Raw genomic sequence first — 139,845 nt, 5'->3', positions numbered from 1 at the left:
TCTTGTTCTCTCGTACTTAATATCTCGTTATTAATGCATTGGATCAGTTTAAGGAATTGGCTCAAGCATACGAAGTTCTTAGTGATCCTGAAAAGAGAGAAATTTATGATAAATATGGGGAAGATGCACTTAAAGAGGGAATAGGAGGAGGCGGTGGTGGAAGTTTCCACAATCCATTTGAAATATTTGAGCAGTTCTTCGGTGGTAGCAGTTTCGGTGGTGGCAGTTTTGGTGGTGAGGAAAATTTTTTTGCAACTCCTTTTACTTTGCTATGTGATTTATGGATGATAAATTTATTAGATGTATTTGGCCTGAAGGTGGCAGTTCAAGAGGTCGTAGGCAAAAACGAGGTGAAGATGTAGTTCATTCCTTAAAGGTGTCTTTGGAAGACCTGTACAATGGGACATCGAAAAAGCTTTCACTGTCAAGAAATGCCTTATGCCAAAAGTGCAAAGGGTATGCATCGGCAATTTTGTCATATTTTGTCTGAGAACTGTCCATGATGCTTATTAGTTTAATGGGAAATCAACTGTCAATTGTATTTGCTTTTTTATTCTAAGCTTGATATTAGTATTAAGTGCTATTGACTTAGCCAATGTAATTGCTTCACCTTTATACTAACTATCGACCGCCCAATGTGTTCATGCTTCTTAGTTGTACATCATACTCATTCTCTGAATCTATGTGGTTTATATTTTTAATTTTGCTGGAGTAGCAATGAGTATTGTTAAGTTTTAGCAAAATCAATGCATGTTCATCATCTAAAAAGTATACGAGCTCACTTGAAGCTCACTAGCTTCATTGATGTGCCTGTTAAGTGTCTAACCTTTCCAGAAAGCCAAATGCCTAAGAGGAAAAAGTTTTGTTATTTTGGGGAGATCACCCTTCACTGAAAAGGAAATGAAGACCAAGTATTTGGATTATGTTATAACATTTTGCTGGCTTCAGAGTTGGGCTTAGGGGAAAAGAAAAAGGAAAATTCAAAGAAAGAGAATCTAAACAAGAGTAACAGAGAGGTTGATGCCTACATAACAAATTACTTACCATGGAATCCTGACAAGCTCCTCCAGTTACTCTATGGATTTGTTTTACGTCGTGTGCCTTTGTTAACTAAGGCATGTGCTATCATCAGTGCTTTGTCCAAGCTTCAAGAACCTTGATGCTTCACTGCTCTGGCACCTTTGAAATTTGAACAAAATACAATAATCGGCAAAGATTACATGTCCTCAATGAAGTTCTAGGACCAAGATTATTTAGCATCACAATATCTATTTCCATGTTATTGATGATATAATCCCTCAAGCAATCATCTAACTCAATTATGATCATTGAGAACAAGACATTTGTTATTATGTGGCCTGTAAGGCATGCAATCAATCTTCTTGTTAGATTTTGAAAATTAAGGTAAATTTTGGCACTTGAAGCTATAAATGGGTAGCATCTTGCCTTTCTTAAAGAATTGAACAATATTTTTTAAATATTTTGGTTGTAAAGGGAAGTTATATTATACTTGTTAATGCATGTACCTATATCAGCAAGTAAACCATCTTCTAGCTAAAGTTATGTTCATGAATTGAGGCTGTTTATCCTAAAAAACACCGGACTATACATGTGTCTTTTGGTTATTCCGTGTGTCTGTTTAATTTGTCTAGTCATCCTGTCCTGAAACTTCTTTCTTTCTTTTTCATAATCTGATCTCTAATTGAGAATTTTGTGATCCATGATTTTATCCGTGGTGTAATTCAACATATGCTTCACATAATTTTGGTGTGATTCATGTCAGAAAACAGTCTTATTTTGTTGATCTTTTTATCTTGCAAGGAGCAAGGATATCAAAAAAATGTTCTTGAAAAGTTCAACAGTCAAACAGTTGAACACCTTGTTATTTTGCACATTAGGAGGGGAAAAAGAAAAAGCTCTTTGTGTTCTTATATATTTTATAACTCATATGTTAGTGACATTTGCATGTATTTATGGATTTTTGTGATTTGCCAACGGCATCTAGGATTCCTTGTTGCCAAGTTAATGGATCTGCTTAGAAATGTATTGTGGCATTTGACTAGGATATTGCATGGAGATTACAACCGCCCCACTTTTGCTTTTTATAGTGTTGTGCTAAATTGAAGCGGTCAATGAGTGGGTTTTTTGAACTTGGTTGTTGTGCTTAAATGTTTAACAATGGGTTTAACGGCTCTGTTGTAGTGGAATTTTTAATGCAATTTGTTGGTCATATTGGATTGTTGCTGTTATCTTTCTTTTGACTTTAAGTATTGATCTCATCTTGACCTCTTATAAACATGGCAACAGTGACTCGGTTTGGCATTTTTGAATGGAATTACTCCTAAGAAAACTGTTTGATCTTGCACAACAAGATTTTGTTATTTAAGATATGAAAATTTCTTGAAGCTGAAATGAAGATTGATCTTCTGGTCAACTAAGATTGGGAAGGTACTGCACAATCCAGGTATCAGGATTCAAAGGACTGAAATGGATTTTGATGCTTAATTTTGAAGATACTATTGATCTTTGAAGTTTCCACATAATTGATGAAACATAGAATGTGTTGGGAAAATCTTGTATGACATATCTAAATATAAATGACAAGCAAGAGCTAAGTGGTAATAACTAGGTTAGTGACAGAAATACTCGGAGCATAGAATTGGATTCCATAGTGAAGTTAAATAAAAAGAAATATGAAAAGTGACGACCAGAAGGTAAGATAAAAGGATAGTCAGTGGAAGAGAGATGCATTTTGTGAGACATCTTGAACTACAGTTATGAGTTGGTGTCATGTCATTGATCATGAAACTTACACAAATCAGTAGCATATTACAACTGAGAGAAGAAAACAACATTCATTATGTCCATCCTTCATTGCAAATAAAAACTGAAGGGTATTAAAACTGAGGGGAGGACTGTGTATAATGTATAGAAGACCCTTTCAAGCAGAGAAGACAATTTTGGAATTGAAACCCTGAATGCAACAATGTCTTGTTATACAGATGAAACCAAAATAGGACTTAGATTTGGCATTGTACCTGCACCAACCATACATACGCAAATCATAATGGCTTAAAGCTCCCAAAAATCTGAAATCATCTAAGAGCACTGATTTACAACTCTTTCACAAAAGTACGGATGAGAAAGAAAGCATTTATAGTTGTGGTCATGGCAATTTTGCTGGTTGCAAGTTGGTCTAAGTTATCAAATTTGGATTTAGAAGTCATCCAAGAATTTTTCATTTACACATGAATAGAGGTTTATATGTCAATGTTATGTACCACAAAATTTGTGCATCAGAAATAGGGGTTTATGTCAGTTCCTTAAATCTAGGATCTTCTCCATTGAGTTGTCAGCATGAAATGAATTGTGAACACTAGTTTTTTTTGCCCTTTCGTTTTTTTTCATGTCTTGTGATATACCCACTTCTCTCCTTTTTTCTTATGAATAGAAGATGGTTTCCTCAAGAAGTTCCTCCCCTCCTTTCACAGGATAGAGTGGTGAACCTCTCCTTGACTTGTGTGTCCTTCTCTACACAACCTGACCTTTCACAGGATAGGAACAGACTATGTAACCTGTTCATGACCTCACTACTGCCTTCTCAACCTCTTTACTGACCTGGATGAATTTTCAGGATCAATTAACGACAACTTTATTCTCTTTGTAGTTTGTACTGCAAGTCTCATCTTTTACTCTTCCTAATTTTCTTCTCATCTTCTTTTCCTTCTTTTCTTCCCAGCAGATCACATATCACTTGAGATTGAAAAAAAATCAGCTATCCCTATCACTTTGAACGATTTTATAGAATCTCTATAGCTAATCCCGGATCAGATCAGCCAACCCACTTTGGGTTCAGGTGATCCTAAGAATTACATAATGTATCTGACTATACCCAGCTAACTTGAGTGTTGATCGGTTTAGCCCTTAACTTTGAGTGCGACTGCTACTGATGCTCATCTTGAATCAATGGCGTAATTTTCCAAATATTGTACAAACATGAATAGGCATTTACTGGATCTGATTTGATCTGGCATCGAGTTTCTCAAAAAGATTCTAACATACCAGTGGTAATATTAATCATGTTTATTTCCAATAATGTTGTGATATAATGCTTTAGAAATTAACAGTTGTTCATTCAGACAATATGGAGATGGGTGTGAATGATTAGGTAGAATTATGTCGAGTACATGTGGAGTGTAACTTCACTTTGGTCTGATCTTTCTTTTATTTGCTTCTTCTTGGTGGGAAGCAGCAATGCATATTTTATTCATATGTCTTAGCATATATATTGGCTGCATGGTTAGTTTCTACAAAGAATTGGGACCATTCAAGATTTTAAATTCTATGGATTCAGTTTATTCCCAAATATGATCATTATATTACCTAGAAGAATGAGATGCACTTTGTTTTATGTTTTCCATGAATCTATTTTTGTCTTTTGTTTAGTTCATCTGTAAGCTTGTTGATTATTTCAGAAAAGGTTCAAAGAGTGGAGCTTCAGGGAGATGTTATGGATGTCAAGGTACAGGAATGAGGACTGTAACTAGACAAATTGGACTAGGCATGATCCAGCAAATGCAGCACGTTTGCCCTGAATGCAGAGGCTCAGGTGCTATAGAATTTTCTCTCTCATTCTATATATATGTATATGTATATATATGTATATATATATGTATATATATATATATACATATATATATATACATATATATATATACATATACCTATACATATACATAATTACATATATATATATGTACATACCCATGGACAAATATGCTCTACCATAAGCATTTGTTTTTGTTCTGAGTATATTGTAAATAATTTTTAGGTGAGGTCATCAGCGATAAGGACAAATGCCCACATTGTAAAGGGAACAAAGTTATGCAGGAAAAGAAGGTCTTGGAGGTTCATGTTGAGAAGGGAATGCAACATGGTCAGAAGATTGTATTTGCAGGAGAAGCTGATGAAGCTGTAAGAAAAAAATCATGTGCCTCTAGTAATTTACTTTGTTTAGCTTTGAACTTCTTGTCGATTTAGGTTGTTTCCTTAAAAAATTCCATGCTTGTGTGCGTTCTCCCATCTACATGTATGTTTTTTGCCAGGCAATGTAAAATAAAAATGCATTACAGTGTCTCTGGTATTACATTCTGATTATCCTTCTTGGCACTGTTGCATTTGTGCTTGTGGGGACTTGTGTTGACTAATATCTGAATATCCAAGTTGTTCCTAACATAAACATTACATTGAGGCTTCTGTATTCAATGCCTGCCTTTTTCTTTGGCAGCCGGATACAGTGACAGGAGATATAATTTTTGTCCTACAACATAAGGAGCATCCAAAATTCAAAAGGAAGTATGATGACCTCTATGTGGATCGGACACTTAGTCTGACAGAGGCACTTTGCGGATTTCAGTTTGTTCTGACCCATCTTGATGGCAGACAGTTACTTATCAAGTCAAGTCCAGGCGAAGTCATCAAGCCCGGTACACATCTTTTACTTATGTTGATTATAATTTCCTCTTGCTAATTCTTTTTCAGCTGTCTTAAGGTAGTCTATCACTTCGTTCTGTGGTCTAAAGTTTCATTTTCTCTCTCCAATTAGGTCAATATAAAGCAATTGATGATGAAGGAATGCCTCATCATGGGAGGCCATTCATGAAGGGTCGCCTTTATATCCAGTTCAATGTTGAATTTCCTGAGACAGGAGTGTTTTCTCCTGATCAATGTCGTTCTCTGGAGAAAATTCTGCCACCAAGGCCAAGCAACCACATCTCAAACATGGAATTAGACGAGTGTGAGGAGACTACCATGTATGATGTTAACATCGAAGAGGAGATGAGGCGACAGCGCCTGCAGCGGCAGCAGGAAGCCTATGATGAAGATGAAGATGCTGCTCCACGTGTACAATGTGCCCAACAATAAATTTCTCTAGTAGCAATATGCCTGCCCCTGCTGCATTCTATACTTCAATAGCTTAATAGCCTTGGTGTTCTGTTCAGAGATAAATTTCACCTGTAGCAGGGATGTGTCAACAATATTAAATTGTGTTCTGTTGCATAATGCTTGAATTGACAGGTTGTTCAATTACTGATATAGTTGTCCAAGTTTGGATATAAAATAATATGTGACTAAATCCCTATTCTGTAGTATGACAGTTCTAGGAATTGAGTTTATCTTTTTTTTTTTCATTATTTTTATTTGCTTCGCTTCATCTCTTTTTTTTATCTCAGCATCGAGGCCTGCATAAGTATTGGACAGACAGCTTCTGAGATGTGGCATATGTGCCCAACATGCTCCTTTCTCAGTTTCTCCCTGGTAAGATATTTCGATTCTTTCTTCAATCTCCAGCAATTTATGTCATTAATAATCTCTTCGCTATGCTCTTTGAATTGATTGGTTCATTGAACTAATCGTTTATTTATCCTCAAAATAATGATGAGAACAAGCATTGATACTAGTGATGGACTTGTTAACATCGTACATGACTCAAAACATGAGATACATACATTCTATGGTGATGCGTATCTATAGATACAACATGCGTATCTATCCGATGACCACTTTGTAAGCAGTAAATTGACTATGTTTGACATTGGTGATTGCAAAGCATCTAAGCTCAACTAAACACTAATCAAGTTTTTTTTTCTCGTTATTTGCTTTTTCACCAAAGGGAAAAGATTGGAGTCTTGTGATTGCGAAAGTGATAATTATTTCGATGATTCTAAAGAATCCACAAGAAATTGTCTATTAAAATTTTTGAATGGAAAGTGATAATGGTTTCGGTGATTCTGTAGAATCCACGAGGTATTTTAAGTAGTCGATAAAATTCTTGAAAGATTCTGACTCTACCTTTGTGACCATATTAGGGTAAGAAAGAGAATTTACATTGAATCTTATTAAGATATCATTGATTGAAAATATGAGCTGTAAAATCTAATAAGATTTTATACATTCGGGTTCGGAGCTAATAGACTTGTTATGGGTGGTCAGTAAACGGGTAAAACAAATGGGTCGGGCGAAATCTGCGGACCGTTAGATTGGAGTCCAATCAAAGTCGTATAATTTGGTGGTATAACTTCTCTTCCACGTCAAACTTGATCGTACATCCCTACCCCCTCTCTCTCTCTCTCTCTCTCTCTCTCTCTCTCTCTCTCTCGTCCAAGACAGAAGCACACGATACACGGGATCCATCGAAATCGATCCTTGGAAACCTAATTGGATCGGTCTCTGATCTCGTCGCTGTTGCCTTTGGTGTCTCCTCTCCGTTTCCTCTGTCCTCTGCTCGCCGCGAGAAGGGAACGAGGGGGGAAAGGAAGGTAGAGAGAGAGGATGGTGCTGACGCAGAGGCTGCACGAGGCTTTCAAGGGGACGGTGGAGCGGATCACGGGGCCCCGCACCGTCTCCGCCTTCAAGGAGAAGGGCGTCCTCAGCGTCTCCGAGTTCGTCCTCGCCGGCGACAACCTCGTTGCCAAATGCCCCACCTGGTCTTGGTTGGCCCTCTTCTCCCTCGTCTCCATATCTCTCCTTTTCGATTCGGTTTCTTACAACTAGGCTTGGTTTTGTTAGGGAGGCAGGCGAAACGAGCAAGAGGAAATCATACTTGCCCGATGACAAGCAATATCTGATAACGAGGAATGGTATGGCGGCCCTTTGTTGGCCATCTTGTTGAAGTTTTCTGATTAGTCAAATTAAAGATCCTTCCTTTTGCCCTTTTTTCAAGATCAGTGACCATATTTCGTGTTATTCAACTAGAAAGATGGAATTCTAGCACTTTATGTTCGATCGATCAATAATTAGCTTTGTTTACTCTGGTTCGCCCCTAGTGCCTTGTCTAAGGAGGGCTAGTTCGATGGAAGAGGAATACGATGCTGCAGGAGGGGAATTTCTTCTTGGTAACGATGATGATGATGACGGTGATGGCTGGTTGGCCACTCACGGAATGCCAAAAGGTGAGAGAGATTCATTTATTGGAATTGGGCATGGTCCTTAGTTTGTAATTTCCGTCCCGGAACTTGAAAATTTGAGTTCTTAGAGACCAAGAGTTCTGAGGTGGAAGGATTGCCTTCCATGGAGTCTCTGGAGATAAGCAAAGGTGCGGCTATCAGGTCTATCCCTGCTTATTTTGGTGGTGAGGCGGAGGAAGACATACCTGATATGGAGGATTATGAAGATCCTGAAAACCTCATTGAAACAGATACGGCAAGTGCTCATGTTCATTTCTTATAAATTGTACTTGTTTTCTGAAACACCACTTTTCTTGTAAGATGGTCTAATTATTCACATAATTATGATGTTATATTTTTCATCATGAGCATGCACCTCCAATATGTAGGTTCATATTGTTATCAGATTTTCAGTTATATATATATATATATATATATATATATATATATATATAGAGGGTGACACAATATGTGGTAAATTCAGTGTGATTGAATTCATTGGAGAGGAAAGAAATAAAGCAAAGCAAACAAGGAATTCAAAAGGATTACTATTCCTGTTACTGGACACCTGCACTAGTAATCAGCAGATCCTGTTTAATGATTGGTATTATAAGGAAACAGACACTGAATGTATGAAAATTTGTAGGAATCTTCAATTGGAATGCAGATGTTCGGTCAACCTGGTTTATATATTTTTTTCTTTCTTTGTGTTATTGTTCCTCGCTTTAATCTAATGTTTTGTTGATAACTTATATCCATCCATCTCATCCACTCCCACAATACTAGACAATTATTTTTTATATTGTATCAATATTGCACAATAAAAAAAAGGTGTACCCAGTACATGAGGCTCCCACCAATGCAGAGTCTAGGGAGGACCAATGTATACAATCTTATCTTCAAATATTTAAAGGGTGTACCTTACTGTTGTACCAAGGCCTGCCCTCTAACATTGCACAATATATAGCATAATTTTATGAAGATGATCCCTCATTAATAATATTTGGAATCCTACCCCCATGGAGTATGTAGTTTGTAGGTCAAATTATCTTGCTATTTTGGTCACTTTATACCTTGGTCCTGGCCTTAAGCTTCTTCAAAGTCTTCTGTATTAACTGTTTGTTGCTGGAACTTCTAAGGTAACTGTTGCATAGCATTCTTTATATCAGTTAAATGCTTTGTCGTTGTTATTGTTTTATTCCTCTCCTTTGCTCCATATCTATGGTTTTCTACAAATGTAATTTTCAGTCTTTGATAGTTTAGATTAAATGCAGGCCACCCTTGAGTCAACATATTTTGTTGCCAATGAACCTGAGGATGACAACATTCTTCGGACCCGAACATATGATGTTAGCATTACGTAAGTACTTTAGTGGAAGAAAGATTGTCCTTTTGACTCAAATAACTGACATATGTTTGCTATCTTTGGTGTTGTATGTCTTGCAAGCATTTATGCAAAAATCTTTTTGAAGGTAAGCTAACTTACTTGTATATAAGAAATTAAGAACACTACATAAACATAGCATTTGGTTGCACATGGTCTACATAATTTGGCAGTCTGGGCTCTTTTCTTAAGAATGTGATTTTATGTCTTACCTGCAATCTGTTTATGCCGCACATTTAACTTAGTGACTTGCTGGTTTTGAATAGAGATAAAGTAGACCTCACTCTTTGATTCTTTAGAGGAAGAGTCAAATTCAAATTTCCTTCTTGCACTCAAAGTCTTATACTCTTATTCAACAATGTGAACAGGCTAAAAGGCAAGAGACAGGAAAATATCTGGTAGGGTAAAGTCAAAAGAGAAGGTAAAATTGATATGATGACACTGCATGACAAAAAAGGATCTTATTTTGACTTATCAGACTTTATAAGCTCGTTTGGGTTTGTTTAATTTGGTGAAAGACAAAAATTGCCTTGTTAGATGGTGAACTAGGGAGAGAGCATTTTTATCTCATCTTGGCATAGCATGGTGCAGGTCATGCTATGCCACATTTATCATAGGCATAGTCAGATGCTCATGCCCATACATGGGAATGGTATTGGATAGATACGTGCCAAATTTAAACACCCCACCCTATTTTTAGTGGTATATCTTGTTCTCATTCCATGGTTGCATTGTTTGTTCTTGTTTATGGAAGTGTAAGTTACTTTAATTATAATTTACACCCTTAATTTGTTTGAGAAGAATACAAGTGTGTGATTAATTACATTACACTCGTCCTTTTAAAATCTATTATACAATCTTGTTGTAATTTTAATATACAGAATAAGCCAACCTTGTTTACCTTTTTCCTTTTTAGTCCAAGGGTCAGGATCAAGAAGTTCATAAGTTGGATTTTGTCTATGCGTTATAAAACATGGTACTAACAAAGTAAGGGTTGTTGTTACGTTCGAAGTTGATTAGACCATAATTATGATCTTATATAACTAATACTGCAATTTCATATTATATATAATATATATATATGTATCTATATTCTTTTGTTGTTTGTAATTTATTTTTTTAATTTGAATATCATTCATCATTCTTGTGATAAAGTTACCGTTAGTGGATTTTGATTATTGTGGATGACATGTTTGTTTTTGCAGGTATGACAAGTATTATCAAACTCCTCGTGTATGGCTTACTGGATATGATGAGGTAGTTCCACTATAATGATGCTTCTTCATGAAAGTTTAGATTAGTTATTTAAAGTAATTGTATGTTTTAATTTATTTTAGCTTCTACTTTCATAGTACATTGTCATCTTTATGGATTTAATAATAAATACACAAGCATTTAGCAGTCTACTGTCAAACAATGTGATTCATGAAAACAACAATTTGCCAATTTCAAAATGTACTTTCTGTAGTTTGAAATTTTTTGCTGATTCCTGACTGGGGAACTCAAGTATTTTGAATTCTCTTGTTAAGATTGAGAATACTTTATTTTGGAACTTTTCTGGTGGACAGATCTAAAGCTGAGTCACATGATGTAGTTAACTTTCAGAAATAGGCACAGACAACTATTCTGTGTAGATGCTACTAGTATGATGTGATACATTCTAGTAAAGTTTCATTAATTTAATAAGTTGTGCTGCCGTTGTGGTGATTGTAACCGCACATGCTATTCTCAACAAATCTTGTACTCTCTGTGGCCTTCAGATTTATTTGTTTCTTGGTAGATATATGTTAAAAATATTAAGATATTAATGATAATCTGGAGCCTTTTTTACTAGGCCCTTGACCGTATGTTTTGTTATTCTGTTGCAGTCAAGGATGCCTCTGCAGCCAGAACTGGTATTTGAAGATGTTAGCCAGGATCATGCACGGAAAACGGTGATATCACTGTTCTAAAATTTATTTCACGGCTGATTGGCTGTCTCTCACACTTGTTTTAATTATTTGTCATGAATATCTCAGAGATCAGTTTATCCTTTAGCGTGATAAACTGACGTTATTGAGGTTGTGTTTGTGGATGAAAAAGTATTTGTGTTTATTCCCCAAACAATTCATCAGTGGCTCCAAAAAAAATTGTATGTTCCTTCTGTAAAGATGGATGATGAAGATCCTACAGCCCAAAGTTTCTATATTTTTTTCATGGTATCAACTGAGTCCAATATGATAATGCCCAATCAATATTGGTAGCATCAAGTTTATCTGATTTTCACGGGTGTACCATATGATATTTGCCAGTGTAGTTATTGTATGTGTTGCATGTTTTAGTAGTGGATATCTCATTACTGTGATGGTTTTTAATAAATGGTAGATCATTTAAAAATATATGTTTGGTTCTAGCATTATGTAACGATTTCATTGTACATAGATCATGTCTGGACTCCTTATTTTCTTGAATAAGGAAGTTCTGCATTAGTGATCATGTCCTAATGACTTTCACATGACATAGAAACAAATGGCGACATAACATTCTCATGAATTAGTTGTCAGATTTTTTTCTCAAGGTATTTATTTCTCTGTAAGACCGAGAGTTTTCCGACATAATTTTGTCATCATTTTTCTTGGTACTTCAACTTCTTGCTTGACTTTCATTTGGATATTAATTGCATCTTTTGGAAGTTGACAGGTGACAAGTGAAGATCATCCTCACTTGCCCGGGAAGCATGCATCTGTACATCCATGTCGTCATGGTGCTGTGATGAAAAAGATCATTGATGTTCTAATATCACGTGGAGTTGAACCAGAAGTCGATAAGTAATGTTCTTTGTGATAGATGCAGTCAGTAACTGAAATATAGAATCTTCATGCATCGAGGACCTTGTCATGTGATGTTTCCGAAAGTTGATAAGCCGTGCTTGTCAGCCTTTTGGTTCTATTTCCTCAAACTCCAATTTAGTACTGCAATTCCATTTATAATGTCGAAATGTGGCATTATACGGCTACCATGACCATCTCCATTCTTTTGCAGATACCTGTTCTTGTTCTTGAAGTTCATCGCCTCGGTGGTTCCTACTATCGAGTATGACTATACAATGGACTTCGATCTTGGCAGTTCCAGCAATTGATAAGAGGTATGAACCTTGTTATCAAGTCAATATTCGGGCATATAGATAAATTGCCTCTGTAGGGCACAATGCATATAGTATCATGTGATACTCAAACAAATTGGATGGTTGCCTTCAGGGATGAGAAGAACCAACAGAACGTGCATTGTCGGGACCTCTTATATCAAGAAAGCAGCATATGGCTTGTATTTAGAAGCTCGAAGCAATTGGACGTTGCAGTTTGTATGCCAGCCTTCTACTAGTCAACTGTACATTCTAAGATGCACATTTGTGTCTGGATAATATGACATCTTCTGCAGTCATGATTTCGATTTCCCTTTGTTGAAACTGAACATGTTTAAGTCTTCTATATCAGTATGTGACATACTTGTGCAGGTTGTCAACACTAAAAATTTGGTTCTGACTACAAGCAGTGTGCATATGCTCGACAAACTTTTATTGGAGTGTCTCAACAATTCTAGCTGTGCTATTTTATTTATTTATTAGTAGTTGGAAAGTGGAAATGATTTTGATGAATCAAGTGATGGCCCTCATCCTAGTTTCAGATTAGTTTATCGAATTGGTGGTCTCGATTCCGTCAAATTTGAAACTGATTATTTCAATTAATTTTGATTCCGAATCTTTTTTGTTTATTTTAATTTTAATTTTTAATTTTTTTAAAATGTTAATTAATTAATTAATTATTTATATTGAAGTCATATCGGAACCAAATCGGTATTTTGGTTCGATTTAGAATCGTTCATGTGATTTGATTTTAATTCTCGACCGGTTCGTCGAATCGTTGTTGTGATTTGATTTTAATTTTGGACCGGTTCGGGTTCGATTCGAAGCTTAGTGGGATCATGACATCCTCGCTACAGATGTATTTGATCGAACACCTGGTGGTCAATGCTTTCGTGTCTTGTTGCCATTCGCACCGAACCTATAGCTGACCGACTGACGTCTATATATGTACTTAACCCTGACGCCACAATGGTGGGTTGCAAGCGATAGAAAGATGGGTCGATGCTTGATCGGACACTGCGTGCTTCTCCTCGGCCTCATCCTCGCCATCGTCCCGTTCGTCGCTTCCGAGGTAAGCTTCCGCTTGACCTGAGATCTGAGATCGTGTTGTGTCTGCGTGCGTGTGTGACTGATGTGATCTGATAGAGTGGCACAGGAGGAGGATGAGTGCGTGTACACGGTGTACGTGCGGACGGGGTCGGTGTTCAAGGGGGGGACGGACGCCACCATCGGGCTGACGCTGGGGGACGCGGCGGGGCGGGAGGTGGCGGTGGCGGACCTGGTGGCGTGGGGCGGCCTCATGGGCCCCGACCACGACTACTACGAGCGAGGCGCCCTCGACGCCTTCAGCGGCCGCGGGCCCTGCGGCCTGGCCACGCCGCTCTGCCGCCTCAACCTCACCTCCGACGGCGCCGGCGCCCACCACGGCTGGTACTGCGAGTACGTGGAGGTCACCGCCACTGGGCCCCACACCCTCTGCTCCCAGACCCTCTTCTACGTCCGCCAGTGGCTGGCCACCGACGCCCCGCCCTACCGCCTCTACGCCACCGTCGACGGCTGCGCCCAGCCCGAGGCCGCCCCCATCTCGGATCACCGCCGCCTCGTCGTCGGCTCCCAAACCGACTCTTCTTCCTCCTCCTCCTAAAGCCCGATCTCGAGATCTCGTTGCCTGTTTCCGTTTTGGCTTCCTTGAGTTCTCTGTGTGTGGCTCGTTTCTGCAACGAACATCTTGACCGCAGTTATCGTGTGATCCTGGAATAACGAAGAAGAACGATCGATGATGTGTTCTTTGATATGCTTTCCTCTGATTTCGCGAGTGCTTCATTTATTTTCCTTCTTATTTTATTCCATTTTTCTGGATGGTTGATCTCAGCAATGGTGTAATGTCCCAATGCATCAATCTGTGTTTCAAGTGGTAGGAAGGGAAGACCCTAATTTTGGCTTTGCATTCCGCGTCGAGGGAGAAGACATCCCCGCATGCCATATGTTTGGCCGTGGAGGACCAAAATATAACGAGCGCACAGGAAGTTCGATCATGATTCTATCAAGTTTGATGCTACGTTATGCAGTTATAAAGTTCGCTATTTACCGATGTTTCGAAAACGCCCCGGGCTCGATATGGTATGATACTGGTATACCGGATGGTTCATCAGGACGTACCGAGTACATACTGTAGCACTATAACGATACCAGTCGGTCCGACCTTCGTTCGTGCTAACGACTAGCCTTTTACATGCACTAAAATTAAAGATTAGATAAAAAGAACAACTCGGATTAGATAATAATGACTAGCCACTTGTTATGTGCTATCATCTATTGATAATGCGTTTTAATGCAGACAATATTCAATTTTAGTAGTGTTATACTAATTTTGAAAGTGAGTTTAATATTTCATTTCAGACGGCATAATAGTCATTTTATACATTGTGATGGTCTTCATATATATAAATATATATATAGTCTCCTTTTCCTTTGCAAAAGAACAAAGAAGAAAGATAGCAAATTGCTATGCATATAACAAGCAGGGTCATGAAAGAAGGCATTCTGCCGACCAACCACTGGCATTAGAACATCACAAGAAGTAGCAGAAACAAGTTTCTTAAACGGATACATCCAGAAAAGTTAAAAGTCTAAACCATTCGAAAACAAGAACAAAAATGAGAGATGGGTTCACGGTGATGCTGCAATCTCAGCATTTTCTATTCTCTCCAGGAATGCTAATCATTTGTATGATGGAACCTAAGTATACCGCAGAGCTTGCACCACTAAACAGAGCGCTGGTTCGCAGAGACTCCCGAATCATGACCCTCATTAGCAGCCATTTCCTGCGTAGGAGGTGGATTGATGACGCTCGGCTGCGTTTCGACATTATCAGAGAGGTGACCTCTCATTTCGCGGTGCTCCTGGCAGATGGCACACCAGTGCATGCAGCAATGCACCATGCAAGGGTCACATGGAGAGTTCTGCAATCGAATAACAAGATTGATGATCAACAACACAAACAAATGCAGGAGATTGTTTTCTAGCCCATCCATCATAAAAAAGATCAGAAGGTGAGACTTTAGTTAATCAAAAGTAGATCAAATAATCCAGCCATCATATATCTGAGAATGCAGAGAATGTGGTAAGATACAAGCAAGAAAATGCCATCAGACTAGCACAATTCTGTAGCCATCTTAAATCATTACTTCCCTTCCTGCATAGATCATGTTAAAATTATCTTTAGGTTTTTAGAAATAATCAAATGACACATACAAATATCGCTATTAAAATGAGGTGTTTTCTTAATGAAATTTGGTGAGGTCTCATTTCTACATGTGGTGACTTGCAACAGTTACAGCAGTTATACAACTTCATATGTCTTCTTATGTAAAGGATCATCGGACCTACAGAAAAGAATCAAGCTTCCCAACATAACTCGCATAATAAAATTAATCTTTAGGCTTACACTAATGTTGAACAAAGAATATCTGGGGAATGAAAAATGCAGATAAGAAACATCTTTGACCAATCTGCATAAATTATAATTGATTAAGCATCCTTATTCATATTCAGCTGAATAAAAGTGATTCAGATATATACTACATCTGAATTTGCAAAAAACGAATCATCTCTTGGACTTGTGATTGCATAACTATCAAGTACACTTGAAAAGTGAGCGTGTATGATTGTTGATGTTGCAGGCAAAGATTTAGAATTATCATCACACATATATTTAGGGCCAATAATGAAATAATTATGTGTCAGAAGTATATATACATAATAAATCATTTATAGCATGTTGGAAATCAAATCAGTGCACTGGAAAGGAAAAATTCCATGAACTGGCAGACGGCATTAACGTAACAAGCTAATACTTATAAATGAAAAACATTGCCAAGCCACTAGGAAGTGAAAGTTGGACGTAAGTTGCACGATGAGACAACAAAAGACCATTTAAGAAGAATTATTAGTCATGAAAGGTTGGTTAAAAAAGAACCATGTGGCATAAATCATGTGACATGACAACCAAACTTGCATGATGTAGATCTTGAGTGGCGTCTAACATTCACAAAAACAAATCCCATGTTGAGAGAAAGGATAATTGGAACAGATGTATAAAGATATTAAGCAAAAAGATTGTGATGGTGGTATATGCAAATTGCTTCACCGAGGCAAAATAAGCAGCGGCAGAAATGTTCTATTGTACTCTCAGTGGTCTCAGTTAAAAAATGTAAAAATTCTTTTGTTATGAGAATTTAACAACAGAAAATACATGGAAAAAAATTCCAGAAAAAAGGAAGAAAAGTGTTCACCTTGAGATGGTACTTCTTCTGCAGTGATTGACGAAAAATACCAGTGTAAATACCACACATCCACCAAGAGAACATTAAACATTCTCCAATCAAGAATGAGGTTCTTGGGTCAACACCATGGAATGCTGCTGTAGCAACTGCCAATGCAATTCCACCTTCGACAAAAACAGCATGACATGCACAAGGAGTAGTCCATGGTATATCTTCTTTAAGTCTCTCTACATTGTGCCCAAACAAGACACAAGGACAGAACAGCCCGGTCCAACCTACCATCAAAAAGTACCAGAATTGTAGTTTGATATGGTACCATACAGGTCCAAGTCATATGAGTGTATGTGGTACAGACCATTATTTAATCCTTGTTGTAACTATTAAAAGACCCTAACCTTCGTTAGTAACTTAAAAAAAAAAAGATTTGACAATGTGATGATAAACTATCAATAAGGATTGAAATTTAAATTCAAGTGCATAGCTCAAAGTGATCAGAGACATTCATCTATCAATTAGCTAGATAAGGTTAGCAGACTTCGAAAGGAAAAAAATCGAAGGTAATGCAAATTCAAAGAACAGAGATATAGTTGAAACAAAAAGTTAATGGTATGTTTATAAAGCTCTGCTTTTCTGTTTCACCCAAATTCAATATAGGCTGATATATAAAGCAACAACAAATGACTGATATCCAATAGTCATTTCACTCATTTGTGATCCAAACAACAATTTGGTAATAGTCAAGCAAAGTATAAGATTGTTAATCAGATGTCTTAATGTCAAAATTAACCCCTCATTTCAAATTATGATATGTCATCTACACAATGTTTGGCAGCATATTGCATGACCATGACCTTCATCAACCAAATGACAACAAAACCAAAGTTTCCTATAAATGCGGGATCAAAGATGATCTAACTTGTGTTTTTGATTTTCCGATGGGAAAGAAGGCTTCAGGTTTATGTTTGCAAGCCAACAATTCATGCACAGTTATACGAGGCCCAATACCAACCAAATAGATCTTCGATCTTTTTCAATCTCATTTCTTCTTCCAAACAAATATGAGGATTTAGATAATACAGGAATGATCCACATGGGTCTCAGGCTCCAGGAATTAGGTTACCATTCTTTAGTTACTTAGTCAGTATATATGGATTGTAGCTACCTGCAATACATATTGCCTCTGCTGAGGCATGACTCGCACCACTCTACTGACATGACAACATATTTGATTACATTAGCTGAAGAACATCTAGAATTTTCCTACTATCAATGCAAGGATTGTCATGCTTTATTGGCAATCGTCGGCATAGGATGAAAGCGTGTCATACCAGAAAGGTCTTGATGTGCCCCATGCCAATCCTTCCATGAAATGGCAATCCTTCCAACAGGGCATTCGGCCAAACTCCAAACACTAGTAAACTAACTATACAAGACATGCATGCTAGTCTTACTGGTGTTCTTGAGAAAAATAAACCCTCATGCAAAATTATCGACTCCTTCAGGCTAAAACCTACATGTTTATCTTATTAATCATATCACATTTCTCGAAGCCGAACCAAAGATTGCATTTTGAAATGTTGACATAAAGGAAGAAACCAAGCTCACAACTCTCGGCATCCTCGGCACATCCACAAATCCCGGTTGTCCAGTGTTCATCCGCCGGTGGCTGGTAGCTCTCTGGTAGAGGTTGCCCACATTCAATACATTTCTGAATCTCCAACTAAGACAACAAATCCAGCAACACGAATCTTAGAAGACTGAATGTCGTCAACATCTCGTAACCCAGATTGGGTTCCTTGAACAACATCGGATGTCATGAAAGAACCAAAACCGAAATCTCATGAACTGGGGCAAACCTGAGGGACGCGAATGGGCTGGTTGAGCTCTCCGGGACGGATCTCCTCCATCGGCGCATCATGGATCTTGTTCAGTTTCACGTATCTCGACGTCACCGTTTCCTCCGCCATCGTTGCAGATCAAAGGGATCAAAGGACGATCGCAAAGAAGACCTAGGAACAAGAAGAAGCGATCCAAAACCCGACGGATTTCTGCTGTCAATTTGGATAGACGGATTCCAGATCTAGAAGATCGGAAGAAACCATAAGACGAGAGAGAGAGAGAGGCGACGTCTTCTTCCCAAGTGTAGCCTCGAAAGCAGGGGGGAAAAGCCTCGTGGAGGAGGAAGCGTCCCTTGGAAAAAATAGAAAACGTTTCCGACGTGGCATTCCAACGGAAAGCGCGCGACGGTGATGTTGAAAACGTTTTGCTTTGTGGTTTACGAAGTTGCCGACCGCGATTGAATTCTGCAGCGTCCGTTGTTCGAAGAAAACGTTTTCTGGAACAACATTTTGCTCTCTGCAACACTGGTTCAAGAAACGTTTTGGGAGCAGTGCGACATACTTGTGTTTCGTCAAGAGGATCGTCTTCAATCTATGTTGTCATCCCAATGCGGAAGGAATGAACGGTTAAGATATGCTCCGCACGTCTCATCTTCGTAGTGCCGTCGAAGTGAAGTATTTTATAGAGTAAAAATAACCAATTTCTTTCACTTTATATGCATACAAACATCACTTTGGTGACAAAGCTGTTCATCTTTTTGAAGGCACATCAGCTGAGGTTTAGCAGTTCCATGGAGTCCTCTATTTGCTCAGCTTCACCCGATACTTCTCTCAGCAGGTTGTGCACTCCATCCACCCATTTCTGCTTGCTGACACTGTTCTCACACTCGAACTCTATCAGACCTTGTGCTGTTCTCAGGCCAAAGTAGCATCTTTGTTCAGCACACTCTCTTGCACGCCCAGACCATGCTGGAATCCCATCATACAGTCCATAAACAACACCTGGGTTATCAGAGTTGTTGTCAGATAATGCCGGAGCAGATGATTGGAATTTGAGGTGCAGAACACTTACTCTTTTTCTTCTTTGAAAGTGCACCTCCTATGTGCTTGCTCTTGAGCTCTACCATGACCTGGAAATTGTTCCCGCTTACATTAGCACAGATGAGATCTTTGAGAACAAGCAATAGCCATGCTTCGGACCCTTTACCTGCGACTTCTTGTTGATGTAGACTGACACTCTCTTCCAGTGTAAAGTTCCTGCAAAGTGAAATGAATCTTGTCTCTCATTGTTGCACTATTGTGTAAATTTGATCTTGGATTCAGAAGATTCCCAGCTTGATACCTTGTTCGGTGCGTTTGAGCAGCTCGCCTTCTTTGCGCCAGATATCTGGGTTGCCACGGTGACCCTTCTCGTAAGGGATGACAGCAGCATTGTTCCTTGCTTCTCTTTGCGATCTCGACTTCAATGCTGCCGCTGCTCGTAGTGCTGTTGAGGTGAATTAAGCAGAGCAATTAACAGAGAGTCTTGTTAATCTTAGTAGCTTCTTGAGTAGGATTAAGCTTCGAATCTGTTGCTGCTGCAGCAGTGAGCGTCATCAGATCACCGGCTGTTTTGACATCTACCGCTGACCGGATTGCAGAAGCCACATGCTGATGACCAGCTCCAGCTTGGTCTGCAATCTCTACACAGTGCGACGCCAAGATCTCGGTGGCAGAGGCCATGGCGGCACTCATTTTCGAGGGCCGGTTCTCCGAAGTCGAGGCCGCAGTAATGGCAGCAACTGCTGCAGCCACTCCAGCCACGGATACGGCGGCATGGACTCGGGCTTTCTCGGCACGAGCTTTCTCCTTGCTCTTCGCTTTGGTTCGATTGGTTTCCATGTGGTGAAACCATTTCCCGATCGTTGCATGGTGGTTAAGTATGGAGTTTATGCCACTGCGTGGCTGCAGAACGATGACAACAAATCACCACCGGTGAGGTGACAGTGAAGCAAACTACTAGCCTTAGGATTGGATGCTTAAGCTGGTGAATTCATCGAACATATAGCTACAGAAGATTAGCTTACTCGCTTGCTAGTGCTCTGAGGAGATCCGGCAGCGGCAATCACCAGAGTCTCCGGTATCATCATTTCCGGCAACTGATCCACCACGAAGTTCCTCTTCTTATTCCCAGCCAGAAGAGCTTTCGATATCTCGGACGCCGACACGCTCCACGACCTCGACAAGAACTCCATCGGCTCGTGCGGCGTCTGCGGCGGAGGTATCGCCGGCATCTTCAAGTCACCCCCCAACGTCTCCTCCTCCACTTCTGCTACTAAATCTTGCGAGATATACATCTCGTCTTTCTTCTTTCTCCCCCACAAGTATCCCTTCTCCATCTCTTCAACTGCTCTATCAGTGCTCTTCTTTCCTCGGACGTCACTTCGGACAGACGTGTGTGTGTATATATAAGAAGGAAGTCCGCACGGAGCACAAGAAGGGGGACCAGAGGTGGACAGTGGACAGCCTCCTGCACTCCTTTTGCTGCGACTGTTTCCTGCTTTTTTGTTACAGTTGCGATGCAGTCCCTGTGCCCATCTTTGTACTCTGGGTTAATGATGAACTCGAGTTCACGGGACTGCGACGAGAGAGAGACAGAGACCTCGGCGACAAGTGTTCCTGGTTACCCGGCGCGGCTCGTGCGCTGCCCCGCGATTCCCCACACCTTTGTTCTGGTCCGAGTTCAGCCGTTGGCGAAGATACACGAAGGAATCAGCAACGACGCCATTTCCGAGCTTTTACGTCCCTTTGTGTTCTTCAAGCGTTTGGTGATGCAATGCAACGAGACTTTCGGTGAACGGTTGGCAGGTTAACGAAGATCTGCCGTCGGTGCCTCTCTTCTTCATCAAGAACTTGCTCTGTGCTGTATCACAATCTCCATGAGATCGGAAGTGCAAGGTTTGCCTTCTTCATATGCAAAGAACAAGAGGAGACGCCGATATCTTCTAATAGGTGAATCATGTTACAGAAATGAAGGCAACACACTGCAAGAATTTTCTATCTTTAATTGGTGTCCCTTCCGCTCACTCTCAAGCACGTTTGAACAACAATGATTGGGCTGTGGCCAACCCACGTCGAATGACAGCATACATCATCTTGCTTTCTGCTTTTTGAGTGCAAACGGATGCGCGTGGGGAGGAGGCGTGACTTGCTCTTCCTCATTGACACGTCTTGCCTTGCATGAAGCGCTGAGAACCGACCTCAATGAGTTTAACGCGCCCATTGGAGTTTTCTATGGCGGATCACACGTACAGTATTGTGTTTAAGGAATTGACTGACGACTTGACCTGTGACAAAAGTGCTTCTAGAGGATAAGCTCGGCATCTCGATCATCATCTTTCCCCCTTGCCTTTGCCTTTGCCTGCGAGGAAGAGCTCGTCTCCTGGTGACTTCTTTCATATCACTCTTGGGAAACCATTATAACCTCTCTCTCTCTCTCTCTCTCTCTCGTATGGAAAAACTAACATTGAAGAAAGTGATTAGAATTAAGGAAACATATGTTTGACCAATTTGTCCAATTTTGACTCCACAACCCACAACATACAACATTGAAACTAAGGATAGCGAATACACCTTCACGAAGACCGGTTATGTACTCTTATATGTACATATTATTATTACAAGCAGATAAAGGAAGACACAGAAACAAGACGCAGGAGGATGACGCCAACCCGACTCGACGACAGCTTTACAGCTTACGGATAGTCCTGCGCCGCGACCGCCTCGTAGGAGCCGATAAAGATGTCGCCGTAGATGAGCCCGGCCAGTCCGCCGCCGATCAGCGGCCCCACCCAGTAGACCCAGTTGCCGGAGAAGTCTCCGCTGGCCACCGCGGGGCCGAAGGACCGTGCCGGGTTCATGGAGCCGCCGCTGAAGGGCCCGGCTGCCAGGATGTTGGCCCCGACGATGAACCCGATCGCGATGGGCGCCACCGTCCCCAACGGCCCCTTCTTCGGGTCCGCCGCCGTGGCGTACACCGTGTACACAAGCGCGAAGGTGATGACCACCTCCATCACCACGCCTTCCAGCTCGTTCATGCCGGCTGCCACGCCGTGCGTCGGTACAGCCTGCGGACAGAAGGCGACCTCAGTGAATGGAGACCACGACAGGTGATCGACGTACACATGGGGTGGTGGAGTAGGCGGTGTCGCTTACCATGCCGCCGGTGACGAACTTGAGGAGGAGGCAAGCGACGGTGGATCCGAGGAGCTGGGCGATCCAGTAGAAGACGCCGGTGAGGAGGGTGATGTGCCCGCCCACGGCGAGCCCGAAAGTGACAGCCGGGTTAAGGTGGCCACCGGAGATGTTGGCCGCCATGGAGACGCCGACGAAGAGGGCCAAGCCATGAGCGAGGGCCACCGCAACCAGGCCCGCCGGATCCAGCGCTGCACCAGACGTCAACTTACCTGCATGCAAAAGCATCACGTTGCTCCGCTCCTGGAACTCCATGTTCTACAAGAACACGTATGAGATACCTACCATATGCAATGGCGGAGCCAACGCCAGCGAACACGAAGAGGAGGGTGGCGATGAACTCAGCAAGATAGGCCTTGAGAGACCCCGCGCTGAAAGAGTCGCCCAGGCTTCCCAATGTGAGCTTCACCATGTTGTGTCACCGCTGGACTCGAGCACACGGAAGCGATGGATGATGCATGGGACTTTATATGCGCATGAACTGATCCCCGGCGCGGCCGATCATCAAACCCAATGACTTGGCGTAGTTGCAGGGGCGTTAGAATAATATGGACGGTGACAGCTAATAAGGAGAGGCTTAATGTTGTTAATAGCCGCTCTAATTATGATTAGTAACCGACCAACCGCCCTGCTTTATATTTATTGGGCATAATGGAGGTGAGGACAGCAACAGTCCAATTTCGTCAGACAAGTTTGATGTAGAACGGTGAAATGAGATTCACCAAAAGAATGTGATGACATTTTGTTCCTTATTTATAATTAATTTAATGTGAAGGCAGAATTCAATTTTCATAATATTGATATTAATTATCAAGAGATTTACTATTGAAATAGCTTAATACATATTAACATTGGTAATATTGGTAACTTCCGCTGCCAAAAATGTTCTAGAAATAGTTTTGCACGTTTTGCACGTTTTGGAGGATATGTCAGACATTTTACATAATATTTAAACGGAAGAAATATATTACCAAAAAAAAATGCTTGGTGAACGAAATAACAATTACGTCTCTTTTTGAATCAAGACAAATATAATTGGAGTTGGCTCTTTTTGTTCTTTATGATTCGGGTAAGATGCTCTTATACTTTTGAGCTTAAATGGCTGATGTCTGTGTTCATCTCAAATTATTGGGAGTGGTTGGTGGTGCGCTTTCTATTGATCATCGGAGTGATTAGGTGTAGATTCGTAACTCAGCTCTAAGAATTATTTGGCATTATATCAAACTAATTAATCATCTCATTGGAAATCTCATATTACTTTTATATTCTCCATCACATAAGGGGTATGCAATTATAATAGTTTGTGTCCTATTTTTGTATTGCATTGCTTAGTCCACCAAACCGGCAAAACCTCTCCATTGGTTGAGGTCCAATTACATATATATATATAAATATAAATTATATATATATATATATATATATATATATATATAATTTCAACCCTTTTTTTTATCAATATAAGTCGACGCCCGGCCCAAGCTGTGCGACCCATATGCGCAATTGGGCCTCTGATGACCGTCGCGGCTCCACTCGGGGGCTCGCCGTCCCCCATACCTTTGATGGTCGGTCCTCTGTCTCGCTCGCTCGCACGCTCGCCCCGCTCCCAGTTCTCCAGGGCCGGTCAGAAGCTGTCCTCCGCCGTGACGCCCCGCCCGTCTTCCGGTCTCTCTCGCTCGATCTTGTTCTTCTATTGATGCCCTGTTCTTCCATTCGTGTTCTTAGTTCGTACAATATGCTTCATCTTTTGTTGTCGGTGTTACTTCTCTTTCTGATAACATGTCGTCGTTGTTGTGTGTCACGTCGAAGTTACACGAGCGTGCCATCCAGTTTGTTACTGTGATCGGTTTACAGGAACGTCATCAACCAACCTCGGTTGGTAGGGGCTTCTTCTTTCTTTATGTTAGGAACAAATTCTATGAAGCATATGCTTGACTGTTGGCAGACTCGTCCAAATACCATGAGATCTCTTGTAATTTCAGTGCATGCCTCGTCGAATGCCCGCTTCACATCGGACACCGAACGGATTGTAACTCTTGTGCTTGTGATAATGCTTATACGAAATCGGTTGAGGTGTTTGTGGTCGTTGATTTGTGTTGGATGTGACGATAACTGTTTCACATGTTGTATTCTACGTGTTTACTGGCACTTGAATTCACATAGCGTAGTTGTTTTATATATCAACTGTTCACTCGAATTATATGTGCTCAGCGAAGAAAAGTTGGCTTAATACATTTGATGGACTGTCATGGATAAACTTCTAAACAGGATGTTTGATGTAATGTTTATGTATGTTTGTGTCTTTTGGTTTGTTCTTGCACAGTATGTAGAGGGACGGTCGAAGGTTTAATAACCGCATTTTAGTTGGGTTTAGTGGTTGTTGTAGGCTTGTAAATAAAGGTTGTGTCATGTGGACACTTGTAAGAGATAATCGATCTGTAGTGGACCATTTTGACCCATTTGTTGTGCAATCGTTCTGAGTTTGTAAAGTCCGTTTGTAATTTGCATTGGTTATGAAGTGTTTTCGAATATGTTTGCTTGTGGATCCCGAGTGAGGCGTTTTCTCTAACCTGTTTTCTCTTTTGTAGGTCCTAAGGGACCATGGAAAGTTTCGGGGAGACTGACCTTTGCCGCATGACTTAGGCAAAATCAACTAAGTCCGTGACAGGACGTCAAGGATTTTGGGACATGGTGAGATTGTTGTTCTTTTGAAATTGAGAATATAGGTGATACTTTCATTTTTTTAGCTTATTTTCACTAAGACTGATTTTTTACTATGAACAAAGAATATGAATGCTTTTGCAGAGTTATGGTAATTATAAAGTTGCTTCGGGGTCAAGAAATGTATCCAAACTCATTGGTCTTTTTTGCCATCTCAGTGTAAAAATTTTTTAGTCCAGTCATGCGGTTTTCATGCGGTTTTCTTTTTGTTCTATCAGAGGACCATCTTGATGATGACTATAGCGGAATATGTGCATGGATACCCAAGTGTGATTGTAGAGTTTGTGCTATCATGCATATGCATAGTTGAATGACTGAGATATGTTATAATCAAAGTGCAAACAAAGTGCTTCTCTTATTTGTGTGTGTTTATGACTCAAAAATGTAGGTAGCATAGTATGTTACATCATGTTACCACCTTGACAAGGTTTATGGCTACTCTGTTGATTAGGGTTAAGGATTGTGGATGGAACATTCATTTTTTTGAACGCATCAGTTGAGAATGATCAGAAGATAGCACTGCTGTTTTGTCTGCTTGTTCAGTGTTTTTGAAGTGTCATTATGTATGTATCCATTTGAATTCGATATGCTGGAATGCATATATGAGCTTATTATGTTTGTTGTTAACTGTAACCTATATTACAAGTCCGTATTATTGTTTATGCAGGTATGGTGATTTTATACAAAAATTTTAATGTTTAAATTAAGCAGACTGTTTTCTTTGTTTTTCCCGTGGTAATGTCTGCTTTACTATGGCGGTTTGTTCTAAGTGGGTTCATTTGCAATGCTTAATTATATTGGTAGTGTTGCTTGCATAGCAATTACTGCTATGCGGTGGATGTCATTCTGGTGCCCATTATTACAAACTTCTGGAAAAACGCTTTTAACTGATTACTTTGTGAAGTGGACTTCTCTTGATGCTTTAACCGTCGACCATGAACATTTCATGGTCTACTATTATTTATGGTTGTACCTCTTAAATCAATCAATGTTATCAGACAAATAAGTGCTCTGTTCTTCCACGTTGACACATTTGTCTCGTAATAACTACAATATGTCGCTGAACTGTCATGTTTTGCTGCTTGCGTAGATCAATAACGACTGGACTATGACTCGAAGAAACTGCAGAGCTATGTGAAGGAGAAATCCTTCTTGATCTCAGAAAGAGGAGCTCTTGCTGACTGGATCAGTCCTGCTTTCCTTAGCTCCATGGTTGCGCTAAAAGACACATCTAAGTAATTGTGTGTCCTGATCTGACATCACTCGTCCTTGTTGCCTTCTCCTTCCCTTCCCCATCTTATCTTTTCAATGAGACACAGTCCATTTGTAGTATAAACAGCTGAACGGTTACTTATCATTGCCGGCTGCTAATTCTGGGTGAGACAGCCCATGCGCGATTTTTGTTTGTTCTTCTCATATGTCGTAATTCTTCCGGTTGCAATCGAACAACTGAATGTTTAATTATTATTAGTCCCAGCCGCTACATTTTACTGTTAAAATAGCTAATATGATTAGATCATCGTACACCATAGTGTGTCTAGGGAAGATGAACTTGTTGGAATCTTGCACGATGATGATTCATGTGGTGTGTGATTGATGTACTATCCATAAGAAAAGCATGTTCGCATGCTATTATTAGATCATCGTGCATCAAAAGTTTGATGCACCGACTTGACAGCTCAGGGTCTTGGATCGCATTGGTGTCCATTCATATGGTGAGATAAAATATATTTCTTTCATAACACGGAATGCTTATCAATAACTAGCTGCATTTTCTGTAGCAAGCATCGCCGATAAGAAGTCAGACACTTGAATCGATAGAAATGAGAGAGTAATTTATTTAGTGATAAGAATTTTATTTAACCTAATATCTCTCTTGTCCAATGAGGTTTCAGGGGTGACATATGATATTCTTTTATTTTTTTTTATAAAGATAAGTTAGCTGATAATTTTACTAAGTTAGATGATACTTTTAAAACAAAAATTTTTACTATCAATCATCAAATTTTTAATAAGTTAGCTGATACTTTTAAAAGAAATTTTTTTACTAAGTTAGCTGTTACAAAAAGGTCGCAGTGAACTACTCGAGTTGTCTTCAGTGGTAGGACGATGACTATTGAGAAGACTGAGTCAACTTCAAAGAGATAATCCTCTTGGTAAGCTTATTGGTAGACAGTAATGGTGGGCAGATTAGTGGCTGAGAAGCAAGACAACTAAGCGAACCTTCTCTCTCTATAAATGTTGTCGAAGCTGCTACCTGACCAAACCAACCGAGCTGAGAGGTGTCGGTCTTCGTAAGCGGTGTGTGTGCGCGCTTGCTTGCTTCGCGAGATGGCCAATCCGAGCTTTCAGTGTCTGGGAACGTCCATTGACGTACCGAACGTCCAAGCTCTTGCAGCTTCCATCGCAAACCCGGCTGACGTCCCTCCTCGATACGTCAGGCCGGAAGCCAAGGCTGATCCAGTCGCTAGCGACGGCGACAGCGAGCTTCCGGTCATCGATTTCTCCAGGCTCCTCCATCACCGTTTCTCTCGGGAAGAGTCTGCTAAGCTCCACCACGCCTGTGCAGACTGGGGCTTCTTCCAGGTCAGTCGATCTACGGATCGAAACCGTGTGATCCATAACTGCAACATAACAAATCGTTGATGCTGACTAACAGTTGATAAATCACGGAGTTCCCGATCAAGCGACGGAGAAGATGAAGGCTGATATAGTAGAATTCTTTAAGCTTCCCTTGGAAGAGAAGAAGGCATTTGCGCAGTTGCCGAACAGCTTGGAAGGTTACGGCCAAGCCTTCGTCGTGTCTGACGACCAAAAGCTGGACTGGGCGGACATGCTGTACCTCATAACTCGACCACTGCACTCGAGGAACATCGATCTTTGGCCCGCTAAACCTCTCACTTTCAGGTTTATCTCGACTACTTGTGCTGTCATCTACTCAGCGATTCAGCTGCGTACGTACGTATATGACGTCCTTTGCTGCTGCTTCATGCCGTCAGAGACTCTCTCTCTTGCTACTCCATGGAGCTGAAGAGCGTGGCAGGAACTTTGCTAGAGGTGATGGCGAAGAATCTGGGGGTCGCACCGGAGGAGTTCTCTACTATATTTCAGGACCAACCGCAGGGAGTGAAGATCAACTATTATCCCCCATGTCCAAGAGCTGACGAGGTGTTGGGCCTCTCGTCACACACGGACGGCACCGGCTTGACGTTACTCCTACATGTGAACGACGTTGAAGGACTCCAAATCAGGAAGGGGGGGAATTGGTTCCCGGTGAAGCCACTCCCCGGCGCCATCACCGCTTACATTGGTGATATCATCGAGGTCATTAACTCCACTCAAACTAGTCAGAATCAACATATATCAATCATGTGCGATACTAATTCAATTCAAAAATAAATTATGTTTATAGATTACGAGATTCTCTCAATATTTGCTAATGTAAAATTATTATTTTGATTTTTTTTTCAATATCTTCTTATATATAAATATATTCTAACAAAAACAAAAGACTTTTTGAAATAGATATTGAGCAACGGCGTGTACAAAAGCCTCGAGCATCGGGCGATAATAAACCTCAAGGAAGAGCGCATCACAATCGCTGCCCTCCATGGGCCAAGAGAAGATTCGGTGATTGATCCTCTTACAGAGATCGTGAAGGGATGCAAGCCGAAGTATGTGTCGATGAGCTACGGAGAATTCATGAAAACTTACTTGTCCACAAAACTGGAAGGGAGGAGGCTCGTGGAAAGCCTCATGCTATAAAATCCTATAATGTTAAGAAAGTTTATAGTGTGTTGCTTGAACTTAATAATAAGTGTGTTTCAGGATAACGCTATCTACTTTATTGAAGCATCAAATAAACATCTAGTATTGTGTATATGAGTCTTTGTATGTTTAAATTTAAAGTGAGTTGGCTTAGTGTTTGTTGAGTTATTCAGATTGCTTAATATGTTGTTGCATAAGTAATAAATCTGAATGTTCATTATTTGATGTAATGACTTTTTTTATTTTTTTTAAATAAGTAGATTCATAAATTATTTACTTTTCAACTATATGAATGTTCATAAATTGAATGTGCATAAGTAATAAACATATAGTAGTTCTCTACTATATGAATGTTCATTATTTATTGCATAAGTAGATTCATAAATTGCATAAGTATACGCATGAGTGCAATTTGAGTATACAAAGCAATAATAATAATAATTAGATGATCATCTTCATCTTTACAGTAACGTGAACATACCAAAATAAAAAAGGTCGTTCATCCATCAACAATTGATTTATTATTGGGTTAGGAAGTTGCATCATTATGATTCCCACATTGATGAGCCCAGTCACTTACATGGTCAACAGTCGAAGTCGATACCCTCCTAAAATAATAAAACTCATCATCTGCCATCAAAACTTGGTTTTAACTTGGTTTTAACTTACATGGTCAACTTGATAAAAGATGATCTTTGTCAACTTGAAAACATCAAGAGAGGAGAGAGATTTTTTCATCCAGAAGGATCCCCGACAAACATGGATTTTCAAGAGATCCTCTCTCAAAAGCTTCTCATGTGTGAGGTGATGGTTTCTCGTAATCATGAATCATGACATGTTAATCTTATCAACAAACAATAAATAAAATGTGAAGTAAATATTTGAGGGTAAAAATATATTATATTTTAATAAAAATATATTATATTTTAATAAAAATATATTGATGATCAATCATTATTCGATACCTAATTGTCATATAGAAGATATCTAATCGTCACGTGAAGGTTAGTATGATAGGAAAGGCTCATATCACCATTCGTTTGTCTGCCCCGATCGATAACAATCCAAGAGGGACTATTCAAGCTTGTCTCCCTTTTGTCGCCTATGTGGACAAAACGTAAATGAAGATATTGAGGCAATTACATGCTACCCTCTCAGTGGACTATGTATAAAAGCTAACCTCTAGCACAATGTCGGAATCTCTCTTCCCGAAAAAAAAGCTCAAACTCATTAAGTCCTCGACCACACTAAAGCATCAGAGTGATCAGGTCGAAAAATTCTCTTGACATCAAATTTTAGTATAGGTAATGCTCCGAGAGATAGACCCTCTACCTTGGAGTCACATCGGAACCACTTCAAAATCATTTATAGACTTTTCTCTGTCCTTGAGTTCAAAACTAAGGGTCCATAGTTTTGCATTACAACTTTTTTTAAAAAATTATACTGTTGCACAGTCACTTTCATTTATCTATTTTTGAGGCCATGGACATGATGGGATTTATTGATTATTTTTATTTTTTTTTTATTATTTTCTTCAAAAAAAGAAAATATTAAAAATTCTCTTATACATATAATCCTCATAATTATCAATCGTAAAATATAATGGGAATTAGGAAAATGACGGATATGATGGGAAGCATTCTTCTTTCGGCTAGTTGATACACTATATAAATAGTATTTTGTGATCATTTTCTTTCATAGTTGCTAAGGACCACTTGCATAAGTGTGACCTTCATCTTTATAAGAAATTATTTTTATGATTTCAATCATAATCTGCGATATGTAAAGGAATAATCCTCATCCTCACAAATGATAAGCAATAAATAAATAAATATCGGACTAATTTTAACTGTTGAATTAAAATCAAACAATAAGAAATGTGACTTTGATAACAATATTCTAACATGAAATATAAATAAATAAATAGATATCGGGCGTCGCATCTAATACACCAAACTGATCAAATAAAAAAGGAGGGCATGTCGGCCCGATACATGTCAAAGGGCCGAGCCGAAACTACGGCCCAATTCACGAGAGGTCAAACGATAACTAGGGTCGGATCTCAATCAGTAACAACGAGGATCCGATCCAAAATTAGAGCCGGACTTATATATAAGGTCCGACCAAAAACCGATACCGGATCCATCATCGAGATCCGATATCAACGAGCGCCAGATCGATGACGTCGTCCCCGCTGCACCGAACTTCCTCTCTCTCACTGACTAAATGCTTTGCTTGTGCAAATTCATCGTATATCAGAATCTAACATAGATATCCTTAATCTAGAGGGAGACTATAGTTTCGATCTGAGAACAGTTCTGACTTGAATTCATTGTTTTCTCAAGCAATGAAGATGTTACTTGGATTAAGAGATCAGGGTTGCTGAACTTATACACATTTGCTCTGAAAGCTGTCGTTGAAATGTGTGGCATCGGCTCGTTCCTTCACACTTCTTGTGGTTTCGCTTAAGCAGCACGGTCAAACCTTAGAGTAAAACGCAAAGATTTCAACGCTGGCGGACCATCGGCGAGCGGCCACGCTGAGCTTAGAAACGAGCTTAACGCTTGTCTTCTTCCTGTTCGATTATGTCTTCCCCGTGACCTCGACCTGGAGAAATGGGGTTTTGACTTCGATCCGAGACCCCAAACACGCACGACCATGTGCCGAGAGGGGGGATTGGCAGAGAAGCTCTTGGAACCGCGCGTGCTCGGTGGCTCCTTGCGATGAGCTCTCGCTTTACTCATTAAACACATGAACTTGCAACAACAGCAATCCGGTTCTTCTCCTTGCTCTCATAAATCCTGTCTTGAGCAGGTTTTAGATGCTACGGATGCAAGCAAAAGGCTTCTCACGTTCGTCTGCTGATATCTTCAACCACAGTTAAAGGAACACGGACACGCATTAAAACCAAGCATTGTTCAGACCATTGCTTAGGGCAATGGTCTGGCTTGCCCATCTTACTAGATTTACCACGATGCTTTGACACGATGAAATTATCAAACTTCTTTGCTATTTTCTTGAATTGTTTACCAACTCTGATACCACATTGTTACAAACTTAATTAAAATTATCTATGTTATGAGGCACCCTTATAATAAAGTGATGGACTTAACTGTAGTTGCTTAAGTCATGAAACACATTTGCGCCAACTTTTCGGACTTAGCTAGGATTGCCTAAGTTAAGTACCCTTGTGATATGTGTTGAATCTCGGATTTTGATTACACTATTATTTTATTTATTTATTACTTTAAATATAGCTAACAAGTATATTTTTACATAGATTGATATTTACATAATCTCGACCAATCTTAATATAAGTTTAAGCTTGACTTGAGTTGTATATTTGTATTGACCTAAATTCTTAGTCATAATCATTTATTTATTTTTATCTGTGAACACTCAAATTTGACTTAAATTATTTTGATCAGTTTGGTTTTAAATTAAACTAATTATTTAAAGATCCGAATTTATCATAAATTTATTTTATTTATTTATATTTATTTGAAATCTAATTAATAAAAATTCTATAGTTTTGGATAGGCAAATAATTTGAACCCTTTTTTTTATCAATATAAGTCGACGCCCGGCCCGAGCTGTCTGACCCATATGCGCAATTGGGCCTCTGATGACCATCGCAGCTCCACTCGCGAGTTCGCCGTTCCCCATGTCTTCATTACTGTGGCAATTTGTTCCAAGTGGTTCATTTGCAATGCTTAATTATATTGTTAGTGTTGCTTGCATAGCAATTACTGCTTTATATTGCAAAACATTTTGTTTTCGTCTCTCTGTAAGTTTTAGTGCGAACAGTTTCAGATTAGAAAATTGGTATTTAGCTAATGAGAACTTTTTAGGTGACTTCGAAAGACATTTCAGAGAGCTATAATGGATCCTAGCATGAAGGAATTCCAGCAAGCTTTGGTTGAGGTTGAAACGGAGGCTGAGCATCTCCTCTTAGCAAGGCATCAGGTTAAGAACTTTTCTATTACTTTCAGATTAAATGATTGAATCTCTCAAAATACATCTAGTGTAATACTTTTCTATTGTTACAGATTGTGGAAAATGATAGGCTTCGGAATGGTAATAGGAAAGCTGCTCTGACAACTCTTCGTAGGAGAGCTCGGACGACAAAGAGTAGTGTTCCATCACCCTCCGAGACGATCATGCGAGAAGTAGAGATCATGACTCGAAGGAGTATACATGGATGATGTTTCCAGGATCTGATACTTTTGCTCGCATGCCATTTCATGCAGTATTCCCTACTTCACCTCATGATTTTGTGAGTTATAATGAATTAGACATTTAGCATGCTACTTTAATTGATGAAAATATATTGTTGAAGTTTGAAACACAGAATACATTATGAGAATCTTCATAAAACATTCAGATCAAGTTAGTGAAACTGTGGGGCTTCATCTCCACTAAAAGTTGCATCTAATGACTTTTGTAAGCAGGTGATAGGCTAAGGGCATCCATTATTAGCAGAAATGACAGCAGTGACAAGAAAGTTAGATGTTAAAGCTCAATGATAGTGCACCTTTAATGTGATGCATTAATAAGAATGTGGATAAGAACTCTTTAATCTTGAAAATGAACCTTCTAAAATGGTAGGGATGACTTTTCTTTGTGAAATAGGTGATGACTTCAGTAGGTGGGTACAAGTGAAGTATCCTATGCAAAATATGAGAACATTGCAAGAGATAAACAATCTATTGATCTATTGGAAATCAAATTATGTGCACAATTATTAATCAATAAGGCAAATAAAAAAAATATGATAAGGTGAAAAGGAGGAAAGATTGCAAAAGTTTGCTAGGTTTTCTGTTAAAATTCTCCTACAATTTGGGGCTTATGTTCTATTTTCCGTACAGTATTTTTCAAGTGTAGACCAAACCTTAAAAAATTATCGTGTTGCCTCCAACCTTTCTTCTTTCATGGGATCGAACATTAAATACAGAAGAAAATGCAAATTGTGCTTACGCCACTCGACTAAAATACAAAGTTATTTAAATGTGTATTATAAACACTACCAATAGTTGAGTTGAGTTGAGCTTGGTGAGGCCCACATTCGATTATTCTTACAATTGGCATTGTTTGTTGGTTATCAAGCACATTGGATTTTCATTTCTCATATTTTCGGTTCATGAGGCATTAATAATATTGATCTTATCATTATCACTATCATAATGATCAGTCACTTAAAACTAACAAAATAAGTTAGTGAGACGTCAGCTGATGCTGATGCCAAATTATTGAGGTATTAGTATGATATGTTCAAAGAAGCACAAATATCAGTTTGATAATGTTTTCATGGTAGTCAAACAAACGAAAGATACTTAGCAATTGCCAAGGAGAGAAGTACGCTAGTGTAATCAAAAGCAGCGCCAAAAGGCACTACGGACTCAAAATGCCAAGGTCGCCTGATGAGTCATCTGGAGTGATGAGCAAAAGGCACTACAGACTGAATATTATAATTTAAAAATTATATATTATGATTATTAAAAATAAAATAAAAATTAGCACTGATGAGTCATCTGGAGTGATGATTCAAGACTCTAAAGCTGCAACAATAATCTAAAGTGGTACTAATTACTACAGCAACAGCAATAATAAATAATATTTTATTACTGATTCACTATAGTAAAGAAGGCAGTTGCTGTTCACTACAGTAGGCAACTGTCGTTCACAGGGGAAAGGAAGCTATGAGAAAGGCCGAGAGAGGGGGGGAGACTAATTAGCTGATAAGATTTTCTCGAGGTAGTTGAGGAAATCTGTAAGCAAAAATCCTCCCTAAATATGTATAACCTCACTGTTGAGTATGTATAAATAGCTATCAAGAACTCACTATCAAAATGAATTAGGCAATTATATCTTATACATTTCATAGTTTTTTCTATAATTTATATCTTTTTGCCTTCTTCGTTTAATTCTAATCATGGTATCATAGCCTTCTTCCTTGCGGATGAAGGCAGCTCTGCCGAAGCCTTCTACTGCTCCTCTTTTCTATTCAGTTAGAAAGGGTAGTGTTGCTGCTTACCTCTCCTCTGGTGTCGCTGCTTCCAGTTCCGGAGTCGGAGACTGCTCGACCACCTCCTACCCTCACAAGAATCTCGCCTGCACTACCGTGGTGGCCGCCATCCTTGCAACTGCTTCCCGGCCAGCAACCTCTCCTCCTTGTTCCCGCATCTCACTCGAGCAAGAAGTGTTGCTGTCGTCGCCCATGCCACAGCAGCCCTCTCTACCGCAGCTGCTGTAGCAGCAGTGATTTGCTCCCAAGTTGCTGTCCTTTGCTTCTTCTTCGCCTCGACAAGTAGCATCCGGAACCATTTCTAAGTTCCCAACTGCAGTTGTAACAACTGTAGATTTTTCCACCTAATCGCTACAAATTTTTTTCCATCTAATCGTTGCAGATTTTTTTTTCACCTAATCGCTGCAGATTTCTCGCTCATCACTGCAGCTTCCTCGCCCATCGCTTCAGCCTCCTTTGTAGTGCATCACTGTAGCCTCCTCTGCAGTGCATCACTACAACCTCCTCTGCAGTGCATCACTGCAACCTCCTCTACAGTGCATCGTTGCAACCTCCTTTGCAGTGCATCACTGCAGTTCATCGCTGCAGCCTCCTCTGCAGTTCATCGCTACAGCCTCCTCTGTAGCGCATCGATCTGCTTTTCTCCTCCTCCCTCCCTCCTATATCTTTACATCTTCTTTAAAGATCACTTAAATTGCCACAAAATATATAGGATGTCTTCATTTTCCTCTTCTGATATTCCTATCCCTGTTTCGACAGGGACTCTGAGAACTTCTCAAAGTCTTATCACCATCAATGCTGCAGCACTCATTCCCTTCAAATTATCCAAAGGCGGCAACTACGCATCTTGGCGGGCACAACTTTCTAATCTTCTATTTGGCTATGATCTCCTAGGTTACGTTGATGGCTCTCTCTAGTGTCCACCTGAAATGATCTACATCCCAAGCGAACCCAGTCCAGTGCCAAATCCAGCCCACAAACTATGGTTACGTCAAGATCGCCTCATCCTCCAAGCTATTCAAGCTTCCGTTGCTGGATCCATTGCCCCGCTGATATCCTCATGTACGACTGTTGCAGAAGCATGGTGCAAGTTACAAACAACTTTGGCAAATCGCTCGTGTTCTCGCATGCTCAGACTTCTCTCCAATCTGATGAAAACGAAACAAAAGGAAGTACCATTGCTGATTATTTACAAAATATCAAAGTTATCATCGATGATTTAGCTTTGATAGGTCATTCTCTCAGTGACTTCGGGCACGCGACTCACCAATATCATTCGAAGAACTTTATGATAAGTTGATCAACTATGAGACGTACTTGAAGCATGATGATAGGTTACTCAGACCACCTATTACAGCTCAGGTCAATCAAAAATCCAAGAGGAAGAGCAACCAGTATAATAAGCACGTCAACAATGATTTGGCTAAGCTGCCTCCTAATCCCATGGGGCCCAGACCAAACCCCCCTTATCCATATCAATGTGGTAACTTTCATAATCCTCAACCGTCGCGTCCTGACTTCACAAGCCACCAACGAGTCATTTGCCAACTATGTGATAAAATCGGACACTCCGTGAAAGTCTGTCAGACTCGCCCCAGACTCCCTGCTCCATCACAGTGGCCTCAGGTGAATTTCATGGCTACTCCAACTCCTACCCAACCTAATTGGATTGTGGACTCGGGCACCTCTCATCACATCACCTCTGATCTTCAAAACTTGTCCATCCACAACAATTATGACGGAAATGAAGATATCATCATCGATGATGGTAAAAGAATTCATATTACTCATTCTGGTTCCTCAACACTTAGTTCATTTACCACAACTTTTACACTCGATGATATTCTGTGTGCACCTAATATTAAAAAAATCTCATTTCTGTTTCTAAATTCTGTAAACAAAATAATACCTCAATTGAATTCTTTTCTAACTTTTTTCTTGTTAAGGATTTGAGCACGAGGGCATCCTTAGTTCAGGGCCAGAACAAAGACAACATTTATGAGTGGTCATCCGCTTCGCAAATTACCCTTCCTACTGCTCATTCTTCAGTCGCAGCTCCGATTGATGTATGGCATCGTCGTCTTGGTCATCTCTCCCCTTTTATCCAGCAAAAATTACTTTCTCGTTATTCTCTTCCTACCTTGAAAATCAATAGCACTGTCAATCATTGCGATGCTTGTCTTTGCAATAAAAGTCATAAACTGCCTTTTGGGACAACCTCCTTTTTTTTGCTCTAAACCATTTGAAATCATTTATACCGACGTGTGGGGCCCTGCCCCAATTCCTTCTTTTGACAAGTTTCGCTTTTATATCATTTTAGTAGACTATTTTACTAATTACACATGGTTATATCCTCTCCACCATAAGTCTGATGTTTCTACAGTATTTACCAACTTTCGAAAGTTGGTCGAGAATTTTTTTCAATCTTCCATTAAAACAGTTTACTCTGATGGCGGAGGCGAATATCAAGCCCTCACATCCTGTCTCTCTGCTTGTGGTATATAACACCTCAAGTCACCCCCACATACTCCCCAATTGGTTGGCTCTACCGAATGCAAACATCGGCATATCGTTAAAACTGGTCTCTCCCTTCTATATCAAGCATCCATGCCACCACCTTTTTGGTCAGTAGCTTTTCAAACTGCAGTTTATCTCATTAATCGTATGCTCACTCCAATCTTACAATATCAGTCACCATTTGAAAAATTATTCCATAAGCTTCCAAACCTTCATAAACTCAAAGTTTTTGGTTGTTTATGTTATCCATGGCTCCGTCCCTATGCGTCACATAAGCTAACACCACGATCTAAGCCTTGCATTTTTATAGGCTACTCTCTTGAACATAATGTTTTTCGATGCTATGAACCCCAAACTAAAAAGGTCTTTATATCACGTCATGTTATCTTTGAGGAGTCTGTCTTTCTTTTTCAAAATAATCCTACCATGCAAGCTACTCTGATAAACATACATCACTGGAATATCCCTCCGATCTCATCACACGAACCTTCAATGACACCGTCCAGTCCTTACTCTTAAGATCCGCATACTCTTATTACTCTAGTTCAACGGCTTCTCACTCCCTCTATTTCTCTACTCCCTTATGCTAGTGTGACTTGATACAGAATCTTTTTGCTTATTATATTTTGGCGTATATCACTTTATAACTATTGCATAAATGCATATATATATATATTGTGATATCCTTGGATTTGTGCAATGGGAATCGGATCGTGATGAGATCACGATAATGAGATCGATTCACCTTTAAACACATATCCTAAATAATCCCGGTCATAGGTTACTCGAGAGGGACATCGTGATAACCGGATAGACTGGTGTGCTGTATACCCGTCCATATGATGGATGCAGTTGGTCTCATAGCTGCTCGTGTAGGGACACTAGGGATACAATACAGGTGCTCATTGGAGAATGAGTTCACTGATTGATCCACTTACGGAATGCTGGATGGTTGATGATGCCTTATTGTCAGACAGTGATTCCGTAGTCCTAGTGGTGTATCTGGTCCTTAGACTTGAGACACCAAGGATGTCCTGTATGAGTGCTCCACTCTTTGATACCAGACTTATAGGTTTGGCTGTCCCCATATCTAGTACAGCTGGTCATTGGGAGTGGTAGTCGACCTTACGAGGGCTATTGAGTGTCAATAGAGGATCATCCACTCTCGGCGTCATGAGAGGAATATCCTATGTGTTCTTGCTCAGACAAATCCCTGGCCAGGGTCATTCGGGTTGAGAGAGAAAGAGTTCTCCGGGAGAATCCGATTAGAGCGAGACTCGAGTAGAAACCGTATGGGTCTGACAGCACCATGCTCGATATACGGTCTCTGGGATATTAGATGGATGAGGGACTATAGGTACATGGTAACTGAGGACAGACAGGTCCAATGGATTGGATTCCCCTGTATCGTCTGGGGACTACGGCGTAGTGGCCTAGTACGTCCGTAGTCGATGAGTCGAGTGAATTATTACAGAGATAATAATTCACTGAGTTAGAAGGAGTTCTGACAGGTATGACTCACGGCTAGCTCGATATTGGGCCTAGAGGGTCACACACATATGGTAGGCATTGCGATGATTAGAGGTTCGGATATGAGATATCCGACGGAGCCCTTGTCTTATTGGATGCAGATCCAATACCCACTAAGGAAGGACCCATTAGGGTTTGACACGGGATCTCTATAAATAGGAGGGATTCACAGCCTCATAGGCTAGAGTCTTTGCTTGCCTTTCCTATTCTCCTCTCCCTCTCCACCTCAGAGTAGGCCTGAAGTTTTGAGGAGCGTCGTCGTAACCCTGCCGTGTGGATCACCGCTAGAGAGGAGGACGCTTGACCTCCTTCACCCTCTCCTAAGGATCTGCAAGGAAACAGGGATATACGATCTCCCTAGGTAACACAATCTCTATACGCAGTTTTGTGTTTTGCGGATTTTTTGGACACCAATCTTCGCACGACGACGAACATCTTTTTGGGAATCGGGGATTTTTGTTTTCTTGTTCTTCCGCTGCGCATATGATGTCGCCCCCCAATGATTTCCCAACACCTTCCTCACAAGTTTCCCCTATTAATGAAGTCATACCCTCGGCAACATTGCCACTGGCTTTACCTTCTCCTAGACCTAGTGACATTGTTGTGCCGACGGTTGGCCCGGTCCATGATAGTGACTCGCCCTCGGCTATACCACCAACACAATATACCACTTCCATCCCCCCTAGACATCCAATGATAACACGCTCCAAAAGTGGTATTTTCGAACCACGTCAAGTCTTTGACTTACATGCTATAACAAGTTCCTCCACTAAGGCCAGTGAACCCACTACAATCACTCAAGCTCAAAAATCTTCTCACTGGCGTAAAGCCATGTGTGATGAATATGATGCTCTCCTCGATAACTCTAATTGACCTTAGTACTCTTTCATCACACACAAAATATCATAGAGTGTAAATGAGTCTTTTGAATTAAGCGGAACCCAGACAGATCCGTTGCCAGATATATGTGGAATCTCGGATTTTGATGATGAAGTCAATTGTCATTTGTTATCTAATCTATATGTTGAGATAAGTGTGCAGGATTAACTACGATGAAAGTAAGATATGCAGTAAGAGTTGCGCCGGAGTCAAGACAATGATCACGTTGGGAGTTCGAGAGTTCGACGGAAGTTCGGACAGTCGTCGGAGGTTCTACGGGAAAAAATCCGAGAAGTCCATGAGCTTGCCAAAGAAGCTCGTCAGAACTCACCAAGTGGATCGTCGCAAGTCCAGGAGTTTTTCGGAAGTCCGCAGGAGCATCACCGAGGGTTCATCGGATGATCGACGGAAGTTCGCCGGAAGCTCGCCGGAAGAAGCGATTGACGCACTAGAGCAAGTTGCAGTAAATGTCTTAGGAAATATCGTAGTTAGCACAATGATTAAGTTGGAAATGGGAGGTGATCCCATTAACTTAATCTTGGGGCAATTGGGCCCCTGAAAAACCCAAATTGGACCGAATGGAGCAACCCATTCGGACCCTGATTTCTGCCAAGCGGTTGAACCGCCCCAGCCAGGCCGTGGCACCACCTGGGCTCAGTCTCCGAGCGAGACTGGGCGGTGCAACCGCCCCTGACAGGAGGTGGCATCGCTTGAGCTCGGTCTTCGAGCTCTGGCAGTAGGTGCAACTGCCTCAGTCAGGCGGTGGCACCGCCTGAGCTCGGTCTTCGAGCTCTAGTAGGCGGTGCAACCGCCCCTGACAGGAGGTGGCACCGCCCAGAGGCTCAGTCTTCGAGCTCTGCCAGGCGGTGCAACCGCCAGATCTCGGAATTCCGAGAATTGACAGTTTTGAGCTCGAAATTCAAACTGGGTTGGGGCATATAAATACCCCACCCTTTCAGCACTGAAAGAGCACTCAAACACACCGAAATCCTGATCTTATTCTGTGATTTTTAGAGCTCAAAATTATTGTAAAGGCCAAAAGTTCTTCTCCCTCTTTTTTTCCAAGTTCTGATCTTTAAAGAGAGGAGAGAAAATTCTGTAAGGGTTGTCTCCTAAGCCCGTCAAAAGGAGTGAAACTGTAAAAGGGTGGTTGGCCTTCGCCTATTGAAGGAAGGCCTCTAGTGGACATCGGTGACCTCGTCGGTGGAGGAAGCCAAAAGTGGATGTAGGTCAAGATTGACCGAACCACTCTAAATCTCGGTTTGCATTTACTTTGAGCACATTTTCTTTACTGCAAACCTCCTCAAAAGCTTACTGCTTTCTGCGCATATACGATTGGGTTTCAAGCTTTGCACTTTCCGAATCAGCGTTCAGACGTAAATCAGTTTTATCGTACGATCATCATATTTCAGTTTGCGTTTACGTTTTGATTTCTATCATAACTGCAAACTGCCTTTATATCCTTGCTTTAACTGCATCTCGCTTAATCAAGTGATTTACGAATCAGCATTTAGACGTAAATTAGTTTTTTCGTACAAATATCATATTTCAATTTGTGCCTACTATCTGATTTGAACCATAACTGCAAACTGCATTTATATCTTTGCTGCATCTCGCTTAATCAAAAGTTAAAGTGATTTGCGAATCGTACAATCATCATATTTCAGTTTGCGTTTACGTTTTGATTTCAATCATAACTGCAAACTGCCTTTATATCCTTGTTTTAACTGCATCTTGCTTAATCAAGTGATTTACGAATCAACATTTAGACGTAAATCAGTTTTTTCGTACGAATATCATATTTCAGTTTGTGCCTACTATCTGATTTGAACCATAACTGCAAACTGCATTTATATCTTTGCTGCATCTCGCTTAATCAAAAGTTAAAGTGATTTGCGAATCGGCTTTCTTACTGAAATCACTTTTATCGAATAAACGCAGTTTTTTTTTTAAATCGTAGAAGGTTTTCCGCTACACTAATTCACCCCCCCCCCTCCTCTTAGTGCTCTTGATCCTAACAATATAAAGCACGTTTAATCGCCAAAGGGTTTCATCAATGACCTGGTGTCGACCTCACATAGACTTTAGTCCCATTGTTAAACCCACAACAATCCGTCTTATCGTGAGTTTGGCCATCTCAAAGGACTGGCACATACGGCAATTGGATATTAACAATGCCTTTTTACATGGGTCACTTACTGAAGATGTCTTTATGCAATAAGCAGTTGAGAAAAATCCTCCATGCTGAATGTGTATAACCTCCCTGTTGAGTGTGTATAAATAGCTATCAAGATGTTGCTGCTGCAGAGGCAAACGTCGCCGGTACATCTAGAAATTTACAAGGGAAGAACAAGATATAACAGTGATATTATACGTATAGTTCGTCAAGAATTTCAAGTTCATGGCTCACTGTGCAATTTCCTTTTGCGCGATATCCCCCTGTTTTCTTTCTTCAGATTCTCTGTTACTTCCCATCATTTACGTTGTTTCTTAATGCTGTGTAAGTTTAAGTGTCACTGTGACTCGGGTCATCTCTTAAACTGGGCGAAGGGGCACGTAAGTTTGGAAAGTACGGTAAACAAAATTGTGTATGAAATGATTGTTTATATTTTCTTTTATCAGTCCATCACATGATTTAAGAGCTTAGATGAAGTCCTGCTTGGCCAATTTTATCTGTCTGCTATGCGGTGGATGTCATTCTGGTGCCATTATTACGAACTTCTGGAAAAACGCTTTTAACTGATTACTTTGTGAAGTGGACTTCTCTCGATGCTTTAACCGTCGACCATGAACATTTCATGGTCTACTATTATTTATGGTTGTACCTCTTAAATCAATCAATGTTATCAGACAAATAAGTGCTCTGTTCTTCCACGTTGACACATTTGTGTCGTGATAACTACAATCTGTTGCTCAAACTGTCATGTTTTGCTGCTCGTGTAGATCAATAACGACTGGACTATGACTCGAAGAAACTACAGAACTATGTGAAGGAGAAATCCTTCTTGATCTCAGAAAGAGGAGCTCTTGCTGACCGGATCAGTCCTGCTATCCTTAGCTCCATGGTTGCACTAAAAGGCACATCTAAATAATTGTGTGTCCTGATCTGACATCAGTCCTCCGTGTTGCCATCTCCTTCCCTTCCCCTTCTCATATTTTCAACGAGACACAGTCCATTTGCAGTATAAACAGATGAATGTTTAATTATTATTACTCCCAGCTGCTACCTTTTACTGTTTATACAGCTAATAGGGTTAGATCATCGTACACCATAGTGTGTCTAGGGAAGATGAACTTGATGGAATCTTGCACGATGATGATTCATGTGGTGTGTGATTGATGTACTATCCGTAAGAAAAGCTTGTTTGCATACTATTATTAGATCATCGTGCATCAAAGGTTTGATGCACGACTTAACAGTTCAGGGTCTTGGATCGCATTGGTGTCCAATCTCATTTAAGTTTATCCATTCGTACGAAGATTATATGATTTAAAATCTAGACACACAATTCGAACGAAGATCATCCATTCATATGGTGAGATAAAATATATTTCTATCATAACACGGAATGCTTATCAATAACTAGCTGCATTTTCTGTGGCAAGCGTCGCTGATAAGAAGTCAGACACTTGAATTGATAGAAATGGGAGGGTAATTTATTTAATGATAAGAATTTTATTTAACCTAATATCTCTCTTGTCGAATGAGATTTATGGGGTGACAGATGATATATATATATATATATATATATATATATATATTATAAAGATAAGTTACGAAAATAAAACTCGAATTCAGGATCTTACAATGAATGAATCATCAAATTTTTACTAAGTTAGCTAATACGTTCAAAAGAAAAATGTTTACTAAGTTAGCTGTTACAAAAAGGTCGCAGTGAACTACTAGAGTTTTCTTCAATGGTAGGACGATGACTGTTGAGAAGACTGAGTCAAGTACCAAAAGATAAGCTTCTTGGTAAGCTTATTGCTAGACAGTAATGGTGGCGAAGCTTCTCTCTCTATAAATGTTGTCGAAGCTGCTACCTGCCCAAACCAGCCGAGCTGAGAGGTGTTAGTCTTCGTAAGCGGTGTGTGCGCGCTTGCTTGCTTCGCGAGATGGCGACCCCGAGCTTTCAGCGTCTGGGAACGTCCATTGACGTACCGAACGTCCAAGCTCTTGCAGCTTCCATCGCAAACCCGGCTGACGTCCCTCCTCGATACGTCAGGCCGGAAGCCAAGGCTGATCCCGTCGTTAGCGACGGCGACAGCGAGCTTCCGGTCATCGATTTCTCCAGGCTCCTCCATCGCCGTTTCTCTCGGGAAGAGTCTGCTAAGCTCCACCATGCCTGTGCAGACTGGGGCTTCTTCCAGGTCAGTCGATCTACGGATCGAAATCGTGTGATCGATAGCTGCAACATAACAATCGTTGATGCTAATTAACAGTTGATAAATCACGGAGTTCCCGATCAAGCGATGGAGAAGATGAAGGCTGATATAGTAGAATTCTTTGAGCTTCCCTTGGAACAGAAGAAGGCATTTGCGCAGTTGCCGAACAGCTTGGAAGGTTACGGCCAAGCCTTCGTCGTGTCTGACGACCAAGAGCTGGACTGGGCGGACATGCTGTACCTCATAACTCGACCACTCCAGTCGAGGAACATCGATCTCTGGCCAGCTCAACCTCTCACTTTCAGGTTTATCTCGACTTCTTGTGCTGTCATCTACTCAGCGGTTCAGCTACGTACTTATTACGTACATGACGTCCTTTGCTGCCGCTTCATGCCGTCAGAGACTCTCTCTCTTGCTACTCCATGGAGCTGAAGGGCGTGGCAGGAACTTTGCTGGAGGTGATGGCGAAGAATCTGGGGGTCGCACCGGAGGAGTTCTCTACTATATTTCAGGACCAACCGCAGGGAGTGAGGATCAACTATTATCCCCCATGTCCAAGAGCTGACGAGGTGTTGGGCCTCTCGCCACACACGGACGGCAGCGGCTTGACGTTGCTCCTACAGGTGAACGACGTTGAAGGACTCGAAATCAGGAAGGGGGGGGATTGGTTCCCGGTGAAGCCACTCCCCGGCGCTCTCATCGCTAACATCGGTGATATCATCGAGGTCATTAACTCGACTCAAATTAATCAGAATCAACATATATCAATCATGTCCGATACTAATTCAATTCAAAAATAAATTATGTTTATAGATTACGAGATTCTCTCAATATTTATTAATGTAAAATTATTATTTTATTTTATTTTTCAATCTCTTCTATAAATATTATCTAACAAAAACAAAAGACTTTTGGAATAGATATTGAGCAACGGCGTGTACAAAAGCGTCGAGCATCGGGCTATAATAAATGCCAAGAAAGAGCGTCACTCGATCGCTACCTTCCATGGGCCAAGAGAAGATTCGATGGTTGGTCCTCTTGCAGAGATCGTGAAGGGGTGCAAGCCGAAGTATGTGTTGATGAGTTACAAAGAGTTCATGAAAACTTACTTCTCCGCAAAACTGGAAGGGAGGAGCCTCATGGAAAGCCTCAAGCTATAGAAGTCTCTAATGTTAGAAAGTTCATAGTGTGTTGCTTGAACTTGATAATAAGTATGTTTTGGGATAATGTTATATAAGCATCGAATCTTTGTATGTTTAAAGTGTATTGACTTAGTGTTTGTTGAGTTATTCGGATTTGTTAATGTATAGTTGCATAAGTAATAAATCTGAATGTAAACTATTTGATGTAATGATTTTTTTATTTTTTAATAAGTAGATTCATAAATTATTTACTTTTTTTCCCCAAAAACAAAAAGCTAATAATGAAGTATAAGCATAAGTTGGCTTGCGGCACTTAAACTGAGTGCAATTTGAGCCCAGTAATGGAGAAGATGATCATCTTCACACTAACGTGAGCATATCAAAATAAAAAGGTTGTTCATCTATCAACCATTGATTTATTATTGGATCAGAAAGTTACATCGTTGTGATTCCCACATTGATGAGCCCAATAATTTATATGGTTAAGGTCTTATGAGCTTCAGTCAACAGTCGAAGTCGATACCCTCCTAAAATAATTTATATGGTTAAGATCTCCTACTATCATCGTAGCCTTGGTTTCGTGCAAGCTTGTTCTCTTGAGTTCTTCTCTCAAAGGCTTCCCTTGTGTGAGATGGTAGTATCTCGTAATCATAAATCATGACATGTTAATCTCACCAACAGACATGAAATAAAATATGATGTAAATGTTTGATGGTAAAAGATGTGTCACTTTCAAAATTCTGCATTACAACTTCAAAGAAAAAAAGACTCATCTTAGTAGAATATATTTAAAGCATAGATTTGTACCATTGCACCATCACTTCCATCTATCTATTTTTAAGGCCATTGATATAATGGGATTTATTATTTATTTTATATTCGTTATTTTTATTCTTTAATTATTTTTTTAATAAAAATAAAATACTAAAACTTCTCTTATACATGTAATCGTCATAATTATCCATGATAAAATAGAAAAGGAAGTAGGGAAATGATGGATCTAGTTGATACAATATATAAAAATAGTATTTTATGATCATTTTCTTTTGTAGTTGCTAAGGAACACTTGCATAAGTGTCACCTTCAACTATAAAAGGGACTGAGACTGTTTATATGACTTCAATCGTAATCTTCAATTACAAATGATAAGAAATAAATAAACTAATTTTCAAACTAATTTTAACTGTTGAATTAAAATCAAACGATAAGAACTGTAACTTTGATAACAATATTGTAACGTAGAATATAAATAAATAAATAGATATCGGGCATAGTTGCTATCGAAACTTTGGTATCTTCAGAAGCAAGCCTTATAAATTAGAAATATTGTTTCATATCAAACAGAAAATTCTCAAGCTCTTTAACATCCCTAGCACCCCCATAGCAATACAGCTCAAGTGCTCTCAAATTTTGTGGTAACACAATGCGGGTATTGCTCCCTCCAACATTAAGAGCACTTGTGTGCAATGTCATTCTGAACTTGAGTTATGCAACTTCGTACAAATATTCACAAAGTCTTTGGTATCTTCCATCAATCGATCGATCATGGACTCAACCTTTTTGATTCGAGATTCAGCTTCTTTTTGTAAGTTCTCTACCACAAGAAGCTTTTGTTGGGCTTACTAGAGTTCCTCCAGACTTGTTTCAAGAACGTCAAGGTGGGTTTCCACCACTATGAGTCTCTCTTTATGGCTTCTTTTCTTGATTGGTACTCCGAATTGTGCCTCCTCTTATCATGGAGAATAGTCAACTTCTCGGTTAGGGCAATGGTTTGGCTTACCCCATCTTGCTCGATTTACTACGATGCTTTGCCATGATGAGATTATGAAACTTCTTTACTATTTATTTAAATTGCTTGCTAACTCTGATATCACATTGTCATGAACATAGTTGAAATTACCTAAATCATGAGGTACCCTTGCGGTAAAGTCAGAGACTTAGTTAGAGTTACTTAAGTCGTGAAGCACCCTTGTGCTAATTTTTTGACTTAGTTGGTATTACCTAAGTTATGAAGTACTCTTGGGATATACACCTGCAAAGGGTCAACCTATGTGTAAACTCACTAAGGTCCCTTAGGACTTATAAAAAGAGCAAGTTGATTAGTTCATAAATAAGCAACGGATAAATCCTAATATCTCGTAAAGAGGGCAGCTTTATAGGTAATTTAACAAACACTTTATATGCAAGAGGGAAATGTGTTGGAAAACCTCATGCGAGCATTACATGTGTAGCAAAAAAAATAAATCAATAATCGTTTCCTGAATAAGGAGCATCAGATCGTCAAGTGATGATCAAGAGTGTAAAACTTGAAATCACAAAACCGCACTAAGAAGATGAAATGTTCTCACTTAGGGGAGCTCATACATCGCCTAAGAATTCAAATCTAGTCCATCATATGAGAAAGCACTCACAAACTCCTCTCTAGCGATGATCCACATAGTGGATGGTAGTGGCAACGTACCTCATTGCTATGGGTCCTCTCCTCATGACAGTACACCAACCTGCAACAACGCCAAGCAAGAAGGGGTCAACCCTCTTGCTATCCTCTCATGCCAAGGAGGGAGCTCATAGCAAGGGAGAGAAGGGAGGAAATGAGAAGGAAGTCAATAGCTTTAGGGGTCTAGCCTATGACCATTTTAGTCCCACTCCTATTAATAAAGAGCCCTCTTCATGAAAACCCTAATGGATCCTTTTTAATTGATATTGGATACTCATCTAATAACCACTAGTTTAATGGGTATTGGATCCCCATCCAATAACCACTATAAGCTCCAGGATCTATTGGGTCTCACCCAACGGATCCATTAAAATATGAGTTTATTCGATATCTCATATTCAATAATTTAGTTGTTGCGTTGTCCACCATTTGTGTGTGACCCTCTAGTCCAATATTGAGCTGGCGTGAGTTGTACCCATTAGAATCTCTTATGACTCAGAACTCCTTCTAACTTAATAAATTATTATCTCCATAATAATTCATTCAATTCATCAATTATAAATATATTTGAGAAAGAGAGGAGAGGCCCTCACAAATATCAGTTTGATGATGTTCACTAGCATAATGAAGTCCTGCTCGGCTAATGTCGTCTGTCTGCTACGTGGGGGATGTCATTCTGGTGCCATTATTAGGAACTTCTAGAAAAAAAACACTTTTAACTGATTACTTTGTGGAGTGGACTTCTCTCTATGCTTTAACACAGTTTTGTAAATAAGCCTGCCTCTGTGAGCTTGCTTTAGCTCAACTGAATTGTGAGGTATACTTATGGTTATACCTCTTAAATCAATCAATGTTATCAGACAGATATGTGCTCTGTTAGTCCATATCCACCACCGACACATTTGTGTCGTGATAACTATAATCTGTTGCTGAAACTATCATGTTTTACAGCTTGTGTAGATAAATAACGACTGGACTATGACTCGAAGAAACTGCAGAGCTATGTGAAGGAGAAATCCTTCTTGATCTCAGAAAGAGGAGCTCTTGCTGACCGGATCAGTCCTTCTTGATCTCTAAAAGAGACATCTAAATAACTGTGTCCTGATCTGACATCAGTCATCCTTTTTGCCTTCTCCTTCCCTTCCCCTTCTCATCTTTTCAAATGAGACAGTCGATTTGCAGTATAAACAGATGAACGTTTACTTCGTTGATCTTAATAAGTAGAAGGGATAGAGATATCAAATAGAGGAAAAGTAGGACAAGCTTTAATCTTTTATATTTCTCTTAACAAAAACTCTTTATAAATTCAGAAACTCTATCTGTTTCATGACCCAACATCTGGGATTTATATAGTCCCAAAGATATATTATATTAATTATATTTAAGATGAATCATTCTCTTTCAAGAAATTCTTTCAAGAATTAATAACCAATTTGACTTATCATTCCACATACTTTTAATTTATTTTTTTTCTTGATGTAATGAATCTCCCTCTTGATGTAATAAGCCTCTTTATAACAATTGAACAAGTTTAATTCCAACATTCTCCCCTCTTAAACTTGTTCTATCTAATATGCCAAGTTTCTTTCGAAGTTGTTGAAATATTTTAAATTTGAGAGGTTTTATAAGTATATCGGTCATTTGTTCACTTGTCTTGATATGATGTAGCTTCATTTCTTTATTTTTGATCTAATCTCTTATGAAATAAAATCTTGTGTCAGTATGCTTCGATCTTTTATAGTAGACTAGATTCTTGGCTAAGACAATAGCTAATTTATTATCAACCTAAATCTTTGTTGACTTCTCCTGTGACAAACACTAGAAGAAGCTGCTATATATTCTGCTTCACAACTTGATAGAGTAACGATTCGTTGCTTTTTTGAAGACCAAGTGAATGTAGCTTCACCAAAATAAAATACAAATCTAGTTGTACTCTTCCGATCATCGTAGCTTCCGGCCCAATCACTGTCACTATATTCGATAAGCTCCAACTATTTAGATGATGAATAGAACATTCCATACTCTATTATTCTTTTAATATATTACAAAATTCTTTTAGCGATATTTAAATGAGATGTCTTAGGAACTTTCATATATCTACTTATTAAACCAACTCCAAATAATATATCAAGTTAAGTGCATGTCAAATACCTTAAACATCCAACTAGACTTTTATAATAAGTTGGATTAATGTATTTACCTTCACCTTTCTTGATCAACTTGGTGCCATATTCAACAGGTGTATCTGTAGGATGACAATCTTCCATAGAAAATTTCTTTAAAACCTCCTTTTGCATAATTTTCTTATGAGATAAAAATTCTTATATTATCTTGTATAACTTCGATACCGAGGAAATAAGTCATTAAGCCCAAGTCGGTCATCTCAAACTCTTTTTTCATAGAGTGCTTAAAATCTTTAATCATTGAGCTACTATTGCGTGTAAATATTAAATCATCTACGTACAATCATACAAACAAGATATCTCCATTAGAGTTAGATTTCATATAGAGAGCATGTTAAATATTTAGAAAATTTATTTTGAATAAAATAAGCATCTATTCGAGAATTCCATGCTCGTGAGGCTTGTTTAAGCCCATAAAGAGCTCTCTTTAACTTGTATACTTTGTTTTCTTGTTCATGAATAATAAAACCAGGTGGTTGTTGAATACATATCTCTTCTTCAAGAACTCCATTAAGAAATATTGATTTGACATCCATTTGTAAAATTTTTTATTTCATTTGAGCTGCTAGAAAGATAAGTAATCTTACTATCTCTAGTCAAGCAACTGGTGCAAATACTTCTTCATAGTCAATCTCATATTGTTGTTTGTATCCCTTTGCAACCAAACGAGCTTTGTATTTCTCCACCTCTCCTTTTGCATTTCTTTTTGTTTTGAAGATCCACTTAACACCGATAGTTTGGTGGTCTTCTAGAAGTATAGTAAGCTCCCATGTATTATTTTTGTTAATGGCATGTATCTCTTCATTCATATCTTATTATTTTTCATCTCTATAAGCTTTTTCGAAGATTAATGGATCATATCCTGCAAAAAGATAAAATAAAGAAAGTTCATCATTATTTGTATCAATCTTTCGAGCCGCATCATATAGCTCTTGAATTAGTCTTGTCCTTCTTATAATTGGACTTCTTGAATCATGTGACCTAGCTGATCTAGGTGATGATTCCAACAAAGCCGCTTCGGTGCTTGCTTGTATTATATCATCTTCTTATGCTCATCACTTTTCCGATTCCAAATCTATTGTTCATCAAACTCAACATCTCTTGACATCACAACTTTATTTGTGAACGGATTGTAGAGTTTGTAACCACTAGAATTCTCTATATAACCTAACAAAATGCATTTCTGACTTTTATCTTACAATTTTGTTCTCTTCTCTTCTGGTATCTTAGCAAATGTAACACTTCCAAAAATCCTTAAATGTTCAACTCTTGGTTTTTGTAAGCTTCATGCTTCTTTTGGTGTAACATTACCAATTCGCTTTGTCGGAAACCTATTAAGCAAATAAAAGCAACAACATCTCCCTAAAATTCTTTAGGAATTTTTTTTTCCTTTAACATGCATCGGACCAGATTAAGGATAGTCCTATTTTTTCTTTCTGAGACACCATTTTGTTGAGGTGTGTATGGCATAGTGAATTGATATAAAATTTTATTATTTCTATAAAAATTTTCAAATTCATTTGATATATATTCATCACCCCTATCTGTTCTTAAATATTTAATCTTACAACAACTTTGTCTTTCAACCAAATCCTTAAACTCTTTGAATTTATCTAAAACTTCTTTCTTTTTTTTTAACATGTAAACCTAAGTTTTTCCACTATGACCATCAGTGAAGGTAAGAAAACACCTACTTCCTCCGAGTGATACTGGATTGATAGGGCCACAAACATCTGAGTGCACTAGATCAAGTCGATGTCATACTCTTTTTGTTATTCTGACTTTGAAATGCTTTCTTTCTTGTTTACCCAAGACACATACTTTACATAATTTTGATGGGCAATCAATTTTTGGCATTCCTGTCATTATATTATACTTCTCTAGAAGTTTCAAAGCCTCAAAATTTAAGTGAGCATATCTAAGATGCCAAAGTATAGAAATATCCTCAATATCAGCTTTAAAATAATTTGATTGATCAAAAATACTCAAATGAGAAAACATTTTATTCCTTGCCATTTTCACATGTGATATCAATATTTTATTCTTATCATGAATTCAAAGAGCCATATCTTTCATCTCAATATCATAACCTTTTTCAAGTAATTATCTCAAGGTTAGAATATTATTTTTCATATTAGGAACATAATATACATCTGAAATGTATAATTCTTTGTCATTATTAAGTTCAAGGAGAATTTGACATTTGCCTCTTATTGGTCTTTGAGACAAATCACCAAATGTAATGTTCCCAGAATAACTTATATCCATTTCTGAAATAACTCTTTGATGCCACATATGTGATTTAAGGCTCTTGTATCTAGATATCATGTCATAGATTTATCCTCTTTCAAATTATCATAACTCATTAGTAAAACTTGATTTTCATTCTTTTATTCCTCAACAAAATTTGTCTTATCACCTTGATTGTTAGGATTATAATAACATTCATAAGAGTAACGTTCATACTTTTTGCAAATATAGCATTGTATTTAAGACATTTTATAATTTCCGCTACGTCCACAGCCTCGGCCATGTCCTTGGACTAACCTCGGCCTCTTTGGCTAAAATTTTCTCCGCCACCTTCATTGTTTCGAGATTCTTGATTGGTATGATTTCTGCCTCCTCTTCCTCTTTGTCCTCGTCCTCTTTCTCTTTGATAATTTGATTCTCCTTGATTGGCTCTATAGTTTTGTCTTCTCTTCTTTTTGGAATCCTTTGTTCATGAACTTGAAGGGAACCCATAAGTTCTTCTAAAGATATTTTTTCCAATTCTTTAGATTCTTCGATCGCAATAGCAATAAAATCAAATTTTGGATGTAGAGATCTCAGTATTTTTTCTATTACCCTTTTGATCATTTATTTGTTTACCATTTTGTCTCATTTGATGAACAATAGAAATAATTTTTTAGAAGCAATCAGAAATAATTTCAGAAGTACCTTTTTGTAATTTTTCAAACTCAGCTCGTAAAATTTGTAAACGGAGTTTCTTTACCTTATCAACACCACTGAATGCTTTTTGAAGTATTTCACGAGCCTCCTTTGAAGTATTTGCTAGAGCGATGATCTCGAACATTATATCATCAAGCCCTTGGTAAATCGTGAACAAAGTATTTTTCTCTTTCTTCCTTCCTTCTTTGAGTTGTTTTCTTCCTTCTGCATTTATTGCTCCTTCTTCTGCTAGACTTGGTTCAGAAAATCCATCTTTTACAAACTCCGATACATCTTGGGAGCCTGGAAGAACCTTCATTTGGATGCATCATATATCATTTTTTTTTTTTGTCAATCTGGGGATCTAGAATTGGATGGTACTTGAGAAAGAGGTCATAGCATAACATATATTCTGATACCAAATGTTGATCTTGATAGGAAGAAAGGATAGAGATCTCAAACAAAGGAAGAGTAGGACAAGCTTTCTATATTTCTCTAAAAAAAAACTAAATTTAAAAACTCTGTCGGTTTCATGCCCCAACATACGGGGTTTATATAGTCCCCAAAGATACATTACATTAATTGTATTCAAGATTAATCATTTTCTTTCAAGAAATCCTTTCAGGAATTAATCAATAACTAATTTGATTTATCATTCCAACTTTTAATCTATTTTTTCTTCTTAATATAATAAATCTCCAATACAATGAACCTCTTTATAACATTTTACCAAGTTTAATTCCAACGTACTTATCATTGCGAGCTGCGAATTATGGGTGAGACAGCCCATGTGCGGTGTATGATTATTTTTTGTTCTTCTTATATGTCCTTCTTCCGGTTGCAAGCGAACAGCTGAATGTTTAATTATTATTACTCCCAGCTGCCACATTTTACTGTTAAAACAGCTAATAGGATTAGATCATCGTACCCCATAGTGTGTCTAGGGAAGATGAACTTGTTAGAATCTTGCACGATGATGATTCATCTGATGTGCGATTGCTGTCCTATCCGCAAGAAAAGCATGCTTGCGGACTATTCTTAGATCATCGTGCATCAAATGTTTGATGCACGACTTAACAGCTCAGGGTCTTGGATCGTATTGGTGTCCAATCTCATTTACGTTAGACTGTAGCATGCTTCATAAAATATATTTCTTTCGTAACATCGAAAAGTAGATTGTCGTAAGCAGATAAGAAGTCAGACACTTGAATTGACAGAAACAAGAGAGTAATTTATTTAGTGATAAGAAATTTATTTAACCTAATATCTCTCTTGTCCAATGAGGTTTCAGGGGTGACAGATGATATTCTTTTATTTTTTTATAAAGATAAGTTACGCAAATAAAACTCGAATTCAGGATCTTACAACGAATCATCAATTTTTTACTAAGTTAGCTGTTACAAAAAGGTCGCAGTGAACTACTCGAGTTTTCTTCAGTTGAGAAGACTGAGTCAACTACAAAGAGATAAGCTTCTTGGTAGACAATAATGGTGGGCAGATTAGTGGCTGAGAAGCAAGACAACTAAGCGAAGCTTTCTCTCTCTGTAAATGTTGCCCGAACCAGCCGGGCTGAGAGGTGTTAGTCTTCGTAAGCGGTGTGTGTGTGCGCGTGCTTGCTTCGCGAGATGGCCAAACCGAGCTTTCAGCGTCTGGGAACGTCCATTGACGTACCGAACGTCCAAGCTCTTGCAGCTTCCATCGCAAACCCGGCTGACGTCCCTCCTCGATACGTCAGGCCGGAAGCCAAGGCTGATCCCGTCGTTAGCGACGGCGACAGCGAACTTCCGGTCATCGATTTCTCCAGGCTCCTCCATCGCCGTTTCTCTCGGGAAGAGTCTGCTAAGCTCCACCATGCCTGTGCAGACTGGGGCTTCTTCCAGGTCAGTCGATCTATGGATCGAAATCGTGTGATCGATAGCTGCAACATAACAATCGTTGATGCTAATTAACAGTTGATAAATCACGGAGTTCCCGATCAAGCGATGGAGAAGATGAAGGCTGATATAGTAGAATTCTTTAAGCTTCCCTTGGAAGAGAAGAAGGCATTTGCGCAGTTGCCGAACAGCTTGGAAGGTTACGGCCAAGCCTTCGTCGTGTCTGACGACCAAAAGCTGGACTGGGCGGACATTCTGACCCTCGTAACTCGACCACTGCAGTCGAGGAACATCGATCTCTGGCCCGCTCAACCTCTCACTTTCAGGTTTATCTCGACTACGTGTGCTGTCATCTACTCTGCGGTTTAGCTACGTACGTACGTATATGACGTCCTTTGCTGCTTCTTCATGCTGTCAGAGACTCTCTCTCTTGCTACGCCATGGAGCAAGCCTCATAGAAAGCCTCAAGCTATAAAGTCTCTAATGTTAGAAAGTTCATAATGTGTTGATTGAACTTGATAATATGTTTAGGGATAATATTATATAAGTATCGAATCTTCGTAAATTTAAAGTATATTGACTTAGTGTTTGTTGAGTTATTCAGATTTATTAATGTATCGTTGCATAAGTAATAAATCTGAATGTACATTATTAGATGTAAATATTTTTTATTTTTTAAATAAATAAATTTATAAATTATTTACTTTTTTTCCCAAAGAAAAAAAAAAAGAACCTAATAATGAAGTATAAGCATAAGAGTGCAAATAATAATAATAATTAGATTATCATCTTCACACTAACGTGAACATACCAAAATAAAAACGTCGTACATCTATCAACCATTGATTTATTATTGGGTCCGGAAGTTGCATCATTGTGATTCCCACATTGATGAGCCCAGTAACTTATATAGTTAAGATGTTACGAGCTTCGTCAATAATCGAAGTCAATACCCTCCTAAAACAATATAAACTTGGTGAGATAAGATCACATAGGTTGCTCAGTCAAAAGTCATCTATTGATGAGGACTTGGTTCATGATGGTCAGATGGGTGGATTGGGATCTTTATAGTTACAAGGTTCCTCCCCGGGGGCTAGGTCATCTGGGTGTCTTCCGGCAATCGATGATCTTGTATGATAAGCCAACTTTAGGGGTTGTCCGGCGTGGCCCCTTCGATACTTAAGTTAGCAAAGGGAAGAAAATAACAATGTAAGTTGTATGACTAAATTAGTGTGTAAAGAGTCGCCCCCCAACGTGAGTTGATGGGTTTCTTTTTATATCTGATCCTTGGGCCTTCTTTTTGGTTGGACTAGGATTATATCATGTTAACCGTTTGATCATTCTGATCTTTGATTTTGATAAGATAGGATGATTATTGTCAGTCATTGATGTAGGACACACTACGGTGACATGGACCCCTACTTAGGTGTCAGTCTCTATTTACTTTTTATTCTATCGATGATGACTTGCCATGAGATAAAATCATCCCTACACCTCTATGGCAGATGATGTTCTATTTATTTTTCACTATGGCTATGGCTATTCACATGATCTTAACCTATCTTAATATAAGTTTAAGCTTAAATATCTGATTTGCAAGACGTGAGGAATTCAAACTCAAGAGAATCATCCTAAGAAGCATTTATTGAGACGTCAGCTGTCGCTCTACCTGTAGGATCAATGTTCACCGCTGATGGCGATGCCAAATTAGTGAGGCATTAGTATGATATGTTCAAAGAAGCACAAATATCAGTTTGATAATGTTCACTAGCACAATGAAGTCCTGCTTGGCCAATTTTGTCTGTCTGCTATGTGGTGGATGTCATTCTGGTGCCATTATTACGAACTTCTGGAAAAAACAATTTTAACTGTGAAGTGGACTTCTCTTGATGCTTTAACCGTCGCCCATTTCGTGGTCTACTATTTATGGTTGTACCTCTTAAATCAATCAATGTTATCAGACAAATAAGTGCTCTGTTCTTCCACGTTGACACATTTGTGTCGTGATAACTACAATCTGTTGCTCAAACTGTCATGTTTTGCTGCTTGTGTAGATCAATAACGACTGGACTATGACTCGAAGAAACTGCAGAGCTATGTAAAGGAGAAGTCCTTCTTCATCTCAGAATGAGTAGCTCTTGCTGTCCCGATCAGTCCTCCTATCCTTAGCTCCATGGTCACACCAAAAGACATATCTAAGTAATTATTGTTAAAATATATTATTTTATTTTATTAGATAAAATATATTATGAATATGATTCGATTCTAATTATAATTATTGATTAATAAAAAAATTATATTATAATATGATTCCTTAGGGGAGACACTTGATGGGAGGAAGGAACTATGTACATTTTCTGTATCAAACATCGCAGATAAGATGTCACACACTTGGATCAATAGAAATGAGAGAGTCATTTATTTAGTGATAAGAATTTTTTATAAAAATAAGTTACGAAAATAAGACTCCAATTCTTACTTTTATTTTTATAATGAATCATCAAATTTTTACTAAGTTAGCTGATACTTAAAAAATATATATATATATTAATTAAGTTAGCTGTTACAAAATGGTCGCAGTGAACTACTAGAGTTTTCTTCAATTGTAGGACGATGACTGTTGAGAAGACTGAGTCAACTACAAAGAGATAAGCCTCTTGGTAGACAGTAATGGTGGGCAGATTAGTGGCTGAGAAGCAAGACAACTAAGCGAACCTTCTCTCTCTATAAATGTTGTCGAAGCTGCTTCCTGCCTAAACCAGCCGAGCTGAGAGGTGTTAGTCTTCGTAAGCGGTGTGTGCGCGCGCTTGCCTCGCGAGATGGCCAAACCGAGCTTTCAGCGTCTGGGAACGTCCATTGACGTACCGAACGTCCAAGCTCTTGCAGCTTCCATCGCAAACCCGGCTGACGTCCCTCCTCGATACGTCAGGCCGGAAGCCAAGGCCGATCCCGTCGTTAGCGACGGCGACAGCGAGCTTCCGGTCATCGATTTCTCCAGGCTCCTCCATCGCCGTTTCTCTCGGGAAGAGTCTGCTAAGCTCCACCATGCCTGTGCAGACTGGGGCTTCTTCCAGGTCAGTCGATCTACGGATCGAAATCGTGTGATCGATAGCTGCAACATAACAATCGTTGATGCTAACTAACAGTTGATAAATCACGGAGTTCCCGATCAAGTGATGGAGAAGATGAAGGCTGATATAGTAGAATTCTTTAAGCTTCCCTTGGAAGAGAAGAAGGCATTTGCGCAGTTGCCGAACAGCTTGGAAGGTTACGGCCAAGCCTTCGTCATGTCTGACGACCAAAAGCTGGACTGGGCGGACATGCTGTCCCTCATAACTCGACCACTGCACTCGAGGAACATCGATCTCTGGCCCGCTCAACCTCTCACTTTCAGGTTTATCTCAACTTCTTGTGCTATCATCTACTCAGCGGTTCATCTACGTACGTACGTATATGACGTCCTTTGCTGCTGCTTCCTGCCGTCAGAGACTCTCTCTCTTGCTACTCCATGGAGCTGAAGAGCGTGGCAGGAACTTTGCTGGAGGTGATGGCGAAGAATCTGGGGGTCGCACCGGAGGAGTTCTCTTCTATCTTTCAGGACCAAACGCAGGCAGTGAGGTTCAACTATTATCCCCCATGTCCAAGAGCTGACGAGGTGTTGGGCCTCTCGCCACACACGGACGGCAGCGGCTTGACGTTACTCCTACAGGTGAACGACGTTGAAGGACTCCATATCAGGAAGGGGGGGAATTGGTTCCCCGTGAAGCCACTCCCCGGCGCTCTCATCGCTAACATCGGTGATATCATCGAGGTCATTAACTCGACTCGATCTAGTCGGAATCAACATATATCAATCATATGCGACACTAATTCAATTCAAAAATAAATTACGTTTATAGATTACGAGATTCTCTCAATATTTACTAATGTAAAATTATTATTTTGATTTTTTTTTCAATCTCTTCTTACATATAAATATTTTCTAACAAAAATAAAAGATTTTTGGAATAGATATTGAGCAATGGCGTGTACAAAAGCGTCGAGCATCAGGCGATCATAAACGTCAAAGAAGAGCGCCTCTCGATTGCTACCTTCCATGGACCAAGAAAATATTCGACAGTGGTTGGTCCTCTTGCAGAGATCGTGAAGGGGTGCAAGCCAAAATATGTGTCGATGAGCTATGGAGAGTTCATAAAAGTTTACTTGTCCACAAAACTGGAAGGGAGGAGGCTCATAGAAAGCCTCAAGCTATAGATGCTTCTAATGAGAGAAAGTTGATGGTGTGTTCCTTGAACTTGATAATAAGTGTGTTTCGGTATCTACTTTATCAAAGCATCAAATAAACATCTAGTATGAATCTTTGTAGGTTTAAAGTGAGTTGGCTTAGTGTTTGTTGTGTTATTCCGATTGGTTAATGTATTGTTGCATAAGTAATAAATCGGAATGTACATTATTTGATGTAATGATTTTTTTTTTTTTTTTTTAGATAAGTAGATTCATAAATTATTTACTTTTTTCCCAAAAAAAAATGTTAATAATGAAGTATAAGCATAAGTTGGCTTGCGGCACTTAAACTGAGTGCAATTTGAGTCTACAAAGCAATAATAATAATAATTAGATGATCATCTTCACACAAACGTGAACATACCAAAATAAAAAGGTCGTTCATCTATCAACCATTGATTTATTATTGGGTTACGAAGTTGTATCATTGTGATTCCCACATTGATGAGCCTAGTAACTTACATGGTTAAGATCTTATGAGCTTTGTCAACAGTCGAAATCGATACTCTCCTAAAATGATAAAAACCAAGGAGGAACTTGTTCTAAATATAGTTTTGCTAAAGACAAGACAGTCTACTACGATCGTAATATCCTTGGTTTCATATTAGGTTGTTCTCTTAATTTCTTTAGTAACATCATCTTCCATCAAAACTTGATCTGAGCTTAAATAAAGTTCAACTTGAAAAACACTCTAGCAGAAATAATTATTGATGACTTTGACACTCGTTGAATTTCTTGTTGATAGAGATGACATTGTTATTAATTTATAGAGTCCTCCTACCGTACTCTCTCTCTCTCTCTCTCTCTCTCTCTCTCTCTCTCTTGTGCTCAATCAAGAGAAGTGTGTAATCGATCCATGTTGATGAATGACCAAACCCCCTGTACGATAAGAGATGATCTTTGTCATCGAAGGCAAGAGAAGAGAGAGATTTGTTTCATCCAATATAATAGAAGGATCCATGACAAATATGGATTTTCGAGAGGTCCTCTCTCAAAAGCTTCCCTTGTGTGACGTGATGGTTTCTCGTAATCATGAATCATGACATGTTAATCTTATCAGCAAACATGAAATAAAATGTGAAGTAAATATTTGAAGGTAAAAATATATTACATTTTAATAGATAATATATTGACAATCAATCATTATTCGACACTTAATCACCATGTATAAAAGAGAGATCGATTGTCTCCCTCTTGTTGTCCATATGGACAAAATATAAAAGGAGATGTTAGGACAATTAGAGGTTACCCTTTCAATGGACTATGTATAAAAGCTAACCCTTAGCACAACGTCGGAGTCTCTCTTCCTGAAGAAGAAAAAAAAAAAAAGGGCTCATATTCATTAAATTCTCGACCATTGATTTGAGCATTATAGTGACTAGGTCAAAAAATTTTCTTTACATTAATCTTCGTATAGGTAATGCTCCGAAAGATAGACCCTCTACCTCGGAGTCCCATTGAACTTTTCTATGTCCTTGGTTCAAAACTAAGGGTCCATAATTCTGCATTGCTAACTTTAAAAAAAAAATTATACTATTACATCATCATTTTCATTTATCTATTTTTGAGGCCATCCACATTATGGGATTTATTATTCATTTTATATTCGTTATTTTTAATATTTTTTTATTTTCTCCAATAGAAAGAAAATATTAAAAATTCTCTTATACATATAATCCTCATGATTATCCATCATAAAAGATAAAGAGAATTAGAAAAATGACGGATACGACAGGAAAGATTTTTCTTTCGGCTAGTCGATACACTATATAAATAGTATTGCATGATCATTTTCTTTCATAGTTGATAAGGAACACTTGGATAAGTGTGATCTTCATCTTTAAAAGAAACTATTTTTATGATTTCAATCATAATCTTCAATATGTAAAGGAATAATCTCATCCTCACAAATGATAAGAAATAAATAAATATCGGAATAATTTTAACTGTTGAATTAAAATCAAACGATAAGAACAGTGACTTTGATAACAATATTCTAACATGGAATATAAATAAATAAATAGATATCGCACGTCACATCTAATACACCAAATCGATCCAATAAAAAAAGGGGGGCATGTCGGCCCGATACTTGTCAAAGGGCCGAGCCGAAAATACGGCCCAATTCATGAGAGGTAAAAAGATCACTAGGGTCGGATCAGGATCCGATCCTAAATTAGAGCGGGACTTATATATAAGGTCCGACCAAAAACCGATACCGGATCCATCATCGAGATCCGACATCAACCGAGCGCCAGATCGATGACGTCGTCCCCGCTGCACCAAACATCCTCTCTCTCTCTCTCTCTCTCTCTCTCTCTCTCTCTGACTAAATGATTTGCTTGTGCAAATTCATCGTATATCAGAGTCTAACATAGATATCCTTAATCTAGAGGGAGAATATAGTTTCGATCTAGGAACAGTTTTGACTTGAATTCATTGTTTTCTCAAGCAATGAAGATGTTCCTTGGATTAAGAGATCAGGGTTGCTGAACATATACACATTTGCTCTGAAAGCTGTCGTTGAAATGTGTGGCATCGGCTCGTTCTCCTTGTGGTTTCGCTTAAGCAGCACGGTCAAACCTTGGAGCAAAACGCAAGGATTTCAACTCTGGCGGACCATCGGGGAGCGGCGACGCTGAGCTTATAAACAAGCTGAACGCTTGTCTTCTTCCTGTTCAATTATGTCTTCCCCATGACCTCGATCTGGAGAAATGGGGTTTTGACTTTGATCCGAGACCCCAAACACGCACGACCATGTGTCGAGAGGAGGGATTGGCGGAGAAGCTCTTGGAACCTCGCGTGCTCGGTGGCTCCTTGCGATGAGCTCTCGCTTTGCTCATTAAACACATGAACTTGCAACAACAGCATCTGGTTCTTCTCCTTGCTCTCATAAATCCAGTCTTGAGCAGGTTTTAGATGCTACGGATGCAAGCAAAATTTAGGAAGGGGAGTTCTGGATGCTCCTCAGGCGTTGCTTTGCCACCAATTGTGTGTGCTGCTGTCTTGTAAGTGTTGTTTGGCGTAAAACCAGCGCTGGACGCATGCAAAAGCAAGTGGTCCGAGTTGACCATATCCGCCGTCCCTAATGGCCCCTTCTTCGGGTCCGCCGCCGTGGCGTACACCGTGTACACGAGCGCTAAGGTGATGACCACCTCCATCACCATGCCTTCCTGCTCGCTCATGCCGGCCACCACGCCATGCGTCGGGAAAGCCTGCGGGCAGAATACGACCTCAGCGAAGGGAGACCTCGACAGGTGATCGATGGACACATGGGGTGTTAGAGTATGCAACGTGGTTTACTGATAGGGAAAATAACGATGCTGTGAACTCGTCCCATCACCTGAGCTAAGGAAGCCACCTAAGTAAAGGCATGGGTGACTCATGCTAATCCTTTGCGGCCACCGACAAGAAAATAGTCCACCAGCTCCTGTCCGTCTCTACCCTCGGAAAAGGTCAACAAGGTCCACTTCTTACCGTCTGGTGACATCTTCAACCACAGCTAAGGGAACACCCACACGCATTAAAACCAAGCAGTATTGTTCAACACTCACACAGGAGACCATCCCTTTGCTTATTTCAGACTAAGTGTACAAAGTATATCATCACAATCATCCTTTGAATGATGCACTCATCAGTTACCATGATGCACTCATCAGTTACCGATATCAATGATCCCCAGGGTAAGGGACACCCTAACCTATCATTGGCCTCACGTCGTCGATCGCTCAAATATAAAACATACCCTGAAACCAAATAGGGACAAGTAGGCTTTATCTAAACTCTTTTGAACTCTATTAAGCTTCATCCATTTACTCTACTGACTTGAGCATCGGAGGGGGTCGATCGAGATATCCCCCAAAGTCAATCACTTGTGCAGGACATAGTCATGTCTAAGGAGCACCATAGAGCAATGATAAACGCTTTTAGAATGCACCTTGGGATGACCTTGAGCTTCCTCCCATAGATAAGCTGCTTCATTTAATTGATTACTATGTGAAGTGGACTTCTCACGATGCTTTAACACAGTTATGCAAATAACACAGTTCTGTAAGGTATACTTATGGTTGTACCTCTTAAATCAATCAATGTTATCAGACAGATAAGTGCTCTGTTAATCCGCATCCACCACCGACACATTTGTGTCGTGATAACTACAATCGATTGCTGAAACTGTCATGTTTTGCTGCTTGTGTAGATCAATAACGACTGGACTCTGACTCGAAGAAACTGCAGAGCTATGTGAAGGAGAAATCCTTCTTGATCTCAGAAAGAGTAGCTCTTGAATGTGTAATTATTATTACTCCCAGCTGTAACCTTTTACTGTTAAAATAGCTACTAGGGTTAGATCATCATACACCATTAGTATGTCTAGGGAACATGAACTTGTTGGAACATTGCATGATGTGATTGCTGTACTATCCGCAAGAAAAGCATGCGTGTAGACTATTCTTAGATCATCGTGCATCAAAGGTTGGATGCACGACTAAATAACTCAGGGTCTCGGATCGCATCGATGTCCAATCTCATTCATGTTAGTTTGTCTTATATGATTTAAAATATAGACACATAATTCTTACAAAGATTATCCATTTATATGGTGAGATAAAAATATATTTCTTCATGGCATGGAATGCTTGATCAATAATTTGGTGCGTTTTCTGTAGCAAGCGTCGGGTAAATATTTAATAATAATAATAATTTTATTTGACCAAGTATCTCTCTTGGCCAATTTCCTTTGTTGCACGATACATCTCAGAACCATCGATTCAACACATCCACCAATCCAAGGTCCGAGTACTGTGACAGCAATAGCATATATACATAATACGGAGAGAAGATATGGGAGTGTTGTCAACCACTAAGTGCAAATTTCTAAAGTAAGTGGGAAACAACACGAATACGATAAAACTTATACAACCATAAAATATTCCTGTAGAAGGCAACTATGTTCCTGTAGAAGGCAGCAGAAAGAAATTTCTTACGCAAGGAGACTGTCTTAATATTTTGATACGTTGTCATCAGCTGATGTGACAGAGTCATGGCCTATAATATTGGTTGGATCAGTACATTTCTAAGTAGCCATGCAGCGGAAAGACAAAGTCTCATTTTCCACTCATCCCTTTGTAGTTCGATATATGCTGTTGGTACAAAAAGTTGACAGCAAATTACTACAATTTTGAAGTACATTGTAAAGTAAAAGTCTCACTTGCAAATCTATCTGCATATGCTACTGTTACAAAAAGGTCACACCAACTACTACAGTTTTCTTCAGTGGTAGGACGATGGCTGATGAGAAGACTGAATCCACTACAAAGAGATAAGCTTTTTGGTAGACTGCAATGGTGGGCAAATTAGTGGCTGAGAAGCAAGACAACCAAGCGAAGCCTCTATCTCTATAAATGTTGTCGAAGCTGCTACCTGACCAAACCAACCGAGCTGAGAGGTGTTAGTCTTCGTAAGGGGTGTGTGTGTGCGGGCGCGCGCTTCGCGAGATGGCCAAATCGAGCTTTCAGCGTATGGGATCGTCCATTCACGTCCCGAGCGTCCAAGCTCTTGCAGCTTCCATCGCAAACCCGGCTGATGTCCCTCCTCGATTCGTCAGGCCGGAAGCCAAGGCTGATCCCGTCGCTAGCGACGGCGAAAGCGAGCTTCCGGTCATCGATTTCTCCAGGCTCCTCCATCACCGTTTCTCTCGGGAAGAGTCTGCTAAGCTCCACCAGGCCTGTGCAGACTGGGGCTTCTTCCAGGTCAGTCGATCTACGGATCGAAACCGTGTGATCGATAGCTGCAACATAACAAATCGTTGATGCTGACTAACAGTTGATAAATCACGGAGTTCCCGATCAAGCGATAGAGAACATGAAGGCTGATATAGTAGAATTCTTTAAGCTTCCCTTGGAAGAGAAGAAGGCATTTGCGCAGTTGCCGAACAGCTTGGAAGGTTACGGCCAAGCCTTCGTCGTGTCTGACGACCAAGAGCTGGACTGGGCGAACATGCTGTACCTCATAACTCGACCACTCCAGTCGAGGAACATCGATCTCTGGCCAGCTCAACCTCTCACTTTCAGGTTTATCTCGACTTCTTGTGCTGTCATCTACTCAGCGGTTCAGCTACGTACTTATTACGTACATGACGTCCTTTGCTGCCGCTTCATGCCGTCAGAGACTCTCTCTCTTGCTACTCCATGGAGCTGAAGGGCGTGGCAGGATCTTTGCTGGAGGTGATGGCGAAGAATCTGGGGGTCGCACCGGAGGAGTTCTCTACTATATTTCAGGACCAACCGCAGGGAGTGAGGATCAACTATTATCCCCCTTGTCCAAGAGCTGACGAGGTGTTGGGCCTCTCGCCACACACGGACGGCAGCGGCTTGACGTTGCTCCTACAGGTGAACGACGTTGAAGGACTCCATATCAGGAAGGGGGGGAAATGGTTCCCGGTGAAGCCACTCGCCGGCGCTCTCATCGCTAACATCGGTGATATCATCGAGGTCATTAACTCGACTCAAACTAGTCAGAATCAACATATAGCAATCAAGTGCGATACTAATTCAATTCAAAAAAATATATTTATCTCAATATTTACTAATGTAAAATTATTATTATTATTATTATTATTAATCTCTTCTTACGTATAAATATTTTCTAACAAAAATAAAAAAAACTTTCGGAATAGATATTGAGCAACGGCGTATACAAAAGCATCGAGCATCGGGCGATAATAAACACCAAGGAAGAGCGCCTCTCGATCGCTGCCTTCCATGGGCCAAGAGAAGATTCGGTGATTGGTCCTCTTGCAGAGATCGTGAAGGGATATAAGCCGAAGTATGTGTCGATGAGCTACAAAGAGTTCATGAAAGCTTACTTCTCCACAAAACTGGAAGGGAGGAGACTAATGGAAAGCCTCAAGTTATAAAAGTCTCTAATGTTAGAAAGTTCATGGTGTGTTGCTTGAACTTAATAATAAGTGTGTTTCGGGATAATGCTATCTACTTTATAGAAGCATCAAATAAACATGTGTATATGAATCTTTGTATATTTAAAGTGTGTTGATTTCATATTAGGTTCTTCTCTTAATTTCTTTAGTAACATCATCTTCCATCAAAACTTGGTCTAAGCTATAAAAAAACTTAACATGAGAAACACTCTAACAAAAATAATTATTTGATGACTTTAACACTTATTGATAGAGATGAAATTGTTATTAATTTATAGATTCCTCGTACCCCACACACACACACACTCTCTCTCTCTTGAGCTCAATCATTTCAAGAATGACCAAACCCCTATACGATAAGAAATGATCTAGTCATCTAGCATCGGATGTCAAGCCAAGAGAAGATAGAGATTTCTTTCATCCAACCACGACAAACATGGCTTTGTGAGATATACTGTCTCAAAAGCTTCCCTTGTGTGAGGAGAGGTGATGGTTTCTCGTAATCATGAATCATGACATGTTAGTCTCAGCAGCAAACATGAAATAAAATATGAAGTAAATATTTGATGGTAAAAATATATTTTATTTTAATAAAAAATATATTGATGATCAATCATTATTCGACACCTAATTATCATGTAAAGGACATCTAATCACCAAGTGGAGATTGGTCCCATGGAAAAGGCCCATATCATTATTCACCTATTTGTCTCCATTGACAAAAGTCCAAAAGAGATCATTTGAGCTTGTCTCTCTCTTGTCGCTCATGTAGACAAAATATAAAAAAAGATATTGAGATAATTAAAGGCTACCTCTTAGTAGACTAAGTATAAAAACTAACCCCTAACATTATATCAAGGTATCTCTTCCCGAAAAAAAAACTCATATCCATTAAGTCCTCGATCATTAACTTAAGTATCAGAAGAATTAGATCGAAAAATTCTCTTGACATCAATCTTAATGCAGGTGATGCCCCAAAAGATTGACCCTCTATCTCAAAATCATGTCGGAATCTCTTCAAAACCATTAAAGACTTTTTAATGTCCTTAAATTCAAAACTAAGGGCCTATAATTCTACGTTACAACTTATAAAAAAAACTTCAAATATATTTAAAACATCTATTTGTACGATTGCACCATCACTTCTATCTATCTATTTTTAATACCCTCGACATGATGGGATTTATTATTCATATTATATCCATCGTTTTTATTTTCTAATTATTTTTTTGATAAAACTAAAATACTAAATATTCTCTTATACGTATAATCCTCATAGTTATCCATCATAAATTATAAAGGGGAGTAGGAAAATGACGGATATGACGGGAAGGGTTCTTCTTTCGGCTAGTTGATACAATATATAAATAGTATTTTATGATCATTTTCTTTTGTAGTTGCTAAGGAATACTTTGAATAAGTGTTACCTTCGTCTTCAAAAGAGACTATTTTTATGATTTCAATCATAATCTTCAATCACAAATGATAAGAAATAAATAAATAAATACTGAATAATTTTAACTGTTGAATTAAAATCAAACGATAAGAACTGTGACTTTGATAATAATATTCTAACATAGAATATAAATAAACAAATAAATATCTGGCATAACATCCAATACACCAAACCCATCCAAGAAAAGATGGGGGCATGTCGGCCCAATACATGTCAAAGGGCCGAGCCAAAACTACAGCCCAATTCATGAAAGGTCAAACGATAACTAGGGTCGGATCTCAATCAGTAACAATGAGGATCCGATCCAAAATTAGAGCCGGACTTCCGACAAAAAACCGATACCGGATCCATTATCGAGATCCGATATCAACCGAGCGCCAGATCGATGACGTCGTCCCCGTTGCACCAAACTTCCTCTCTCTTTCTCTCTCTCTCTCTCTCTGTCTCTCTAACTAATTGCTTTGCTTGTGCAAATTCATCGTATATCGGAGTCTTAACATAGATATCCTTAATCTAGAGGGAGACTATAGTTTCGATCTGAGAACAGTTTTGACTTGAAATCATTGTTTTCTCAAGCAATGAAGATGTTACTTGGATTAAGAGATCAGGGTTGCTGAACTTGTACACATTTGCTCTGAAAGTTGTCGTTGAAATGTGTGGCATCAGCTCGTTCATTAACATTTCTTGTGGTTTCGCTTAAGCAGGACGGTCAAACCTTAGAGTAAAACGCAAGGATTTCAACGCTGGTGGACCATCGAGGAGCGGCGACGCTAAGCTTAGAAACGAGCTTAACGCTTGTCTTCTTCCTGTTCAATTATGTCTTCCCCATGACCTCGATCTGGAGAAATGGGGTTTTGACTTCGATCCGAGACCCAAACACGCACGACCATGTGCCGAGAGGAGGGATTGGCGGAGAAGCTCTTGGAACCGCGCGTGCTCGGTGGCTCCTTGCGATGAGCTCTCGCTTTGCTCATTGAACACATGAACTTGCAACAACAGCATCCGGTTCTTCTCCTTGCTCAGGTTTTAGATGCTATGGATGCAAGCAAGATTTAGGAAGGGGAGTTCTGGATGCTCCTCAGGCGTTGCTTTGCCACCAATTGTGCGTGCTGCTGTCTTGTGAGTGTTGTTTGGTGTAAAGCCAGCGCTGGACGCATGCAAAGGCATGTGGTCCGAGTTGACCTCATCCTCCGGCACACGTGGAATGCTTACGTTGGATGCACGCTTCGCTCGCACATGCGACTTCCCCCGATGGCCTCAGCCAACTCCATTGGAATGTCCCCGACGGACACCTGCCCTGTGGTTGGAGGCAACCATGTGGCCCCCAGATGAAACAACAATAAATGTCCCTTCTCCCGTGGATAGAATAAAAAAACGAAGCTGGTAAAACTTCATCACGTGCAAGTCATATGAGTCAGCACGAGGGAGCACGTGCATGATTCCGTCTCCCTCCTCGGGATCCCCGTACGCCTCGCGTGATTCAATGCGCTTCTTTTGGCAGATTCGAGATGCGTCGTTTATGAGAGGAGAGAGAGGGAGCCGAAGACACCCAAAGGCACAGCTGGCCCCGCTTGGCTCGTCAACGACGAGCGAGGCAGCGGGACCCAACAGCAAGCATCGCACGTGGGTACGCGACCGGGGGTCTGGTGGCTCCTGTGTCTAGCCCGAGCACCCGGGCAGGGAAACACTGCCTTCTTATTGGTCAGCGCCTCATCTGTCGGCCGACAGGTTTCCACGCGGCAGTCGCCTGTTAGCCTCCTCTCACCGGAACGAGATGACTGGAGTCATTTACAGGGATTGCTTCGGTTGACGCAATGCTTGCATCCCAATTGTACAGGCGATCAGGTAAAACGATTCTTTCATCCTTCGTTCATCTCGGAACGCACAAGTGAATTGTCAGCGTACATTTGCGAATCGTCCACTCTATTGAGATGTTGGGATTCGTTTCGGACGTGTACGGTTGCTCGATTATTATCCCTGGAGATTTCGTTAGCTGCTGTACGCCTGAAGTCAGCAGAAAACAAGGAGGAGGCCGCAGGCGACCGGTAATTTAGACTGAAGGAGAACAGTAATAGGAAAAGTGACTGCGGATAAACTTCGCTGTCATTTACTCATTAATGCAGCCAGCCGGGTGTAGAGTAATGATGTGTGAGCCCAGCAAGTAGCTCATAAAAAGACAGCATAATGACAGTTGGTTGGCGTTTCTGTGTTAACACGGTAAATAAATTTGGAACCTACGGCGAAGTGACATAAGAAGCTCCAAGAAAATTTTTCCTAGGGAGGTCCACGAAAAACATGGTGTGCAGTTTCCACCAGCGGCCTACTCTGACATGAGTGAGCCTACGAAAAAGCAAAAGTTACTCCCTCGCAGGCTCAAACGGGGAGAGCATCTGGGAGGAGATGATGAACCCGCCCTGGACCGATACCATTGTCACGGTGCTCTTCTCTCTCTTCAATGTGAGGAGGACTGTACTGGTTCATCACCCGAGTGGGGGGAATCACGATCCTCACGAGTCTGCTGATTGATCTCGCCCTGAGCAGTTCCCTCAGGAGAGGTAAACGCATCTATTAAACAATGGTTTTACTCACCGGGTGAGCATCGATCACGTCATACATGCACCGAAGTCACCGGGTAAGCTAGCAAAGGGGGGATGACGGTGAAAAAATATGCATTGGCCTCGAAATGGGTGAACTATATATTCCAGCTCTTGCGTACTCTAGATTCTAAAAGACGAGGCCGGATTAACATATGCCCCAATCACATGGGCGAAGGAAGGATGGATTTACGCGAGAGAGAGTTGAATGACGGACGAATGGCTTCAGAGGGAGGGGAGAGTGGTAGAATATAAAGAGAGCAGGGCGTGGGGGGTGGGGGAGGGGGAGGGGTAAAGGATGAGGACTTGAGGATGGATCGGGTGCAGAGAGCACATGAGCCACGTTGGTGTCAATGTCTTCCATAATGCAAGTGCCTCGTCGCTTGTATAATGCCCTTGTTTCGTTTCCATCATCGCCACCAGCACCATCGTAGGAAGCGGAGCGGAAGCAGCGTCCTTTCTTTGCATTAATGGCGTGGGAGTGGGAGAGGACGCTGGGTATGGAGTTGGGAATGGGGATGGGAGATACTTCCTCTACTACGTCAGCTGCGGTTGCGCAACCGGAAGGTGCTGCTTCTTCTCCAGCGTATCTATCTGGTGCTCCAGCCGCCGCCGACACCGTCCGCGTCGACGACGTCCTCGACTTCTCCGGTCACCACTTCTTCCCCGACTTCGGCACCGCCGCCGCATCCGACGTCCAATTCTTCGCACCGACTAACCCCTTCTCTGCCGACGCAAGCCAGCCATTGCCTGCAGAAACGAACTCCTCGTCCGATTTCCAACGTCTCCAAGCTTCTTTCGACTTCTATATTCCGGTAATTAAGCACCGGTACAATTCCCCAAAGATGTTCGTTTCTCCCTTTGCTAGTGTTTGAGGTTGGGTTTATTTCTCCTTGGTTGCAGCGCGAAGAGGAAGCAGAGCTGGAATGGCTTTCGCAGTTTGTAGAGGACTCGTTCTCGGACGTCCCTTGCCAGTATACCAGCCTCGCCGCCCCCTCCGACGACAGCCACCCCCGCGTGGACCAATGCATCAGCAGTCGCGCTGCTAGAAGCAAGCGGTCCAGGACCAGCAACCCTTCCGCTGTTTGGTCCTCGTTAACACCGCCGCCGCAGCCATCACCGTCCTCCTCATCCTCGTCCTCTGATCTCCCGTCTTCGCTACCAACTTCGATTGGTGCTAAGAGCATTAGCAGCAGCAGCAGTAGTGGTAGTAGAGGAAAGAAAAGTGGAGGAGGAGAGGGAGGTGGGGAGGGAGGAGGGGTGCGGCGGTGTACGCACTGCGCGTCAGAGAAGACGCCGCAGTGGCGGACGGGGCCGCTGGGGCCGAAGACGCTTTGCAACGCGTGCGGGGTGAGGTACAAGTCCGGGCGGCTCGTGCCGGAGTACCGGCCCGCGGCGAGCCCGACCTTCGTGCTCACCCAGCACTCCAACTCTCACCGCAAGGTCATGGAGCTCCGCCGCCAGAAGGAGTTCCTCTGCCTCCGCCACGAGAACCAACCGTCCCCTTCTTCCGCCGCCGCCGCCGCTGCAACGAGGCCGGAGCTCCTCCTCGATGACTACAGCGTCTGCTGACACCACAGCCCGCTGCCCGCTGCCCCCGTCTCCGCTGTTGCTACTTCTTTAGAATCTTTCGTCTAAAAATCAAGACAGCGTTCATCGAACGGTTGGAATTCTAATGGCACGGCACGTGATGCTAGCTGGAACAGAAGAAGTAACCTTCTCTGGCACGTTATGTATGATACTGGTAGGAGGGCACAGACGAGGGCTACGGGTTGTAACATGTAACTTGTATTGCAACTACTTTCAACGTTGTGATGATTGCTTTTTGGATGAATGAATAAAAGTTATCATTCAGATTACTAAGTCCAACTCCGAAACTATTCCATAACTATTTCCCATCACCATAGTATTAGGGAAAGACTGACAATTACAGATGCAGTAAGATCTCCTTAGGACTACCCAAAAATAATTCATCTCCATGAGTTGAACATGTAGATTATTAATGTTGGTTTGTGATATATTAGATAAACGTAGACCATGTGATGCGTTAATTCATTATGGGATAAAAAAGTTGGAATATTTAGGTTTTAGAGGTTAAAAGAAGGGCCCAGTGTAGCATATTTAGGACATAGATGATGGTGGAGGTAGAACCTGCCGACACACGCTCTATGCCACTACAACCAAACCTTAATGAGTTAGATCCCACTTATATTTAAGATGGGGTCATCGGAAAAGTATGTTGGACTTGAGTTTAGGGTGCGTGTTGGTAGGTTTTGCCGACATGTCTAACATGACATCTTGTACCACATAGAGAGGAAACTAATTTTTTATTTTTATTAGAATATATTTTGATTATCCGAATTGATTTGCATCTAATCTATTTTTTTTCCCCAGTCAACCTAAAAATGAAGTTTGTTAAGTGAAATGAAGTTTGTGGAGCGGTATCCTAAGTCTTGTAAAATTACATAAGAGGTACTTTCAATAATGTCCCTTCAAAACTTAAGCCAATAAAAAAATTGAACAAATCAAACTTAGGCCATTCAGTATGTTGAAACGTTCTCGATACTCCTTGTATAGTAAGGATTAAGAACAATTATGCTTGATCATTATGTAGTTCATGGAGACATGGTGTCTGGCTATAACTATTATTAACTTATGCTAAACTTAAGATTATACTATCCTTCTCCACATGGCATTCATCGGGTATAGTTATTTAGCTTCACTTTATAAACAATCAATGTGATGCTGAATAATCAGCCAACTGGCTCTAACATGTCGACCAGCCAAGTGGCTATAATATGTCAATCAAGTGAAACCTAATGGTCGATTGTGTGAAGCTGTGTGTCTTCCACATGTCTTCGATGTGTCAACCACATGAAGCCCACTCATCAATTTCGTCAAACTAATGTACCCTCCACAAGGTATTAACGTGTAGAGGGTATATTAACCTGACGTGCCCTCTATATGGCATCAACAAATTGATCGTGTAGAGTCATCTCGTCCATCATATGGCTTCGTCGAATCGAACAGACGGCCCGGCAACTCGATCCCATGCAGTTGAGTTGTTGAGATGGTGTGGACGCATCACCTGCGTCATTATTCTCGTAACACCTTAAAAAGAGAGGTCTCGAGAGTTCAAGATTTGTATGTACATTAATTAACACAGATATTGGTTAGTGGACAATCTACCAAAACCAACTTCTCAATAAATTGTTTTTTTAATACCTGACAGAAAGCTAACGAAACTCACATTCTGAGTTGAGCTGCACATAAGAGGTATAATATCTCAATTGAGATGACAAGGCTCTGTCCCCATCCTAAGCCTATGACTCCTATGAGATTGGTTCCCAACAGGATTTTGTAGGTGTAGATGGACTTCAGCGACTAGACAACCTAGTGGAGCAGGTTTCTTGATGAAGGGCTGTCTCATATGGTAAAGCTCCCTGCAGTCCACCTATGATTGTCTTGAAAAGAAAAATACTAGGAGGATCAAAGGACTAGCATACAGTACAATTCGTAAAGTTTTCTTTTTTTCGAAGTACAATTCGTAAAGTTCAATCTCATGAAAGTGCATGCAATATCCCAAGCAGCAATTTCAGTACATGGCCTGTGATAAAGTACGCAAAATAGGAAACCAAAATTGATCGTGCCTATAGCATTTAGTATTACTCAGCAGGTGAAATCACTGTGACCATATGCGAGGAAGTGAAATATGCATATAAGAATGAAAAATATGACCATGTCAGTCATGAAAGAATATGTTAAGTTGAGAGTAATTATAACAAAGGTGAAATCTGGATCACTGTGAGTCATGATGACAAAGGTGAGACTAAACATAAAAAACAAATATGGCCATGTCAGTCATGAAAGTAAAGTTTCACTTGTATGGGTTGTTGACAAATAATGTAATCTAGTAATCTTTGCTAAGAATATGCTAAGTTCCACTGAGGACTTCTAATCAAGACTTCCATTTATATGAGAGTGCAAGACTGATAAACTGACCAAGCAAAATTATTGTGAGTATATACATTCAAAGAATGAAGTGTAAATATACAAATTCAACCAGGCAAATTTTCTCAACAAAGTTAAGGATGCAGGTACTTACCACACCAACCTGGCATAGTACAGCACCATGCTATACTGTGTGATGTCAATCCATGCCAGTACATATTGCTTGTTGTGTTAGGGCAAATGTCTTCAAGCCTGCCCAATTTAAAGTCACATAAATGTTAAGGTAATCCATAAAAAGTTGAATCACAAGTAATGATTCAAACAAGATGCAAAGGTAGATTTTAACCATTTCTAAAGTAGCAGTAAAGAAGTATTCCAATATCTAGATTTAATAGTTTCTTTAATGCTTAACATAAGTCTTTTTGTAAATTATCATTGAAAACAATGGTACTAGCTCTTGTTTGAGTCTATGATACCACACATTTCAGTTCATCTACATATGTTAAGAGGAATTAAATTTGCTGGCCTCAGTGGAACAAAGTGAGAACCAATTGTAGGAAAAAACAGCATCTTCTCTTTTTTTTCTTTTAGAAAAAGCAGCATCTTAGAAACAAAAGAAAGGAAGATATGATTCTGAGGTAGGATACACAGCAGACACACCATTGCTTCTAAAGAGCCATGGCTTTATAGGAGTTGCAATATCATTCTCAAATAATGCCCAGGCAAATCAAAAAACTTTAACCTTCAGTCCTAATGGAAGGAGTCAAAGCATATCCTATACCATTTGTTGCAGACTTAGCTTTTTAAAAACTATGACGTTCAACGTTCATTTTCCTAAGTCCTATATAAAGAAACCAGCAGAACTCACAAGGTCACAGTTGCAAGGCTAAGTACCTTTGTTATTGCATTATAACAATTTGGAAACAATACGCAATGGCACACAGGCTATGCATACAAATTGGAAGTTTTACTAGGTAAATGAAAATTTTACAACTCGATATAGTCACCTACAGTCTATGCTATTTGATTACTGTAGCCAGTCCAAATTACAGCAACAAGCCTAATATTAACTAGGATTTGATATTCATCCAGATTAACCAAAGCAACTTCTAAACGGCATTCAAGATTTCATCTCTTTCTGACTCTTATGCAAGTAAGAAAGGCCACCTTGAACGTTTAAATCAACCTACTAAAAGATAATCAAAATTAAACATCCAGCACTTTGTTTCAGAAAATGTCATATACTGGAAATTCTTGGTATGTTCTCTTCTGACACAATATCTATGAATGTAAAATTCACTGAGCACTATCATGTAACACATCTGAATGTGGTTTTATTAGTTAGGTGAGAATAAATTGTACTAGTTTAACATTCTTGAAGACCAACCAAATAGCATCCATGAGCATTAACAATAACAATGAATCTCTAAAGAACATGACATAACCAAAAAAATTCTATCTGCAACATGATGATAGCTTAGGTGTAAACACTTGATGCCAGAGCACAAGGAGTCCTCCACATCATCCTGAGGAAAAGGCTGAGAAAGCTAATCAATTATGCTTCTCTCTGATAAGACACCTTCTCCTACATAAAACAAGAAAGACACAAACCGAAGGAATCAAGACACTAACAAACAACAATAGGGGGGAAAATGTGCATTTTGCAAAAGTTTAAGTTTTCTCACATGCAATTTTGTGATCACCATGCTTTATTAATGGGAACCAAATAATGCAATGAAGTTGAACAAAAGCTCATCGGAATTGGACAGTTTGATAATCCTTTTGAGATATAATCTCAATATGTATTGAGTGAACTGATTTAAATTTACTCAATGTCGACAACTATGTTTACCTTTTGCTTGAGAGAACCAGGATAAATGATCAAATTTGGTTTTTACGAAAAAATAGTTATGATATTGCTTCAGAAATACAAAAACAGAAAGAAGCCTCCCAATACTGTGACCTCAAATCAACAATATCAGGAGTGCATTCTTAAGACTTTCACGGACTGCACCATAGGAAAAAAAAAAGAATGTAAAACACAAAAATACATATTAAATTTTCATATATAGATCCATGAAAATGACAACTTACCTTTTGAGATACTTGTAACCCACATAATTTACTGTAATTATGATAATTGATTCAAGAAAAAAACCTAGCGAAAGGCTTTCCTATTTTGAAACAAACTCATGAGTTACCACAAAATAGGATCCTCCCCAAAATCCTAACTCCAGTGGAAATACCAATTGCTTAACCTTGGTAAAAGACCATCCTCGAGTATTGATCTTGAATATTCTATAAACACAACACTTCAAAGAATATTTGTTATGAAAATACATCACAAACCTTTTCTTTCCATGATCGAAAGCTAAACAAGGAGTCTCTTGTCTGCCTCAATTGCATGATGCCTTCAGTGCAAAAGGCAATATGTGTTAATAAAATGTGTTCCCACAAAAAAAAAAAAAAAAATCTTGTCCAGAAAGCATAATGAATTTGTAGTAATCACAGTGTACATGATGCGTCATTCACAAATCATATTGACACGTCAGAAAGATCAGCAATTCTAGCTTCCATAACTCTGTTAATTGTAAAGAACATACAACCTGATACTTATAATATATAAAGCACTCAGCTGGCCATAGAAGCACTTACGTATGGTTATGCAGATAGAAGGGCTTTAACAGAGATGGCAGAAGTTCATCGTGATGATTGCCAATGGTGCATCTTTTGGTCAGGTGCATGTGGTGGACAAAGAGTTAGCAGGTTGTGTGATGTTTGCTGAGATGTTGTAGCCTATATACTTGTACTGTGCATATTTTGAGCGTTCACAAATTAGTGACAAGTTTTCAAAAAAAGTACCCAAACAGAAAGAATTTAAAACATATAAAAAAAGTAGAGAAATTAAAATCTTCCGAAAAGGAATTGTCATGCGCCAATGCAAATCGAAGATCGTTACGATTGGCCATCTATCAATCTTAAAATGCGTTCATTGCAGTTTCAGCTATACTTTCTTAACGTTCACGATTTCATCGAACTTAGTCAGACGGAGCAGGACAGGTGCATTCTTAATGCAATAAGACGACCAGATGCGGCAACCCAGCAAGAAATCCTCGAATACCTTACTGGAACAACATTGAGATTAACGCTTAATCTCAGATCAAGAAACCTTGCAAGTAAAGGCGTGTCACCTTACCATCAATTTCCCAGAGACCATCTCTTCGGGGAGCGCCGATCATCCAGAATCTCCATCATACCTGCACCAGTATTGTAGAAACTGATGGGTAAAAATGAGAGAAAGCAAGCAGGAAGAAGATCAGGGTTTGGGATCGGAACCAACAGCGGCATTGGGAGGAACCGCTGAAGACGGAAGCAGAGACCACAGCGGCTTCACCAAGGGTCCGGATCCGGGCCGAGTACTGATTGGCGGTGCGCCCGAGACGGCTTCCTCCTCATCGGCAGAGCCCAGTTGGAGGCGGAGGCGGGTGAGGGCGTGCATGTCCGCTTCTGTTCGATCGGCGAAACAACTTTGGGTTCCGTCCCATGTATACCGCCGGGCGATGCTTAATGGGCATCATTGTCAGGGGTGATTCGACCCTGAGACCATGTGCGGTGGCATCACTGAATGCGCCATTGACATAAATGAGGACAATAATTATAATTCATGATTGATGGGAGATAAGGAGGTGAATTGGACTCAAGGATTTTGATTCATATATCAAATATCCCCATTTATTAATATTGAATGTTACTAGGAATATTCTTCTTGAAATGCTTGTGAACTTTTATTTTTTTGATACTATGATGTATTCATGGCATTCATTTTATTGGTTTTGGGAAGTAATATATAGTCTTTTTTCTAAAAAAAAATATTTTATTAAGTATATTGGAAATCATATTAATAGAGTCTACTTCAGCACAACTCTCCAACTCTTAAGAATATATACATTTTCTTTTTTGTTTCTTCCATCGTTTTATCATTTCAAAACGTCGCGACCAATAAAATATAAGAAAATAATTAATCAAAATAGATTTAGTATAAGAAGAAAATTTCAAATCTCGAGAATAAAAGAATTTCCTTGTCTGATCATTAATTTTGTAAGTTGATTTTTTGTCTTTTTAAATTGACTATGTTAATACTAATAAATATATAAACGAAAAAGATAAAATGAATATCAATTTGATATTAGGAAGATTTGGTTAAGTATGTTAAAATTTGTCTTTTACATATTTACATGTATATAGTTATATTAGTCTTCTGAGAGTTAAGACTTTTAGTTTGTGTATAAGTTGTTATCCATCAAGTATTCATTTTTAGGATTTAATCTATATAGTATTTGAGTTTTTTTTTTAATTTGAAGAGAAAAAATATATATAAATTACTTCAAAAGTCTGACTCAACATGTAAAATTTGGGTAAGTTGTTTTTTTCCATTAAAAATAATTTGAGAAGATCTATCAGTATTTAATTTAAATCATTCATGTAGTAACTTCCAAATTTGAATATTTAATCAAACTATCGATGTTCATGACATGAAGCACAAATATCCTCAATAAAATCCTCAGTGAAATAACATATGTTGCATGAATATGATAGTATTATATATATATATATATACATATATATATATATATGTATATAAACATAAATATAAGAAGAACTAAAGCTTGGACATTGAATCATTTGAGTCGTATTTCTATAAATCATTGGGTGAAGAAAAGGACGATAGGGATGCAATGATCTCCTTAGTGTAGGAGTATTTATCGGAGAATGACCGGAGGCTCAACAACATCTGCATTCACTAGAAGGAGAGGAGGGGGGGGGGGGTTATTGTCATTAGCATGGGAGAGGAACTATCATATTATAACTCAATCAAGAATATATATATATATATATTTGATTCAACAAGACAAATAATATGTATAAAGCCGATTTCATTATAAAATATAGTAGGAGTACGATAATAAAACATGATGGATTATAGCATATCTAAATCTCATTTATCATCATTAGGAGGTCCTTATAATTTAATATGAGTCTATCTAATACATATAACAAAACATAAGTTTTTGGGAGATATTTAAGAAAAATAAAATAAAATCATAAGTAAACTATATTTGAATATCCTTCGACTGAGCTTTTAGATACTTTCACTTATGGACAAGTTAATATTTACATTATGATTGGATTATGCTAGCAAAAAATACACTATTATGTATCATACCCAATAGATCAAACTTTCAGACCTAATTTGTCAAATTCGTTAGTCTTAGATATCAATTTTTTGTATATTTGAGTCTATTTAACCCACTTAGATTATGTCATACTGATACTCGATGGTAGATAGTAACTCCTATTTTTTTTCTTGCGTAAGTTCTTGATAACATCATTAGAACGCTTTGAATATGCCTCAATTATGATATATATATATATATATATATATGTATATATATTATTTTGCTGAGCAATTATATATATATATAAATATAAATATATATATAAAACGTGGCTTGATATATATAATTGATTCATAAGTTCTCCGTGAATGAACAATAGGAAGCCTCTTAAAAAGCGAAGGTCACCGACACCCAAGGGACACCGGAGTGAGCATATCTCGTTTGGCATTTTATATCCCACCCCATCCCCATTAAAAGGGAGGTCGTCGCGAAACCTCTGATTCTCCGACTCTTGGAAGCCAAAAGCCATCTCCCCGTATTTCCATCACCGAACACCCGACGCTCTCGCCTCTCTCGCTCTCTCCTCCCTTTGTCTCCCGACTCGAAACCCTCGCCCTTCTCGCCATCTCGAGCGGGGCAGAAACCCTAGTCCGGTTCCGCTGCCGTCGCCGCCTCCGCCGCGATGCTTCCCTTCTCTTCCACCGTCGCTGGAGAGATCCGGCTTCTGCTGCAGAGCGTGAACGACTCCAACTTCGATTCGATCTATCGCGAGCTCTGCCAGGTTCGAGAAACTCCGATCTTTCTAATTTCTTACGATTATGTTGTTGCGCGCGTTGGTTTCTTCGTCCTGCCCGAGATGGTATTTGGTGAATAGCATCCTCCTTCCCTTCCAATGTGTCCGTAGCGAACTGATCGGAAGTCAGGCTGCATGCTCGTGCTTCATGGTTGTATATTAGCCCTCTTTCGCCTTTGATGGGCGGAGTGTACTGTGTTGCATGAAAACCCTAGCCTGGTGTTCTTTTTTTTTTAACTTCTCTGATATATTTTTCCTCGACGTGCCTCTTTGCTTTTGTGCTGCGAGGGTTTCCCTAATTCAGAACAGTTCGGATGGTTGTGTCAATCCGGTACTTGGGGGTTGTACGTGGTGAGGGAAAGTTACCTCCGGAAAAACAAATATCGATTGAACCTAATATTTACCCAATGGATACACTCTGATCATGGTAGGACTTCATTTGTGCCGATTTGGCACTTGTTGGTAACTACATTTAGAATTAGGAGAGCTTGGGGAAATGATCGCGATTATGTTTACGGCAAAAACAATCTTCTTCTGTGATGCTTCAGGTTGTTGTGGTGTTCAACTTCCTATTTTATGTGCAAAATGTACGAAGCCTCTATGAAGTTCTTGATCATGTGTACTAAAATGAATTGAAATTGATGGAAAACTTGCCTTTGCATGCAGTTGTATGTTTTAGTTATTTTGTGTTTCTCAACATATAGCGTGAAACAAGTAGTACTTTGCTCAAAGTTTTAGGTTTTGTTTGTCGATGTGCATTGTTGTGCGGTTAACTTTATTTCTGGCAGATGCCTCCTTTTAGCCTGGAATCTGATAGTATGCCTATTCATACAATGACATTCCAATTTCAATGTTTTTTATTGGCACTGTTTGCTCATGCATTGTTATCAATCTGTCTTTACAGTTTGTCGATTACGGAAGTGAAGTCAGCACTTTGTTGCTCCGGAGATGTTTGGATCAAATAATAGTTAAAGATGGGGAGACTTCACAACTGAAACGGGATCTTGTAACTGCAGTTGTAAGATATTTGCTGGACAGACCAAATTTTAGCACAAATCTTTGTGAAGCTTTGGATGGTATGCCAATAAGTGAAGGGTTCTTAGGAGATATTTCAAACACATTAGGTTTTTCAGTAACTGAGAAAATTGGTATTGGACTTGCTTTGTCGGATTGTGAAAATCCTGATCTGAGGATGAGAGGTAAGTTTGGTAATAACATTGGTTATGCTATTCTTTCTATTTTATTCCAGCAATGTTGTTTGTCTCCATTCTTGGTGTTTCAACTGCTTTCATGTTTTCTAGGGCAAAATTTTTGCATTGCTCAGATTGAGGAATTGTGTGCAAATCCTTCGTCAATTTTAAATAGTGATCAAATTCAGGATATTGTTATGTTCCTCTATCGAACTGAAGGCCTTTCAAAGCACATGGATTCTTTTACCAAAATTTTATCTCTGCTCCAATTGAAAGGGTGCTCTTTCTTCTTATCAGCCCCATTGCTGACAAATGATATCAATGCAGCTAACAATTTGAGGTGGTTATGAATAGGTCTAGTGAAGTCTGTATTCATGCCTACTCCTTGTGACTCAAATTTCTTGTTATTCATTCATACTTTCTTTTTATCTCTTTACAGGCATTTGGATCTATTTTCTGGATGCTCTGATAATGATTTTGATGCTGTATTAGCTGAAATTGAAAAGGAAATGAGCATGGCTGACATAGTGACAGAATTGGGGTATGGATGCACAGCTGACGCTTTGCATTGTAAAGAGATACTATCTCAATTTCAACCACTCAATGAAGTTACAGTTTCTAAGTTAATAGGCACAATTGTCCGGACTCATAGTGGTCTTGAGGATCCTCTCAACATTCATGCAACATTTTGTTCAGCTCTTGGTAGCAGCTTAACTAGTGATTCTTCATCATTGAACTCATGGGATTTTAATGTCCTTGTTGACACGATTAAGCAACTTGTGAGCCTAAATCTCTCTGTCTCTCTCTCTCTCTCTCTCTCTCTCTCTCTCTCTTTCTCCCTCTCTCCCTCTCTCTCTCTCTCTCTCTCTATTTCAGCTTAGGTTGTTATGCAGTAAGGCTAATAAAAAATTAGTAGGTAGTAATAAATATTTACCTCATAATTCAACTTATATGCAGGCTCCAAAGACAAATTGGGTGCTTGTCATGGAAAAACTTGATCATGAGGGTTTTCTACTTCCTGATGAAACTGCATTTTCACATCTAATGTCCATTTACAGGAGTGCGTGCCAGGTATTCTTAGGTTTGTGTATTTAAAACAGTTGCTTTTGATAGTATACTAACCCTTAAGTGTATTGCTCAGGATCCTTTTCCTCTCCATGCTATTTGTGGCTCTGTCTGGAAGAATGCAGAAGGCCAACTTTCTCTTTTGAGATATGCAGTGTCAGCCCCAACTGATGTGTTCACATTTGCGCATTGTTCAAGACAACTGGTATTCCTTAATAGATACTGTTGTTTTATATTTGCAACTTAAATTGCTGCTGCATAATTGATGTGTTTTTTTATTTCAGATGTATGGTGATCTAGCACATTTCAAGCATGGAAATCAGGCATGGTGTTGTTTAGATCTTTTGGATGTTTTATGCCAGCTTGCAGAAAGAGGCCATGCCAGCTTGGTGCGACTCATACTAGATTTCCCTCTTAGTCAATGTCCAGAGGTTCTACTTATTGGAGTTGCCCACATTAATGTATGATTCCCAATACTTCCTGAGTATCTACTATCGGTGGTGTTTCTTTTTTAAATGAAGCTGATCGTTTATTTTTCTCTCTACAGACTGCGTACAATCTCATCCAGTATGAAGTATCTTCTTCAGTGTTTCCTGTAATACTAAAAGATTCTTCAAGGAACAACATTTTTCATCATCTCTGGTGTATAAATCCTAACCTGGTCCTTCGAGGATTTATAGAAACCCAGATTGATTCCAACAACCTTTTGAGGATTGTGGATATCTGTCAAGATCTGAAGGTAATATGTTCCAGCATTCAAAACATTACCTTTACTGGAATTGAATATTTATTTGATTTGCAACATATGTTGCATATAATAAATCCTTTCTAATTGAATGAGCTGGCGAGGTTTGAGCTACTGTTTTTATTTCAGTAGTTGAACATTATGGCTCCATATTTTGGGTCTGCATCAGTATCTTCCTTGTTGGTTTATTTTAATAGCTTTTATACTGATCATCTAGAGATATGATATCTGTGGAAATATTTGATGTTGTTAAAGTTCCATAATGGTTTCTTCATGTTGGCCAGAGGCTAGAACTATTCAAATAGTAGATGGTTGATTGCTTTCTTATCTATATCGATGACAGATGAGGGGAATCTATTTAATATATTTAGACATCCATATGGTACATCTCAATGCATCAACTTGACAAGGTTGTCGGTAAAATAAATGGTTCAAGGAGAGTTGATAGAAAAGTTTTAGGTAACTTGTCAATGAAAGAGTTTTAGTTACTCTTGTTTTTACTGATGATATTGTGCTTACGATATCTAAATGGTGGGAAAAGCTAAATGAAATTAATTTTGGAACTTTTGACTTATTGTTGTTTGTTCTTTGTTGTTTTTGGATGAGGAGGGTGAGTGGATAGAATTTGATAATTTTGATTGATGTATCAGCATCTACAGGCAGATATATGGAGATCAATCTTTAAATGTGCTAACTAAAAGATGATGTTCCTACCTGAAACTATTATTTTCTGTATGTTCCCCATTGTCTATACATTTTTTGAACATAATTATAACTTAAGCCATTTTCACATTTCATGTTTACAATGGGTTGAAAAAATTTGATTTGATTTTGCATATTTTATTTTTGAAAGCATGCTACACAACTTGTGCTGTCCTTTTGACTCTGTCCTGCCTGGATAAAGGAGAATGGTTGTGTACTTCAGTTACATAGCTGACGTTTGACATCCCATATGAGGACGTATATGTTAGTTTATATATATGTAGTTTTTTCCTGATTGAGGGAGCGAGTTAAGGATAGTATCCATGTACCAGTAAACCAAGGTCTTTTTGCCTTTTATTTTCTAAATTTCTTAGTGAATATGATATTCTAAACTATTATGTCAGATTGTCTGTACTCTGTGTAATGCTTCACTGTTCATATTGGTGTGATAACTTTGTTTTGCCTTTTAGCCATATAAGGTATGTGCCTTTATATGAATCACACTGGCTCTTACTGCTTACAATGGGAAGACCTCAATTGGTTTTAGTGACTACATTGAACATGTGATTTGGCCTGTTTTAGGACTATCCAACCTAGTGCATGTAAGACTGGACTTGTGATCTAGAAAAAAAATAACTTGGTATAGCTCTAGTTGTTTTTTGAGTGTTTCAATTTACTAAAAATTTTACTAATCTACCTAGTAGCTAGTTGGACAACCAGATTTAATGATGGCTGATGCACCAAACAGGGACCTCGTAGGTGCCCTTTCTCCTGATATTTTTTTTAGTTTTGTGCCCCTTTTCTTGTTTTTTAGTTTTATTCTTTGTTCAACAACAAAGTTTTCTATCTCCTTTTTGTGATTTTAGATTAAGAGATCTATGAATGTGTTGAATGTAGATTTTTTTTTTGTGGAGTCAAATGATGTGTGGATATTCTCATTTAAAACTTTTTTAGGAATTTAAATTCATTGAACTTATAATTACCTTTGCTGATATGTGATATTAAGTCGTTTACATGATAGACCTTCCTAGTATATGTTATTTGCCGATGATATTGTTTTAGTTGATGAGGGCCTAAGTCGATTCAATTGTAAACTTGAGCTATGGAGGCAATTTTTAGAAACTAAAGGTTTTAGATTAAGTAGGACTAAGACTGAATATATGAGATGCAATATTTGTAATTCTAAGAATAGACAGGAGAATATAGTTAAGTTGGATGGACGAGAAATTTCTTTAAGTAAAAGTGGAGCGTTAGGAGTCTTGTGTGATTATCAGATACCTTTGAGATTAAGAGAAAAATTTGATAAGATAGTTGTGAGATTAACAATGCTTTATGGATTTGAGTATTGAGCAGTTATGAAATAACATATATAAAAAGCTTATATTGTTGAGATGGGAATATTAAGATGTATGTGCGAAGTGACTAGGAAAGATAGGAAAAGAGATACTTTTATTTGTGAACAATTAGGTATCGCCTTGATAGAGGATAATATGAGAGAAAATCGTTTAAGTTATTATGAGTATGTACTTAGGAGACCTCCCGATGCAATAGTCAGAAGAGATGAAATGATTAATGTTAGTGGTACAAGGAGAGATAGAGGAAGATCTAAAAAGACTTTAATAGAAACTATAAATAAAGATTTAAGTACTCTAAGCTTAACTAAACATATGAATTTTTATAGATCTCAATGACAACAACGGATCTATGTAGCTGATCCCAAATAGTTGGGATTATGGCTTTGCTATTGTTGTGTATGTGATACTAAGTAAACGCTTTCACAAATTCTAATTCAGTTTGATGGATGGGATTTTTCCATGTTCAAATTGTGATCCTCTGAAATGTCCTTTTTTTTGTGAATTGATATTCAAGGGTGGGGCTTGGGTTGGTGGATTCAAATATTCCTTCCCCTAGATGCATCAGGTTTTATCAATCTTATCTTTATTGGATTGGGTTGGATTAGATGTAATTTAGGTGTTACTTTATCTGTTATGGTGTCTTTAATCCGACGATGTGATTACCAATACGAGTTCTCATCCAGGCCAAGTAAAACTTAAAATCTGTTTGAATGATATTGGGTTTTCTTGGTTGGGACTAGAAATGAAGAAGGTTGTTATCAGTTGGCTTTTGGAAGGGTGGACTTTGGATGACTATGGTTGGATTCTTTTTTTGTTCTTTCATATCTCTACCCCACGCTAATGGCAACTTTTGCTTTAGCTTGGTCACATTCACTCTTTGCATACCAAGAGGTGATAATCCAGGATCTTACCTTTTAGAGGTTGCACCATGTATCTCAAGCAATTTTTCTGGATTTTCAAATTCGGTGATTAGTTGCAACTGCATTGATAAATTAGCAACAGCCTGTTATGACTGTTGAGAAGAGGAGAAAGGGAAAGAGATAATGATGGGGGAAGACACTATTTGGCTAGAAGGGTTAGGGCATCTTGTATTTCCTATATGATATGTGATTGAACCTGTTTTTGTCAGTTTGTCCAAACGCGATTGTAACTTAATCCAGTTTGACTTCCATCAAAACAAGGCTTACTAAGCTAGGAAATTTAGCTCAAGCTTGAAGAAGAAGAGCTTGGTTTTGGCTTAGTGCTTTAGTTGCAAGTTAATCTTCCTTTCCAATGCGCTACATGTTTTGTAAATTCACTCATCCATGTTTCCACTATTTTTTCACGTATGCTAATATTTTAATTTTCTTTTCTGGCAAATATAGTGATCTGCAGAAAATTGGTGTTTGATCTTAGAAAAATGCTTTAAGGACTTAGAAACTGCTAGTTTTATGTTGTGGACTGACAATATATCATTTATTTTGGAGAGAGGGATTACTGATGTAGGGATTAAGATAATTTGCTTTTGGAATTCGTGCTTGTTACTTTTTAGGTATGTTCATGCATGCTTTGATGCATGCATGACGTACATTTCCCAGATTATCAAATTTTTGTTTATCTTGCTTTTTCTGCTTGCAGTAGTTTGTTTTTTATACATGTGAACTTATCCATTTTTCCATGACAGATCCTATCATCAGTGTTGGCTACAACTCCCTTTGCTTTTAGCATTAGACTGGCTGCCATTGCTTCTAGGAAAGATCATATGAATCTTGAGAATTGGTTGAATGAAAATTTGAGTGTATATAAAGATGTTTTTTTTGAGGTAACAAACCTGCCTTTTCTTATTCTTACACGTTCTAGTAAATGTCATAGGTTGTTAAAAGTCTTTCATTCTTGTTGCACGAGCTGTTGAGGTTAAGGAGTTTCATGATCCCAGGATTGTCTGAAGTTCTTAAAAGAGGTACTTGGCGATGGAACCAATGATGTATCAGATGGTTCTCTTCCACAGTCTCGACCAGCTGTTCTGAATGCCTACCGTGAGACATGCTCTGTATTTTTCAAGGTTCATTATGGACTTCTGTATTTCTATCAGCCATTGATATATATGATGCATTTTCTTGGGAGATGTTGCAAAAAATTAATGCAGGTAAAAAATTCATGTCATTATTCAGGTTCTTCAGGCCCATTCCGGACAGCTTGTTTCTCACCAGCTTTTTGAGGAAATGAAGAAGCTGCATATCTCATCTCCTCCAAAGACTCAAAATGCTGGAACAGTGGGTGGAGCAGTTTCAGAGGGCATCTCTGATGATATAGAGTCTGAAGCAAACGCTTACTTCCATCAAATGTTCGCTGGACAATTGTCCGTTGAGGCAATGGTTCAGATGCTTGCACGTTATAAAGAATCTTCTGACAAAAGGTCTGTCATTTTGATTTATTTTTTTTTCTTCTGAATATGATTTTCATTCTGATTAAGCTTTCATTTTATCTCCTTTTAGCATTTGTGGGTTGTTCAGTGATTATTCCAATTTGGGTTGTTTTTCCTGTAATTTGGTTGGTCCAGTTTTAACTTTAAAGAATTCCTGAATTACCATATTTGTTGCATAATGTATTGTTATCATCTAATTTTGTGTTAAAACTTAAAATACATGATAATGTTAGGCTTACTGTCATGACCCAGTCCTATAGCGCTAGTTTGTTGTAATCCAATATATGAGCTTTTAACCACATGACTTAAATTGCTTACGTTGAGTTTGCTAGTGGTTGGCCCATTTGCTCATATATTCCATCATATGAATCTTCATGCTTTTGATGTGGGCCTGCTTTGCGGCATCATGTTCTCCTTCGTTTAGAGACTCAATGTCCTCATCAACGTCTAATACATAACCTAGAAACATTCCCTATTAGATGGCATGGTCACAAGCTCCATGTCATGATGTGCCTCTTGTATTATCTATGGATAGCCCTTTCTTTCTTGGAGTTGGTAGGTTTCTTTGGGATGAGTTGTCGTGTACCTTTTGATAAGCCCATTAGCTTAGTAAATTGGACATACAACCTTAAAGCACATTTCCGGAAATGTTTCCAGGTGTTCCTTGTGAGATTGTCTTAACCTTAAGCCCGATCATAATCTCTCTCCCGCTTTTGATGTGTGACTAAACAAGCTATTTATGTAAGTGTAAATGTCACTCCCTTATTTTTACGCCCAACAATAATTAGATCATCAAAGAGAACATGGTTGATTTGTCTCAGTAAGCAATAAAATGTTGGATGATCTTGATTTCGCTATCAATTCTTTACATAGATACTAGTAGTTTATCATGGCATGGTACTCAAATAATCGTCACTTATATGTGAGTTGCTATTTTACATTGATTGACACACTTCAATTCAAGGGAAAATAATTTAATTGGTCTATTCTGCCTCAAGTATGACCAAGAGATAAGTTGTGGACCTCTAGATCTTGAAAATTTGATACTAGACCCTAGTGAAAAAGAGTTCTCCATAGGACCCACCTTAGTAGTGTTAATTGATCTTGTTTAAAAATCCAAACCATTTGATTTAGGGTGTGAACACTTTTTGATGACATAATATATCAACATTCAAATCCAAATGTCATAGATTCTTGCTTTTAAATGGAACTTGCTTTGCTAAGTGTTGCACATCTTGTGTTTCATCTTCTGTGCCTAGTTTTCACAAGATCTTGAATCTTGGTCTCCTAGTTTATCTTGCATCTTCGATGACTTGTCATTCACTTGCACCAACATAAGTCTGTCTCCTCTTAGCATCCCTGATTATCAACACAATACTTGCTCTACAAACCAAGAGGTTTTTTGTTGACAGAATAGTTTCAAAAAGGCTAGATGGAAATTGGAACCAAGGATTGCAATTTTGGTCCGTACCGGTGTACCGAGCCTTGCTAGGTATGGTACGTACTGAGTTGTATCGACAATATGCCCAAAATCATCAAAAAAAACCTCCAAAAATACCTTTAAAATAGAAAAAAAAGTTAGATTAAGGTTTGTAAGTTAGAAATAAATATAAATTTAGTATAATTTTAGCAAAAATAATGTAATTAGAAAATAATTATGTCACATATTTTTCAGGTTTTGAGAAGTAGCTTTGTGGTATGTTTCGGATCGTCCTTTCGTTAATATTGAATTATTTACAAAAAAAATATTTTAGTTGTTAGATTATTTTTTATACAACTTAAATTTTAAGATTCAAATGAATTAAGTAATCAATCAATGGATATACTAGCTTCTGCCACCAAAAAGGACGGGACTCCACGGACGATGGATTGTAGTCCTCGATCATATGTATTTGTATATCAATATGATATGTTTATTGGACCAAATCCTGAAATTGGTCCCACGACATATTGCACTGATACACCGTATGTTATTGGTGTATCAATGTGATGATGGTCATAGTTTGATTGTTGTGAACCACATGTGTCTGAGGCAGCTCCTGATGCAAGGGCAAATGTGGCATGTTTTGGCCTCTTAATCCTCCCAAATTAGTCTCCTAAATTTGATCCAATCTATAAATCGTAGCTCTGTTGAGTTTAGACGAGTGCAAATGTGAGAATAAGAGAGAGATGTGAGTGAAAAAGAGTCTTAGAGAGTTTAAGAGATTGAGAGAGTAAAATGAGTTGAAAGAGGAGGGAGGAAAGGGTTTAAAAACCCTTTTCTATGCATCAAATGGTCAAATTGATCGTTTGAAATAAGGCAATCTTAGCCCTTGATTGGTAACGGTCGAAATCGTATCATTATCGATTGGTACAGGTCGGTAACGATCAGATTTTAACTATTACCGCCCGGTACAAACCTCGTATCACCCGTATTGGTCAAGTGATCAGTATCGCTCAGTAGAGGGTGGTCCGCGTATCGGTATCCTATCGGATTGGCACGTACTGCTCATATCCGACCGTATGCATCGGTACAACAAACCCTGGTTTGAACACTATGGTGTCTAATGTCTAATCCCTAATAACCCACAAGGCTACAAGGAATGTTAGAGGATCTGATCAGTTGTTTTTCAGATCAAATCTGAAAAGAAAGCCTCATGTATTCTTGAGCAACAAGTATACAGATCATCTTTCTCAACTTGAGCAAGAGAAAGAGTATGATGAGTGTGTGCACATGCGACAGATTATACTTACCTAAAGGTCTGATGAATGCCCATATTGTTGATATCTGAATTGTTTAGATTCCTTATGAAAATGATACACATGTCCTAGTATAAAGCATTTGTCCTGATAAATTCACAAGTACTTTATCATGCTTCTTTGGAACCTCTCAACAAGTTCTAGTTCATCAGATGGATCTCAAGCTTTTACTATGTATTAATGCTTCACTGGAGAAGGCACAACCCCATGACATATTCACATGGAGAAGGAATTTGCCAACACAGCATGTCCAAGAACATTATCATTTCATGTTAGAGAAGCGTATTGTTACATCATTTTCGTCTATCTTCTGTATTGTTTTCATGTGTGAAATGCTTCAGATCTAGCTACTTTTTGAAATCTACTAGATTACTAGTGTTTCTTTTTTCATTTGTGGCAGGTTTTCTTTTAAGAATAACAAGTTGTAAAATTTGAACTATGGTTGTCACCGGCCATTTTATGGAATATCTGAGAATTCCAAGTGATTGCCTTAATTTTCCTTGCTAATGGTTACATTGTTGAGATCTCTTTACCTCTTTGTTTTATCTTAAGATGCTGATTGATGAATATTCTTTACTTGTTCAATTAAATTCAGGGAACAGATGGTTTTTGAATGTATCATTGCAAACCTGTTTGAAGAGTACAAGTTCTTTCCCAAGTATCCTGACAGGCAATTAAAATTAGTTGCAGTGCTATTTGGTGAGAGTTTATTAATTGTCTGTTGCATTGGTTTTTCTTTTGATATTTATTCTTGTTCTAGAGTGTCTCTTTAACTCTTATTTCCTTTTTGCCAGGCTACCTATGAAATCTCGTTGTTCTTGACAAATGTTTGCATTGTTGCTTAAATTTTGATAGATTTCACTTGTGATGAAAGTTTAATACAAGATACAACTATATAGTTATTCTTTTCTGTTGTGGTTGTAGATTTCCTTTCTTTTTCATCATCATCATCATTTTCTTCTCTTTCTTTCCTTGGTGGTATCTTTGAGGGATAGTATTTTGCACACATCTTTCTCCTTGTCTGTTCACACTTAGAATGGAGTGTGATGCATGTTTCTTCTGTGATGTTCTTGGATTCATTTGTGAGAAATCCTCTTTCTCTTATCTATCTTGTTATAAAACAGTTTAGTTATTCAACTGTAACTTATAATTAAAAAAGCATACTAACAGGTATTTTCAACATATGGGAGGTATCTAGTGATAAGGTGGTTAGATTCACGTGTTATGGCCACTAGCTAAAAAGAAATTTGAAGGCTTCGTCCCTCAACATTGTTAATTTTGGTGGTTATTAGGAAAGTTGAACCATTTCTCACTACCAAATTAAAGAAGTGGTTGGGTTTAAACATGCCATATTACATTAAGATTTAAGATGGTGCCTTGAAACAATTCTTCTTGGTGGCCTCAGCATGTGAACCGATTATTGTTAAGGGCCATAGTTTTTGTATAGAATAGGCAACCTTGTTTCGATATACCTAACTTAATAGTGAGACTGGATATACCTATTTTAATACTGAGGTGACCTTTAGTCCCTCAGGAAATAGCTCATGCAATGAACATCTTATCTAATTACTTGTTTATGAATTACATGCGTTATGTAGTGCTGCTACATGTGCAGTATCTAGGTAGGAATGTTAATACTATATCAAATAGCGAGAAGCTGGATGGTAACTGAAAATTTAGTGGCCAACAATTTTGTTTTAAATAGATCAACCAATATTTAATCTGGATTTGAAGGATCCAACCAGTATGGTCAAAAGGTGCTAGGCGATAAAATGTGCTAAGGTGTCCAAATGCTCGAGGTACTAGGTGCTCATTCGAGTGATGCAAGTCTCTACAGCAATAACAACAGCAGCAACAAACCATAAGTTCCAACCATTTGGGGTTGGCTATATGGATCTTTTGCTGCCATTTAGATATATAAAAGCCATAGTTTAGTTAAGAGTATTTAAATCTGTGTATAGTTACTATTAAAAATCTTTTTAGGTTTTCCTCTTCCTCGTCTTGTATCACTAATGTTAAATCATTTTTTGATGTGAGGCTCTCACATATATAATAATTTATAAAAAATATAATTAAGGATTATGAGGAGCGAGAGGGCATTTAGATCTATAAAAGCCATATGTTTAGTTAAAAGTATTTAAATCTTTATTTATACTTACTATTAAAAGTCTTTTTAGGTTTTTCTCTTCCTCGTCTCGTATTACTAATGCTAATCATTTTTTGATGTGAGGCTCTCACATATATAACAATTTATAAAAAATATAATTAAGGATTATGAGGAGCGAGAGGGCATTGTCGTGGTCTTGAGAGGGGGGTTGCTGTTGATTGGGAGGGCAGCATGGAGCTATTGAAAAGGATGAGGGAGAGGGGGTTCAAGGAGGCTTGATAGGGATGCGGAGGAGGCGATGACGGAGGAAGCTGATGCCTTGCAATGTGCTTGCAAAGCAGTAGCAGGAAATAAGAGCCTGAAAGGAACAAGAGCTAAGGAAGGAGTTCTGAAGCTTCCTTGTGCTCTTCCACATGAGAGAAAACCATAATTTAGGTAATGTACAGTATTCAATTTACAATCGAAGGAATCAATTTTTGGTTGTCGTGTTCACTGGATCAACATTTGGTGCAGTGTTATTCTATTGGTTGCAAACTTTGGAGTGTATTAACTAGAAGATAGGCTGTTATGCTAGATGATGTGATAGCTTCGGTACTACCATTCTTCTCAACTGAGATGCAAATCCTTCAAAATTGTAATCAACAGTTGGTTGTAGAATTGCAATTGTACAATCAATTTTAACTGGAGGACTTACTCAGCTGAATAAAGAAGTAATGATGTTCTGAATTCTGTTATCAAGATCCACGTTATTTTGGTATGGAACGACAATGTGTTGAACATAGAACAAGCATCCATAAATGTGATCCAAGTGAAGATGCGACCATGCCAAATTTGTAATTTGCTGTTTGGTGCCATTACCCTACATGCTCAGGTTTCAATATTGGTAGGAGGCCCGATCAATATGGGACAATTTTAGGGGCCAGAGAAAAAGACAGAAGAGGAGGAAGAGAGCGAGGAGGCATACCAGGAGGGGGACATAAAGCAATAGTTGGTAGCAGTTATGTCCCAAGGTGGTAACAATGACCCTTTGAGCAGGGATCGTTACAAAGAGAAAGAGAGGTGATGATATTAAAGGGAAAAAACAATAAAAAAAAGTAGTGACAGATGCCAGAAATAAGAAAGATTCTGGTACTGGATCTACTTGGTATGTAGGCTGTCTGGCCTATGGATTCACAGATTTTGCATTGGATCTGTGCCACAGATTATTTGACCCACAGGTGATTAAAATTCAACAATGGAAATTTAAAGAAGAAAAATGGGCTTACTGCTCGGTTCATATGGTTTCTGGGTGGTAAGTCCTGTACCACACGTGGATTCCTCAAAATTGGATAGTTCACTTGCAGGTTCGTGCTTGGACCGGTAAATACCAGCCAGTACACACTAGACTTAGTGAACCCTTGGTTTTGTATATGTTTTCGTGATATTTGTGCATGATACTCTTGTAACAGAGGCAACACAAATGCAGACAATATGACTAATAAACTAGCATTTCAGCCTCTACCTTACGAATCTTCTGGTTTAGGAGGCCTTGTTTCTTGTCACCTTTTTGTTATGCCATATTTTGTTTATCTGGTAGTCTTTTGGTTTCCTTATATGTGGTGCTTGTTGTAAAACATGACATGATTGCTGCAACTTTAGATTATGCTTGCCCAGGTGTTTGCCATATGGGCTCAGAAATAGTGTTCAATTTTTGACCATCAAGTGAACACTTTAAAAATGCTGTGTTCTTTCTTTACCTCAGTCTGTTCATAATCTTTTTTTTTGGTGTTCCCTATATGCGTAGGTTCTCTAATAAAGCACCAACTTGTGACTCATCTTGCGCTTGGTATTGCTTTGCGTGGGGTTCTTGATGCATTGCGGAAATCGGTGGATTCAAAAGTTCGTAAATTTTGTTTGAAGTTTCCTTTGTTTCCGTTGATCTTAGAACATAATGTGAGGTCTGTTTGGTTCAGATGTTTATGTTTGGTACCAAGGCCTTGGAGCAGTTCATGGATCGTCTTGTTGAGTGGCCACAATATTGCAATCATATATTACAGATATCTCATTTGCGTGGAACACATGCTGAGTTGGTTTCTTTTATTGAGAGGGAACTAACAAGAATTTCTTCTAGTCAGTCAGAGTCAAATAGTGTTAATGCAATGCCTGTTGATCAGCAACAAGGTTCGGGAACTGCTGCTACTGAAAGCGTGGAGGTATGTCCTGGGAGACCCCTATATGGCAACTTTAAGATTTCTTAAGGGCATCATCCTAGTTGCACATAATACAGGGAATTGGATATTGTGATTCAGTACTTTTTTTTGTGGCTCTTCTACTTTATGATGTCTCACCATGTTACTGCTAATTAGATGTCTTAGAGCTCAATGACCTGAGTTATGGAAGGGGGAAAATTTTCTATTAAGTGTTAAGAAATATATATTATAATCTTGGATTCTGTTGCTTGCTATTATATTGCTTGCCATCCCTTTAAAATTTGATGTGCTTACACTCCAGTTAAGGCAACTGGATTTCACTTCTCTGTTGAGCTTCTTGATTGTTTGCTCAGGCATCTGAAGCATCATGGCATTTGATGAGTTCCACTTCTACGCAGTTGGGACAGCAGTTTTCCTCTTTACAGCTTCAACAGAGGCATCAGGGTTTCCTCGGTGAAAGGACTAAAGCCTCTACCATGTCTGTCAGTTATACGAAACCGCTTCTATCCCATACTGGGCAATCTTCATTTCTATCTGGATCTGTTGAATCTGTCACAAATCAGAAGGTATTGTTTCTGTTCTTGTGATGGTCTTATAGGAGTGAGCTTGTTGTCTTCTGAATCGATTGGAAGCTGGAAAGATGGCTGACTATATACTGTTATTACTTTGTTTTATATCTACTGTCTTTCTTTAATGTTCTTTAACCCTTCCCACGTCATTATGCTTGTCCTCATCATGGGAACTATTTTACAGCCTTTGCAAACCACATCATCGCACCATACTGCCAGTGTGACAACTACTGTATCATCATCTCCTGGTTTTCTTCGTGCTCGAAGTGCAACACCTGCAGGTAAAATGAATGAATGAATGCTATATTATAGAGTTTGTTCTTTTACTGGTTCCTTATTCTCATCTCATCCCTTTGGCTAATGATAGATGGTGCAATATTTTGGATATTGATGTCCTTTTGTCTTGTTTGTTCTTTTCCTGTTGTCCTAATGTATTTCTGTACTTGAATGTGGTGGGCATTCTTTCTCTAGGCATGCTTCGGCAACCTTCTTACAGCACAGGTTTTGGGGCTGCATTGAACATCGAAACACTTGTTGCGGCAGCAGAGAGAAGAGATACACCGATAGAAGTTAGTTTTGCATGTTCTTACATGCCTTTTCTTGTTATCTTTGTTCTTTATTGTTCCTTTGTGGGCTTCATATGTGTTTCATGTCTTTTGTTCAGGCTCCCTCATCAGAAACTCAAGACAAGATCTTATTTATGATTAACAACATTTCAACTTCAAACATGGATGCAAAAGCAAAAGAGTTTGGTGAGATTCTCAAGGAGCAATACTATCCTTGGTTTGCGCAGTATATGGTGATGAAAAGGTGGAAAATTTGTCTGATAACATCTTTTGGAATTACATGCTTTCACATTGATCACCAGAACTTTGAGTTATTTTGTATGCCTGTTTAACTTATGTTTCTCTTGCAGAGCGAGCATCGAACCAAACTTTCATGACTTGTATCTGAAGTTCTTGGATAAAGTTAACTCAAAATCACTAAATAAGGAGATTGTTAAAGCTACTTACGAGAACTGCAAGGTTATTTTTTCTATATCTGTTTGTCGGTCTCATGCTGTTGTCTTAATATTAATTGCCTTACTTTTCTGACTCTTTTTTCTTTTAGGTCTTGCTAAGATCTGATCTTATAAAATCAAGTTCTGAAGAACGTTCTTTGCTTAAAAATCTTGGTAGCTGGCTTGGGAAGTTCACAATCGGTAGGAATCAAGCATTGCGTGCCAGAGAAATTGATCCAAAAGCTTTGATAATAGAGGTACACCTTGTTATACTTTTCTGGCTATAAAACTACTTGATCATGTGGATTTGGCTGACTAAAGCTTTAACGTAGTTCCTGGGATGAGCAACATGGCGACATATTAAAAATATTTGGATTTGACAGGATTATGGATGTCTATAAAAAAGGTTATTGTAGTATTGCTTTCGCATTGAAATATGATCATATTTAAGGATTGGTATTCAGGAAAAGAGAATGGAGTAAAGAAGGATGGGCAGTGTTATATGCTGTTATGTTATTACAGTAAGGATTTCCAAATTAGTGTTACAGGAGAAGCTTCGAGCATAAAACAAGAGGAAAGTTCACAAGACAGTAGAAACTCTAATCATGAATGGAGCCCCTTTTAGGTCTTATTTTTTCAGATAACTGTGGCAAACTGGTTGCTAGGTGCTACCTTCATATAGGTGCTTGGGGTCACTGGGGTATCATAGCATTTATAAGTAAGCAAAATTCGGGAATGAAGGTCAGGAAAAATTTATGAGGTTCTGCACTTCATTGCATTCAACTTGGACTATTATGCCATTGGACGGTCCAAGTTGTTTGTCAAATGGGTATCTGGCTCTCTGACTGATTCATTAAGTCCTGAAGTAGCCAAGGGACTAGTGGCCTGTCATGACTTCATGAGTGAAAGCTGGATATCTCGATGAACAGAATACAAGGATAAAAATCAAAGGAATTCTCATTATGTTATTTTCATTGACTAAATTACCCAACTGAAAGATGATATAATTCTGAAGATAAAAGATTTTAATCACTCAGTGTGCAATGTGTAATAACTCATTGATATTCCATGTGGAATGGGATAATTGACATTGTCTGGGGTGTGCATTGGGCCATTTCCTTGTTGCTAATTCTTATTAGGCAGCCCTTTTTCTTAATGTAATGAAGGTTGGTTCTTTGTTGCTTTGAAATATTCCTTGGTGGTCTTATGTGAATCATGTTCTCTTGCTAGGCATACGAGAAGGGGCTGATGATTGCTGTGATCCCATTTACTTCAAAGGTATGTATTCTTTTAATTTATTAGTTGCTTATGGTATTGTTGTGATATAGTTAATGTTAAGGGACTAATATTACTGTAGATTCTGGAACCATGCCAATCGAGTGTAGCTTATCTACCTCCCAATCCTTGGACTATGGGCATCCTCAGTTTGCTTGCTGAGATCTATAATCTACCAAACCTCAAAATGAACCTGAAATTTGACATAGAGGTAATTGTTATTTGTCCCTTACATTGTCTGATTTCATGTAACCGAGACTTTGTTTACGATGGTGAAAAAAGATCAATGTAGCTGATCCCAGATAGTTGGGAAATTATGACTTTTTGTTGTTGTTGTTGTCATTGTTCTATAAAGGACCATTTCCACTTTCATTCTTGTTTTGCAGGTTTTATTTAAGAACCTTGGCGTAGATATGAAAGAAGTTAAACCAACTGCACTTCTAAAAGATAAGATTCGTGAAGTAGAGGGGAATCCAGATTTTTCAAACAAGGACATCACTGCAGCACAACCACCATTTGTTGAAGTTAATTCAGGATTATTGCCTGCATTGAATCATGTAGAGTTGCAAGCTGAGGTCAATAATTCACCTCATCCGACAAGCCATCCAAATGCATTGACTCAGGTCATTGGTCATTCTGCCCTTATGTTAACTTACATCATCGTTTGACATTTGTTCTTAATCAAGTTTTGTGTTTTTTCCTGCTGTTAATCTGGTGCAGTATGCTGCTGCTCCACATCTGGCTTCAAATTCCGTTTTGGAGGATGACAAAATGGGGGTTATAAACATGCCTGAACGTGTTCCATCTGCTCAGGGTTTGACTCAAGTTACACCATCTCCATCACCATCTCCTTCGCCATCACCATCTCCTTCACCATCACCTTTTTCTTTGAGCCAGGTCTATTCTTTTTTCCAAGTTCATCCACCCGATACTCTACATAATCTTTTTCTTTTTTGATACAAATGTTTGAAATCTTTGATAACATGCTCACATAAGGTTTTTAGCACAACCTAGGGCTTTACTTGTGACTTGAATGCTAATTTTTGTTGACTTTGTATACTGGTTAGGGGTTGTTCTATCATTGTTAAGTTTCTTTTTCAAAATGAATATTAATTTATGAAGTTTTGAATGACTCAGTTAGTAACTCATTTTGGAAAAAGCAATCAATAAATTATCTAATTTGATAATTACATGAAACTGCATTTTTTTGACTTAGAAATCAAGTTGTAAGTAATTTGTATTAATTGATGTAAAAATAATTTTTTATTTTTTAATTAATATAAAAAGGCTGAATTATGAACTAGTTATTTTATTAATAAATTATTTGTTTTTTATTCCAAAGTTATATTACAACATTCTTAGTTTAATTTTTTTCCCTATGCTTCATAATTTTTTTTGTGTTTGTATAATTGTTTCATCTTTTGCAGCTTCTGACAATAATTCCAAACTCTGACTCTTACATCAATATTAATCCGAAGCTTAGTTCCATGGGCTCACATTTGCAATTTCATAGGTACCTGCTTTTAGCCTAATTTTTTTATCGACAATAAATCACATTTTTTCCACACATGTTTCTTGTCCTGAATTGGTATATTTTATTCTTGTAGAATTATTCAAGTGGCAATGGATAGGGCCATTAGAGAAATTGTGTCTCCTGTTATTCAGCGAAGTGTGACAATAGCTAGCAGGACGACCAAGGAACTCGTGCTGAAGGTTATTTCAGTTTCTTATTTCTTTTGTTTAGCAGTAAACTGAAGGCTTTTCTGCATTTGAGCTGAACACTTGTTCTTTATTCTGTTTCTCTGTAATCCTAGGATTATGCTATGGAGACGGATGACGGTGTCATATCACGATCTGCCCATCTAATGGTCGGCACTTTAGCTGGAAGTTTGGCTCATGTAACTTGCAAGGTTGTTTCTTCGGTCATAAATCACGGGGCCACTGATTTCTATAGCTAGCTTTATTTTCTTAAATGGCATGCATGGATTGACTTGGGGCATTAGTTATGGCTATGTTGGGATGCATCGATTGACTTGAAATGTTTATGCTTATGATAAGTCCTTTATGGTACTATTTTTTGGTTTAATTGACGTTGCTTATTTACATGCGGAGTTTATCAGGAACCTCTTCGGGTGGCCCTTTCAACTCATCTTAGAAGTCTTCTTCAAACTTTGAGTGTTACTACTGATCGTATTGACCAAATAGTTCAGATTCTTACAACCGATCATCTAGATCTTGGTTGTGCAGTAATTGAAAATGTGGCATCAGAGAAGGTACACAATTGATTTTTCTTCTTATACTCGATATTGATATATCATTTCCATACTGTGTAAGTTTTTTTCTGCATATCTTTGTTGGTTTTTGATCCTCGTAGTTGTTGCGATGGATTGCTTGTACCTGCATCTACCCAAGCTGCTTAAGTTGGAATAGGGTACCTGTTAATTTGGTTTAGGGCGTGTATGAGTGGGAAAATTAGGTGCCTGGAGTTGTGTTTGGGATGGTTTGCATATTTGGATAATTAATTGGGTTCGTTCTGGTCAAATTTGCTGGTAATGTGCCCATTGTCTGTACATAAATGGCAGGGGCTTCATTGTCTTGGGTGTCAATGCCTACCCGACCCACTTAAGCCAGATTAGTGTACTTGTTAATTCAGTGGCGTTTACATGTAGGAAAATAGGTACCCTAGTTAGTTACCTATGTAGTTGAATTTGGATGATGGTTGGGTGAACTTTATGGGTACTGCATTCTTTGCAGGTTGTTGAAGTTCAGGTCAAAATAAATTTAAGATACTAAACATTTATGAATTATTCTAATAGCATAAAGACCAGTGATTTAAAAAGCGCTAGGCGCCAAGGTCCAAAAACACCCCAGAGCGCTCGCCCGAGCGAAACGAGACGCTAAAATATAAAAAATATAATATAATTAATAAATAAAATTATTTAAAATTTTAAATAAAAATATGCTATTAAATTAAGAAAATCCAAGATACAAAATCACAATGTCACATTAACAAAAAGTTTCAAATAAATGAAAATTAACAGTATTAAAATCAAAATAATATATTATTAATCTATTAACAGTATTGAAAATTAATCATTTCAAATAAACTTAATAATATTAACAGTATACAGTATACGTATACTGTTAAAAGGAAGTGTAAAGGGGTGCTGAGCCTGCTGACCGAGAAAAGAGGAAGCGACAGCGGCAGCGGTGAGCAGCGGGAGGTGCGAGTGGCGACAGCGGCAGCGTTTGCAAGCAGCGGGAGGCGCGAGCAGCGACAGCGGCGAGCAGCGGGATCGAGATCGGCAGCAGCGAGGGTTAGGGTTCGATTGTCACTTATATCAGTTTTAGTTGGTTCGATTGAACCAACTAACCATCATAGACCGAACCAGGACCGAACCAGACCTAAAATCCTGGTTCGGTCGCCTTGGTTAACCCGGGTGCTCGCCCGAAGCGCCTGGGCTCGGGCGAGCGCCCAGGCGGTGCCTGGGAGATTAGCGAGGCGCTCGGGCCTCGCCTCGCCCGAGCGCCTAGGCGAGCTCCCGAGCGCCTTTTAAAATCGCTGATAAAGACCTAAACAAATTATGAATTTACTAGCATTGCATTCTTTGCAGGTCTAAACATTTATGAATTCTTCTAATAGCATAAGGACCTAAACAAATTTATTTTGGACTGAGCTGAACTTGAGCCTAGGTAATTTATAATATTCATTTAACAAATTCAACTAAAAATGAGCTTGATTATTGCTGAAACTAGCCCTATTATAAGCTTAATTCAAACTTGTGTTAAGTTTTAATTTCTTTTCTTGATTTAGGGCTGAACGTAATGATTTAGTGTTTTGCTCTTAATGTACCTTGATTAAAGATTTTTACCATATGCTTTATATCTTAACAGATGTTTGAGGATAGAAATCAGTTTCTTCTTACAATATATGAATACATATATTAACAACGTGTACTAAATAAATTTCATGTCAAGCCCATTGGACCGATGCTAATTGAGAATGGGCTATGCTCATGCTTGGGTTGGAATTGATTTGCAGTCCAGTGTTGGATTTTAAATATGATCAACTGACATATAAACTGTGATTAATCAAATATGAACTGATGCAAGATCTTGCTGTCCAGTTGCAACTCATTTTATGTCAGTCCTTGTCATTCATAATTATGGGTATTTTTTTGCTAATACAGCAAGTATACTTGTTTTCACTCTCATTGCAGTCTTATCAGGAAGTAATCCTGATGTTCATGTTATAATACTTGAGATTTAAGTATGATTTAATTGCAGAAGGCAGAGTTGATTTGCCCCTTGTTGTTATCATTGTATTAGAAAAGGTTTATTGGTTGGATAGAGCTTCAGTTTGATGTTTGGGTAAATGTGATTGTGTGGATTGGACTTACAAATCATATTAAGAAGTAAAGAAATGGCACTGTGCATGCAACTCTTGTCAATGCAAGGTTTGATGGGAGTCGATCGAACCAACCTTATCCTTGCAAACAAAGAGACTGTTTTTGTTCTTTGATCTCCGGACACTTGGTTATCGTGGTGTCCAATCTAAACATCATCAGCCTTATCGTGGCACTAATGCTCATGCTTTTAAGAAATCCTGATTGAATGAGTAAATTAAAATTTGAAATGAATCTAACATTTCAAAAAGATAAATATATCAGGAAGGAGTTGTCTTTATGTTCTCCACCTTAGCCCATTGTTAATGAGCGATATTGTTTCGTGTTGCATCCCAATGCATTCCATACAATGTGTCTTTAGTTCCACGTATGTTGGTTGTGACTCATGCAACTAAGTCTCATGTGCCATGTTAGCTCAACATCATCACCAAGACGATATTCTTTGAATGCATTGTGATAACCCGAAGTGAACTCTAGTTGCTACTCCTCAAGCTGAACTTTGACAACTATAGTTGAAGGGCTGTCGACTTATTACGTAATAGTAGTTGGGCAACAGTTTCATCCTCTTGTTTCTGTTCCTATTCATACAAGTCCAATGGTTGTTGCACAACTAGCAATGAAAGTGTGAATTGGTCAATGTACAGGAAAGGAAAAATAGCGTTGTGAGATCATATATAGCCTATAATAAATTCTTTTTTATGTTAAGCTAAAACTATTATCATTAGAATTCTCTAAATACATATATTGCATAAGCCCCAAAGTTGGTTGGGATTAAAAGTTTAAAGTGTCCTAGTTCCCAAGGTTCCTGCCTTTCTGGGGTGAGAGAGGGTCATTGTATTCTCTCCTCTGACAGCTGGAAAGCTGTTTTGGTGACTAGATTGCTAGGAAGCAATCTTACAACAACTAAATTCATGATGGGTACTCTTCTTTTTATATTTTTCTTCTATTTTCAGCAATAATATTATCTAGTTTTCCTTGGGTTGTTTCTATAAGGGTCTCTACTTTATGCATGGAACTAGTGTTTGCTAGGAAGCATCAGTCCTACTAGTTTGGTATTAGATCACAACTCGATTGACATACCAGCAAACTTCTTAGATGTCAACCATGGGTCAAGAATCCTTCATCAATGTTCATGTTGAGAAAAAGAGGTATCATGATAAAGGATGTTTTTAATTCAAATAACCAAGTTTGCGAAGGATTTATTTTGATTTGATTGTCATGCACTCCTAAGCATGTCAGTGAGGTTATATTACAATCATTGCTTCTAATAGAGCATCATGAGGGGTTTGAAAGCAATAGAATACAATTGATGCCCATACCACAAGTTATCATTGCAAGATTCAACCACTATAACACCAAGAGGCAGTGGCCGACCAGACGAACCATGTAGATATCAGGCCAGTTTATCAAATCATCCCATGGTGGTCTTAAGATTCTCTGAATCATAGGTGGGTTTAACGAAGGAAGCTTCTAGATGACCTTATCATCTGATTTTAAATTACTGTCCAACTCGGCCAGTTTCAAGAATCTTTTTCATGTCTTGAAACCCACCATCTGACATAGAAAGCTAAAAAAAAAAATTCAAAAACTTTAATTCATGTTCTGGGAGAAAAAAAATCGATTGTGTTTTTAAGGACTAAGTTCAGAAGTTTAGATTAGCTTCCATTTAAGAGATGATAAGCATATTCTGAGTGCAGGTTGGTGTATGTTCTTTCGTGGTAAATGTAGCCATTGTGGCTTCCCTTTATTCCACCTTTTTTGGAAAGTGGTTGAGCTAGTTACTTTTATTGGGTTATTTGAAATGCCAGGTCTGAGAGAAAAAAATTATGATATATGTGTGTGTGTGGCTCATTGTATTACATGTATAATACTGGGTGCTTTTCTTTAATATGCTATCCCTTTGCCTAATGCGTATCTGATACATTGCTAACTGTTGAGCCCTCTTTAAAATATTAAGTTTTATTGATGACTACTGGATTTTATTTTTGGCAGGCTGTGGAGCTGATTGATGGAGAGATAGGTCCTGCATTTGCTGCTATAAGAAAACAAAGAGAAGCAGCTGGATCTGCATATTTTGATGCTGTTACCTATGCTCAAGGTTCATTTTCACGTATGCCAGAGGCACTTCGTCCAAAACCTGGCCGTCTCTCCCTTTCACAACAGCGAGTCTATGATGTAAAAACAAATCACTATTCCTAAAATTGCTTATGTAGTAGCATCTTTTTTGTTATTTTTGTACTAGTGTATTTCATTTCTTTTGCAGGATTTTATCAAGAATATTTGGCAAAACCAATCTGGTCAGAATTCAACTGCTGTCTCTCTTGGTGTTCCTGGTATGGGTGGTTCTGTCAATAATTCTTCCCTGTCACGTGTGTATGGTTCAAGTTCTGCTCCCACTAGTTCCAATGTGTACTCCACTTCCCAAGTGGTTCCCTTCAGCTCAGTAGCTCCACCGTTGGACCTTATCTCAGAAGAAACAGAACGTGGTTCAGCGCAGCTTTTTAGGTTTAATTTGATAATGTTTTCTGTCAAGCAAAGTAATAGTTTTTTTTAAATAATTGTACTAGATGTTTTGTTTTTATCTTGTAGTGTCTCCCCAACTTATGGTGGGTCTAATGATAGTCTCGTCCAACATGGTGGTGAAATGAATTCAGTTGTAGCTCCTGCTGTTACTTCTCCTGATCTGCATATGGTTGATCCAGCAGTTGTGTCCAAAGTTAGTTTTGGAAGCTTCAGTATTAATTTCATTCTAAGAACAACAATGTGCTGCTTATCTAAAAAATACATTTGTATCAGGATTTGACAGCTGCTGTGCCACTATCTCCAACACCTTCTATAGATCGTCTGGGAACTGTTTTACCTGAATCATTGCTGAGCACTGGAGATGCATTGGAGAAGTACCAGCAATTTGCTCAGAAGGTGCAAATGCCTCTAACCTATCTTCATAAGCTACAAAACATTATTTCTGCTACAAGAAAATTTGCTTCAGGGATTTAGTTATTTGTTTGTTGCGTGGGGGAGGTTTATTGCCCAACTTACTACCCATGTATTCCTTTGGTAGTGACGTGGTATATTCATGATTGACTTTAATACACTAATTCGTCTCTGTTACTTAGAATTGATGTGAAAACCTGGACTGTTTAATTTGTATTCCGACAGATCATTTTTCCAAATTTAGGATGCCTGATTCTCAACTAGGGAAATCGGAAAAAACATATGTACCTTTAATATCAACTCTAGTTAGAAGGGCAGTCATAATTTCAAAGATAATCATTTTTTTAGTGCTTATGATATTTTCAGAATTAACATAAAAATTCAACAAGTTGACATATCGACTAATTTAATGCTGGGTTTTGCACTGTACTTTGTATATTAGTTTTTTGGTAAAATAATAAGAAACCTTAATTAGCATTGTCTGTATTGCACAACCTTAAAGTAATTTCTGTAAGAAGCGAAACATTCTCTTTTGAAATGCAGTTGTGTTTGTTTGACAATTTTTTATGTATACTACTTGAAGGAACAATTCAAGTCTTCAATTGACAACTTATTTTGCAGCAGTCCAACCAACCATGATTAGGATTATGATATCAATTGATGGCACATTATTGCAAGTGTTGTTCAGTTTTCATTTTGCTAAAACAAATAAAAATGATAAAAACTTAAACTTACTAAACAACTTCTTAGGCTTAAAAGGCAAAGTGGCTGAACCCGAACTTGATCCAGACCCTAGTCTTGGAATTTTACCTTCCTAAAATTTAATTAAAGTAAATATGTAATAGGGCCTGGGAGAGGAATGAATTGTGTGCAGGACTTGATAGTGTAATTCCTGCACCATTTTCTGTCTAAACTCTGAATGGCATGGCATGTCTCAGGTGATATATGTGAGGCAAGATGTGATTCTTAAATCTCAGATGGAAAATTGTGTTCATTTCATATTAACCATTATATTATCATCTCTAGTACCTATTGAGTTTTGAAATGGTTAGAATTTTCTTTCTAAAGTAATGGGAGGTCTCAAGTTTTCTGTCTTTTAGCATTTATTTTTGCTCTGTATTTGCTTGCAAGGAATCTTGTGAAAAGTGCCTTGGAAGAATCTGTTTCTATGAATACTAAGGCTATTTTTTTCTAATGATTCTAATAAAAAAATAGACCAATGTTGACATGACATGACAGTAAGAGAAAGGAAGTCAAAGGAAATAGAAGAATGTCTGGATTGGATCCAATATAAATAGGCTTTGTGTTTGGGTTTATCGAATGTAATTTGGTTTTATTATCAAGTTTGTCCTATAATCAGGTTTGTGTCTGGGCTTGGGTATGGTGGTTTACCATGCCATCCATCACATTTTTGTCCATACCTGAATTATACAACCTCTTGAGGAGGTTGGAAGAATGTGAGTTTTTGTCTTTTGATGTGTATGAGTTCACACATTCATGTTTTCGACATGCCATGAGATATGGGCTGATCTAAGAGGAATGTGTTTTGGGTTTCTTTGTTGTGTGTTGGTCTTTAAAATTGTTGCTGAAGGGTGATAGAACTTTTAATGTTTGGTGGTTTAATTTAGTTGCTCCTTAGAAGATGAATCCTATTTAACTTTTTTGCTTCAACCTTTATTTAGCTTTTATTCATTTTTGGATATTTTTCTGGCCAGCCTTTACTTTCGGAAATATGATTTTAGTCATCAGCGCTTTAATGCTTCTGTGAGCAATTTTCCAATCATGATTTTAACTAAATAAAATACTTTCAGTTGGAGGCCATGATTTCTACCGATGCCAGAGACATTGAAATTCAGGTTAGACTGTCTTTTTTATTCTTTGTTTTAATGGAGTTGACACAAAGTGTAATACCTCTGGTATTCATTTTTGTATTCAGGGAGTTGTTGCTGAGGTGCCAGATATCATACTAAAATGTGAAAGCAGAGATGAAGCTGCGTTGGCTGTAGCTCAAAAGGTTAATTTTCACTTAAGTTTGTTATACAGCTGTTTTTAGGATGATAGCTTCTCATGATGTGTATCATGATTCAGGTTTTCAAGAGCCTCTATGAAAATGCATCAAATGCTCTTCACATCGCATCCCATCTTGCAATTCTAGCTGCTATACGAGATGTTTGCAAGCTTGTTGTCAAAGAATTAACGAGCTGGGTATATGCTTATCTAACTTATTAGTGTTTTGTTGATGAAAAAAAATCCATCTTAGGATAATTACTGTTTGTCATGATCAAATTCATTTGATTCCTCTTATTTAAGTATTGATATATTTGATTTCAGGTGAAGAGTATGCTGTCATTTTTTTGCATGTAGCTTATTTCAAATTTCGATCAATAATTTGCTGTTAGATGTGTTACAGATAATTTTTGTTAGGTTGAGGTCAAAAGTTTCACATAGGCACTCAACATTTTCTTTCTAGTTGAGTTATGACTAGTTTGCTATGCTTTGCCTTATCTTTTTTTTTTGTTTGTACTTTGCCTTATCTTTGCTGTTGCCAACATGGAATGGTGCCCTTTGGCAAATATATATAATGGTTTGAACAGCTGATTATTTGGCGAGATTAGGACCATAACTAGGAGGTTTTGCCTATCAGCTTGAACTTTAGTGACAATGCGTCTTGAGAGTTCATTGAATTTAGTTCATTTTTGATATTTGTGTTCTTATTACTGTGGACCTTGAACCTTGTTCTGAATAAGCCCTTTCAAATGATTTCAAGAACACTTTCTTTGCAAATCATATGTTGAATGACCATCTGCACCCAAATTGTGGGCCTTTTAGGTTGGCATCAATAGGTTTGATGCTTCTCTGTGGCAAAGTTGGCTGACCAATTGCATAGTTAAAAAAGCTTTTTTATTCGGACTATTTATTTCGAGTTTTTTTATGACTTACACTTGTGCTGATAATATATTGTTGTGGATCATCCTGGGCCCCAGTAATATGATTTTTAGTATTATACTATTAATAACTATACATTTTATTGACAAGTTGTTTCATATTTTTATCAAAATGCAATCTTCAGAGTTCAGACTATTGGTGATGCGGCAATAAGCCTTATTTTTTGTTATACTGTGCTGTCTTGTATTCTTTGCATTTGATGTATTTTTTGGAACTGAGCATGATATATTCTTGATTACAATTTTCACTCTTTCTTACATTTACCTTTTAATTTATGCCTATGTTGACTATTTTGTTTTATGATGACATAGTCTTTCCCATTCCACAGGTAATTTACTCAGACGAGGAGCGAAAGTTTAATAAAGAAATCACTGTAGGCCTCATTCGTTCTGAGTTGCTGAACCTGGCAGAGTACAACATCCATTTGGCAAAACTTATAGATGGGGGAAGGAACAGTATGTCTCAAAATACTAGCATTCTCTTTGGGAGACCAGATAACATTTTACTATGGTGATGCTTGGGCACCAAATTTGGTTGTTGTTTACACATGAATTGTGTGATATATCAACTTCAGAGAATGTTTTTGTTGTTTTATGAGTTGGGATTTTATGGGTTTGATGTTTGGTGCCTAAAGCATTGCTCAATTTGATTATTGAGACTAAAAAGCTTATGTTCATTTACAGAGGCTGCCACTGAATTTGCCATATCCCTTGTGCAAACTTTAGTTGTTCAAGAACCTGGAGTAAGCATGTCAGAATTGTACAATCTCATTGATGCCTTGACAAAGGTACTTCTGTATTTCTTTTTTTTTTTAAGTGATATATGACCCGACAAGCTCTGGTATGTTCTCTTAAATGTTACTTTTATACCTGCAGCTGGCAATGAAGCCTGGGTCGCCTGAGTCATTGCAACAGTTGGTTGAGATTGCTAGGAGTAATGTAAGCTCTCCTAATGTAGCTGCCAACAAAGAAGAGAAGACCAGACAATTCAAAGATAAGAAGGTAATTCTTTGGAAAAGATCCTGTGTTTGGTACAACTTCAACAAGACATGCATTTGCATCATCTGCAATTCAACATCTTAATCTTATATTATAAACAGGTTCTTTCTGGTCGTTCCTTGACAAACAAAGAAGAGCTTGATTCAAATGAGCCAGCACTTGCTGATCCTGCTGGTTTCCGAGATCAGGTTTTCTTATATAGATAAATTTATATTTTACTTGTTTATCATGTCTCTGCTTAGTTATTGCTGTATTACAATTGTAAATGCAGTCAAAAGAAATAAAGAGTAATGTGAAATGTTGTCGACTTGGTGGCGTAAAAGTATTTTCGTTTCGATATGTAGGGTCTTCCGCTGTTGGTCCATGTTTATTTTCTCGTAATAAAGATATAGTAGTAATGGAAACTGGAAAGATTGGTTCATCTCATACTTCAATTTATGAATCATTAGCATTGTAGGCATTGTCTTTGTGATAAAACTTTTGAAAGATCATGCATTTCTTTTCTAACATGGTATTTAAACAAGGTCGATTTTTTAAGTGAAAAATTTAGGTACATTGCTCTTTTATATAACAACTGAAAGGTAGCTGAATATTTTTTGGACTTTATTTAACCTTATAACATGTTTTTTAAATGATAACTATATATATGTTTCTTATATATATAACATCTCCCATATTTTGGTAGGACTTGCTACATGTAGCTTTGAAATTATCTAAATGCTTTCTGGTCGTATCCCAGAGATCAAGGATGTGATTTATATACGTCTCTCAGTGTGTTTGTCTTTTGTATATTGTTGTGGCGATCAGATTCATCCTTTTTAAGTTCTTTTTCTGAGGTCATAAATAACTACTCTGATAAAAAAATAAATAAGACACCAGTAGTTATCTGAGGTCAGAGTTATATGGTTTTCTTGGTGGTTTGAGTGTGATATTGGATTTCTTTCAATCAAAATCCAATCAATTTGAGTTTTTTTGGTTCAAGTAATATGAATTTAATGGGCAGCAAAGTGACAATGACTAATAGAAGAAACAAATCCGTGTTGTTGTGCTAATTGCTACTATATCTGGATACTGATATGAATGTCCTTTTTTCATTGACTTGTTTTTTTGTATGTGATTAAATGTGTTTAATTGTGGAGCAAGTTGTCCTTGACATTTGATTTGCATTATGCATGTATGTTTGATATTTTCATTGATTTTGTATATATATGCATACTAATAAATGTAATATGTATAAATAAATATTATGATCCAAACTAGATTAATCTATGCATATTTGAGGTTATATACTAACTGGTGCCATCCCAGATATCAAGGCAATTGTGTTTGATAAAAAAAATAATATTTGTAATTGTGTACTTGCACATGCATAAATTCCCAATTAGTTGTAGGCCATTAGGTTTTTGTGCAGACTTAACGTGTAAGACATTGATTTGTTTTCTTATGCATGTTTATTATGTTTGTCTTTTGCTGGCTCGTTTATACTTTTGACACAGTTTTCTAGGGTTTATTTTAAATTGCCTACCCATAGTTTTGTAGGTGATGTGCCTTTTCAAGTTTTTTCCCTTTGTTGTACTTCATTCTTTATTATTGTGTCTAATTTGCATTTGTGGGAAATCTCTGAATGAACTTGCTTCTAGAACTGGAACATGTTTTTCTCATCATCAGGGATCTTCTGATTACCATAAACAATTCTTATGAAATCATGATTTTTTGACAAATACTAGGGGACATGTGAGATGCCTGACTACGTCGTTTCAATTTTCTTGTCAACATCTGTTTCAAGTTTTGATTCTGAACTCTGTTGATCATGGAGAAATCTTGTTTCATCTCTTTTAATACTATTATAAGATTCTGTAGGGGCTGTTGACATTTTAGGTCCATTAATTTACTTATCTTATTCATTTTTTAGTTTTTTGTTTCCCCAATTTCTATAAAGTGCTACTTCTATGTTGTTGCTGAAACACATTTAATATTATGCAGGTTGCTGCTTACTTTGCTGATTGGTGTCGGCTTTGTGAGCTTCCAGCAGCAAATGAGTCAACGTATACTCATTACATTTCCCAGTTGCAACAAAATGGTTTGCTAAAGGGCGATGACATTACAGATCGGTTTTTCCGTATTCTCACGGTAGTCTAAGCTTTCCACTTGTTCTGGTTTATGTTCTACAAGTAATTTGCTTTTGCTAATTCATATATCATCTTCTAGGAGCTTTCTGTTACATATTGTCAAGTTGTCCATGAACAACCACAGCAGCTATCATTTTTTTCAATTGATTCATATGCGAAACTTGTGGTTCTAATTTTAAAGGTACGTTAATTGCATTCTCATTTTGAACTGCATAAGCATGTTCCACCCAAATAACTGTGACTTGGATTGATTTATTTTTTTCAAATTCACTTTTTGTTTTTTTTTTCCAGTACTCGTCTGTGGATCAAGGAGCAACTAAAGCTGTTCTCCTTCCCAAGGTCAAGCCTAAGACTTAAGGAGTTACTCATATCTTTCTTTAATCACTAGTCATTTCTATTACATATATTCTAAATTTTTGTGGACAGATTTTGTCAGTGACTATAAGAGTCATTCAGAAAGATGCAGAAGAGAAAAAACTCTCATTTAACCCAAGGCCTTACTTCAGGTTGTTTATTAATTGGCTTTTGGACTTGACTTCCCCTGATGTAGTCGATAGTGCCAACTTTCAGGTTTGTGCTATTCTTAATTGTTTTTTATATTCTTCTCTCAGTGCTTCCTGTTTATATGATGTTGATATGTAACATTCAGGTCTTGACTTCTTTTGCAAATGCGTTCCACGCGTTGCAGCCTTTAAAAGTTCCTGGTTGGAGGTTTGTCACTTTACCTGCTGTGTTATGGTTAATCAAATATCTGGAAACATAGATTTGTGTGTATCTCAGATTCTACAGTTCCCAATTAACTTAAAAATTATAAATATATGGTGCGTGATAAGTGCCACCACATCAAAGACCGGTGGTATGCTGTCCTTGGATGCATAGGTGCATGTCTATCACAATTGGCAAGGATATGCCCATGTATCCTCAGCCTAGCATACCATTGGCATTGGTTTCTGGGTGGAACGATGGAGAATGCCTCGAGGCATTGGGTGACATATGTAGCATATCTAGAGTCACCATTTGTGTTGTCATTTTGTAGCTCCTGGTGGTATCTGTCAATGGTTCCTTGTTGCAATGCATATAGTGCCACAAGATATTCATTGTTCTCAAAGTCTCGAACTGTGTCATCACCTCTCTAGAGAGTTAATACCAAGTGGATTTCCCAACTTGCATTCAACACCACTTGTACCAGTGGTGGGCTAAAGTCGGAAGTTGCATGTTGGACTTTGTTTTATTTTGAATCTCCATGCAGTTGAACAATTATTCAGTCGTAAATAGCTAACTTGTTGGATCACCTCCATCAAACTTTGGGAAGTCTATCTTCAGTTGCCTGCAGGTGATATTGGTGTTCTTTTGGGCCTATTTTCGAAATGGAAGAGGCTAAAATTATGGAGAATATGTTGTCTGAATTTTGAAGTTCCTGTTGGTAAGGTGTACAAAAGCTTGCAGGCAGTCATTAGGTACTATTGTCCATTGTCCTTTGCTCCTGTGTAGGATTCCTTAGGCCTGATTATATCATAAAGTGAATCTGGAGGTACTGGTGGTGGAAGGAAGTTGTTGGCATCAATCAAAGGGATCACTTTAGCTTTGAAGTTATTGTAGTTGCCAGATCTAGTGCTTTTCTACTCTTAGTGGGGCTTGTCAGTTAGGGGTAATTGTCAGCTTCATTTGACTGAAATCACCATGGTATAGTTGTGCCATACTTAGATGCATAGTTGCCACAGTGATGCAAATTATATATCACCTGTGGCAATTGATTGCCTCGCCATGTGGTGAGCTGGTTGAGAGAGCACACTGGAGAGTCACTAAGGGTGTTGTCTCTGTTGGTGTGCAGAATGGTTGATCATGCCAGAAAGGATCCTTCAATGCTGGTTCCTTATTTCATGAATGCCCTTCCACTTAATCTGAAAAATTAAGCCCTTATTTTTTTGCACAAGTTGACAGTTTACTATGTTCACTATAATGACTTGCTTTTGGAAAGGTGTTGATGAAACATGCAGCTGAAGCCTATAGATATATACTTCAATCCTCTTTTTTGTTGCTTATCTAGTAGTAATTTTGGAAACATATTTTATTAGTGTTGTCCTTTTGTAATTTTTGATTATTGGTCATTGATGATCTTTTGTGATAATATATGAGATGCATATTTTCAGATTTCAATCAAATGATCTTTGGCTGTTCATAAAGTGCACACATGTCCTGGGCTTTGCTTTTTTTAATAACTCAATCTGATCAAATTAATAATTGGGTCATTCTTCTTGCTCTTTCATCTCTATGTTTTCTTTAAGATGATTCCAATCTGATAATTGGGCTTTTAGTTTTGCATGGCTTGAGTTGGTGAGTCATAGAAGCTTCATGCCAAAATTGCTTACATGCAATTCACCAAAAGGTTGGCCATTTTTCCAGCGCCTGCTTGTTGATTTATTCAAATTCATGGAGCCATACTTGAGAAATGCAGAGCTGTCTGAGCCGGTTTGTTTTCTTCGTGTTTTCATATCTGGGTTTCAACTAAACAATTTAAAGTAATGTAGTAATTTTCCTGTGTATTATTGTAGGTGCAATTTTTATATAAAGGAACTCTGAGGGTGCTCCTTGTTCTGCTGCATGACTTTCCTGAGTTCCTCTGTGACTATCACTTTAGTTTCTGTGATGTGATTCCTCCCAGTTGCATCCAGATGCGTAATGTTATTCTGAGTGCGTTTCCCCGTAATATGAGGCTTCCTGATCCATCCACTCCCAACTTAAAGGTCATTTTTGCCTCTTGCTGCATGAATTATTGCTTGATTTGGCAATATTGACTGTTTAAATGGAGGGTAAGAATGACGATCATGGATGTAATGCTGATTGTTTTTTTGCAGATCGATCTGCTTGCTGAAATCAGCCAACCACCTCGCATTCTATCTGATGTTGATGGTGCTCTAAAAGCCAAGCAAATAAAGGCGGAGATTGATGACTACCTTAAGGTAGTGGGTTCAATTGGCCCGGGCTTATTCTCATATACAACTACAAATTTGTTTTGACTAGATTACTTCCAAAATGTTGCTTTGTATTTTTAGCATATCAATTCATAATTTTAGCATAACCTTAAGTATAGCTTTTAATTTGTGATGTAATTTGTGAGTATGCTCGTACATCAACTTGATTGGTTTTCTCACCCTCTTCTTCATCTAATGCTGCAGACAGCTGAAGGATCTTCTTTTTTAAGTGAACTAAAGCAGAGATTGCTGCTTCCTCAGAGTGAAGCAAACCTGGCCGGGACTCGTTACAATGTACCTTTGATCAATTCGCTTGTGCTTTACATAGGAATGCAGGTAATGCTTTAAAATGATAACTTTTGCAGTCTCTGTTGTGACAAAAAATGATGTTTATGTTTGAATTTTTGAGCATGCACCATTCTGAAGATGTTATTACATCAAGGATGTGTTTAGTAGAGTGGGTTATTCTGTACAAAATATAATAGAAGTTTGAATCTTAAAAGAATAGTAACATGTGATCAACTAAAACAAAATTAAAATAATCAAGTTGAATCTTATCACGGAAACTGTTGTTTCATCGATGGCACATGCTTGCTAGGATTCCAACGAAAAGGTAGGATCTGTTATTCAGTGCGGCTTTGAACTGGATTACAAGATTAATGTTTTTGTAATGGTCTAACAGCATAGTTGATTACTGTGATGATCAGCTGTGGTGTTTGCAGTCTGAATTTTGCATCGGTTTACTTGTTTGCACAAACAGCATAATTGCACACTCATTTCCTGTTAAAAAGATTAAAATAGCAAGTTCTATTTTTTACTAGGACTTTGTATATTTGGTCCCTGGTTTATTCTGTGCACAAACCAGTGTTTTGCAAACGAAGGTTAGGTTGTTCATTGTATTGAAGGTGTCTGCCAAGTGTAAAAGAACAAACAAGTGCAAATTGGTTTATGATTTATGTAATTGCTCTTTGTGGCAACGAATGTCTCAGGTTGACTGCTTGCATGTGAATAGTGTCAGTTGGGACCTGGTGTTGCATTATTTGCTAACTGTTGCCTTAGTGAATTGTTATACTTCCATCTAAATTCCAGTGTTGTTCTTACTCCATATATTATGTAGGAGATAATAGAACAGAGATTATACTATATTTCTTAGTGACTGTTTTATGCAACAGGTTGTTTGATTGACTGTCGCTGCTTGCAAGTGAATAGGATGCCTTTTTAATATTCTATGAAGCATTTGTGTGCCTTTCACTTTCTGTTTTTCTTTGGTTTATACAGATAGCTACCAATGTAACATTCTGTTTTGATGATTCAGGCTATACAACTGTTGCAGAGCAAGTCTACTGCTCAGCATCCATCTACCCAACAAGTGAACCACAGCCCTCCAATGGATCTTTTCTTAGTTAGCACACCTATGGATATCTTCCAGAGTTTGATTAATAATCTAGATTCAGAAGGCCGCTACCTCTTTCTAAATGCAGTTGCTAATCAGCTGCGGTACCCTAACAACCACACTCATTACTTCTCCTTTGTCCTGCTATACTTATTTGCTGAGGCGAAACAGGTAAGATTTATTATTTCATCATCTTGTATCTCCATCTCATTTATGTCAAATAGATATTGGCTCCTTTGATTTGCATCTGCTTCAATTTTGGACTTCTTGACAAAGTGGGTTGAAGATTTATGCACTAACTTCCAGAAGACGACACTTTGTAGTGAGTTTGTGCCACATTATTGTGAGATTTGTGGTCAATAACTAGTCATAATGGTAATATCTTCTATTGTTTTGGAATTATTTAAAATGACTAGGAAGACACTATAGCATGTGAGCACCGAGTATATGCCAACAACACTAGCAATATTCGAAAGCCAGGAGATGGTAATACCTTCATGCTGACTAAGGAATGAAACATCATACAAACGATTCAATCTAATGTAAGAATATATAGTGAACTGATCGTGTAATTTAGGCTGAAATAAGGAGGTATACTTGTAAAGCAAATATAGGCTGTGTAAAGATCTTTCTTGCTTAAGGTGACATTCTTTTCATGGAAAGAAACTAAATGAGTATTTATCATATAAAAAGTTCTTTGGTTGCTTATGAAGTTTCTGTATCTAGCACAAAAGAGTACCATTTTCCATGAGTTGGATATACTGAAACTCTATTAAGGATAATGAAAGCCTTTCTAGTGAGCATTACAAAGTAACTAAAAATGGATGATGGTTTGTCATGTTTAACTTCAACGTAACGTGCAATTTGTTGCCCAGCTTGGTTCATAATCATGACCCTGGTGTACTTTAATAGTTCAGCTATTTTTGACGTCATGATGGATCATGATCTGGCAACTTGATTAATGCTTTAACATAGTAATATAATATGCACACTCAGAAGATGTCTCTTGTCAGTGATGAATCTTATGAATCTGGAAAATAATAATTGTTAATATTGTGGATGTAAGTGATGAAATACTCTATTCTGTGCATCCTGATTTGGATGAATGTAGCTTAGGCTGTTGCAGAACTCAACCATATCTGATTTGTTTAGATACGCTGAATTTGTAGTCATTGTTTGTATAGTTTATTTTACTGGTTAATGTAATACCCTATTTTGAGCATCCTGATTTGCATGAATGTAGCTTAGGGACAGGTTGATTACTGTTAACATAAGTTGCTACTTCTTAGCTTGAATACCTTTTGGCTGCTGGTTTATGATGACCAATGAAGTTGGGTGTTTCTGACTCGATTTGAATTTAACATGAAAACATGTCGCCAGTAAGAGTAGACTTGTGCATGTGTATAATGTATGCTATCTGCTCTGTTTGGAAACAGCAGTACCTCAAATTTATTGCTTATATGCATTCTGGAGCTCTTGTTTAGTTGTTTTAATATGAAGAATGGACACCCATCTTTTTCATGCAATTGCAGGACATCATCCAGGAGCAGATAACTCGTGTACTGTTAGAGCGCCTGATAGTTAACCGACCTCATCCTTGGGGTTTGCTCATCACTTTTATTGAACTGATCAAGGTATTATTGTGGACATTAAACTAAAGGCTGCTGTAATTCATCTGCTGTTTTGTATCATTAGGTTCTTATTGTCCCAATATATTATACGTGCAGAACCCACGGTATGACTTCTGGAATCGTTCATTTACACGATCGGCACCTGAGATTGAGAAGTTGTTTGAATCAGTATCGAGGTCCTGTGGTGGTCCTAAAACTGTGAATGATGGGATGGTCTCTGCTGGTATCCGAGATGGTGGCCATTGACCCACATCACATATAATGGTGACTCATGTATTTGATTTCTAGTTGCGATTTTTGCAGCCATCTCAGATTTGTATATTTAGTGATGTATTTGTGCATGCAGTGATGTCTCAGATGTATCACAATATAATACTAATGCATAGTTACAAACAGTAAAATAGACAATTTAGACACTCAATTGTTGATAGCTTTACTAGATGTATTTCAGATGTCCAAATGATGAATTGTAGATTGTTTTCTCCAAAAGGTTCCATGATGTGCCAAGTAACATTATTGCTTAATGTCGCTGTCATGCTAGTGAGTTTAATTGCCGAGTTGTGGTTGAGAATTCTTTTTTTCCTTGTGTTCATTATCTGCAGCCTATATACACATGTAAAAGTACCGTCTCTCTGCAACATCGTACATCACACAAGGGAAGAGAAAAGTAGACCAGATGCGTATTCTTTAAGTACATGTGGGCAATCTAAAAAAAGACGGCATATTGCAGTGGCGATTAGCGTTTCATGTCTCTTCAACGTCGCTAGTTCCCTGGAGATGGAGGAATTCGAGATCATTGATTGGTGGCGGTACCGGTCGCTCAAAGGGAATGTTGTGTGCGCCTCGCTGCAGAACCCTACCACGAGAAACCTGTACAATCCCCGGTGATTGCACTACCAGGTAAACATAAGCAGCTTGTGAGGCTTACCAGAGAGAGTGACTGCTCGTTTCCCTGCCAGAATCCATAAAGCATTTACTAAACCTATGATTGGCTTTAGAAACTCCATATTCTGATGGCAAAAGATAAACTAATTATTTTTATGTAGCTACCTAAATTATTCATCAACAGTCTTACTTTCCGTCACAGTGTGGTCGTTTGCATTCATAGAGTTGCTATATGTGGTCACTCGAGTGATTGCCTGAGATACGGTAGAACAGGGATTAGACGGAGACAGGGTTATAGCCTGTGGAGAGGAAGCCACCTCTGAATCGTGAATCGTATCTAGTGTTTGACGACAGAATTCATAAGCTCTCGCGTGCTCGCACGCCATGACCATGTAAGCCTTCGTCTGACTCTTATCCACCGTATGACATGTTGAAGACGGCAGTTCTATTGGATTCCACTCGTTATATACTCCCTCTTGGGGTCCACACATGTACCCTGGAGGAGCAGGAAAAGGGATCTTGGAGGGGGGCGGAGGAGGAAGAAGAAGGCGCCGCAGCAGTGTAGATGAGTCAGCGCGTGCCCAGTTGGGACATCGACGTCCCACCTCCCTTCTCCTCTTCCACCCTCCCCCTCCATCATTACCGTCCCTCCGGCTCTCTCGTCGGCTCCTTGTCTGTTCTCTCTCTCTCTCTCTCTCTAATAGCTCATGTATGGTTATGTCTTTAGGCACATCAGGTCGCAGTATGTGGTTGCGGAGCTCACGTGGGAGAACGGCCAGCTCGCGCTGCACGGCCTCGTGCGGCCTCGCACCGGCAAGCCCGTCAACCTCCGCAGTCGCCGTCTCCTCCACCGCCTGGAACAAGCACCGCCCCAGCGGCACGCTCGAGTCGGTGGTGAACCAGGTCACCGGCGCCGCGCCGAGGAGCACCGACTTGGAGGACTGGCTCGGCGGGCTTGGCAGCTCGGCCTCGGTGGCGGTCGACGCGCTCGTCCCGTGCCGGGACGACGTAGCCGTCGACGGGAGGAAGCGTGCGCTGGTGGCTGGGGTGTGCTCGAGCCAGGGGAACGCGGCGGGCTCCCTGGCCGGGCGCGTCGACAGCACCACACTGGTGACGCTCGACACGTGGAGGGAGGACGAACTTGACCTGACCGCCACCACCACCACCACTGCCAACGGCTACCAATTCCGCCTCGCCGGAAACGGAGAACACAAGCTCGAGAAAAAGGAAGGCGCCGGCTTTGGACGACCACGTATCCATCAGCCACAGGAGCTCCCAAACGAAGGTTATTCCCATGCACAAACCCATGCCATACAACGACGACTATTCGGATCGAAACCTTTCTTCTTAATTGCAATCACCTGATTCCTTTTCCTTTGACATCTTCTGGCTTCTCCGGACCTCGGATCACAAAGCATGATAGTTTGTCGGACGAAGAAGATAAGGGGAGCAGAAGAGAGGGGAAGAAGCCTTTTGCCTCCACCCAAAAAAGCAGAACCGCAGCCGTCCATAACCAGTCCGAACGTGTAAGTACAAATGGATGATGATGATGATGACTGCTATCTCCAACATTCATCATTGTTAGAAATCACTTGCAACCTGCACAACGCTGGAGAGCTCAATTGAGTCTTTTGGACTTATTTATCTTCCCCTTTAATTCATTCAATTCATTTCCATTATGCAATGCATAGACTATATTCAACCATTTTGTTGTTATTGTTGTTGTATATTTGATCATTTATTAATTACTCCAAAAATTCTTCAGAATGATTTTTTGAAAAGAATAAGTTCTTAAATGATCTTAGAAAACTAAGTATTACTTGACTCTGAAAATTGAACTTGTTGATTACTTATTGTATTCAGAACACATTATTATTTATATAGTTCATTTTTTGTGTATTCAAGACTCATATATTTTATTTTTCTGCGAGAAAAAAAAAATCATCGAGTACGAGTACTGACTGGTCTGGTATCAATCGTCGTGAAAGAGACATGCTATGTGAGGCTAAATTACATCATTTTCACTATGGCGCCCACCATATGGCTCAATATCCATAACTCACGAGGGTCCAATTTCTTGCATATAAAATGCTCAATTTGTTATTTATTCTAATCTATCATATATATATTATTTTATAATTAGATAAAATATATAATAAAATTAATTAGATTCTGATGATAGCCAATAGAAAAGAAGTTCATATTATAATAGGATTCTTTGAATGTTATAATAGAAGAAATTATCCTAATAACTTATCCTAGATTTTCTACTCTCGTCTTTAAATAGACAGGACCTCTAGATCTTTAGAGACTAAACGAAGTATAAAATAGAGGATGTAGTTGAGATATTATGGTTTATTTCTCAACTAAAAATAATTTTGTGAAAAGATTAAAAAAAAAAGAAGGTATGTCTAGTTCACTATGATATACAAATATAGAGAACAATACATTTGCATGTAATCTTTTTTAGAAGATATCGAAAGGTACACATCATAAATCCGATCTAATATTATTTAATTTCAATCTTGACATAAAAAAATTTTCACGTTACATAACCATATCACACATATTATGCTTATACTTAAACTCATTTTAATAATTTTAAAGGATTTCTATAAATACTACGTGCTTTAAGATTCGTGCCTTCACTCGATTGATGCGATCACAGCCGATAAGAATTTGGATCCGATAGATTCAGCCCGAGTCCAAATAGCTGGTTGACTAATTCTCAATGTTGGACCTCTTAGGAATATCCATATTGTTTTGCTACCAAGTATCAAAATCCAACATGTATTTTATACGTGAAGGAAAAAAAATGCATTCAGAAGACTCTGAGAAGGCCTAATTAGTCGAATTAAATAATAGGTAAAGTAAAAAAAAGAAATCATAAACATCAACCGTTCTTGGATTCAATTGTCGGATTAGAATGTGAGTTTACGACGAATGCAAGTAGGATTTAGCTCTAAAATGACAACCCAACACGTGGACGATCGGATGTCACGCCATTGCTATCCTGACACCAACTCAGCACGTCAACCAAAAACTCCATCAAATTAATCTGACGTGTAAAATTATATATTAACTGTGACGTCCAAAGGGTCGACAGATTCCGTACGTTCGAGTAGTAGCCAATGATTTCAGACAATTGTCGTGGATCTGTTAAGAGGTATCTTTGCTAGTATTTCTCTGATTGGACTTCCAACATCGAGACTTACGACATGTTTTGACAACCAACCACCTAATTTCGACGTATCGACGATCAAAATCTATCGTAACACAATCTTACTTCAGATTTGTTTTAGATCGAAGAATAAGTACGACGAACGAGCATAATAAAACTTTAAGATTTGTGTCGGACGAGAAAAATTAAGATTCCGTACGATGAGATTCGTATGTTGGCACGAAAATGACTGATTTACCCCTCATTCCAGCAAATAAAACCCGAAGCACGGCTACAACGCACGAACTAAAACTTCGAAGGGCGGTGTTTGGAAACGCGAGAGAGAGAGAGAGAGAGAGAGAGAGAGAGGGGGTGGAAACCAAGAGGTAAAGGGTGGTGTGCAATGAATTGATGTTCTCAGACCGGCGTCGCTCCCACACGCACAACCTCCCCTGTCACCGGAGGCGCCGCCGTCGGCCTGACGACCAGGCGGCCACCGCCGATCGCGGCGGACCGCTCTCCACGCGGTACATACGCAAGCATGCCGGGTTCCCGTAGGAAGGCGGTGGTGGAGGACGGCCTCGTCATTCTTGGCCTCGTCACGGTGCAACTCGTCGGTGCGGCCTACATGGTGTTCCTCGGCCCCGTCCTCTCCCTCGGCATCAAGCCTTTGTTCCTTGTCACCTTCGGCAGCTTCGTTACTGCAGCCCTTGTTTTCCCGTTTGCGGTCGCGTTCGAAAGGTGTGACTTTTTGATCTTGGATCGCGTCCCTCTCCTTTGATCCTTATGGGCAATGTAAAATTAGTTCTATTTGCAGGGAGAAATGGCCGTCGAGGTTAAGTCCGATGTTGATGGCTCGATTCCTTTTGCTTGCTCTGGGAGGGTAACCATTCCCCTGTCTCTGTATAAGCTTTTTCACATTAGGATTAGGAATCTGATTTATCTCGGATAAAATGATCAATATTCATGATTGTTCTTGAAATTCCCTTTCTCTTTTCATAATCTGTAGAATTCTTCTCCTCCTATATGCATGAACAAACCGTTAATTTGTATCCACGATCTTTTTAGGGTGACCACATTTCAAGCCCTGTTGTTACTGGGAGTCAAGAAAACATCCCCATCTATTGCGTCTGCCATGCCCAACCTTGCTCCAGGCATCATCTTTATCATTGCAGCTTGTCTAAGGTACCAGCTTCTCCATCTACTATTAATTTGTTTTGAGTATCTAAATGTATTGATTCTTGATATTTTTTCTAATACAAGTGCATTGAGTTGCAACATGTGCAATGAGTCTCTTGGGCACAATCGCTTGACTTTGTGATTACAAGTTGAGCTTGATGCCTTCTTAGGGAAGATTGAGCATAAAATGTATCTCAGATAATTATTTTTGCCTTCATGCCATCAAAGCCAAGTCTTTGGGTTCCAATTGTTGTTGTGGTTGACCCAAATATTGCACTTGGGTAATTCTTCTGCCAGGGGATCAGTACCCCTGCATTATCTTCAAACCAAGGAAGAAGAAAAAAGAAACAAAAATGCCAACTTGGAACCATGCACACACATGAAGAACAATGAATAAAAAGAATCCAATAGATGCATTTGTGTGCTATTGGGTTCATCGAGGTCTTTCTCTATTTGTTTGCACAATGGTGATCGGATTAGTTTTTGCAGGTTTGAGAAAGTTGACATGATGTACTGGTACAGCAGAGCCAAGATACTAGGAACCTTGTTGTGCTTAGGTGGTGCAGTGGCCATGAGCTTATTGCAAAGCCCTTCTGTGCCACCTCCTGAGTCACCTCAAAGATTGCATCCCTTTGGTGAAAACTTGCTTGAGAACACCTACAAGGATTGGTTCATTGGTTGCCTATGCCTCTTCGGTGCAGTTTTGGTGATTTCTTGCACAATGGTGCTGCAGGTAAATTCAACTTTCAAGTAGTTCTCTCAGCTTTGCAGATCATCCATCTTCTAATTTTGACTAATATCCCAAAAAGTCTTCATAAACAAGATCAGAAACTATTAATGCTTTTGTGAACAATGTGAGAAAAGCTGCATATACCAACACAAGACTAGCTAAATTTATAGCACGAATGTAAAATAAAAAAGAAACTGAGAAAATCCCTTATTGAGAATTTTGATTACTACAAAGTACAAGCCCTTCTTCATTTCCTAAAACTTATTCATGTCTCCTTGCAATGTTTAGATAAAGAAAAGAAGATCAATAGTCCATAAGGTGCCAACTTAGGTACTAATTGTGCTTATGCAATGACATTAACAGTGATAACATTGTGCATACACATTGCAGGCTGCTACCATGATGCAATTTGAAGCTCCTTTAACTTTGTGTTCCATAACCTCTTTGCTGGGAGCATTTCTTACAGCTGCTGTGCAATTCGTAGTCGAAGGAAGAATCAACATTGGCAATCCTGTCATCAAACTCGAGAGCATTGTCGCCATTGCAATCTTGGTATGCAGGAACATCCATCACATCTTCTTGTATATTTCTTGATGTATGGCAACTGCCAGAGATAAAGTCTTCAACGGTGGTTGCATGCAGGGAGGCATGACCACTGCTGCATGTATCGCATTCCAAACATGGGCTGTGAAGCGGAAGGGGCCAGTTTTTGTGTCCATGTTTAGCCCTGTTCAAACAGTGTGCTCCGGGATTCTATCAGCCATAGTATTACATCAAATGATCAAAGTGGAAAGGTATGCCATCGATCAAAGAAATCATAATTCTAGAAACTAATGGTGAAATTACTGTAGCCTGTTCTTGGAATGCAGCTTAATGGCCATGTTCTTCATGTTCTCTGGCCTTTACATGGTTCTTTGGGCGAAAGGGAAAGAAGATTTCCTTCTAACGGAGGTTGCATCCACAGCAATATCGACACAACTTGATGCAGACATCGAGAAACCCTTGTTATCTTAAATCTCTTTTCAGTACTTTTCCATACACATTACCAGTCCCATCCTCTTCTGTATATATATATGTATGTATGTATATGTATATGTATATATATATGTATACTTGTATATATGTATATGTATATATATACATATGCATATATATATATATACATATACATATACACATATATATATATATATATACACATACATATATCGGTCATTTGAGCCTCTTTAAGAGTATGTATACGTGGCACACAACATTCAGTGGGATTGCGGGATGATATGGTTGGAAGTTGATGCCAAGAAAAACGACATTGCCTGGGACACAATGAGTATGGTTATCGTGGCAGATGATAAAGGGTTAAAGATCACAGAGATGCCTATCGAATCACCAAAGCCTCATGTTGTGAGGCTGGCATTAAGGAGTGCAAGAATCTGAAACTTAGATTGTGAGAAATTTTCCATGGGTTGCTTATATCACTGCCAAGCTTGCTGTCTCCATCGAAGAATAGATCTGGATTGAAGAATCTCCTGGCTTTTTATTCTCTAGTTTAATTGAGAAAGGTGATGTTATTGTAGTGTTCTGTTCTAAGCAATGAGGATGATGATTCTCAAGATTTAAGTGAAAAATATGATCACTTTTGATGATTATTTAATCGTCATGTAATTACTTTTTTATGTTGGTATTAGTGTTAGAAATAATTGTCAACTCAATGTAATGAAGTTGTTGGTTACCAAATGCTTATTAGCGTTCAACAATCATATGCGTCTGTTTCTTTTTATTTCACCTCCTTGCGGATGAGTTAGGTTGGGGTGTATGTTCGACAAGATTCGTTCGATACCTATGTCAGCAAACAACTCAAAAGAAGAATTCAGAGAGTTGAGATGTAAGTGCACACTTGTAGTGACTCCTTTTGTGTATGTTGGGTATCAAGGAAGATTATTATTTCTTGGGTGTTATATGTTAGTTAGGCATATTTAGATAGTGCCACATTATCAACTTGTTGATTCGGCAGACTTAGCTGTCCTCATGTTACCGTGATGTTATCTAGGTATTTATCATATTATCACCATGCTGATTAAACTCTCATGTCTCACTGGATTATATGTATCAAGACTTAATTAGCTACCTATTGTTACATATAGAGTTTTAATTTACTTTTTAATTCTAGTCTTATCATTTTCAATAAACTTATTTAATTTTATATTTATCGAAAATTAAGAAAACTAAAGTCTCATAGGAATCAAGTATTATCTCTACCCTCAAATCAAAAGTACGTTCATGAGATTTCTAAGAGACAAAATAATGTAAGAATTTCCAAAAGCAAACAATTCATTACAAATGATTAAGCTAGATTAATGTGTTAATTAAATCCATTTGGGATGGGCATAAGCATGACAGTGAGTCGAATTCAAGAACATGCAATATAAAGTTGGTAGATGTTGCTTTTATGCAATGAATATTTTAAAAAATAAAAAAATATTTGGGAATATCTCACTCGTGTCTATTTCTAATTTTCTAAAGTCATAGATGTGCTTGACAATATGAATCCCAAATTTTTGTTGACTTTGACTCGAGCCATAATCTTCATCACAATCGGTGTTTTAATTAATCAAATCAGCTCATTACGATAAAGACGATAAAAATCACCCAAACTTGAAAATAGATTCCCCTTTAAATATGAAATAATTTTACAATCTATATCAATATTAACCAATTCTTAAACCCCTAAAATTTTGATAAATTATAATATTAAATATTTTTTGAATCATTTCAAAATATAAACGGATAAGGATCCCATAATATAAAATTAACTAAGGTTTTCTCTCCCTTTTTCAACTCCTTATATTCCATCTTGAATCATATCACGTTAAAGCTGATTTGATAGTACTCTTGACATAGAAAGATACAAAGACAATCTCTTTGAAACATCCCTCCACAAACTATATCTTTATATTATTATTATATTGATTTTTGATATACAACATGATTTATAATTGGATTAGGTCTCCCTAATTTTCACTCTTCTCCCTAATCTCCCTTTCCCCTTCACTATGTTGAAAATTGCTATTAACAGTCTCCTTGATCTCTCACCTTCACCCTCTTCCCTCAATTTTTCATCTTTTCGTTCCCTTTCTATTTTTCTCTTTCTTCTTATCTTCTCTCATCTCTTATCGTCGATGTCGTTTATCGTTGATACCATTCATCGTTCAAAAAAAAAAAAATTTAAAAATATTAAAAAATTAAAATGAAAAGTGTAAATAGCAAAGAGTTGTCAATAGAAATCTCGAAGTAAAAATAAGAAAAGAAAAGAAAAGAAAAGAAAGTCCTTTCTATGATAAAAGAATCAATTTTGGTTCTTAAGATGAAGATTCTTTAGGGTCCCACCTGTACATATCAACCCTCTATCTTTTTGTATCTGTGTTAATAATATCCACCTGTATTTCCTTTTTATTTGTGTGCTGATATTTATAATTCCAAAAACCAGTTGGTAATATTTAGGCCAGCAAATGTAAGCCACAGCGATGTATATTTTATGCCCTCGAGGGCGGTGGCCACGCCGTGACCGACGGGCTCTCGCCGCCTCTCCCCACGCTTTCCTCTCCTCTCCTCCGCCTGTCCGTCCCTCTCGCCATGGCCGACCCTTCCTCCGACGACTTAGACCAACTCCTCGACAGTACTTCTCTCTCTCTGTCTCTGTCTCTCTCTATGTGTCTCCGTCGATTCCTTCTTTTATATCCTGAATTCCGCCTCGATTCTTTGTTTCAGGCGCTTTGGACGACTTCACCAAGCTCGATCTCGCCCCCGCCCAGAGGTCCTACTCTCCCTCCGCTCTAGAAATTTTGCTCATACAATGCTAATTGTTGCTGTTAATGATTGATAGGAGCGGCGGCGGTGGAGATGGGAAAGAGGGAAGGGATGCGTTGCCCTCGTCGTCTTCTTCTCCTTCGGCGTCATCGGCTTCGGCAACCCCGGTGCGAGGATTGGGGATGGGGCTGCCCGACCTGGCCGCGAAGAGGAAAGGGAAGCAGGGTGCCCGGCCCAGGGGGTCCCACGCCTCGGAGGCCCTTGAGAAGCTGACGAAGGAGACCCGGGAGGCGGTGCGGGGTCTGGAGTCCGCCACAGGGGCCGCCACACTCAAGGGCGGCGATGCTCGGTTCGACAAGGAAGGGATGGTCGATGAGTTCGTCAAGCAGTTTGAGGAGCTCGCGGGCTCGCAGGTCTGCCTTCTCTTTTGATTGAAACATTCGTTCGTCGTATCTTTTCTTCCTGTCCAAGAAATAGGGAAAATTAATTAAAGTTTGATTCTTTAAAGCTATGAGATTTTAGAATCTTACTCTTATGGTGTTAAACTAGCGGAGGAAATAGATACCTATTGGGACAACTAGTTTCAATGCCAATCTCGTTTGCGATATGCTTCAAGGTTAAGTTTCAACGATCTAGGAGCCTGTCTAGTGAGGTTGATTTTGGTATCAGATGTGCACTATGTTATCAACTTGAATGAGATTGATGTCAATATTCTACCAAATGTTAAGATTAGTCGTTCAACAATTTATAGCATACTTAAAGAAAATTATTTCTAGAGCCTGAAAAATAAGATGCCTGTGAAGTTCTTTTGGCTGTGTACTTTTGTGTCAGTTGTAGAAAACAGAAGGTCCTTATTGTTCATAAACTGCAAACTTGCACAATAAAGAGATCCAAAATGTCACTGTGCGGTTGCGGAGGTTCTCTTCGGTCGTGAAATTGGTAATTACGCCCTGTGAACGAGCCTGTGAATTACAAAAGTTATGGAATCCATCTTCAAACAAGAAACTTTTGGATGTCTAAATATGTTTTGTATCTAGAAGACTCTGTATATCGGTTTTTTAAAATTTTCAACTATAAGGCAATCATTCTCTTTACTTGTGATTGATACTGTCAGATGCCATCATAGCTACAAGGGTGTGAACATGCACTTACATATATGTCTTGTTCGTTGTAACTAGGGGTCTTAACATAGCATCTGTTTTAGTGATTGACGGTGTTAGGCACTATATTGCATATGTTGCGAGCCGTATAGTAGTTTAAATTCATAGTATTCAGTACAATGGACAACAGATCATTATAGCAGCCGCTCTGCAATGGAGCCATAGCAGGCTCTTCAAGCCTACTGGTTTATCTAATCAGTGATTCCATATAAGTTGATAAAAAGGAAGGCTCAAGCTGACTCAAATGGTATTTGTTCTTAAATATTTTAAGCCCACATAAATAGGTCAAAAAAGTTCAATTTGATTGAATCTAATGCAAGTTTTAGATCTCAATGATTGATGTCCAAATATAAAAAATAGACTATATTTTAATCCTATCATCCCAATCCCACCTTTTCTCAAGGGAATGTCAACTGTTGTTGTTCTCATCTCTGTCTCTCTCTCTCTCTCTGACTTTTGGTCTCCTTGTCCTTTACATTCCTATGTTGTTTTCTATATATGTCTTTCTCTTTATAGCTCTTTTCGAAGATGATAAATGATACCATCGTCACTTAATTTTTATTAAACATTTTATTGTGCTTCCAATAGACTTGAGTATTATATTTCTCTATTTTTGATGATATAGTAGCCTGTGAAGGTCGCATCCATTTTGATATTTCATGTTATACAAATCACAAATGATTATGTGACACTGTTGTTTTGGTATTGCATAACAAAGTAGTTAATGACCGTGTGTAAACATTTGGTCATTGGATCTATACCATGTCAAAACACTTGACATCCTTGATAATATTAATAATGGCTCTATGTTGATGGTTTGCTTTGGGCTGATCGCCCCCATTATCTGCTGTCTACCATGAAGACCCTCTACAACAACATGCTCATTACATATTATTTACAACACGGATATTGCTTTATGCAACACTTAATAGTGTGGAAAATAATCTATGATCAAGAATATACTAAATCTGTTCTTATGTAGCCTCTACATTTTTTATTTTAGATGCTCTTTTCAGGACCAAATATTAGTTGAAAACAATGCTTTGTGTAGTTTATACTGCAACTCTATGTTTAGCCTCTCATGAAAGTAATAAGCTTGGTGATGGAGGTCCTTATACACACGTTTATTCATTTTATAGTTGAAAATTCTGATGCATTCTGGTGGCATTGCAACATTCACCTGAAGAATTTTTTTTTTTTTGTCAGCGGAAAAGTTTGTACTTCTTGTCCTTTAAGGGCACGTGTTAGCTCAACTGAAGTGCCATTGATCTATTTAAATGATGGACCCTTTTTTACTTTATAGATGTGTACATTTTGTTTTTGATCTAATATATTTTTGTAACATTCATTTGTTATTTTAATGTTCCAATTATTAGCCTATTGGCTTATAGGATCTTACATATGTCTCACATTTTCTTTTGCAGGATGTTGAATCTATTGTTGAAACTATGATGCAGCAGCTTTTGTCTAAAGAAATTCTCTATGAGCCCATGAAGGAAATTGGAGAAAGATATCCAAAGTGGTTGGAGGAGCACAAAGATACTCTGAAGAAGGAAGAATATGACCGCTATTATCATCAATATGAGCTTATAATAGAACTAAATGATGTTTATGACAGTGAGCCTGAAAACTTTTCCAAGATTGTTGATCTCATGCAGAAAATGCAGGAATGTGGTCAACCCCCAAGTGATATAGTCCAAGAGCTCGCCCCCGATCTTGATTTAAGCAACCTGGGCCAACTGTGAGTGTTCCATTTTAGTATTCTGCAATACCCAGTTGTTTTTGTTGACCAATAAGAGCAAATTCGTCATAATACTCTCTCCATGACAATCTGTTGAACTTGGAGACATGAGATGCTTTGATGGGTATGGTCACATGAATTATGTACGACTATGCATGTATATACTTACATACATATATGTACTTTTACTTACATATATGTGTAGAACGTGTCTATACATCTGTTTATATATGTTCATTTCCTTATTGTTTTCACTCTTAAATAAAGGATGTGATTCAACTATGTCTATTAACTTTTCTTGGCTTGAATTCTTGGAGAACTGGAGATGATCCAGCAAACATGAGTTCCTATAATTGTATACACTTTGAACATGATAAAAAACATCCCAAGTCTTTTACATGTATGGGTACAATTAGGAGATTAAGTAGCTGTTAGACCTTTGATTCTTTCATTTTCCAAGTGGTGTCACATTATCCGCCAGTTATATTAAACTGGTTTGCTATATAAGAGGATGCTATAGGAGTAAGTTCAAAAGGGATGCAGTGAGTGGTGAAATTGGAAGTTAATTTGAAGTTTACAAGGTTGCTTAAGCTCCGAAACTAGTCCTTTTATTTGGTGACATAGCTGAAGGCAATCAGCACCAAAAGACATGGACAGACATTTCTGTCAAGTCTGTAGATTTTTAGATATTGGAGAAGGCTTTTTGATGAGTATGCTAATGAGACATTTGCATCTCCAAGTTTTGACCTCTTGACAGTGGTCGATGGGCTTCAAGATGGCTACCAGTCAAGGTTTATAAAAATGAGGATGGAGATTGGGCATTTATAAGAATTAGGATTGGTATCTGTTGGAGCTGGTGATTGATTGAAGTTTCTGTAGAAAAATGAATGAAAAAATTGAGACCTTTAAATATCAGAAGAAATAAAAAGTCAAAGAAGAACAAAATTCATGAGTTCATGTTCTTTTAGTAGGATTTCCAGATCTCATAATCCAGGAACTTTTGGAAGATTGGATGGACTAGTTTAAGGAATAACAGTCAGTGAAAAGTTCTTCACAAGGGAATAAATGACTGCATTGAAAAAAGATTGTGGATCTCAAAGTAAACATATATGTTGTGGCCATGAGGAGAGACAAAAATTGCAAATTGATTATAAATTTTGCCACATTGTAGATTATTCTAGTTGGCAATACATATTTGAAGGAAATAATAAACACATTGTGGGATATAAGAGTGGTCTGAACTATGGTCAATTTTTTTTTGTTTTTTCTCCTTTTCCTTCTTGCTAGGATCATAGCTATAGTAACAGTCCAGGATTGTGAAGTTATAGCAAGCGAAAGCTTAACCGTACAATAGAGATTAATGCTATAGATATATGTATAGGGAAATAGAATAAAAAACAGAATTGAAAAGGATGGTAGAACTAAATGATGGAATTTTGGGAGGACAAGAATACAATCTGTTAATGAGATGGAATGATAAACAACACAGAAGCCTATATATTAATGACATCATGTGTACAAAGTGATTTATTCAATTTATGGCCAAATGACTGAAGAATTTAAAGCAATCAGTTTTATTGTTGGAGTGTTTGTGGTGGAATTATGGAATTTTGAGAAGCATGTTATGTAGCTGGACAAAAATATTAGTCAAAGAGAACCATGGAATATATAATGTGGCTCAGAAACAGGGTGCCAAGCAGTTTTGCTTGATTTGCTGCACTCTGTCCTCCCTTTTGAACTTCTCAGATAAAAAAAGGAAAAGAGAAAATGGTGTGCAGTCTGCCGCTGTATAAGATAGATTTGCTTGATCTGCTGCACCCTGTCCATGATCTGAATATGCTTAATGAAGTTAGATGTGTATCTTAGACAGGACAACTACTCCTTTATTTTTATTTTTTCACTTTAGCTCATTGCATTTTACCTTTTGTTGCCTTTCTAGCTTAAGCTTGTTGACTCTAATATTTTGTTCCTTTGGCTATTGCTGCAGGTCTCCTGATCAACTAGATGCTACATCTAACTGTTGTATTATGTAAGATGTGGATTTGATCTTCATCATGGTAAACAATTTGCTCGCGTCTTCTTTCCTGTAAGATGTTTAAATTGTGTCATCTCTTCCATGGTTGTCAGCTTTCCAGTTATTATTTTATGTTTAAGAATTATTAGATGGCACTCTACTCAATAAATTAAGCCCTCATTTGAGTCATTTATCTGTCTATTATTTTTTACTTCTGTTTTGTGGCGCATGTCTGAGAAACCTCTCTTTGGCAATATCCTCTTGTGTGGTTATTTAGCTTTTATGAATGTTCAAATATAATCTATGAAACTTTGGTATCTTATCTTATGGTACAACAAAATTAGCTGGGTCTTCGAAGTGGAACATGGAGTCTCAGGCATCAAGCAACCAAGCGAGAGTGCTGAGGTGCCAAGGAGGAGTTAAACATGGTGTAAGCAACCATTCGAGCTCATGAATCTACACAGATGCTGCTGCAGTACGGAGAATCACAGGTAGACTCCAGAGGACAATCTCAGGATGACTTCGATGCAACCCAGTGATTGCAATGATATCAATTCCTACTCCAAAGTCAAGAGGCTTATTGGTAAAACGCGGAGCTCATACTGTGTTCTGAAACATTGGGGAGTTGGATGCCTTTGTCTTTAAAGCAATTTTGCTTGGGTGAAGTCGGCCAGCCGTATCGTTGTGACTCCGCATTCCTTGCATATTGTTATCCACAGGTACGTCCTGAGCTCTTATAGGAAGATTCATGGTAAAAGTCTCTTCCTGCACTCATTTTTGTGAATTCTGTGAGTACAAACAAGTAAGTTCCTCCCTTCTTTTGTGGTACAAGGTTTCTGATATGGCTTTCATTTTTTTTGTTTGGCAAACTAGTTCTACCATTCATCCAGTTTATGCAATTAGCCTGACATGTTCAAAAAGGTAAATTTTCTAAGATTGTCAAATGCGTTAGCAGTAGTCTTCTTCTTAAATGCATTAATTTTCTTTTTTTCAAGAAAAAATATTATAGCTTTCAAATGACAATTGTCAACTATTTCCCAAAGGTCAGTCCTTTTTTGGCTTTAAAATAGTATTCTTCATCTTAAAAGGAAAAACATATGGGTGATGGGTTGACAAAGTCAGCAACAAAGCTGAGTTAAATATCAGTGGAAACATGGAAAAAAGAACTCACTCCTTTTGTATATAAGTATTATTTAGTCAATTGATATCTTGATATATTAATTGTAGATACGACACTCTCGCTCTTGCCGTTACTCGAATAATAAGAACAATGCATAAAACAAAATGGGTGACCCTCTCTTTTTTCTTCTCAGCTAAAATAACCTTTACGACTATTGGGAGCCTTCTCCGAGAAGTCCGCTCTCTTAGTAACCTCACCGGTTACGAAGCTCGGATGAGCCATGCAAAGCCGTTCCGTAAGCTCACCGACCACCTTTACCTTCTCGTCGTTTCTTTGTTGTCAGCTTGCATCGCTATCTCAGACATTTATTATGCACCATTTGTTCTTTTGTGTTTCTGAAAACAAAAAGAAGGAAATAAAAAACAGAAACAAAACCCAAAAGTTTCTGGATTGAGCTTCAAAAAATGTTCAGAGTTGGTGGCGTTGAGGTTATGAAACTTATCCTTCCATTACACTAGGCTGTGGAGGTCAAGAAATTCAACCCCTGCTTTTGCCAAAGACGGGGAAGTCAGAGAAATCTAATCCTCGTCATATATTGTGTGGGGGTCAAACCTATAATCACTCGGGAAGGTTGAAAAACTCAACCCTCGTTTTATATCGAGGCGTGAATATTAGGAAGCTCGACCATCGCCTTCGCTAAAAACGACATGACACTCACCATGGGGGTTGAACCCATGACCTTTCGGGGAGGTTGGGAAACTCGATTCCTGCTTTCGCTAAAGATAAAGTTGTACCAACAGTGGGGGTCGAATCCTTGACCACCTTGGGAAGTTAGGAAACCTGCCCGACACCTTACACTTAGGCATGTAGATTAAGAAGCCCGACCTCCACCTTTAGCAAAGACAAGGAGGTCAAAAAACTCGACTAGGTCGAGAAGAGACGGGGAGTTAGGGAAATCTGATCCTGTCCTACTAAGGTGCATCTCTCGACAATACGAGGGGTAGGTCGATGATGGATCGCTACCAATAACGCTCGAGCACAATGAACTAAACATATCACGAGGCAAGTGATGAATTGAAGAAGTATAAGCTTGACATGTCAAAGGAACTAGATAATGCATTTCAAATCCCTTTTGCAAGAGCCTCAAAGAATGACTTGGGAGGTGGGGGGGGGGAACAAATGATAGGGAGTACACCATCAGTCAAAATTTATCTGACACATGACCATCATGTGGTGTCCAGGGTGAAAGAAAAGGATAGAGGTCACCCTTCACCCATCTGTATTTGTGAGCAAGAGTTCAAGACAAGCAGTTATGGACTGCCCCCCTTGTTGTTCACGTGGACATGTGGGCAAGGGTTTCAGGCATCTATGACTAGCAAATTCAAGGATTATTTTTAGATATTTTATTATCTATTTAGAAAATTTTAAAAGGGTATATATTTTATTGCTCTAATTGTAGTATGAGAATAATTAAATCTAGTAATATAAGATTCCTAGAAAATAACGAATCAGTAGTGAAAATCTCAAAATTTAATCTTAACATTAAGGAGATAAATTGATACTCCTTTATCATTCGAGAGATTATTGTTATTTAAATCATTAAATGATTTGATAAAAGTAAATAATAAAATAATATTAGTGAACTCCTATATAGTATTGATGTTACTGTTAGTGATCTTATATAACAATCATAATCAATAGTTTTTTTAAAATATCTCAAAGAGAAAGAAGTTCTATCATTTCTGATTATTATGTGATACATCTACAAGAATTATATTATAATATATGAATCAAAATAATTCCTTAATGTTTTCAAAAGTTATAGAAAGTAGTGATTCTGAAAAGTATTACGATACAATAAAAGAAGAGTTAAAATTAAGTGACAAACTAGTGTATGAGAACTCGTCGAGTTACCAATAATTATAAAAGAGTCTGTTACATAAATATGACTCAAAGGGTAACATCAAACGATATAAAAGTCAGATTTATGGTCAAATGTTTTACTCATAAAAAATGCATCGACCATAACGAGATATTTTTTTCTAGTTTTTAAATGAACTTATTAAGTATCATTTTAAGTTACATTACAAGGATGTGAAAATAAGTTTTTTGATTGGGGATTTAGATTTATATGAGTTAACCTAAATGATTCACAGAGAAAATGAAAGAAATATAAAATTCGGTATGTAAATTTAAGAAATTAATTTATGATCTTAAACAAGCTTCTAGAGAATGATATATAAAGTTTCTTAACATCATTACTTCCTTCATATTTAAGAAAAATATTATTAATTAATATTTATATCTAAAGCTCAGTGGGAGTAAGTTTATTATATTGATCTTATATATGGATAATATTATGCTTATTAGGAGTCATTTTGATTTATTATACTGAATAAAAAAATTTCACTAAAAAATTTAAGATTGTTGATATTAATGAGGTATCTTATGTTATTATGTTATTAGCATTGAGTAGTTCAAGGATAGATCTCAAGGATTATTAAGAATATCTCAAAAAGGATATACGAGAGATTTGTTCAACAAATAAAAAAAAAGAGTAAAATAATAAAAATAAATATTTTTTAAAAATAACTTTACAAAATTATATAAAGAAAAATATTATTTATGTATACATAGTTGGAAGTTTATTTATACTCAAGTCTATGCTAGATCAGATATCAGTTTTACAGTTGGAATATTAGGTAAATACTAGAGTTATCTAGGAATGGAAACACTAAAGGACTATAAAGTAAGTAATAAGATATTTGGAAGGGACGAAGGATTATATGCTCATATATATGAAATTAAATCAGCTTGAAATGATAATATTTTTCATGTACTAATTTTGTATATTACCTCAATAACAAGAAGTCTACTTTACGATTTATATCTATATCAATTGGAGAAAAAAATTATAAAAAATATAAAGTAATATATTATTGTATATTGACAATGGAAGTTGATTTTGTAGTATACTGAGGCCACTAATCAAACTTTATCATTGTAAAATTTTATCTAAGGATTTGCTATGGTCAAGCTTAATTGTCAAATCGTTGAATATACTTTGTGATATATCGCAATAGCTTTCTTCTTTAAGAATGATAAGTACTATTATAGTTCTATACATTATGGTATAAAGCATTGATGGTTAGAGAAAAGGAGTCCAGAAATAACTAATGTCAATTAATAACTTGAGTTCTATTATATTGATTATTGATCCATTCACTTGGACTTATAGCTTAAAGTATTTCAAATAATATATTCTTATGATTGGGTTTGTAAGTAACGCATAAAAAATATGATGATACATATTCGAATGTACATCATAATCGACATTTTTGTTTACGTATTTAAAGTTATTTGTTTCTACTATCCTATATCCTATTCACATTTATGTATGTATATATTATAGTTGAATGTGATAATAGGATTGTCTTAACAAGATAAATTGAATAGATCATTTTGGACTCAATTAGAAAAAGCTAATAATGTTGTAGTACATAGAAGGAAGTATGACATTGATAACATGCACCCCCTATGACTCGTTATTGATAATCAAACTTAATGTAGTATTATTATATTTATTAGACATATTGGTCTATTTTTAAATTCACATATATAAAATGATTTTCAAAAACTGAAAATCCAATTGAGTAAAATTATTTTTAAATAAATTTTATTTTATTTATTTTTAATTATAAACCCTTTTGTATCTAATCAATTAATGGGTAAAGTGAGAGAATGTTAGATTATGTAATCTTATATAATTAGATAAGATATATTATGAATATGATTGGATTTTAATTATAGTTATCGGTCTAATTATGATATGATTCTTCAAGAGATAATTAGATAAGATATATTATGAATATGATTGGATTTTAATTATAGTTATCGGTCTAATTATGAAAGATGTTTTTAATTATTTATCCCAAATCTTCTACTCTCACCTATAAAAAGATAAGACATTATATTATATGGACTATACACATATATATATAATGTGTAGGTACGTAAATAAAAGAAGACGAAAATATGTGACATGATTAATAAATTATAGATATTCTTTTATCTCATTTTAGTCACTTGAGTCGGTTAACGAGAGATTACATATCTTCTCTCATATTCCTTTTATTCTTAAATACATCGATCATAGTGATCTTGTGAATGATAGGAAGAAAAAAAATGATGAATTTAGTTCTCCTTACAATATTACTATAGATTTCGAATATGATTTCGAATATGATGACGGTATACTTATATATCAAATAAAGGTTTTTCAAATAATATCTAAAAGGTATGCACCCTAAATTTAGACATATATTATTATTTGATTTTATATTTTGATATTATTTTTTTTTATAAAATAATAATATAATTATAATTTTTATGCTTACAATATATAAATAAAGATCTCTGACCACTTCTAATTAAAGTTTAAATACTTTTTTATATTATTCTTGGACCTCAAATTGACTTAAGCGTTACATAAATTTAGTTTAGTACGTCGATGGCAACAATCTTATATCGGAATCACTTTTATAAGAGCTCATATTATCAGAAAGTCATTTAGACTTTAAAATTCTGACATTATTTTTTAAAAAAATATTAAATTAGATTGGATCAATTTTGACACATCCAGATGATGAACAAATTTAATGTTAATAGCAAACAAACCTTCGCATAATCTAGTCTTAAAATCTCATCCTTCTTTGAAATTATGAGATGATGACGCAATAAATACAAGCTTAGGGTTTTGCCAACCCGAAGGAGATGAAGCCGAACAGGAAAGCCTCTGCTATCACATGGTAGTTGACTACATGATGATGACTGCATGTTTCCGTTGCCGACCATAAGACATGGACAGCCCACGGTGATGGGACTTCCCTCAGACATGCTTTTGCCTCGCACAGCTCATGACATCTGTTCTCCAGTTGACCACCTTAAAGATGAGAAGGGTGGATAACACATTCACACCCTGCGGAGGTTGCAACTTCTCATCGCCTCCCCCCATAATAATATCTCGCTTTGACACCTGCATTCCAACACAAGCCAAATATGTTATTCGTAGGACTAATGAGCATCTTCGAAGGATGACACTAACAAAGATGCCATTTGATCCAATCTTCGGATTAACAAATGCGAGCTGACAGTCATGCATTCAATTATCCTTTTGCCTCGCAAGTGGAGTTGCTCTCTCCCACCCCAAGCTTTGACCTTCACCGGGCCAGCTCTCGCCTGGTGCTGCGCGTTTACATGGACTTGGTATTGCAGTTGACCTGCAGACCTCATGTCAGAGTGCATCTGAGGCGGAGGTGGAAGAAGACAGTCCTCGCCGCCCCACATCACGTGCCATGTGCGAATCGATCGATATCTGGAGAAGTCTTCGCTCCCAGACTTCGAGCAAAAGCTTTGCATTAAATCAATGCAATCCCACGAACAAGTTGGAGCTTAACATCCTTAATGTGTTGCATCCAAAATCTCAAGATCAAAACATGATGCTTTTCCATTTCCCATAACCCTAACAAGGCACTTTCTTGTTCTTATTATTAGTATTCCTATCGTAGAACAGTTTGGCCATGTTATAAGAAGGGACGGTGGGAGAAGCGGTGGATGGAGATGGGTTGACAAGAAGGGAAGGTGAGAGAAGTGGAATGGGGATGGGAAGATGAGAAGTCATCCACCAACCCATCCAAGATTCAACCAAAGACGAGTGGCTGACGACGATCCCAAACCACTCTTTCCATGCCATCATGATTTACTTTGAATGATAATTTCTGCCATATTAATCCAAGTTATCAAAGAAGATAATTTTTTTTCAAAAATATTATAAATAAGGATTATTCATATTCCCAAACCCCTCGTCGTTTTCATGGCCTAACAAATGCATGACATTTGTCGTGTAGTTGCATATGAAGCCATATATGAGCCTATCATCGTTCAAGACCATTCTTAAGAGTCGATCTGTATCAACGCAAAGGGATAACTACGTACAACTGTTATCATTATTGTAGCTCATGCAAAATGTCCTCTTTGACGCAACAGTGCTGAATCATCATCATCATCCGCAGCGAACAGGAGAACGTGGTGCGGAATGACCACTAGAATTGTACGATTAAATGCCTAATCCGATTTCTAGTCCAATAATTCCATGCAATTAATTCTTGGTATGTGCTTGCAAATATAACTAATGCATAGATTAATAAGATAACATGTATATAGCTCTATATGGTTCGCTCGCATTTAACGAGCTTCACAAAGCTACGTTTACTTCAAAGGATTCGCCAAGCTCTCGAGTACATCGTTTCCGACACGGGGTAAGTCCAAAAACGGCAAATGGGATCCCATCCAATTATAATTTTAAATATGATCGCCAGTGCTTCCGTATCAGCGTCGTTCCGCTGAAACGGACGCGCCAGATTGAACCCGAATGGCACGATCATATGAGCGTTCTCCAGCATCTGAAGAGGATCCCATCTTTCTGATGTGGCACCCGCGTGGGTTCCACTTACAGCGGACGCCTCGATGCTGCGTCAGCAGTAATTAAACCAACAAAAAAGCGATATAGCCGTGCGTATCTGGCCCAATAATTACTGTCTTCTACCTGCTCCAGCTACACCCGCTTCACGTACCGCAGCTGCATCGTGCCTTTCTCGCGTGGGTCCCATGGAGTACGTAAGTATTGTAGCCGGCTCCCGACCGCCCAAAAGCAGGTGGTAATCCGTGCGGGTTATATTCCGACGTCCACCGGACACAGATGGAACCTTGCGTGTTTTGCGCACTAGTTGACGTTTCGTACTCACGACCGGAGTACCCGCCTCATGTACCGGTCAGGGTGCCTCTTCGCGCCTCCGACGGCGTCGCGCGATCCGTGTGTCGCGTAAAGCAGAAACGGATTCGCAAAGCATTTTTTCGT

The 139,845-nt window shown here is 38.4% G+C and overlaps 15 protein-coding genes and 2 long non-coding RNA genes across 21 annotated transcripts in view; 13 read left to right on the top strand and 4 right to left on the bottom strand.

The window, feature by feature from the left end:
• LOC135596913 (chaperone protein dnaJ A6-like) overlaps window positions 1-6,152 on the top strand; it is a 6,840-nt gene extending 688 nt beyond the window's left edge. Inside the window, exons 3-8 of the mRNA XM_065089177.1 lie at window positions 48-234; window positions 318-456; window positions 4,476-4,609; window positions 4,832-4,974; window positions 5,288-5,486; window positions 5,606-6,152. Of these exons, the coding sequence (XP_064945249.1) occupies window positions 48-234; window positions 318-456; window positions 4,476-4,609; window positions 4,832-4,974; window positions 5,288-5,486; window positions 5,606-5,925 (1,122 nt within the window). The 3' untranslated portion in view covers window positions 5,926-6,152. The remainder of the gene's footprint in view (window positions 1-47; window positions 235-317; window positions 457-4,475; window positions 4,610-4,831; window positions 4,975-5,287; window positions 5,487-5,605) is intronic.
• A 988-nt stretch (window positions 6,153-7,140) lies between these two features.
• Window positions 7,141-12,810, top strand: LOC103970398 (autophagy-related protein 3). 2 transcript variants are annotated; one of them, XM_009384163.2, is made up of 10 exons: window positions 7,141-7,493; window positions 7,570-7,640; window positions 7,827-7,952; window positions 8,036-8,202; window positions 9,221-9,306; window positions 10,536-10,587; window positions 11,199-11,264; window positions 12,010-12,137; window positions 12,352-12,454; window positions 12,567-12,810. In XM_009384163.2, the coding sequence occupies exons 1-9, from the start codon at window positions 7,333-7,335 to the stop codon at window positions 12,446-12,448; spliced, it is 954 nt and encodes a 317-aa protein (XP_009382438.2). In that variant the 5' UTR covers window positions 7,141-7,332; the 3' UTR covers window positions 12,449-12,454; window positions 12,567-12,810. The 2 variants fall into 2 exon arrangements, with proteins under 2 accessions (XP_009382438.2, XP_064945247.1); XM_065089175.1 differs by lacking the exon at window positions 12,567-12,810 and having other exon boundaries at window positions 7,191-7,493; window positions 12,352-12,460.
• A 560-nt stretch (window positions 12,811-13,370) lies between these two features.
• Window positions 13,371-14,246, top strand: LOC135596557 (PLAT domain-containing protein 3-like). The gene is made up of 2 exons (XM_065088607.1): window positions 13,371-13,523; window positions 13,608-14,246. Exons 1-2 carry the CDS (start codon window positions 13,398-13,400, stop codon window positions 14,094-14,096), a joined length of 615 nt encoding a protein of 204 aa, XP_064944679.1. The 5' UTR covers window positions 13,371-13,397; the 3' UTR covers window positions 14,097-14,246.
• A 742-nt stretch (window positions 14,247-14,988) lies between these two features.
• On the bottom strand, window positions 14,989-19,105 carry LOC135596912 (cell number regulator 6-like). Its single transcript, XM_065089174.1, has 4 exons — window positions 18,594-19,105; window positions 18,343-18,457; window positions 16,747-17,012; window positions 14,989-15,414 (listed from the first exon to the last, which is right to left on the bottom strand). Exons 1-4 carry the CDS (start codon window positions 18,702-18,704, stop codon window positions 15,217-15,219), a joined length of 690 nt encoding a protein of 229 aa, XP_064945246.1. The 5' UTR covers window positions 18,705-19,105; the 3' UTR covers window positions 14,989-15,216.
• Window positions 19,106-19,287: 182 nt separating this feature from the next.
• Window positions 19,288-20,928, bottom strand: LOC135596910 (VAN3-binding protein-like). The gene is made up of 6 exons (XM_065089173.1): window positions 20,642-20,928; window positions 20,150-20,519; window positions 19,918-20,067; window positions 19,783-19,832; window positions 19,648-19,705; window positions 19,288-19,577 (listed from the first exon to the last, which is right to left on the bottom strand). The coding sequence occupies exons 1-6, from the start codon at window positions 20,909-20,911 to the stop codon at window positions 19,345-19,347; spliced, it is 1,131 nt and encodes a 376-aa protein (XP_064945245.1). The 5' UTR covers window positions 20,912-20,928; the 3' UTR covers window positions 19,288-19,344.
• A 1,152-nt stretch (window positions 20,929-22,080) lies between these two features.
• On the bottom strand, window positions 22,081-23,255 carry LOC135596909 (probable aquaporin TIP2-1). Its single transcript, XM_065089172.1, has 3 exons — window positions 23,094-23,255; window positions 22,770-23,020; window positions 22,081-22,681 (listed from the first exon to the last, which is right to left on the bottom strand). The coding sequence occupies exons 1-3, from the start codon at window positions 23,218-23,220 to the stop codon at window positions 22,310-22,312; spliced, it is 750 nt and encodes a 249-aa protein (XP_064945244.1). The 5' UTR covers window positions 23,221-23,255; the 3' UTR covers window positions 22,081-22,309.
• A 1,055-nt stretch (window positions 23,256-24,310) lies between these two features.
• Window positions 24,311-27,180, top strand: LOC135596556 (uncharacterized). Its single transcript, XR_010480961.1, has 3 exons — window positions 24,311-24,470; window positions 25,394-25,496; window positions 26,617-27,180. It is a non-coding gene; the product is annotated as an uncharacterized LOC135596556 (long non-coding RNA).
• Window positions 27,181-27,774: 594 nt separating this feature from the next.
• Window positions 27,775-29,514, top strand: LOC135596906 (2-oxoglutarate-dependent dioxygenase 11-like). The gene is made up of 4 exons (XM_065089167.1): window positions 27,775-28,112; window positions 28,186-28,433; window positions 28,526-28,850; window positions 29,052-29,514. The coding sequence occupies exons 1-4, from the start codon at window positions 27,858-27,860 to the stop codon at window positions 29,289-29,291; spliced, it is 1,068 nt and encodes a 355-aa protein (XP_064945239.1). The 5' UTR covers window positions 27,775-27,857; the 3' UTR covers window positions 29,292-29,514.
• A 14,774-nt stretch (window positions 29,515-44,288) lies between these two features.
• LOC135596907 (2-oxoglutarate-dependent dioxygenase 11-like) lies at window positions 44,289-45,992 on the top strand. Its single transcript, XM_065089168.1, has 4 exons — window positions 44,289-44,616; window positions 44,689-44,936; window positions 45,032-45,356; window positions 45,552-45,992. Exons 1-4 carry the CDS (start codon window positions 44,362-44,364, stop codon window positions 45,789-45,791), a joined length of 1,068 nt encoding a protein of 355 aa, XP_064945240.1. The 5' UTR covers window positions 44,289-44,361; the 3' UTR covers window positions 45,792-45,992.
• An 8,825-nt stretch (window positions 45,993-54,817) lies between these two features.
• On the top strand, window positions 54,818-57,286 carry LOC135596908 (S-norcoclaurine synthase 1-like). 3 transcript variants are annotated; one of them, XM_065089170.1, is made up of 3 exons: window positions 54,818-55,201; window positions 55,274-55,521; window positions 55,614-55,779. In XM_065089170.1, the coding sequence occupies exons 1-3, from the start codon at window positions 54,947-54,949 to the stop codon at window positions 55,651-55,653; spliced, it is 543 nt and encodes a 180-aa protein (XP_064945242.1). In that variant the 5' UTR covers window positions 54,818-54,946; the 3' UTR covers window positions 55,654-55,779. The 3 variants fall into 3 exon arrangements, with proteins under 3 accessions (XP_064945242.1, XP_064945243.1, XP_064945241.1); XM_065089171.1 differs by lacking the exon at window positions 55,614-55,779 and adding an exon at window positions 57,250-57,286 and having other exon boundaries at window positions 54,819-55,201; XM_065089169.1 differs by having other exon boundaries at window positions 54,819-55,201; window positions 55,274-55,779.
• A 650-nt stretch (window positions 57,287-57,936) lies between these two features.
• LOC135596905 (2-oxoglutarate-dependent dioxygenase 11-like) lies at window positions 57,937-59,591 on the top strand. Its single transcript, XM_065089166.1, has 4 exons — window positions 57,937-58,269; window positions 58,342-58,589; window positions 58,682-59,006; window positions 59,207-59,591. Exons 1-4 carry the CDS (start codon window positions 58,015-58,017, stop codon window positions 59,447-59,449), a joined length of 1,071 nt encoding a protein of 356 aa, XP_064945238.1. The 5' UTR covers window positions 57,937-58,014; the 3' UTR covers window positions 59,450-59,591.
• A 5,303-nt stretch (window positions 59,592-64,894) lies between these two features.
• Window positions 64,895-66,542, top strand: LOC135596904 (2-oxoglutarate-dependent dioxygenase 11-like). The gene is made up of 4 exons (XM_065089164.1): window positions 64,895-65,229; window positions 65,303-65,550; window positions 65,646-65,970; window positions 66,156-66,542. Exons 1-4 carry the CDS (start codon window positions 64,975-64,977, stop codon window positions 66,393-66,395), a joined length of 1,068 nt encoding a protein of 355 aa, XP_064945236.1. The 5' UTR covers window positions 64,895-64,974; the 3' UTR covers window positions 66,396-66,542.
• A 4,207-nt stretch (window positions 66,543-70,749) lies between these two features.
• LOC135596903 (GATA transcription factor 4-like) lies at window positions 70,750-72,329 on the top strand. The gene is made up of 2 exons (XM_065089163.1): window positions 70,750-71,281; window positions 71,370-72,329. The coding sequence occupies exons 1-2, from the start codon at window positions 70,937-70,939 to the stop codon at window positions 72,036-72,038; spliced, it is 1,014 nt and encodes a 337-aa protein (XP_064945235.1). The 5' UTR covers window positions 70,750-70,936; the 3' UTR covers window positions 72,039-72,329.
• A 916-nt stretch (window positions 72,330-73,245) lies between these two features.
• LOC108951716 (uncharacterized) lies at window positions 73,246-78,007 on the bottom strand. The gene is made up of 6 exons (XR_010480960.1): window positions 77,758-78,007; window positions 77,614-77,674; window positions 77,073-77,226; window positions 76,767-76,828; window positions 74,572-76,002; window positions 73,246-73,930 (listed from the first exon to the last, which is right to left on the bottom strand). It is a non-coding gene; the product is annotated as an uncharacterized LOC108951716 (long non-coding RNA).
• A 2,081-nt stretch (window positions 78,008-80,088) lies between these two features.
• On the top strand, window positions 80,089-117,660 carry LOC135596901 (uncharacterized). 2 transcript variants are annotated; one of them, XM_065089162.1, is made up of 51 exons: window positions 80,089-80,375; window positions 81,292-81,586; window positions 81,689-81,917; window positions 82,017-82,356; window positions 82,535-82,648; window positions 82,719-82,847; window positions 82,927-83,103; window positions 83,190-83,381; window positions 87,108-87,245; window positions 87,360-87,485; window positions 87,595-87,839; window positions 91,183-91,286; window positions 94,478-94,572; window positions 94,647-94,886; window positions 95,282-95,449; window positions 95,637-95,733; window positions 95,924-96,021; window positions 96,117-96,262; window positions 96,369-96,477; window positions 96,563-96,709; window positions 97,683-97,730; window positions 97,810-97,938; window positions 98,114-98,350; window positions 98,448-98,624; window positions 99,155-99,240; window positions 99,335-99,440; window positions 99,542-99,637; window positions 99,848-100,000; window positions 104,126-104,308; window positions 104,397-104,638; window positions 104,723-104,849; window positions 104,930-105,052; window positions 106,879-106,923; window positions 107,004-107,081; window positions 107,156-107,272; window positions 108,342-108,468; window positions 108,697-108,800; window positions 108,889-109,014; window positions 109,113-109,199; window positions 110,995-111,141; window positions 111,220-111,321; window positions 111,432-111,479; window positions 111,567-111,710; window positions 111,790-111,851; window positions 113,456-113,609; window positions 113,693-113,884; window positions 113,996-114,100; window positions 114,317-114,448; window positions 115,428-115,676; window positions 117,038-117,139; window positions 117,233-117,660. In XM_065089162.1, exons 1-51 carry the CDS (start codon window positions 80,277-80,279, stop codon window positions 117,380-117,382), a joined length of 7,266 nt encoding a protein of 2,421 aa, XP_064945234.1. In that variant the 5' UTR covers window positions 80,089-80,276; the 3' UTR covers window positions 117,383-117,660. The 2 variants fall into 2 exon arrangements, with proteins under 2 accessions (XP_064945234.1, XP_064945233.1); XM_065089161.1 differs by having other exon boundaries at window positions 95,237-95,449.
• Window positions 117,661-121,525: 3,865 nt separating this feature from the next.
• LOC103970878 (WAT1-related protein At5g47470) lies at window positions 121,526-124,660 on the top strand. Its single transcript, XM_009384800.3, has 7 exons — window positions 121,526-121,922; window positions 121,999-122,064; window positions 122,250-122,366; window positions 122,850-123,093; window positions 123,481-123,642; window positions 123,733-123,884; window positions 123,960-124,660. Exons 1-7 carry the CDS (start codon window positions 121,723-121,725, stop codon window positions 124,102-124,104), a joined length of 1,086 nt encoding a protein of 361 aa, XP_009383075.2. The 5' UTR covers window positions 121,526-121,722; the 3' UTR covers window positions 124,105-124,660.
• Window positions 124,661-126,603: 1,943 nt separating this feature from the next.
• LOC103970387 (peroxisome biogenesis protein 19-2) lies at window positions 126,604-131,998 on the top strand. Its single transcript, XM_009384148.3, has 5 exons — window positions 126,604-126,763; window positions 126,856-126,901; window positions 126,971-127,307; window positions 129,479-129,795; window positions 131,783-131,998. The coding sequence occupies exons 1-5, from the start codon at window positions 126,721-126,723 to the stop codon at window positions 131,826-131,828; spliced, it is 789 nt and encodes a 262-aa protein (XP_009382423.2). The 5' UTR covers window positions 126,604-126,720; the 3' UTR covers window positions 131,829-131,998.
• The last annotated feature ends 7,847 nt before the right edge of the window (window positions 131,999-139,845 follow it).

This window comes from Musa acuminata, chromosome BXJ1-11 (assembly GCF_036884655.1).
Source record: "Musa acuminata AAA Group cultivar baxijiao chromosome BXJ1-11, Cavendish_Baxijiao_AAA, whole genome shotgun sequence".
NCBI classification, from domain to species: domain Eukaryota; kingdom Viridiplantae; phylum Streptophyta; class Magnoliopsida; order Zingiberales; family Musaceae; genus Musa; species Musa acuminata.
This window is presented reverse-complemented; position numbering and strand designations above follow the sequence as displayed.

Coding starts and splice junctions, on each gene's coding strand:
- LOC103970398 (XM_009384163.2), top strand. CDS start 7,333: ATGGTGCTGACGCAGAGGCTGCACGAGGCTTTCAAGGGGACGGTGGAG. Junction 8,203..9,220: donor ACCTCATTGAAACAGATACG/GCAAGTGCTCAT, acceptor GATTAAATGCAG/GCCACCCTTGAGTCAACATA. Junction 12,138..12,351: donor GTTGAACCAGAAGTCGATAA/GTAATGTTCTTT, acceptor ATTCTTTTGCAG/ATACCTGTTCTTGTTCTTGA.
- LOC135596557 (XM_065088607.1), top strand. CDS start 13,398: ATGTACTTAACCCTGACGCCACAATGGTGGGTTGCAAGCGATAGAAAG. Junction 13,524..13,607: donor TCCCGTTCGTCGCTTCCGAG/GTAAGCTTCCGC, acceptor AGAGTGGCACAG/GAGGAGGATGAGTGCGTGTA.
- LOC135596912 (XM_065089174.1), bottom strand. CDS start 18,704: ATGGCGGAGGAAACGGTGACGTCGAGATACGTGAAACTGAACAAGATC. Junction 17,013..18,342: donor TGCCGAGGATGCCGAGAGTT/GTGAGCTTGGTT, acceptor TTTTGATGGTAG/GTTGGACCGGGCTGTTCTGT. Junction 15,415..16,746: donor AGAAGAAGTACCATCTCAAG/GTGAACACTTTT, acceptor ATTCGATTGCAG/AACTCTCCATGTGACCCTTG.
- LOC135596910 (XM_065089173.1), bottom strand. CDS start 20,911: ATGTATATCTCGCAAGATTTAGTAGCAGAAGTGGAGGAGGAGACGTTG. Junction 19,833..19,917: donor GCTCAAACGCACCGAACAAG/GTATCAAGCTGG, acceptor TTCACTTTGCAG/GAACTTTACACTGGAAGAGA. Junction 19,578..19,647: donor ACTTTCAAAGAAGAAAAAGA/GTAAGTGTTCTG, acceptor CTGATAACCCAG/GTGTTGTTTATGGACTGTAT.
- LOC135596909 (XM_065089172.1), bottom strand. CDS start 23,220: ATGGTGAAGCTCACATTGGGAAGCCTGGGCGACTCTTTCAGCGCGGGG. Junction 23,021..23,093: donor TGGCTCCGCCATTGCATATG/GTAGGTATCTCA, acceptor TTTTGCATGCAG/GTAAGTTGACGTCTGGTGCA. Junction 22,682..22,769: donor AGTTCGTCACCGGCGGCATG/GTAAGCGACACC, acceptor TTCTGTCCGCAG/GCTGTACCGACGCACGGCGT.
- LOC135596906 (XM_065089167.1), top strand. CDS start 27,858: ATGGCCAATCCGAGCTTTCAGTGTCTGGGAACGTCCATTGACGTACCG. Junction 28,113..28,185: donor CAGACTGGGGCTTCTTCCAG/GTCAGTCGATCT, acceptor GCTGACTAACAG/TTGATAAATCACGGAGTTCC. Junction 28,851..29,051: donor ACATTGGTGATATCATCGAG/GTCATTAACTCC, acceptor TTTTTGAAATAG/ATATTGAGCAACGGCGTGTA.
- LOC135596907 (XM_065089168.1), top strand. CDS start 44,362: ATGGCGACCCCGAGCTTTCAGCGTCTGGGAACGTCCATTGACGTACCG. Junction 44,617..44,688: donor CAGACTGGGGCTTCTTCCAG/GTCAGTCGATCT, acceptor GCTAATTAACAG/TTGATAAATCACGGAGTTCC. Junction 45,357..45,551: donor ACATCGGTGATATCATCGAG/GTCATTAACTCG, acceptor CTTTTGGAATAG/ATATTGAGCAACGGCGTGTA.
- LOC135596908 (XM_065089169.1), top strand. CDS start 54,947: ATGGCCAAACCGAGCTTTCAGCGTCTGGGAACGTCCATTGACGTACCG. Junction 55,202..55,273: donor CAGACTGGGGCTTCTTCCAG/GTCAGTCGATCT, acceptor GCTAATTAACAG/TTGATAAATCACGGAGTTCC.
- LOC135596905 (XM_065089166.1), top strand. CDS start 58,015: ATGGCCAAACCGAGCTTTCAGCGTCTGGGAACGTCCATTGACGTACCG. Junction 58,270..58,341: donor CAGACTGGGGCTTCTTCCAG/GTCAGTCGATCT, acceptor GCTAACTAACAG/TTGATAAATCACGGAGTTCC. Junction 58,590..58,681: donor GCTCAACCTCTCACTTTCAG/GTTTATCTCAAC, acceptor TCCTGCCGTCAG/AGACTCTCTCTCTTGCTACT.
- LOC135596904 (XM_065089164.1), top strand. CDS start 64,975: ATGGCCAAATCGAGCTTTCAGCGTATGGGATCGTCCATTCACGTCCCG. Junction 65,551..65,645: donor GCTCAACCTCTCACTTTCAG/GTTTATCTCGAC, acceptor TCATGCCGTCAG/AGACTCTCTCTCTTGCTACT. Junction 65,971..66,155: donor ACATCGGTGATATCATCGAG/GTCATTAACTCG, acceptor CTTTCGGAATAG/ATATTGAGCAACGGCGTATA.
- LOC135596903 (XM_065089163.1), top strand. CDS start 70,937: ATGGCGTGGGAGTGGGAGAGGACGCTGGGTATGGAGTTGGGAATGGGG. Junction 71,282..71,369: donor CTTTCGACTTCTATATTCCG/GTAATTAAGCAC, acceptor CCTTGGTTGCAG/CGCGAAGAGGAAGCAGAGCT.
- LOC135596901 (XM_065089161.1), top strand. CDS start 80,277: ATGCTTCCCTTCTCTTCCACCGTCGCTGGAGAGATCCGGCTTCTGCTG. Junction 81,587..81,688: donor TCCTGATCTGAGGATGAGAG/GTAAGTTTGGTA, acceptor CATGTTTTCTAG/GGCAAAATTTTTGCATTGCT. Junction 97,731..97,809: donor TGATCCCATTTACTTCAAAG/GTATGTATTCTT, acceptor ATATTACTGTAG/ATTCTGGAACCATGCCAATC.
- LOC103970878 (XM_009384800.3), top strand. CDS start 121,723: ATGCCGGGTTCCCGTAGGAAGGCGGTGGTGGAGGACGGCCTCGTCATT. Junction 121,923..121,998: donor TTTGCGGTCGCGTTCGAAAG/GTGTGACTTTTT, acceptor TTCTATTTGCAG/GGAGAAATGGCCGTCGAGGT. Junction 123,885..123,959: donor CAAATGATCAAAGTGGAAAG/GTATGCCATCGA, acceptor CTTGGAATGCAG/CTTAATGGCCATGTTCTTCA.
- LOC103970387 (XM_009384148.3), top strand. CDS start 126,721: ATGGCCGACCCTTCCTCCGACGACTTAGACCAACTCCTCGACA. Junction 126,764..126,855: donor CTTAGACCAACTCCTCGACA/GTACTTCTCTCT, acceptor TCTTTGTTTCAG/GCGCTTTGGACGACTTCACC. Junction 127,308..129,478: donor AGGAGCTCGCGGGCTCGCAG/GTCTGCCTTCTC, acceptor TTTCTTTTGCAG/GATGTTGAATCTATTGTTGA.